We start from the raw sequence: 144,179 nt of genomic DNA, 5'->3' as shown, positions 1-144,179 counted from the left end.
GTAATGAGTGTGATGTATTAACCACCGTCTGTTAACACTACATATAAGCAAATGGATGCACATAGTATAGCAACTTGACATCAGTGAGACTAGTGTGAGTACAGAGTGCTTAGTAAGGGCCTTAATTAACAATTTTACAAAGGACAATAAGATGATAACAATTATTCACTGGAGGCAGTCTTTTTTTTCCTCCAATCCTTGGCCTTTGCATGAGCCTACATTCCAGATAAATATTTTATTCTGTACTGGCAGAAGGTTCATTATGTAAGTGACAAAAAGAAAGCATCAATTACCATCATACATGGATACTAATGTACCTGGCTAATGTAGTTATAATATGTTACTGCAAAACATCTTGTCAGCATTTTGTAATTAAAAAAGAAAAGCTATTGCAATTGTAAAGACAACGCATTTAGCAGAGACAAATCTCTGTCTGTAAGATGATTTTTCAAAGCAAGAACAGACATTCATGTAGTAAGTAAAGCCTTGATAACCTTGCTCTACGTACCTCAATAACCGTTATATATTTTCTTTGGTTCAATAAAGTACCCCCTTTTTTCTCTAAAATAGCACTATCAGACGCTTACAAATGACATTGGCCAATCTGAAGGGTTACATTTTTCAAGGGACACAAAAAAATAATCCCTCCCTTTCTGTGGGGTCAACAGGATGTTATTTATTTCCTTGAAACAAAGAGTCTTCTAAACTGCTGAGAGATTTGTCGAAACAGGATCACACACAATATATTAAACAGCCAGAATGGGAGAGTTTATTATTAGCCATTAAAACGGAAAGCTGAAAGTCTACAAATAAGAAAGGGACTGTGTACTTGACTTTGTAATTCTCGGTTAATGAGAAATCAAACATGAAAGGCAAATATTTAATCTACAGTAAATTTAGTCATTTAAATCATGACCACTCACAATGCTGCTGACTTACGCTGCATAATACACAGCAAAGGCCAACTACTGGGACATTAAATGTGCAGGCAAAATGCTCTGAAATACTTCACTGTTATTTAAACAAGAGTCATTGAAAGAACAGAAGAAACACACACAAGAAGAGGTGGTGTGGATGAGGGAATGAGATAGCATCTTGTACCCCCTGGTACAAGGTGGAGAGACAGGCCACAGGCTGACCCTTAATTAGCCCTCTCTACATCTATTTTAAGTGATAAGTCCAGATTGGTTTGCAGCATTATCTTGTATGGCATTTACTACTGCACACTGTCATGTCTAAATGAAGGTGTATCTTAATAACACATATTATCATTAATGTGGACTATCTGGAAACTAAGATCCTTTTGTCAGGACTTTTGTCTTCTTACATTTCTGGAAAACACCATGCACATATATCACTGTGGAAATAAACAACAATAATCATTTGCACCAGCAAACATTGTACACAGTTCTTTGAAAATGTGGCCCCTTAACCTAGAATGTATATAGGGGGTGGAAGCTGGGAGAATTAGGATCTGCCAAAGTTCTCGCAACATTAGGTGTGTCATGTCTAAGACAGACAGTAATGTCTGTTGGCAAATTTTCATCTACAGGGTAAGTCCATAGATAACTTCATACCAGTTATGTGCTGCTACCTATCACTATTCACCCTGACAAATTGAGCTGAAGAAGCCCAGGTACAGGATGATGGCAAAGGGGCATGTATTGCCTGGAAACAAAGCTAACAAAACTCTCTCTAGGGCTTTGTTTAAATCATAGTCAGTACTTCTATGGTGCTTGATTTTTATTTGTTCCTTTTCCCTTCAGAAGTGTCTCACCATGACACTGAAACACTCTGCACCTAGCTGGAACCATGTCCTGAATACACTTAATTCCAAAGATGAAAATCACTGGTTGCGATCCACTGGTACAACTATCCGGCATATACTCAAAAGTCAGGCTCTCTCACACACACACACACACACACGTGCACACATGGTGTTTCTGAGTTATTGGGTATCCAGCACAACCCAGTTACTGCAATCAATACTGATGCCTTCAGTGACAAATAAAGAAAGGAAAACCAGCACCAGAACTTGAGGATGTGGCTGTGAGCACACAGTAGCAATATAGCAGTATTTATTGTAATCTGCCAGTGTCTAAAACAGCTGAATAGTCCCTGGTACATGTATATTTTTAATGTTTTATGACTTTAAGAACGGGACTGAAGAGAATATACAGTGGATTCCAGAATGAGAATCCAACAAGAACTCCTCTGCCAAAGCACGGGGGATGTGGCCCCTGAAAATATTTCACTCTGTGGACCCCTAAATGCTAGATATGGCTTTAACAGTGCTTCCTGTGAGGAAACCACTTGCGTTCTTCACAGCAATTTTTCCCCCCTGTAGTCTAACATGTACGTGTCTCCATAGCAGCTGAAAGTTAATCTTTAATTGATGAATGCAAAAGCTTAGACAAACCACAAATGCACTATTCAGCATGTCGGGCTCACAAAGGAAGTTGTGGTTCTATCAGTTTTCCACACCATATACAGCTGCAACACTGGCTTATATTACTAATCACTTGCAGTATTTGTGTCTTGGGTTATAACAGATGGTGTTTGTGAGGCATGCAAAAGCCTCAGCTATCTCAACTGCTGTACCAGTTGGCTAAGGGGAAAAAAATCCTCAAAACAAAATACCCATACTTACTGTGGAGGCTGAAATGTGAACGGTGTTTCAGTGATTCTTAGGCTCTCCGCGAGCATTCGATTAACAAACTCTTAACCCTAAACCAGACTCATAGCTGATGCTTGTTACACTAATAAATCAGCCATGCTGGCTAATACTCCCAAAGTCAAATTTGTAAGATAGTAAAATAAAACAAATCACAGTTGTGAAAAGTCCGATTTTTGACACTTCAGGATGGATTCTGCTCTCAGTTACACTAGTGTAACTCCACTCAAGTCACTGTATTATCTCTGTCATTGGGGAGAGGTTGGCCCACAGGTAGCTTGAGCCCAACTACTGAGGGTCCTGAAAATCAGTACCAAGACCATTGATCTGATCTGGTCTTCAGTGGGGAAATAGCTCAGGCACCTGCATCCTGGACAAGCTGGAGATTTTTCATGCCTTGTGTTTTCATTACAATAAACAAATGCATGGAACATCATGGCCAACCTGTAGCCATCAGCGTAGGACCCAGTCTTCAACCACAGATAGAAGAAGGCATTTCTAGCAGCCGCTGTTATTTGCCTCTCTAGCATCAGTGAGGAATCTAGAAGAAGCTCAAGGCTAGGTACTATTTTGACAACTGGCTGGCAAATGTCCCCAATGGAGAATGTTGAGCAGAGGTTAAGCTAGTTCTCTGAGGCGTTTCCTCCTTGTGACCACCAGCAACTGCATCTCAATGAGAGCCAGGGCGAGTGTGTGTACACAAGCAGGGGAAACACACCCCTCGCTCATAATGGACACACAGATTTCTGGTTCTGCATCACTAAAGACCATGGGAGTTTTGCCATTGTTCTAAACAGGAGCAGGACTGGACCCACAGAGAAGGAGGCAGAAACATTGAACGTCACTGTGAAATCCTGTTTATTGCTGTAGAGGTAGACAAAGCCGAGGAGTGAATTATTACAGCATTAAAATACGACAAGGTGTGTTTTACTGGGCCATTAAAAGATGGTATTTGTGCTTTGTGAGCCACAAGACCAAAGGTAGAGTGCTTTCAGCCACCTGAGAAGTGTATTAATGTCCTAACAAGCCACGCTGCATCATGTCTCATATATATACCACTGCCACTTGTCCAGGCAATCAGGATTTTCCATCCCCCACAAAGCTCTCAAGCACTTTCATGCTATTTTGAGTGATCACAGAGGACCCTTTCCTGAAAGAGGCTGAGTGTCCCCTCCCCACTCTCTGCTCCCACTGTTTATTGCGGGAGTTAAGGTTCTCAGCCACTGAAGGTGAACCTCGGCACTGCTCAGGATCAGGCCCAGAATGCATACATAGTACAAGCAGATATTGGCTATATGTACTGATGCTGCATCACCAAAAAGAACTGGGGGGTGGGTCTGATACCGTCTTGCTGGTTGGACTGGTACTCAAGAAACCCGAATTCTTTCCATAACTCTGATCTTGCTGTGTGACCTTGGACAATTCACTTCCCCTCTCTGTTCTTCAGTTTCGCGCTCTGTACAATGAGGATACCGCTACTTACCCCCTTTGCTTCTCCAGGAACGGTGTGATCACCCTTTTAGACCATTATTATTATCAGCTCCCGGGACTTAGCTGTTCCAGCCACAATCAGCGATGCGGCCACCAGGCAAAGCAGTAATAAGCTGGGCTTTGTCAATCACACAGAGAAGCCAGCCTTGAATGCTGAGGCTCTGCTGTTTGTCTCTCAACTGCCAGCACCAGGCTTAAATCCTGACCCTCTGGTCCCTCCCCAATCTAGGTCCCTCCTGAAACCTTATCCTCTCTCTCCAGTTCCAGTCATCAGAACACATTGTTCCCATTTCACAAACACTTTAACGACAAATAATTAACTAACTTCCAATCCCACTGAGCACCGCTAAAACAGAGTAACTAGCACTTAGGCTGGCTTGAGTTGTGGCATCCACACAAGCTGTGATGTGGGCAACAGGACCTGGACCTCATTTTTTTTGCCTCTCTGCCACCTGTTTCCAAATTTGGCAACCTGTATCTTCCAATCTCCAGGGTTGGCCCTGGCTCCATTCCCCTTGTCAGAGTAGGGACATGGAGGGGAATTAATTCAGGACTGCCAACATCAAGCAATCAAAAATCATGAGTCAATCCCCCAAACCATGAGATTGGTGTTAAAATCATTAAATTAATAATGTTGGGTTCTTTTTATTTGCCTTCTGAGCCTTTAGACTGCCCTTGCTTAATATTTTTAAGCTTTTCTCTGCAACCATGAGCTCAAGAAACTTACTTTTAAAAGAAATTAAAGCTGAGATTCTCATGATTCCAGTATCTTGGGCTTTAAGAAAAATAACAAACATTGCAAGACTCGTGATAAAAATCACAAGAGTTGGTAACCTGTTAACTGCCCTGTGAATAGGGGCAAAGTAATTCACTCCTTCTCCAGAGGAAGGAGGGATTTGTGAGTCCTGGTGATGGACAAATGTACACTTTATGCAGGTCTGATAGTTTAAGTCATAGGTAACAACTTTTATCATGGATATTGGGGGAAAGCTCAAACCGTTTCCAGGGCACCATCCTTCCCATGCTGTAATGGAAATATAATATAATTCCAACTTTCACTGGGGATCTATATCCCCATGGGAAAACACCTTGTTGATATGGTGACTGGCGGATATAAGACCCCAATTACCAGAACTCACTCTTCTGCATCACCCCTGACACTATTAGCAGGAGAGCACTTCCAATTTGGCTCCTCTGGGCAAGAGGGTATATTAAAACCTTCTCTCTCTGCATGTGGAGAGGCACCTATGACAACTGTCGGTCATGGGATATGAGCAGAGAATGACCCCAGAACATCTTGCACTAAAAACAGAGATTGTACTGTTTGTGCTAAAGCAGTGGCTCTCAACCTTTCCAGGCTACTCTACCCCTTTCAGGTGTCTAATTTGTCTTGTGTACCCCAAGTTTCACCTCACTTAAAAACTACTTGCTTATAAAATCAGACATAAAAATACAGGTGTCACAGCACACTATTACTGAAAAATTGCTCACTTTCTCATTTTTACCATGTAATTATAAAAATTAATCAATTGAAATATAAATATTGTACTTACATCAGTGTATAGCATACAGAGCAGTATAAAGAAAAGGAGTACTTGTGGCACCTTAGAGACTAACAAATTTATTTGAGCATAAGCTTTCGTGAGCTACAGCTCACTTCATCGGATGCATTTGGTGGAAATGGTGGAGATTTTCTACCAAATGCATCCGATGAAGTGAGCTGTAGCTCACGAAAGCTTATGCTAAAATAAATTTGTTAGTCTCTAACGTGCCACAAGTACTCTTTTTCTTTTTGCGAATACAGACTAACACAGCTGCTACTCTGAAACAGAGCACTATAAACAAGTCATTGTCTGTATGAAATTTTAGTTTGTGCTGACTTTGCTAGTGCTTTTTATGTAGCTTGTTGTAAAACTAGGCAAATATTTACAGGAATTGATGTACCCCCTGGAAGACCTCTGTGTACCTCAGGGCTATATGTACCTCTGGTTAAGATCACTGTGCTAAAGGACTTACTCCCCTGTTGGGCCACCAGGGCAGACTAATCACCCTCTTATGTAGGCCAGCCACTGGAGGGAGACAAATACCCACATGTGGTATGTGGGCTACATACCTTTTGAATATTATTGGGCCAAATTCTGAAACACTTACTGAGTTTATATTATTATTTTTACTGAGTTCTTTTTAAGGCAAGATTCTCATTGAAGTCAATGAAAGTCCTGTCTGAGTATACACTAAGTATAAACTGAATGAGGACTTCAGAGTTAGGCTCATTATCATTTTATGTTAAAACAGAAAAACTTCATACATGTCTCAGATCCACTAAGATCTAACTAAAAGAAGGTTGAGGGGAGATATGATTGCTCTCTATAAATATATCAGAGGGATAAATACAGAAGAGGGAGAGGAATTATTTAAGCTCAGCACCAATGTGGACACAAGAACAAATGAGTATAAACTGGCCACCAGGAAGTTTAGACTTGAAATCAGACGAAGGTTTCTAACCATCAGTGGAGTGAAATTTTGGAATAGCCTTCCAAGGGAAGCAGTGGGAGCAAAAGATCTATCTGGCTTTAAGATTCTACTCGATAAGTTTATGGAGGAGATGGTATGATGGGATAATGTGATTTTGGTAATTAATTGATCTTTAAATATTCAGGGTAAATAGGCCTAATCCCCTGAGATGGGATATTAGATGGATGGGATCTGAGTTACCCAGGAAAGAATTTTCTGTAGTATCTGGCTGGTGAATCTTGCCCATATGCTCAGGGTTTAGCTGATTGCCATATTTGGGGTCAGGAAGGAATTTTCCTCCAGGGCAGATTGGAAGAGGCCCTGGAGGTTTTTTGCCTTCCTCTGTAGCATGGGCCACGAGTCACTTGAGGGAGGATTCTCTGCTCCTTGAAGTCTTTAAACCACAATTTGAGGACTTCAATAGCTCAGACATAGGTGAGGTTTTTCGTAGGAGTGGGTGGGTGAGATTCTGTGGCCTGCGCTGTGCAGGAGGTCGGACTAGATGATCAGAATGGTCCCTTCTGACCTTAGTATCTATGAATCTATGAATCTAAGATGTAGATGCATGTACATTTGGGTGTGGGTTTTCTTTCATTTCTTCCTTTCCTTTCCACCCTGATCAGTTAATATTGCTGATAGAAATAAAATATCAACCTATACTTGTACACATGCCCAAGATCTTGTAAGTCATTACAATGTGTTTTTGAGATTTGCCACTTCACTGCTCTATAAAAAGCTTCCTGGAAAAGTATTAACAGATGGCCTCTTACTCTCTGAGACTGTTAGCAGCACGCCAGATGGCAACCTGAAACAGAAAATCCAACTTACATTTTCAAAACTGAAAGAACTGTAACAATATCCTTGCAATAAATACACAGCATGAAGGTAGCAATAAATGATCCGTTTAAATAAAACTGGCTTTCTGATTTAAACAGTGAATTCAGCCTTCATTTTACAACATATTGCAGAATATTTCATATCAAGTGCTGGAAGTAATTTCTGATGCAAGCAGAATGCTTGTTTGAAATGAGTGGCAGATTTATGAGATGCAAGGCTCTTCTAAAGAGTGAAATTATGGGACAGTGGCCCAGGGGACTAATGTTTTGCACAGTGAAGCTAGATATCTGGTTTGCGTCTAAGGACTAATCAGTAGGTTGCAACATTTTGCTTTTAATGCTAGAAGGAGTACACCTCAGCTCATCTGTCAAGCTTTCGTGATGGGAAGGTAATAACTTTTCCCACTAAGATACTTTGTGATTCACCTGCCAGATAAAAGCATAGGTCATGTTTTTGCGGTATATCTCTACTAAACAAAAGTAGGGCAGTGTCTCTACATTGTGCACACGCAGAAACCTCCAGCAGAATGCAAAAAAGGCTACAGGCTCTCAGGACCCTGGACTCCAATGTGGAAGATATTCATCTTGCCTAAATAGAAGGAAAAAGGAATTCACTGATACATCATTACAACGGACTAGCGGCAAATTGTGATATTACTGCTACTGTCCGGCGACAACAATTGTACACGTCTATTCTATGCCAAAACAACAACATATTCTTGTTACCTCATTCTGTCTCTCCCATCCCCAGCTTCCATGGTTTGTCTCTTTGACTGAAAGCTTTTGGGGGCAGGGACTGCCATTTACAAAGAGCCAGATTCTGATGCCTTTCTTTACAGAGAGTAAGACTTATTCCACAAAAAGTCCCATCGCAGTAACAGGACTATTTGTGAAGTAATGGTGCCTCCTCAGTATGAGTAAAGGGATAAGAAACTGGACCTCAACATTTGTACAGTGATTATCATGTTGTGTCCTGGATCAGGTTGAGGATTCAAGGTGTTACCACGCTATAAATGATAACTATGTCCAATAAATACTATACATTTATGGTCTGGTCCTGTTCCCAATGGTACAACTCACATTGACTCCGATGGGAGCAGAATCAAGCTCAGAGGATGTGTGTGTTTTATTTGATGAAGAAAAAATAGATGTTTAAGGATGGATATTTTTCCTGGTATCCCATAATATAACCCAGCATAATTGGTCCAAGTAGGTTCATCTTTCAAGAGCAGGAGATACCTGGAAAGCTCACAAACCTCTTCATCCTAAAACCTCTCCTTATCTGTACCTAGAGTCTGGCAGTGGGTATTTAATTACCTACATGGATCTCTAGTTAAAAACACAGGCTACATTGTGCCATCAGATTTTAAGTGGAATTCCCTACTTAAGTCAATATGCCATGCAGGCAATATGGCACACGGAACAAATTATCAAATTACAAACTCTACAGCTGTCCTTTCACATGCAAAGAAAATAGCCATTTCTACAAAATGCTATTTATCATTAATGGCATCAATTATTTATAACGATACCAGACACATGAAAATTGTCACACAGAGAGTTTTCCTCTTTACCTTCTTATTGGGAGGGATGCAGATTCCGCAGGCTATAAACAATAATAAAATAACTCCAGAGAAGACACTAATGGGACTAGTGATGGGTCTCCAGCTTTCTGGGCAAGTATTCTACCATGTAGCCATTAGCCTGAGATAGACTATAGAAGTCACCTGGAAAGTTTCAGAGAAGTGTGAGTATGAACATAATCCAGCTCCCTTTAAAGTCAATGGAAAGATTCACACTGATTCCATCTGGAGTTGGAGCAAGCCACATTCGCCCTGAAATAAGTGCTATAACATTAGTACCATTCAATTTAACACCTTTTGTCCAGTCAGGCGATGGACCTGCATTATTCAAGAATGTTAAGTATTAACCATAGGAGAATATTGGAGAAAGCAATGCCATAAGAACATAAGAGCTGCAATAGTGGGTCAGACCATGGTCCATTTTGTCCAGTATCCTATCTCTGACAGAAGCCTGTAGAGCTTCAGGAGAAATGAACAGAATGTGGCATTATGGAGTGACCCACCTAACTTCTGATAGTCAGAGGTTTAGGGTCACCCCAAGCATGGGGTTGAGTCCCTGACTATCTTGAGTAACAGCCATTGATGGACCTATCCTCTATGAACTTATCCAGGTTTTTTTTAAACATGGTTATACTTTTAGCCATCACAACATCCCATGGCAAGGAATTCCACGTTAGCTTTGCATTGTGTGAAAAAGTACTTTCCCTTGTTTGTATTAAACCTGCTGTCTATTAATTTCATTGGGTAACCCCTGGGTTTTGTATTGCATGAAAGGATAAATAATACTTTCCTGTTCACTTTTCCCACAACATTCATAATTGTATAGACCTCTATCATATCCTGTCTTAGTCATCTCTTTTCTAAACTGAACAGCCCTAATCTTTTTAGTCTCTCCTTGTACGGAAGCCATTCTATACTCTTGATCATCTTTGTTGCTCTTCTCCGAACATTTTCCAGTTGCACTATATCTTTTTTGAGATGAGGCAACCAGAATTGGACATAGTATTCAAGGTGGGGCACACCATGGATTTATATAGTGGCATTATATTTTCTGTGCTATTTTATATCCCTTTCCTAATAGTTCCTAATATACTATTAGTCATTTTGACCACTGTTGTACACTGAGCAGAAGTTTTCAGAGAACTATCCATGGTGACACCAAGATGTCTTTCTTGGGTGGTAACAGCTAATTTAGAACCCCTCGTTGTATATATAAAGCTGGGATTATTTTTTCAATGTGCATTACTTTGCAATTATCAACACTGAATTTCATCTGCCATTTTGTTGCCCCATCATCCAGTATTGTGAGATTCTTCTCTAATGCCTCACAGTCTGCACTAGACTTAACTATCTTGAATAATTTTGTATAGTTAGTGCATAGTGCATTTCACTGTTCACCCCCTTTTCCAGATCATTAATTAACATGTTATACAATACAGAGCTCAGTACAGATCCTTGGGTGACCCCGTGGTTCACCTCTTTCCATTATGAAAACTATTGCTATCCTTTGTTTCCTATATTTCAACCAGTTACTGTCCCATGAGAGTCCCTTCCCTCTTATCCCATGGCTACTTAGTTTCCTTAAGAGCCTTTGGTGAGGGATCTTTCCAAAAGCCTTCTGAAAATCCAAATATATTATATAGACTGGATCATCCTTACCCACATGCTTGTTGACTCCTTCAGAGAATTCTAATAGATAGATGAGGCATGACTTCACCATACAAAAGCTGTGTTGACTCTTCCCTAACAAATTGTGTTTATCTATGTGTTAACCATTGTTAATGTACAGACTGAATATACTTTTAAGTGTGTCTAATTTGGAATGTTTAAGATGGCCTTTTGTATTTTGTAAGTAATGTGGTGTCTTAGGTACTACATTTCCTCTACTTGGATATTGAGGATTTCGTATTTGTGACACATGGCAATTTCCTGCCATATCCTGGACAAATCTTACTGAATTAAGTTAAACCTTAATTAAGTTTAAGAATTGTAGAAGTTCATTGTGTTAATAAGGCAAATGTGGGATTGTACATAATATCTCTGGGGAAAGACATGACTGATGTCAACACCGGGAAGTGTTATGAGCTTCAAAGCAGTCTTTTAAACAATGGGCCAGACAAGAAGGAACATCTGAGATAAAAAAAAGTTGAGTGGTTTTCCTAAGAAATACTTGGGAGATGGTAATGCAAATTTCCACCTCCAAACCCCATCTTTTCAAGCTATGTCCTGAGGAGAAATCCACTGTTTATGAATTACCTATTCCCAGATCAAAGACCCAGGCTAGACTCAGATTCCTAGATGTTCTTGTTCTGAGCTAACAGCTGTTATGAATTTGTGACCACAGAAAAATGCTTGTTGGGGTTTGAAGGACATTCATCTGCCAGAGCCCTCATTGTAGATGAGGTGATCTCTGGTAAGCTTATTAGTATGTGTACAGGTTATTTTTTATTTTAATAGATTTTCTCTGTAATGCTTTCACCTTAAGAATAAATGTGCTTGATTAGACCGGGCTGTGTGGTAACTTAACTATGGGGAGTTATGCTGTTTTAGCCTCTGAGAAGAAGGCAAAGCAGTCTGACTTGCTGGGGAATTCACATTGTAGGCAGGGAACAGTGCAGCCTGGAAGTACCCCAGTTAGTAGGGAGGGAGATGTGCACGCTGCCCAAGGGTGGTGATGATGGAGGAGCCAGAAGCCTAGAAGTGGGTACACCTCGTGGACATGGAGGGTGAATACAGGTACAGTTTCCCTGAATTGTGACAATGTTCATCTATTTATTACTCCTTAAGTGCCTGATCTTGACATGTGTTGGCCTCTTGCAACTCCTGGTATGTACTCAGTACCGCTAAATTACCCCGCTCTTCCTATTCAACCACATACTAAAGACAATATTTATGCTACAACCATGTCATTGTCTCCACCTATCTATTACTCTACTTGTTAAGGACCTGGGAAAGCTCAGCCACTCAGACTGTCAGAAAGGAGATTGATGTCACTGAACAGCTGATAGCCGATTCGATTCTCACTGCAGGGAAAGAGCGAGCTACAACTATTTAAAACTTCACATTTACAAAATCAAACTAGCAGTGCCAATTCAAGTGGAAAGATGATTTTATGGATAAGGCACTGGACAGGGACCCAGGAGAAGTGAATTCAATTCCATGCTCAGCCACAGATTCCTGGCGTGGCCTTGGGCAAATCACCTAATCTCATTGTACCTCATTCCCCATCTGTAAAGTGCAGATAATAATACTACCGTTGTCTGTCTTGTTTATTTAGATCCTAAGCTCTTCAGGGTAGGGGATGTCTTGTGTTATGCATTTGTACAGAGCCTAGCATGATGGGGCCCGATCTCAGCTGGGGTCTCCAGAAGCTACAGAAATGCAAATAATAAGAACAAACTAAAACAGGAATAGGTGTTTTCTAGTACAATAACGCCTGCACCGAACAACGGGTCTTAAACTAAGTTTCGCACCTTTTCAGTCTTGGTAAAACAACTTGGGCCAAATAGTTTGCTGACATAATCCTAGGGCTTCATTGTAGTTACAACAGCAGAGAATGTGACTTGTCCAAATTCACCTGCAATACTTTAATCATGAAAACGATGGCATCAGGTGTATGGCTTGTACTGTATATTATGTGACTATCTTGTGAAAGGGTCAGTAGAAAAGCTACATGTTGCATTTCCTTCAACGTACAAATGGATGAAAATCCTTTTTTATCTCATAAGAAGCTCACATTTCCCATTTTCAAAGCTGATCAGGTAACCATGGATAAAAGTAATGGCCTGTCGTCATTCTGCTCTGGAACTGGCAGCCCTGAGTTGAACATTTAACCAACAGAGATGCAAAGAAAAAGAGCTTCCAGTTCATAAAACAATATTGCATTGGGGCTGTATAGAAGCAGCTGTTCTCTTCTGCCTCAGACCAGCTACTGCCCACTACTACTATCTCCTTTTTGCTGGCAATGATTTATACGAGCCATTAGGTGTAACACATCTACAGAGTGGGGAGATGGGTATGTTGATATGCACCACATAGATCCACGGTGTAGAGTTAATTATCATCAAGGGAATGAGTTTGGGTTGGCCACAGAAGAAGAGTGTATCAGCTCCGTGGCACGCTTCACCCTTCTCTCCTGACCTCACAGAAGCCGCTATACAGATGCTCTGACAGAGGAGGTGGGCCAGGGAGCAGAATTATGGGGAAATGGCCACTTTATATGACATCATCTCTAAAGCCCGATGGCAATTCCAAGAATAAATTAAAGCTAACCTTTCCCCCTCCCCCAACTGCATAATGACAATCCTTAACCCTACCCCCATTAGCCAACTTGCATCATTTCATAGGCATCTTACTCATATTTCTACAGTCAGTCAATCTTTTAGACTGATCTATTTTTGTTACAATGACACAGATAGGGCTGTGTGAGACTGCCCTATGTAGTTCACAACGTGAGCCTTATTTCCAGTTAAAGGGGGTTTATACCTCTGAATTTTAGGTTCAAATTGCAGTGGATGTAGCTTAAAACAACCAACACTTTGTTATGCTGCACTTTTAAATGTTTAAGACCTCTTCTTCTCTGTAGACAGAGCAGCCATTTTGTCCTGAGAGAGAAAACACACACACACTTCTTTCCTGGAGACTTTACTGTATTCTTTCTTGTTGTTTTCCTTGTTTTAAAATAACGGTCATCCAGATCCAAAAGCCCAAAGTGAAGCTCAGCTGAAATCACCCTCTTCTGCTTGGTTTTGAGTCAAACTCATGTCAAACTGAGTTTCCTGTAGCTTATACCTCACACTAACCTATGCTCCATTGTAGGCCAAAAAATGTTCAGATTTCTCTCAACCCAGCCCAGGTTTGGGCATTTTAACTATAGCTGTCAGCAGGCCTGTTTATCTGGATTGATGTTTTGTTATGAAAGGTTTGCACCACTCAGGCACTACCGATGGGGCATCAATTCTTTCAGTTGTCCAAAATCCTTTAAAGTTTAGAAATAACAGCCCTGATTCCCCTCCTGTTTACAGTGGTATAAATCAGGAGAAATTCCACCAGTGTAAAACCAGTGTGAGGGGGGGAAACAGAACCAATATTTAGGACTCGCATCAGCTGAGTGTGCAGAAGTGTGTGCCTGGGTTTCTTCATGGAGCAAACATGAATTTAAATCAAGGCAAGAGGCTGCTGGGAACTCTGCGATTTCCCCTGCATAAAGAATGAGAGCACAGCTTTAAAACATTCAGCATTTAAATCAGAATCAGCATTTTAGCTGGAGACAAATGCACTAATCATGGTCACAAATGCAGCTGAACTAAGCATCTCAGCAAAACCGCACAGCAACGGCATTAGTCATGATAAAGGAAATGAGGACTATTTTGGGCTAGAACACACTGAAAAGAATATAAACAGAATCCTTTGTGCTCTGCTTCTATGGAAGAATGATTCAGAGCACAGGTCAGAACAACTTATTTCTAAAATAACAGTATGACACAAGACAGCATTTCCATGCATCTGAGAACAAAAAGAGCCCCTCTGGATTATTTCCTAATTATCAAGAAGAGCCTTTCCCCTGTCATTTAACACAGAATAATTCAGTGCACCAGAAATAAAAAAACTCTAATGTACTATTAAAGAAACAATAAGGGTTCTATTAAAAATGTTGGGGAAAACAACTCCCTTATACTCCAAAAAATTCCTAAAAGTTGGATTTTATTGGTAAACGGACCATCTATTATAGGCCCTGTGAAGCTGTAAGAACATGGGAAATACCACTCTGAGCCAATTTGTAAAATAAAGTCGTCTGTTTTTAACCACCTTTTGTTTTATACATAGATCTTTTCTTCCAAGAAGTACCTTATCTACCACCTCGTAAAGACAGAAAGTGCTCATATGACTGAAAAGAAAACATCTTAATCGATTTAGCAATAAAAAAAATGTTTAAAAATTATTTTTAAAACTAGGAATCATGGAAATGCATCGTTTTGAGTTATTTTAAAAAATGAAATTTAAAAAGTAACAATATTTTTCTTCTTCAAAATTTGCATACCATATTTTTCACTTACCACAGCCATGTAATAAAAAATAGGCAATACAAATTCTTGACTTCCCTTGGTCACATTGCAAACAACTCAGGGAGAATCCCTACTCCATAAGTTGTGTCATGTAATGATAATCAATCATATTAAAATCTTCATAACAAAAACAGAATTAAACTGTGATGCCTAATTGCAAATAGGATTCCTTAGTTTATCTTTTTTCTCTCTGAGATGTTCTTTGATGTCCTAGCGACCTCTAGTCGAGAAGCTCAGGAACTGCATGTTTTATCATTTCTACCACATATTCAAAAGGCTTTTCAAGAGCTATCACAGAAAGTTCCCTACAGAGAGGTGAAAGGCTCAGTGACTTTCATCTGCTTTCTGCTGTGGTCACAGACTAAAGCCCAAAGATGCAATTTCAAGACAGAGCTATTTAAACAAAATAAAGCATAGAGAAGATGGAAAGTATATACTAGGGGTGTGTGCAAGGCCTAGTATTGGAATTACAAGTATTTGTGTGTCCATTTGTTTGTTAGATTAATGTATGGGGGAGTCATTTATGTGGCAGAAATGAAATGAGATTTGGTGGGCTCACACTCCAGGATGAGGAAAATATTACAAGAAGACCATATCTGGCAATAGTTAAGACATGTAAATTGTTCCCAGGAAAAACAAAAACTAAGGAAACCTAGGAACATATAAATGCAAATGCAGAGACATTCAAGTGCCTTTACATTCCTGCAAAACCAAAATGCACAGAGCTAGTATTTACTATAACAACTAACATAAATAATGTCCGGTGACCCGAGTTTACATATATTTTATTGCAAACAAGTCAGTCTCTTTGAATACCTTCGTTCAAAAGTCAAGCTGTGGTCTTAGAAATATAACAAAGATTTTCAAATAACATTACAGCATATTATTCTTAGAGGTCTTTTTACTATAAACCTATCAAATATATAGAGTTGGAGACTTTCAGATTTGAATATAGGCAAAACCACCGGAGCAAAAAGAAGAAATATGTCTCCTACATGCTTTAGGCTTGGATTGTCTTTTACCCCCACTGCAAAAAACAAAAAACACCAGGAAAATGAATGGGTCTGACACCCCAACCAAATGTCTATAGATAATTTTCCCCCAAAGATGTTTATGCCCAGGGGCTGGTACTTGCCCCTGGATCCTTAATTTGATTCTAACGGCACCATAGGCACAAGTAAACCAACAAATCTGTTGCACTGCCGTAAACCATTGTCCTCATCACTGCAAATTAATCTGCACTGACTGCACCTTCATGGAACCCTATTGGCTTTACTGAAGCTCCAGACAGAGTAATCTGCAAGATTGGGGCCCTAGCTGGCCAACTGGCATTTAGCCCACTGATGACTGGATGTGTTGCTAAAAGACATACTCTAGGAATTACTCAGAGGAAGTTCTATGGCCTGTGTTATACAGGAGGTCAGACTAGATGACTACAATGGTCCCTTCTGGTCATAGAATCTATGAATCTATGAACCGAAACCAACAGGACACAGCTGAATGTTTTCATCTGGAATTTATTTCATTCTTCACATTCAGGCACAGTTCATAGTCTGTACATATGGAGACCAGTTTTCTACCAGGTGCATTTCCTGGGGCTGCACTCTGCTATATGCACACAGCCTTCTCTATCTTCTTGCCATTTAGAATTTTCATTACAGGCTCCTGGGAACACTCACTCTTGAGTTGTCAAATCCTGACCCCACCATAAGTCAATAGGAGTTTTGTCTTTGACTTCAACAGGGTCAGAATTTCACTCAGAGTTAGAAGATAGCTTCCCAGACTGGCTGGACATGCGGACATTCCAATGGCAGCTGCAGTTCAAATGATCACATCATCTAACACCTCATACAGGATGGTGCAGTTCCAATAAAGAACACTTGTGGCATACACAGCATGGTTGTGAGTTAGGTGCACTCACAACTGACCTGGTAATAACAGTAAATTAGACTCAAAATAGTCTATTCAGTCTGAGGGTCTCAGCTGCTTTTTCAGTCAAGAAAGCATTTAAGCACATGCTCAAAGTTAATCACATGCTTTCCTGAACTGGTGCCTTGATAGGTGAAATGGTACTTACTATAGCAGTTTTTCTGTTATAAAGACACTATTTTTATTTCCATTCATCCAAGTTTAAGAGGAAAACTGTTAACACAAACCAATTACAACCTGCAACATAAATCCAACCTGTCAGACTGATGGAGAGGGGGCAACACACTAATTCACTTATCTCTGGAATGAAACATGGAACAAAGACACTTATGGATATGCTGGATAACAGTAGGGTTGCCTCCTCTGGAATACAAACAAACCTGGCCAACCCCACCACAAAACTCCAGGGAGCCCCCCTACCATTCCATCCCAGGAGCCCTGTCTCCCCCACTCCCCTCCTTACCTCTCCCTGCAGGGAAAGGGGAGACAATTGTACTGAGACCCCCTAGCTCAAAAGGCCCCCAAAACATCTGTAACATCTGTGTAAATAAAGTGAAATGGGAGGTGCTGGGCCACAGAGACCATGATGTACCAGGCTCCAAATCTCTCTCCACGGGCCTGTGGGGAGGCTCTGCTGTCCCGCTACCTGGAGCTCACAAGGGAACCACTTTACAGTCGCCTCCCAGGAGCCCCTGCCTCCACCACTCTGTTCCCCACCTTACCCCTGCCGGCTGGCGAGTCTAAAGGGTCAGGTCTATCCCGCTTCCCGGTCCCAAGCACCGACAGAAGCTGACACTGCTTTGGGAGCTGTCTGGTGAGGGTCTGGAACATGGAGCGGGACCCGGGTGCAGGCTACAGCACGCTCCCACGTGTGTGGCCATTTAACATGATCACTCCACATGGAGGCAGCAGAAAAACGTTACCTGACCGGCAACCAGCCAGGCAGTAGAAAAACCAGCCAGGAGTCACCCCTAAATAACAGTGATCAACCATCTAAACGTCAGGCAGCTTACAGGCCTGTTACATCAGGATTACATGGACCTCCAGTGTCCTGCAGTCCAACCTTTGGCTGTACCTGCATGGGATTTATGGCATCCCTTGGTAGCAACCTTCTGGTCCTGATTGAGCCAACCACCCCTGTTCAGCACTTAAACACACACTGAACTTTAGGTGTGTGCTTAGGTGCTCTACTGAACAGAGATGAACTTAAGTACATGGTTAAGTGCTTTGGTGGGCCAAGGCCTAGCTTTATTAAATAAAGTTAACGCGTGCTAACAAATATACACTTTTTTCAGAGAGCGAACACCCAAAGAATCCTTATGTGAGCCATTACTTATCAACACAATGAGCTAAATTCTGCTCCCAGTTATATCAGCGTAAATCAGGAGAAATGCCATCAGTTTCACTTCAGGCACACCAAGTGAGAGCAGCATTTGAGACGACAGGCCTAATTCCTGTCTCAGTTTTCCCCAATTTTGTGGCAGTGTATCTCCATTTGACTTCAATCGACCGTCTCCTGATTTCCACCAGACTGAGATCAGAATCAAACCCAATATCACTAATGAGAACATAATAGACTCTGTTGTGCTTTTGTAGAGTAACGCTAAATGTCTTTTTTTTTAGTTAGTTTTCTTTTGTTAGTCTCTAAGGTGCCACAAGTATTCCTTTTCTTTTTTGCAAATACAGACTAACACGGCTGCTACTCTGAAACCAGCTAAATATCTTGTTAGAGAATAATTATAATAATAAATAATAATAATAATAATATAATAATAATAAAAATACCTAGCTTATACAGAGCTTTTCATTGGCTGATCTGTGGAGGAGTATAACATTTTTAGGAACAAATCATTCCTGAAACAGAAGAGGGTTAGCAAATTCTTAGAACATTTACACAAGTGGATAACAATAGCTCCCTAGTCTAAAGCTATTTATTTTGGAGATGTGGAAGTTTGATCTATGATAATCTTATTTCAGCAAAGAGAAACTAAAGCCAGTGACAAGAAAGTGATTATGCTATCCAGTTCAGTAGGCGAGTCTATTTGTTTTTAACATCCCCTGACCTTGATTTTGTTGAGTAGAACAAGGTATCTGAATCCTCCAGCTGAGCAGATAAAGGGAAAGCGTGAGTATCCCACAGCTGTGTGTGATGAGGGCTCCCTAATGGATCAATCACATCCTTCTTGCTGTAAAATTTGAGAGAGGGCTTGAGTAAATGGAATCATTTCCTTCTGCAGAAGATCAAACTAACTTTAAAAAAAGTAAATATGTGGGAAGTATGAGGATAGGATGTCGGCAGAATCACAGATAGCTATTACCCTGTTTACCTGCCAAATACTGTCTTTCAGGAGTGATATATCCTAGCTCTATTGTCAGAGAAATATTTGTGCTTTTTAAAGCAGGAGCAGCAGAAAGAGAGATCAAAACAAACTTTTTTTTAAAGGAATGTGATTAATACTCCTTTTTATCAGATAATTTGTTCGGAGAATAAGCTCTGCTCAGAATTCACTGCATCTCTCCAGGCTCTTGCAGTCAGGGAGAACATTTATTCAACTCAGCAGGCATTGCATAGCCTGCTTTTCAAGGATGAGGAAAGAAAGCATCATTAGAATAGCAGCATCAGGGGTGAGCCTCCAGGGCAGAGCAATGAAGTATGACGGGGGTGGAGAAGAAAGTTTTACTGTTCTATTTTCAGAGAAGAATCATAGTCTGCCTCTCTTTTTCAGCTGGACATTGGTTCCTTGTGGTGCTGCATCTCCTCTGCTCAGGCTGATACCTCTTCATATCTGTAGAGGACCACCTCAAAGCTTCAGCAGAGGAAAGATAGCCTTGCAGTGAAGGCGCTGTGCTGGGACTCAGAAGATTTTTTTTTTCAATTCCCAGCCCTGACACAGAATTCCAGTATGATCTTGGGCAAGACACTTAATGTCTCTAGGCCTTAGTTCCCTATCTGTAAAATGAGGATAATAATAGTCCCTGCCTCCTGCCTTTTGTCTATAAAGTCTGGTGCTCTTTGGGGTAGGGGTTGTCTTTTATTGTCTCTTCCTGTACACCTAGCACAACTGGGCCCTGAACTCAGTAAGAGCTGCTAGCCACTACTATAATCCAAATAATAATTTACAGACCTGGTCAAAACGTGGAACTTCTGTTCTGTGGGAAATTCCAACATTTCAAAATTGCCTTTCATCTCAAATTGGAATGAAAAGTTGAAATTTCCCACAAAATGAAAATTCAAAAAAATTTTGTTTAGGAAACATCAAACACCCTTCTTAAAAGTTTCATTTTGTTAAAATCAAAGCACTTCCTTCTGATAAGGTCGAAGCCCTTCATTGCGACTTTATCACTTATATATAATATAATCCAAATAAGAACAGTGAAACGAAGGGCTTTGACCTTGTCAGAATCAAGCATTTGGATAATTCCTGATCAAAAATGTCAACAGAATGGATACATTCCCAAGGAATTGTTTTGATTTTGTTTTATCAGCATTTTCCAACGGAAAACTTTTCCATCAGAAAATATCCAGAGATATATGGACAAGCCTCATTCTTTACATTTATAGCCACGTTCTGCCTACACTCACATCCCAGTGCAATCCACTAACATCAAAGATGAAGTGTGACAATTTGGGCCAAATTCTGCCTTCAGTTAAGCACCAGGCTACCCCACTGGTTTTGAGAGAGGACTCTGGACCAGAGGATTTCTGAGCTATGTATAAATTTAGGTCATGTCTGTGACCCAGGAACCCCTTGGTACCAACTGGCAGAAGGCACAGGAGGGGCATAGAGATTTACAGGGATCCCCTGGATTGGGTATCTGTGTATCAGGTCACCAAAGGGTGGCATGTGGAGTGTCTACTGAGAGCCAGCTGCCCACTGGTCGTCACACTATGTGTGAGATGTACATATGGATAATATTTTAAGGATCTATGTATCTATACTGAAAATTATGTTCTTAAGGTCTTGGAATTAAGGCAGGTTACCAGGAGGCAACATACCACTGAAATGTTCTTCTCAGGCAGGAGGTAACAGACACCTATGTCCCTGTCTGGACATCTGTGCCTCTCACTGTAGGCCCATTGGCATCTGAGCCAGTTGCAAATACGAGATTACAAAATTCTACAAAGAGAATCTACAGGAAGGAACAAACGCTGGGAGAATGTCCTGTTTATGAATAAAGATAAAGGATTGTTCTGGTATACTTGGAGTGCAAAAACACCTGGAGTCCTTCACCTGGGAGGCTAATGGACAGCATGCTTGTCTCATGAAAGGCGGTCACAGCCAACCTGGCTGTAAAGTGCTTCAAGGATTTTGGGTGAATACTCCACAAGACCTGACAGTATCTTCTTATCCTGTGTGTTGTTTGGCTTCTTCCCTCTATCCTGGAGGCTGCACTTGTCCATTGGTGCTGTACATGTGTCATTGGTAAAATGCTTGGAGGTGAAAGAAGGGCTATATAAATGTGCATTATTGTGGAGAAGGGAGAGCTCAGTGGTTTGTGCATTGGCTTACTAAACCCAGGGTTGTGAGTTCAATCCTTGAGGGGGCCATTTAGGGATCTGGGCCAAAAAAAATTGGGGATTAGTCCTGCTTTGAGCAGGGGGTTGGACTAGATGACCTCCTGGGGTCCCTTCCAACCCTGATATTCTAGTAATTAAATCTAGGCTCTAGAATGCATGTTATAATTTTGTTTTATATGTAACCGTTTCCAATACTTCTGATTGAACCTCTGTGCTTTGTTAAATAAATTTTTACTGGATTTCACTATAAATAGGGCCCTACCACATTCACGGCCACGAAAAATGTGTCACGGACCGTGAAATCTGGTCTTTTGCGTGCTTTACCCTATACTATATAGATTTCAATGGGGAGACCAGCATTTCTCAAACTGGGGGTCCTGACCCAAAAGGAAGTTGCAAAAGATTTTAAGGGGGGTTGTGGTATTGCCACCCTTACTTCTGCACTGCCTTCAGAGCTGGGTGGCCGGAGAGTGGTGGCTGTTGGCCAGGCGCCCAGCTCTGAAGGTGGCACCCCGCCAGCAGCAGCGCAGAAGGGTGGCAATATTATACCAGGCCATCCTTACTTCTGCACTGCTGCTGGCGGTGGCTCTGCCTTCAGAGTTGGGCTCCTGGCCAGCAGCCACTGCCAGCAGCAGCAACACAGAAGTAAGGGTAGCAGTATTGCAACCTGCCCCTTCAATAACCTTGTGACCCCCCACAACTCCTTTTTGGGTCCAGACCCCTACAATTACAACACCGTGAAATTTCAGGTTTAAATAGTTGAAATCATGAAATTTACACTTTTTAAAATCTTACAACCTTGAAATTGACCAAATGGACCATGAATTTGGCAGGACCCTAAGTATAAATGCATCTAAGTGCTGTGTGTTGAGCAGCAGTGATCTGAGGTGGAAATGGTAAGCTGGGGCATACTGTTCCTTTGGAAGCAGTGAATCTGTGTATATTGCAAGTGTCCAGTGGACCCAGCGAGACGGTTGGAGGCCTCAAGAGTTGGGGTGCCAATCACTAACCTGTAGAGTGATGGCACGGCCCACGAGGCCTCAAGGAGAGTGCTTGTGTTGCCCGTTGCCAATGGAGTTGGGAAGCAGACCTACGGCCAGCACAGGTGAGGTTTCCTCGTGCTAAGGGCAGATGGTAGCAAGGTGCCTCATGATCAGGGACCCCCAGGAAGTGCCACAGTGTCCAGCAGCACATTGCTGTGTAAACATACTCTTCTTCCTGTTAGATCAAGACTTGATATCTAAATTCTTTGTTCGTTGCATCTTGCTGTTCCTTTTCTCTCTGCTGCTTGGTTCTATTATCCCCTATCTGTGCACAACAGCATGTACAAAAGTATCATGAACTTTGTGATTTCTCCTTGCCTAGTCACAGCTCCATTACAGTTCATCCTTGGACCATCATAAACAGTTGGATAAAAATGCTCCTCTGCTCCTAGGCAGAACCAGGTGCTAATGATTCAGGGCAAAAGCCTTTTCTCAGCTTCTTACGGTGGATGTTAACACCAACATTCTCTCTTTTCAAACACAGAATTCCCATTGGCTTCGAAGAGCGATCTGCACATGTAGGCAGAGCAGAATGTTGGAGTAAAGATCCGCCATGCTGATCTGAGAAGAGAATTTCCATCAGCTGGGAAGTAACTCTCTCTCTCACTCTCTCTCTCTCTCACTCTCTCTCTCTCACACACTCACACACACACACACGAAAAGTTCTGAGTCTTCACTCCAGTGACATCTTGATTTGACTGTATGGTTCTGATGTAGGGAGTAAGGAGAACTATACTAACACCCTAGAAAACTCTGAGCATCAGGAAATCCAGCTAATAAGGCAATTTTATTCTTTATGTAGCTTTTCATATTGGAGAACTATAATAAATCCCCGCAAAGCACAGAATTACATAGAGGACTATTCTATGGATTTCAGTCATGCCCACAGTAAGCTAGAGAAACAAAGTTGGTGAGGAAATATCTTTGATTGGACCAACTTCAGGCCTGAGGAGAGCTCTTTGTACACTCAAAAGCTTGTCTCTGTCACCCAATAAAAGATACAACCTCACACACCTTGTCTCTCTAATATCCTGGGACCACCACGGCTACAGCAACGCTGCCTACCACAGTATGCTAGGCACGTTCCAAACATGTTAGAAGACTGCATCCCTGGCCCAAAAAGCTGGGGGCATGAACTGAACTAAGAAGCAGGATGTAGCTCCCTGTCAAAGTTTTGACCTCAGCTGGTACTTAGGGGCAGTTCTATCTATAGGACCTTGCCCTAATCAGAAAGATGAGAAATTAAAATCTGAGTAAAAGCAATCCCCATTGTGTGCACCATTGATAGTTCCACACCAAGACAGTGGCACATGCTACAACATGCCCATTCCAGGAGGGGGCTCCAAAGTCTCAGGACTTCACTGATACAAGTTCCACAGAGCACAGAGAAGCGCATTCCCACAAGGTAGCTTCTGACTGAAATTCGGGCCTGGAGCTGCTTCTGCCAGTCTAGTTCCTCAATGTCAAAAAGTCTGCAACTCCCATAAAGAAGTATTCATTCCAAATCGATCCCATTCACTTGACAACACAAGGCCAAAGGGAGGTGGGATTCTAATCTCAATGTGGCAGCAGCATTTAAACATGTTCCAAAGTGCATAGTATGTCAGAAATCAGGCCTCAGGCTTTCCCTTGTAAACTGTAAACTTCCAAGTAGTACATTTCACATACCCAAATCCACCTCCACTCCCTGGAGTCCCATAACTGCCAGTCTAGACGCTGTATTTGTTCACATTTGTTCAAACGGAGACTTTGATTTGGACATCGTATGGCACTACACCAAAAACAGCATCACGTCCCTAGCGCACATTGACTGAAGAAGTGACGCTACTCAGGGACCCAGGTCTTAATCCCATTGTCTAATCACTCCTCGACATTAGTTTATTAACGGAGGGCCAGTTATTGACTCTGCTTCGTGCCAAGTGCTTACAGCAGCTATGCTAGGGTCTCCAGTGTAGCCTTTCCATACATGTACTACAGGTAACAGTTCCTGCTGACGCAGCAGAGCGCTGTTCTTCCAGCAGTTCCGGTCCCATCATGAGAAATAGGGTCAGCACCAGTGTCTCATTTATTTTGCGATGCTTGGCTTGCATCCTCCTTCCCTCTCCAGAGATTGGAGTTGTTTGCAGAAGCACTTTGTTTGTATTGCTCTTGTTAAGCTCTTTTGTTCTTCACTGGAGGCAGGCTGACCTAACAAATCATGCAGCCCCTGCACTGGTAGGGCAGCAGTATTTCTGTCTGCTGGAGGAAACCTGCCATTCGACAGCTCTCATTTCCTCCACTGTGCTTATCCTTGTTCTCTGCACATTTCTTAACACACTGAGTTTAACAAGACCCATCTCAAGCAGCAGAGACCGGACACTAGTCATGGGGCTTGGCTACAAAGCAACAGCAAGCTTGGGTGCACTAGCCTGCAACATACCAACTGGCCAGATGGACCTGTTCTCACGCACTAAAACTTCCCCAATGCACTTTGATCTACTCCCATTTCAAAGTCGGATATATCAAAGCTCACTAGGGAACTGTTAGTACCCACAGAACACCAAGCATTACCTGTTCAGCTAGACCAGTCCCTAGCTCACTCTTTTTTAGCAATGATGTTGGAGAAATGCTGTACCACCGCTGCTATGCACAGAGAGGAAACACAGTGTTTAGATTACAGCGTGGCTCTGTAGCTTTGTGATATCTCAGTATTCAAGAACATGCTGTTGCTAACCTTGACTCAAAGACTAACAAGGGCAGCTCTGTTTTGTCTCCCCAGAAAGCATTTCTAGACATTGATGAGGCAAAGGTCAGGGTAGGAAATAGTCAATCTTTCTCTTTTTAATGCAAAGATAGGGACTTTTTAAAAGCACCCCACTGTCCATTATTACCATTGCATTTGGGCCTTCTCAACACTTGAGAAAATGAACCGCCTGAAGACCCTAGAAGGTGTGTGGATCACTTTATCTCTTCACACAAATATGACCCCAAACAGTTGACAACTGGTGTAACTACAACCCCCACTGGTCAGTGTGTATTACCAGTCTCCTGCTGTGCCCAGTCCACAGAGGATATGAGCCTGTTACAGTCCCAGCCAATGAGCCCTGGCTCTTTAGTTGTGGCAGCTCATGGGTTTAGCAGTAGAGCTCCCCAGTTCAACCTTCAGTGTATCAATCAAGATGGCAGACATAACGTTTGTTTTAGCAGCAGCGTGGTGACCAACTGAACTAGTCCAGCTACTTCACCCACTATTATTTTGCTACCTATTGCATTAGTAGCACTGCAAAATCTCCCAGAATGCACTTCTTCTGGGACACGAGGTGGGAATTGTGAGATGGGTACCTAGAAGGCATTGGGACGTTAACTCTTTAACTGCGACAAAGGGCAAAGCAAAGCAACCCAGTGTGGCTATTGCAGAGCCACAGTACGGTTTGTGTTTAAACAGATTCAGTGCAGCCAGTTCAATTACAAACCGCTCAGGTCTCTAGCCTTGGGAAGGCCCAAGTGCTGAAGCAGGCAAGGGCCGAGAGCCCTCAATCCCTATCCGCTGCTGTGGGCATCCATGGAATACAGCATCTCACAGAATTATCAGCACCTGAAAGAATCAAACCTAAACTGCCTCCTTGTATCCTGCTTGGAGGCAAATGTTTCTATCCACTGTTGAGATGGAAACACAGCACAGCCTGGGCTGCTGCTGTTGAACAAAAGGGGCCAAAGAGCAGGAAGAATCTCACTTCTCTCCATTCCTCCCAGGACCACTCCCCTCCCATTTTCAAGGTACAGGAGATCCAGGCTGGAGGGACAGCGTGCTATGCTAGGACTCGGTCTATAAACTCACATCGCTCCCTTCCTTTCGCAGCTTACACCACTGCAGATCCCTTTAGGCTGAGCAGCTGTAGAAGACAACTTGGGCCAGTAGCTTCCTTTGTGACACTCAAAGATGGAGGGAAGCAGCTGTCATCCCACAGCTCAGAGGAGTTACCCCATCTGCCAGCCACTAACCTTGCCCCGCATCAGCCTTAGGAGGGGCCAGTGTGTGACTCTTTCTCCAGAGTGGAAGCCTAGCTAAGGAACAGCTCTGCTTTCTAGGGGCAGATGGGGATTGGAAGAGTAGTTGGCAGGTATGATGGTTACCGTGGGGGATGCCAGAGCAGCTGATTTGCCCTGTTAGGCTCCAGCATAGGAGCTGCTCCTCATTTCATACCCCTCAGCAAAGTTAGCTACTTCAGACCGCAGTCTCCTCCTTGGGGAAGAAAGAGGAAGCCTGTAGGATGGAGACAATACATCAAGATGCTAGGCAGAGGGACTGCACACTTTAACAAGACGGGGAGGCAAGGGCCCAAACCACCACAGTCACACTCAGCCTAGATTTCATGGGTGGGGGTCTGGAGGAAGAGAGCTTTTGTGTGGAGAGGGAGATGTCATAAAGCCTCTTCCCGGTCAGCAGTAAAATTTGCTGAACCTGTGCAGTTACTCTTTCCACAAAGGGCTTCCTTCCCCGTAGCCAGAAGTGCTGTCTGCAGGAAAAAGGAAAAGGGGCAGTAGCTAATGGCAGATGCTACTTGGGTGGGATTTTTAAGCAGCAATGTAAATTTCTTTTAAAGTCAACCAGGATTCATCTAAGAGCCCTCTCCCAACCTTCTTCAGTAACAGAAGCTTTAGATGAACACCTCCGGCAATGCCATTCAGAGGGTAGTTTTCCCTAAACTAGGTTTCCCATCAATTACGAGATTAAGTTTGTGAAATTGATTAACAGCCACTATTGGTTTGATGCTGTGGAGGAGACATTTTAAAGAGAATTGAAAAAGTTTTGCAAGCTGGGCTGTTACGAGCAGCAGGTGAGGTCACTCGGTTAAAATACCTACACTGCATTTTCAAGGCAGAGTTGGAAACTGGCTCCTCAGTTACCTGCCTGAGCTCTCAGAGCTGACCGCCTCGCAAGCGCTCCAGGAAAATGCTTCGGTGAAGGTGGGCTAGCAGAAGAACAGAACGCACAGCTCAGGCAGACATCTCAAAGGTAGTACCATTCTGCACTAAACTGTTTCTCCTTGGAGCCCAGATCCTCAGCTAGTGGAAGCTGGCCGAGTTCTGCTGAAGTTAGTGCAGCCACCTCAGTGCACACCAGCACAGAATCTAGGCCCACATGCATACGTGAAAAGAATACATTTTTACCTCAGGAACAGGGAGACTGAAAGCTACAACAGCTATGAAGAGGCTGTGCCGAGTATGCAGCGAATGACTACTACTGATAAGTGTTTAATAAAATAACGTTACTCTTCAAATTGTGTTTTGTTGAGGCACTAAATAACGGCTGTCTTCTAGCGGAGAATCAATTCCATGGTGGTATTTCTACATAATTAGGAGGTGAGCACATTACCGAGTTTCAGTGAAATTAAGTGATAGCTGTGGATTCTCCCCCAAAATTAAATCAACTAATCTATGAGGCACACCACTTCAGCACAGCATGAGCCAGCCTTCCTTCATGTTGACTGATACTTTTCTGCCGGTAGTTATCAAACAAGATAACTCACAGAGTCAGGGGTGGTAGGATCTAACATTACATGATCCTTTGATAATGATCCTTCATTCACTAGGAAGCAGTTGAATAAAAACCAGATACCATGACATTTAAACTGGATCTTACAAATTCAGACTCTGCTTCGGAGCTGCCTGTCAGAAGTACATCATTCAAATTACTGCCATCGCATTAACAATCTGTCTGAAATGCATTGTTTGGCTGTTACAGATTTAGCCACAACTCACAGTGAAGTAGTGTCTGTCCGAGGAATAAACACACAAGTTCCCAATACCACAGACCTCATTCCATTTGCCAGTATGAGAACGTACCTATCAGTCTGACCCAGGGCAGCTGCTGCTCAAGGCCCTTTGTGTTGCTCTGCACAACACAAAAAATTCCTTTGAAGAAAGCTGCAAAGCTCAGGCCATGATTGTATCAGCCGTTGCCCATTTTAAAACCTGGGAGCAGTTCGTTTTTGAGGGGGCTGCGACAGAGATCTGGGAACTTCCTGGGAAAGTGTTGACAGCACCTTGACAACGCTGCTGCCTTAGGCAGTTTGCAGAGTGTGTGAGTGTACAGAATGGGAAGGAGACTCTGTTTAGAACAAAAATAGTTACTAAGTCATTGGGCTAATGCTTCTTGAGGCCTTCGTCGGAGGAGGATTTTGAACATGGCAGCAATGCCAGGATTTAGATTAAATCTCAGGAAAAACTCCCTCACTGCAAGACAGGACAATGGAACAGACACCTAGGGAGGGGCGCGGAAACTCCTTCAGTGGAGGTTTTCAAAAGGAGGCTGGATAGCCGTCTGTCTTGGATGGTTTAGACACAACAAATCCAGTATCCTGGTGGGGTTAGACTAGATACCCTTGCAGTCCCTTCTAACCCTGTGGCTCAATGCAATTGGAGCTCTTAAGACACCACTATTGCCTTTATCTGCCCAAGGAGCTGTTGTTGTTTGTACAGCACCAGCACAACAGGCTCCTGGTCCATGACTTGGGTTCCCAGGTGCTACCACAATACAAATAAATAAGAACAGAGAAATAAATAGATCAAGAGGAAGAGACAGTGAGGCCAGATCATAACCTCTTGAAAATCCCCTGGCGTGGGAAAACGGTGAAGTTTCTATGAAGAGGAGTGTGGTTGAGCCTAGGTGACATCATCTCCTGTCCTTCATTGTGGGCAAGCCCCTGCCTGATTTTAGGCTTTACAGATGAGGGGACATGGGAAGGCGAGCTGAGGGAAAGGGGTTGGGCCTGCGCTCTGCCCTATCCTCCTCTGTGAGGACTTCCTTGTGGGAGGTAAGAACGCAGTTAGCACATGGGTGCGTTTGTCTAATTCTACTCCCTAGGGACATTTTGGAACAGCTGCCAGAAGGGAGTACCTATGGAGATGCACTGGTACAGCGGAAGAGGGAACAGTGTAGAGATACTGAGCCTCCAAACAAATGTCCCCCACCCCTCTAGGGATGTTCTGAGATCTCACTGTTGCCCTTTGAAAGAGTATCCATCAGAGGGTCATGGCCCTCCTCCTGCCCAATGGAATGATTCTAGGGCAACATCCCTAAATCAAAGCCTCACCAGTTATGCTGGCACTGCTACAAGCTCAGGCTGCCCTAAGATGCAATTATAGAAGCGCAGTAAAGCCAGGTCAGTGCTAGGAAGCTGCAGTTGCCACAACTGACCCTTGACCAGAAGGATGAAATACAGTGTCCAAACTATGCAAGTCACGCTGAAACACTTTTACCCAGGTAAGTGCACAGAGAGTAAAATGAACTCTTCAAGGGATAACATTTTCATAAGCCCCTAAATATCTTAGGAGCCTAAGTTGAAAAGAAAGTCAATAGGATTTGGCACCTACATCACTTTTGAAAATTGGATTGGGGAGCTTTTGAAAATGTTACCCAGGAGTTACTATGGTCTTTAAAGAATTGGGGGCGGGAAGAAAGCCATTCAGCTCTTCATATAAAGCAGTGTACAAACACACTCATATTGCCAGGAAACAAATATTATAAAGATACAAAAGGAACAAGCTAGACTACATTAAAACGTCTCATGAACTTTTTTCAAAAGGAGACATTTTGAAATTCAGATAGCTAACAGAGGCAAATTGAAGAGGTTTATTTTTTAAAAAGCCTTTTTAGTTGGTGGGATCAGACCCTATAAATCCCAACTACTGCTATGTCCTTGGGTAAGCCACTTAAACCTCTGTTATGATGGTGCACACTCACCTCTCACTAGCACCTCCTGTCAGGGGTGTTGCACAAATCTGCCCTCTCGCTTTCTCTGTTCATGGTGCCCCCCATAGGCAGTTGCCCTCACCAGGGGTCTTTAGTGGCTCAGCTCTCCAGATAAGCTATGCATAGTGTAAACATATGAAGGAACCCTGCCGGGGTAACACAGTCCAACAAATGATGGTCTTCTCTGGGGTCTTCCGCCCAGTCTCTGGGCCTGTTTAAAACTCTAGCCCCTTTTCTGAGCTCCAGAACAAAACTTGTCCCCTTCTCAGGGCTTTTGGCCACTTCACAAGCGGCTGGTGGGGGAACCCGAGCCTGCCCACTACTCCGGGTCCCAACCCAGGGACCCTACAAGTAGCAGCCACCTGCTGCTTTCTTTAATAGCTGTGGCTGCTACATTCCCTGGACTGCTTCCCAGTCCATCCTCTTCACCTGTTACCTTATGGTTACAGTCAATGGGTTCCCCGTTTGCATAGGGTCTCTAACAGGCCTCCTTGCCTGGAGAATACTTCTGTCCTAGCCCTTCTAGTCCCAGTCCTGCTCAAACCCTGCAGCTCCTTTTAATTGGGCCTGCTGCACTCTGACTGGCTGCTTCACTCCACCTTCACTGTTCCTTTTCTGGGCCAGGGTGGTGGTAGGACCACAAGGACTCCAGCAGGGCGCCTCCAAAGACCTGGCACACCCCGTCACAATCTACACTTCAGTGTCCCATAAGTAAAATAGCAAGCTTACTTGCAAACCCATTTTTGACTTAGATTTTACATGATATGCTCTCTGCAGACTTGCATATACACAAGCAAGTATACACTCTGCTACCTTTCAAGCTACCCCATCTGGCAGACGGAGTACGCTTTTCCTTTTCACTGGGGAAGCTATCCAATACTGCAGCGTTAGGGACCATGTAATACCTGAGTATATACTTGTCCACCTTTGTACAGCCCTTTAAGAAGCACGCACACGGAAGCTATTTGTTGCTTCAATTCATCTAAAATCTGTCAGGTGAAAGCCCCCAGCACATTGTACAAGACGAAACCAACAGCTACTATTTTTGTATAAACAGGATTTTAATTCAGCCAGGTGCTTTGTGTACAACAAAGTTTATACAAAAGGAAAGCGTCATATTACTTCAGCAGCAAGAGTGCACGCACAGGGAGCATCCCCAGACCTAACACCTCAAGAACCTAAGAAACTTTTTGACAAGATTCCCATGCAGACTACTGTTATATATGTTATGATCCTCATTGGGATCACTTCCTACCATGTACAGCTCTCCTGCATGGACATCCTGCAAATTAGCACTAAAGTTACTGGGATTAAACCCAACCCATAAAGTATAGCGATAGTCAATGGTACGCATGGAATACCCATTATTTTTATGTCTTTCAACTCTGGTTTATCAGAGTCCCATTCAGGAATGTCTGCAGGTCGTGATACTGGCTGAAAGCTATAGCTCCTCATGGTCATCTTCAATGTCATAGTCTTTGTCATAGTCATCCTCTTCTTCAGGGGAGTTAAAATGCTGGACAATACTAGGCCCCTGGGTGCAGAGCGCAACATGAAATGAAGGCTCAGGGCACACTGGAGGACCCACAGGCCTGCAAGTTCCGCGAGCGTTGAGAAGAGAGATACAAGTTCAACCATTTTTTTGGCTTTTCCTAGAAAAAGCATCAAAATACAAGTTAGAGAATAGCATGGCTCAAGAGATACAGGCTGATCTTTTTAGACGTGTACTAGAGGAGCTCTTTATCAGTTGCACTTTGCATTTAGTTCATAGGGCAACAACCCTGGAGCTATTTAAGAAGGTGTGGCTTGTAGTTCAGAGGGTAGCTCATGAAAGCTTATGCTCTAATAAATTTGTTAGTCTCTAAGGTGCCACAAGTACTCCTTTTCTTTTTGCGAATACAGACTAACACGGCTGCTACTCTGAAACCTGTCCCTGTAGGTATTTATACCAAACTTAATACCAGCAGGAGAATACTAGTTTTTCCCTCTTCTGTTCCTCAGATGTTCTAATCAGTGCCTTGAGAAGTACTATCTGCTCCTTTGAGGAGGGGCTCTCCAAAAAAGATAAAGAAATCATCATGTTAATTGCTTAATTGTGGCAAGTTCTGCCAAAACATTGCTTTTTGGTGCCCTCACTGTGTACATCAGCATAACTGCAAGGCAAGTGTTCAACTGCTGCTGCAATGACAGTGGAAGCCACTATCAAAAGTATCCTTTAGGCTTCTAACCAACATAAAATAAAGCTTCCATTTAGTTAATGCAGCCCTGTAGCTGTTTCCACCAACAAAGATCTAACTGAAGCAAGCGCTTGTATCACAGATGATTTTAAGTCTTGCTCTGCATGAGCACCACTGCCACAACGATTGAGACTGACAGCACTAGCCAGAACCAAACACTAGATGGAAGAGATTTGTGCAAGTTTTATTTAAATCTGCCGGGCAAACACATTTTGACCAGCAACTCCCATTGCTCTCTCAGTCCTACACTCGGAAACAGAAGTACAAATTGGTTTCTGCTGCAGACATATATTGTCAATACATCCTCCTGTATGGAGGCGTCAAAGCATGGACATGCTGAACTTAGGGCACACTGAGGACAGATGATTGCACAGACTTTCCTACTCACTGAGCTGAGAGATAAAATAGACATCAACCTCTGTGTGTCCGATACCGAACAGTACTACAGCTTGGAAACCTGGGCAAACCCTTTAACCCCAGGGCACCAGCACTTAGGCTTAGCCCCCTGGTAGCAACAGGAAGCTGCTCCTAAGAAGCTTCAATTCCACTGACCTGTATGCCGATGGCAAGCATAATCGTTGGGTTAAAATATGGGATTGCAATTGCACATGCTTTTGCAATTTATGATAATGCTTATGAAAATGTACCTGCAGCTACAGAGTCCGATATATGGGTGAAGGGGTCAAGGTAGGGGAAGATTCTCTCTCCTGGACGAGCAAAGGAAGATGTCTTCCCTGGTACATAGAACATCAGTGGCACTCGGGTAGCGACATCAAAATTGCTGTATTTCGCCCATTCTCCGTGCTCACCCAGAGACCATCCTAGAGGATACAAAACATCATTTAAAGAAAATACTAGATTACTAACTTAGTGATCACTTCCATTATGAACACCCAAGTCGCCAGATTCACCTACTCCCAACAGCAGTGACCCCAGCCCTATGGTTCTTGAAGCACTATTCAGTTATTAAGTTTATTTTAGCTAGTAAATATCAATCTGTGTTTAACCGTACTGAAAGAATTCTCTAAAGTGGAAGTTGTTTAAAGAACCAACAAAATCTTGCAACATGATGCTCTTTCACCAACTAGCAGCTACTCCTTCCTTTCCTCCCTCCCGTTTCCCAATTAGAGCCAGCATTTAAGCCTTAAAAATGCAACATGAAGGAGGAATTGGGGTATGTCATTTTGCACATATGCATCTCCAGATCAGTTCCTTGAAGCATTCACATAAGATTTACATAGCTGCCAGCTCTATGTTACTTTGTCACTGAGCATCCCTTGGAGCCAGGTTGTCAAATCATCCCTAAGGAACCAACGTGAGATCAAAACTCTTTGGAATCTTGCCCAACAATGCCCCAATCCTCTAAGAGGGAGCGGATGGCTCATGTGCCACTCTTTCCTGGTGGTGGAAGGAATGGGGGGAGGGAAGCTGGCTCTAAAAAAGAACTAACATCAATGTTCAGCATTTTGAGATATACTATTTTGTGATCGCTCAGCAAACTGAGGTCCTGGAACTATAGCTCAATTTAGTGACACAGGGCAAGGGAAAAAGAAGAACTGAATCTACACAAGAATGACCCCAAGTCACATCTGCATATAAGGAAGCGTATCTAATCCAGTGATTTTAATACAAAACACTATTAATGCTTCTATTCTGTAACTCATTAACTAGTTAAGCCAGCTAAAGTATTCTCCTAAGGAAGGGCCTTAGAATAGGTCATCTTGCCTAGAGCGGTGTAGTGGCAAGTTTCGAACAAAGTTAAGTAGCTCTCAATCTCTCTAAATATTTGAGATATTCCCCGCCCCATCCTGAATTAAAATGGCATTCATAGCGCTATCCGTTAGAGAGTGCCAGATCCCTGCAACATGGATTGCAGCTGTATTCCTGAGTTGTTGCTTTAGACATTTCGCAACTGCAAGCACAGGTGAAAGAAATTGCATTAGATCAGTTAATGAGAAATTCTGCTGCCCAGTTCATCAGATGGGGCTTTTACAAATTGTGATGGGAGAGCTACTCCAGAGCAGCACTCTTCCAGCAGGAGTCACTCCCTGGGGCAGAAAGAGCTGAGAATGCTGCAAGTTCAGGCTACTGAACTGTGAAAGGGTTCACACTCAACAGCAAACCCTCCACATGATTAGGGAGAGAACTGACTGCAGGGACAAATAAGTTCTGCAACCATGGAAGCATGTGTTCGATGTATATTAACTAGAGCCAACAAGCCAGGTACATAAGGCATAACTGCACAGGGCAAGCATGAAAGGGATTTATGTGGCAGGATTAACTTACACAGTTCAGAAGAGAGTTCTTTGCATATAGCCATGGAAATATTTGAATGCTTACCATGGTCAGCAGTAAATATCACAATTGTGTTATTCGAGAGCCCACATCATCCAAGGCATTCAGTAGCAGGCCAACCTGCGTATCCAGGTAAGAAACTGCTGCAAAATAGCTCTGACGAATCTGCCGCTGCAAGTTTTTCCAAAAGGGAGAGTCACTTCAATTGTCCAGATACTTGCTAGCTCTACTCTAATAAAAGGGCTTGCAGCATTTTCACTGTAAAGCTTTGTTTTCAACCGTCTGCACATAATTCATGCCCCAAGTTAAATTTAACAGAGGGAACAACTAGGAAATTCCAAATATTTCCTACAAGTTCTTTCAAGCAAGAAGCTCTAAGCCAGTCAATGCTGTCCCTTAGGAGCCCCAGCTAGCACACTTTTGCTCCGGCAATGCCCCACGGGAGTCAGCGTCTTCCCAGAAGGAAGGCTAACCGAGGTCCTTAAAGAGGAAGGGCTAGTAAAGGCAGATGGATTGCTCTGGGATGGTGCCAACATTCTTGTTAGGGTCTGAACACACCTCCCCTGCAGCACTCACAACCCAGAAACAAGGTGGGAGCAGGAATATTACACATGGTCATGCACACTCACCCTCAGCCTACCCCCTGCTAGTCTGACCCAACTCACAACTCAGTTACAACAAAAGCTGGCCTGGTAGCTGTGAGGTAGGGCATGCGAGCTTCCCATGGTGTCAAGTGCTGGCGGCGCCTTGAAACGTTAACACAGCAGTCTTGTGCTACCTTGCACTTAACTGTGATCTAGGGAAGTCTGGTTTCAAAGCAACACTTAGGCTGCTTACCTGGAAGTCTTTTGGAATTGGTCCATAAGGGAAGCTGATGTTTAAAGCCTGGACGTCCTCCCTTTGTCGGATATCCGTCCAGGGGTTATATGCGACAGCAGGCAGTTCTTCAGGTACCCGAGGGTCTGGGGCTAGGGTGATGTTCTCCAGCGGGTACAGCTTGAGAAATTCCTTCACGATACAACACAAATACATATTAAGATTTCGGTACAGCAAGACTAAGGTTTGCAATTATAAAGTAGGATTTCTTATCCATTTTCTGTGAAAGACACCTTGAAACTTCAAACAGCAACACAGGTGTTTACGGTACAGACTGTACTGCTGTCATGTAATGTTCTCAGGATTACTGAAATGTTATATGTCAATCCTACTTTTCCTATGGTTTCCATAACCAAGCGTCCACCTTTATTTTGCCTATATGGTGTCCCAGTAACACAGCATTCATTTAGAGCACTGATAATCAACTGAAAAACAGAGCAAAGAAAAACCAAGGATTTATACCTCTTCTAGCTTCTTTAGGGTTTACTTTTAAAAGCATGAAAGGTTTATCCCTCCAAGGAGTGGCTGTTTGTTGGATTAACTTGCTTACTTTAGACATTCAGGTCTTGTCTCTCCTGCTTTTCTTGGAAGGCTACAGATGCCCATAGAATTGTTGGATCATGGCAGATTTACCATGCACATGAAACCCAATTAGTTAAAGGGGGAGGTAGTGATTTTTACTCACACTGTTTAAAACGCTGGTTTTGCTAATATTCCCTAACTCAGAATGCCTGAGAAAAAGTTAGTAAAAAGGACACCTTTGTTAAAGATTCAACCCTTTGCCTATCAATTAAGGGAGGAAGAAGCTCAGAATCCATGAGACCTCCAGCAAAACAAGATCTGATATTTCAAAGGTTTTCAAAAAAAAAAAAAAAAAAAGGAGCATGAAGTTCCCCCTTCCTCTTCAAAGCCTTCTTTACACATCATAAAGCGGCAACTACTTCCCCTTTTGTGCCCCTCCCCTCCACCACCACCACATTCAGTTCACCTTTAAGAAAATAAGAGTTTCCCAATGTAAAAGGGTACTCAGTGGTAGCTGGTTAAGGTATTTTGGCAAGTACCAACCTAATTTGTGCTTTTAGCACAGAGCATCTATTCAGGAGACTTGCAGAAGGTAACGTTGTACCAAGTTCTTGTGTATGGCACCTACATGTTCTTTGGCTCATGGCACAGACTACTATACTACTCATCTCAGATATGGTAGAGACCTACAGCATGTGTCAAAACATGAAGTCTTCTCAAAAACACAGGACCCAATCCTGCTCCCTTGGAACTCAGTGGAACTTTTGCCATTGACTAAATGGGGAGGAAGATCAGGATGCAAATCATTTAGGGCCTCATTCTGCCACCCTCAGACAGAGTATACCTCTCTGCACAAGTAGTCACAATAATGTTCAGCAGGTACTAACTCACTGAGTAAAGATGGGCTTTTAGTCCGGCACTTAATGCTCTGTGAACATACTGCTGAGATTAAAACATTTAAAAAGGATACATACTTTGACTCGGAGTTACTTTTCTGTGACAGCTGCTACGAATGTGTCTCAGCCTTTCAATGCAAGGATATTTTTCATCTTGCTTTACAGTAACAGTATAAGATACTTATGAAAGTAACTTTTAAAAGATTAATGATGATCATTGAATAACTTTGGTCGAGATTTCATTCACCATAAAACCCAGTGAGATGGTTTTACTCCAGCCTTCCTTACCTGAGGATACCTCAGGGGGATGTGTGGTTTGTGATAACCAACAGCCAGGAAGAATTTACGATTCTTTATTTTCATGATGTTCAATAAGTGTCTGGCCTCTTCAGTGCTCTGTATATCTGGCAAGGTACCCAAGGGCACTTCTGCCACATCGACTGGGCAAACCAAGTTGGCATGAAGCTCTCCATCTTTTCCTTTACAAGTCTTTGGGAAAACAAAGAAGAAATATCTACTTTAAATTTAATCAAACCAAGAACACACACATCCTATAGGCTTCAAGAGCAATTCATGTCTGACTCTACTCAGAGGGATCACTGCCCACCACACAGGATGGTGAATTAAAGTCTGATCAGGAAATTAGTGGCTAGTGTTAGTGCTAGAAAAGCTTTGCCATGTTCTAGGTAAGGTGATCAAAACCACAGAGGAAAAAACAGTTCCATTTTCCTGAGCTCAACTATACACCAAATAAACAGGCAACTTTTGTTTGCGTCCAATAAGCAGCAGAATCCTAGCTCTACTGTTGGCTTGAGGGTGTGATAGTCACATGCAGGATACCAAGCTCTAGAACCCAGGAAACCGTGGCTCATTGGTGAGTGGTTAGAAATTGGTTCCGTGATCAATCTGCCCTTTTGCTCCCTCTGACTCTGAGGACTCATGGAAAGCTATCTTAGAAACAATTATCTGACCTACTAGTTTCTGGCTATGTGCCAACCGTGGCTGATATTTAGTCACTAGAGAAACACTGACTGTTGTAAGGGATTGAGAAGAGAAGGTGGCCTCAGCAGGCCTTTGGACCGTATGTTGTACGCTGAGAGACATGAGTGGCTGATGCAAACACTAGTTGCCACGGAAGTCAGTATTTTTCAACAGTTAATCTCACAACCAAATTACACTAAGGCTGAATTTTGTCTCACCTAGGAAGTCTCTACTACTCCAGTCTATCAAATACCATGATTGCACGGTAACTGTTGACTAAGTGCTTGACTAAGATGTGATCTTAAAAATTAATTGACCTAATTAATGTAAAAAATGTTATGCCTTGAACTCCGCAGATAGCTCTATCTAACCCCCAGCGTAGACGTAGCTAGGTCGATGGAACAATTCTAGCCACCTCTCACCGAGAGGTGGATTAACTACGTCAAAGGAAGCATTGACCCAGGAAGCATCTACACTACAATGCTATAGCAGCGTAGCTAAAGCTTGTAGTGTAGATATAGCGCAGTACTTACACTGATTCCTTTGGACCACACCTGTTGGAAAGTTGAAGACAGGAAACTGTTTTTAGATGGCTTGTCAAAACATGGCTTTCTTAATCCCCTCTTTGCAGGGTCAAGTTTTGTAATTTAGCACAAATTAATTTGGGATGCGCAAAGGCCCAGGATCAAGCACAGAGGTTATCCTTACACCCTGGGCCACAGTTTATGCCGAAGTTAACAAATGCCATCTGAAACCCACTGACAGTGTAAACAGAATCCACATTGTTGTGCAACTGGTGGCTTGCTGGCTTCTTAAGCAGGTTTTAAATGGTCTCCATCTACTAAACTAAAAGATGCATTAAGCAGTTCTGTACTCAAGTGGCTTTGGGTGTCTTATTGCGTAGGGTTGGTTCAAATTCAGCCAAGCCAGCTGACAGTACTTTACCACCTAGAAAAGAGGCTGAGGTAATTTGCAAGAGATGATAGCTATAGTTTAGAGATAAAGGATTTAGTGCTCTCAATACAAATTAAGGCCCCCAGTCTCGCAAGCGTTTACACGTGTCAGTAATCCCACCAAATTCAAGGGAACTACTCACAAGCATAAGCATTTGCAGGATCGGGCTCTTAATGAGCATAACCATTCTTCAGTACAAAGTGACATGTCCTTTTGGTAGGGAGATGAAGAGAGGTGTATTTGACTAGTGATTTTCCTCCACATTTCTAACCTACTAGGTTACAGAATCATAGAAATGTATCTTCCCAATTAACACGTTTGACTCAGATTAGCAAGAGCTTGTACCTGACAGTAGTAATATATTTATATCCTGAAACACTCTCCACCCATCTTTATTTGGGTCCACCTGCAATCAAACTGCCTGCTTACCTTACTGTTTTCATATTTTTCAGCAGAGGGATGAAAAGGTGGAAGGGACCAACTATACGGATAGTCATCACTATGATTGGATGAAATCCCTGGAAAGGAGAAATAAGCAAAGCAAATATTAGAAATGGTCTTATAGCTCACTCAACTAGAAAGAGTTCAGCTACAAGTTACACATGGTTAACTTGTTTTGTTAACATAGAAACTGTTCCACTAATTTTATGAGCTAATTCAGGGGACTAAGAAAGCATTCAAGAACTAAAGGATGAAATATTTGCTCCAGCTAACAGTACCTAAAACACAGCTGGCTATGAGGAAAGGGAAACCTCAAGCATCTTGAGCAAGTTTAGCTCCGAGTACAAAATAATTAGGATTAACGCCAGTATTTGTATGTGTATATAAATTGTTAGTAAAACTAATAATCTTTAAAATTCTACACATCCAACAAACAATTTAATGGTAACAAGTTTCAACAGAGAACTATCGCAGAAAAATCCTGCTTTGCCAGAAGCTGGGAATGGGCAACAGAAATGGATCACTTGGTTACCTGTTCTGTTCATTCCCTCTGGGGCACCTGGCATTGGCCACTGTTGGAAGACAGGATACTGGGCTAGACGAACCTTTGGTCTGACCTAGTATGGCCATTCTTATTCGTAAGTGTAGTATTTTTAACTCTTTACTGTTGTTTAAATAGCAACCTCATTTTCTATGCAGCTTAACTGGGACAAAGACTGAGAGAATGACCCTGCACTATGAAAACAGCATTCTTAGTGGCAATCACTTCTGCCAGACAGGCAGGATAAATAGCAGCTCTCAGGCAGATCCACCGATTACACCCCAAATTTCTTCCAAAGGTCCATTCGTCAATCCACATCAGTGAACGGATACACCTGCCGACCTTCTTTCCTAAACCACATGAGAACTCTTGAATCCACGATGCATACCCTAGACATACGCAGGACTTTGTCCTTCTATTTGGATAGAACCAAGCCCTTTAGGAATTCTTCTAGACTCTTTGTCTCCGTCACGGAGCGATCCAGAGGGACACCTATTTCGACCCAGAGACTTGCAAAATGGATTTCTGACTGTATCCAATTCTGTTACCAGATATGGAAAGTTACGCCTCCAGCAGACATCAGAACTCACTCCACTAGATTGATGGCTACCTCCGTGGCTTTTCTACACAAAGTTCCCCTGACTGTCATCTGTAAAGCAGCCACTTGGTCTTCTGAACACAGAAGATCTAGGTACATCTTTAGCAGTGTCTAAATTCTAAATACTCGACATTAACATCCTAAGTGGTATGTGAAAATTTACAGCAGATCGATTCCCATGGTTGAATGATGCTGTGCAGTTAGTGCCCCACTTTTAAACGTAACTCTATAAAATGTAATGGTTTATACAAACACAAGGACAACCTAGAAGGACTTTATTCTACATCAGATATACGACAATATTTTAGGTCATTTAATATAAAAGAAAAAACCTGTCCCTAATTACACAATTCATTTATGGTAACATGCTAAATGAACATTCTAAGTGTTGTTACAAGCCATACCAGGGTGAAACACTTTTCCTACGGACATGGTCGTGTAGCCATTCTCCTTGAAGTACTGGGGGATTGTGGAATAGTTTCCTGCATGTACTCTCCAGTAGGAGTGGAAATCATAAAGCCGTGTGGTATCAGGCCTGCGTCCAGTTAGAAATGACACTCTGCTTGGAGCACACACAGCTTGCTAAAGCAAGAGACAGGAGAATTAATGCTTAATGGAAAGTAGAGTATATTCCGTTTGTATCTGAAGTGCAATCAAGTGATTTTGGTGTCATTAAGCAAAATGTTTAGGGGCTGATGGAATCTAGCTAACAATGTTTAACATAGCTCCCAGCAGAGATGTCTGGGATCATTACTTTGGGTATCAGTCAGACACTTCTTGCTCACCGCCCACATCACAAACTGATGTCAAGCTACACATGTATTTTCTTGCACTTGGGATCTCAATCTAACAGACTCCTGAGAAGAGCCTAGAGCTTTGATTTTTGCAGCTAATAACACAAACTGTGTGACATCAAACAAAGACCATGCTTTTTAAAACTAGTAACAGAGCTGGAATGAAAATGGTAGATGGACTGTGCTGACATTAAGTGACAAGTACAGGCGATCTGGGCAGTCTTAGCACTAATGCAAAGAACAGTCAAGTGGGAGAGCCAAGTTAGAGTCCAAAGGCCTGAATGTTCTGTTTCATATTGGCAAGAGTAACTCCACTGAGATCCCCAAACTCCCCAATCAGATTCAGGGCCCTCGTTTCTGGCTTCCTGGTGGAGGCAGGGCTGAGAATGCAGACGTGCTAGTCAGCCATCCCAGCAAAAGAAAAGTAGTAAGATTTAGAGTCCTGAGCTTAAGAATGATGATTAGAAGTTGCCCCTACAAAGAATGATCTGGACAATATGAGGGATTTGGAATAAACATATCATGCTCACAAAAGGAGGGGAGGGTAAATGTAGAATAAGCTTTTACAAGACATTTGGGGTGGAAAGCACAGAATTGGTATTGTGCAAAATGGCTTTTTTTTTAAATAGTGTTTTGTAAATAGTTTCAGAGTAGCAGCCGTGTTAGTCTGTATTCGCAAAAAGAAAAGGAGTACTTGTGGCACCTTAAAGACCAACAAATTTATATAAGCATAAGCTTTCGTGCTTATGCTCAAATAAATTTGTTAGTCTCCAAGGTGCCACAAAGTACTCCTTTTCTTTTTGTAAATAGTGAAACTCACAAGCTGATGTTACACAATAGAGTACCACACCTTACTGCTAATATCCTCATTCCAGCAAAGATAAACACACAATACGGTTTAGCCCAGTTGTCTCTTTACTACCCGAAATATTTTAAAATACAGCAACTGGCTGTTTCAATGGTCTCCCCAGCACTTTTTGTGCCCAAACCATTAAGAATTTTACAGAAATACAATTGCTATTTTTAAATTAAGTTGCGTTACTTACTTGAGCATAGGCATTCTGGAACACAACGCTTCGAGATGCAAGCTGGTCAATGTTTGGAGATTTTACAAGGCTGTCTCCATAACAGCCCAAAGCGGGACGCAGATCATCCGCTACTATGAAGAGAACATTCATGCCATCTACAAAGAGGGAGTTACACGACATTTACTTTAGCAACAATGAGTACAAGCTAATCTGAGAACTGCAAACCTATTGGAACTTCTCTATACTTCTCTAGCCCTACTAAAAACATCAAGAGGAGCCTCGGACATCCTTATAAGAAACAACATTTAAAAGGATTAACATCAAAAACTTGTTTAGGAATCCAAAAGTCCCATTCTCAACTGGCCCCCAGGAACTACCACAATAAACATAATTAATAATATTTAAGGCAACTGAGGGCACCTTTATAAAAGGCTTCTTGAAATAACCTACAAAATAAAAGGGAAAGGGTTACAATTTAAGCAAGTGCAAAGATTTTCCAGTAGACATTTTGCTTGCCTCTGGGTTTCACACCCTACAATCGCTTTTACACAAGCAAAATTAAGACGTCACCACGCTATCCAACCCTGCTCAGAGTAGTATCGCTGCTTAAAGAAAGTAGATCAGCCAATGATGACAGTGGCAAGCCTGACTGGTACATCTACACTGCAGCTGGGAGCCAGCCTCCCAGCCTGGATTTGTGCTAATGGTAGCGCTGTGGACGTGTTGGCACTGGGATAGCCCCCCGAGTTTGGACCCAGCCTACACCCAGGTCCGAGCTCAGGTGGTTAGCCTGAGTCTCCACCGGTGCTACAACATCCAGGCAGCTACTAGTAGGGAGCCCTGCCCACCCGAACTGGGAAGCTCAGCACAGACAGACCCTCTCAGGCAGGCCTCAAATAGTCACCCAGTCCAGAGGTTAGGGCACTAGCCTGGGACTCCAGACTGGGGGCTCACTGTCCAGCTCTGCCAGAAGCCCTAGGCAAGTCCCCAAGGCCGCGCCCGCCCCAGGAAGCGGGTGTATTTAACCCTGCAATTTAACGCCTGCCCCAGGTGTATTTAATGCCCGCCCCAGAAAGCAGGTGTATTTAACCCTGCGATTTAATGCCCGCCCTGGGAAGCTGGTGTATTTAACTCTGCGATTTAACGCCCGTCCCGGGAAGCGGGTGTATTTAACCCTGCGATTTAATGCCTGCCCCAGGTGTATTTAACGCCCGCCCCGGGAAGCGGGGGTATTTAACCCTGCGATTTAACGCCCGCCCCAGGTGTATTTAACGCCCGCCCCGGGAAGCGGGTGTATTTAACCCTGCGATTTAACGCCCGCCCCAGGTGTATTTAACGCCCGCCCCGGGAAGCGGGTGTATTTAACCCTGCGATTTAATGCCCGCCCCAGGTGTATTTAACGCCCGCCCCGGGAAGCGGGTGTATTTAACCCTGCGATTTAACGCCCGCCCCAGGTGTATTTAACGCCCGCCCCGGGAAGCGGGGGTATTTAACCCTGCGATTTAACGCCCGCCCCGGGTGGATTTAACGCCCGCCCCGGGAAGCGGGGGTATTTAACCCTGCGATTTAACGCCCGCCCCGGGAAGCGGGGGTATTTAACCCTGCGATTTAACGCCCGCCCCGGGAAGCGGGGGTATTTAACCCTGCCCCGGCGCAGACGAAGCGGGTCTAAGCTGCGCAGTGGGAAGACAAACCCTGCGGGGAGCCCGGAGGTTCGCTTGACCCGCCAGCGAGGGTTAACGCTGCAGCTGCCCCGTCCACACTGGGATTAACACGGGCTGTTGCAATCCCAGTTCACCCCCCCCCCGCAGCCAGGGCCAGTCCCCCCGGGCCTCAGTGTCCCACCTGCTGTGGGGCAAATAAAGACCGGGCCAGGGGCCCCGCTCGCGCCCGGGGCGTCCCCTGGGATTCCCGCAGCCCCCAGGCCGCCGCCTCCCCCGGCTCCCGGCGGCACCTGTGGGCGGAGGGACCGGCCCCTTCGGCCCGGCTCCAGCGGTCCCCGAGGCCAGCAGGATCCCGGCGCAGCAAACCCCGAGCAGCCAGGGCCAAGAGGCCGGGCCGCGGCAGGAGGGAGCCGCCCGCATTTCCCGGCCCGCCCAGCCCAGCCACGCAGCGGCGGCGGCGGCGAAAGGACGCGCTGAGCCGGGCCTCCCCTCTGCCCTTCCCCGGGGCAGGGAGAGCCGGGCGGGCGGAGAACCCGCCGGGCGTGGCCGGGCTCCGCCCTCCCGCGGGGGGGGGGGGGGCGAGTCAGGTGCAGCCCGGAGACGGCGGCCCCCCCCTCGCTGGGGACTAGCCCCCCTGGGGAGGGGCTAGATCCAGCCCCCCTCCAGCGCGGGGGAAGTTAGGGGTCCGGGCGACGCTAGTGCTCAGCACCACTGGGGCCCAAGCCCCCCCCCCCCCCCGTGAGCCTTTCTGCGGAGGACGGGGACCTTGGTTCTCCATGTGTGTAAAGGGCTCGGCCCACCCTCTGGCCAGTCTGCTACTAACCTGGATCATGGACCCTTGTCTCCAGGCTGGCCTTCCAAGCAGCTGCCAGCTGCCACTACAGGCGGTTGGCGGCCCTGGGCGAGCCTTGGCAGCGTCTTTCCCGCCCCTCTGGCAAGGGAACAGGAGAGGGAAGCGTACAAGCCCCAGGGTCGCATTTCCAATTAGGCGGAGTAGGCATGTGCCGAGGGGCGGTGGCATTCTAGGGGCACCTAAAAGTGAGTTTCAGAGTAGCTGCCGTGTTAGTCTGTATTCGCAAAAAGAAAAGGAGGACTTGCGGCACCTTAGAGACTAACACATTTCTTAGAGCATAAGCTTTCGTGAGCTACAGCTCACTTCATCGGATGTGAAAAGTTTCTTTTTTTTATGGAAAACACGAAGGTCAGCTGGGGCAGGGACCCTGAAGATGCTGTGCCTAGAATGTAAATCCGGCCCTGACAAAGCCCTATTCTCTCCCCCTCCCATGAAAGGCACTCAAGACCAAAAATTTGTTAGTCTCTAAGGTGCCACACATCCTCCTTTTCTTTTTGCGAATACAGACGAACAGGGCTGCTACTCTGAAACCACTCAAGACCATGTTTCCATATCCTCCTGCCCTGGGACCAAAGTGAGTTATTGCTTGGGCCCTGCAAGCTAAGGCTGGTCTAGTATTCTTATCTCCACTGGCCTGCTTGATAGTGTGTTCCCGTGTAAAACTGCAGCCAGGCACATACAGATACCACCGTGGTCCATCACCAGGGCCTGAAACCAAGACCTGCAGCTCCACCAGACCTTTACCCCCTGAAGTAAAAGAGCAGCAATTTGCTGTAGTCACTAACAGAGAGTCATGAGGAGAGAGATGATCACATGCACTTAGTACTTACTTTTGCTTTACAATCCTGGTTGAAATATTTTTACCGGGGAGGGTTATCTGCTTAGAATTCCAGACACAATAAAATAGTTTGAGGTACTCAGAATACAATCCACCACCAATAAATACAAATAATTTCTAGCAAATCAGCTTAAATAGAATTATGCCTTTGGTAAAGCAGCAGCAAAGCCGGGATAGCTTGGAGCTGGGTGCTAGTTTATCTTTGAGAGACTTGGATAAATAGTTCCAGTCCAGGTCTGTCTCTCTGTCTCTCAAATCGACACACCCAAGACCAGCCAGGAGATTGTTTTATTTAGCAAAACCTCCTTGCCAGTGGACCCTGGTTGTCGGGATCAAACCTGGGACCTCTGGAGCTAAATGCATGAGCATCTACTGCCTCAGCTAAAAGCCATATGCCTGTTAAGCAGACTCGTTAATCTCTCTCTAAGTGATCTTGGTGTCACTAAATGGGACAGAGCACCACATCCAGGAGGTGTGTAGGTCACATGATGTTTTACAAACCAAAGGTGGGTTTGCATCTAGGTCTCATTTTATCCGAACACTCAAAGTTTCAGTGATGTTTGAATGGGGGGTTCTGGCTTAAGCCAATCTTTTGGCAGAAAAGCAGAACGGCTTCATGTCTACCACCAGACTTCAGGCTGACAGTGGGAAGTCTGCCCAGAAGAGAGGTTGCAGTCCTGCAATCGGAGCATCACTCCCCCTGGAGAAGGAGGAGGACAGTGGTGGTGCACCACTACCTTCAGCTCCCTTAGGGATGGTTTTCTCCTCAGCCCCAAGAGTAACTCGGGTCTACAATGTGTTCCCATTACACATGTCTTTGGAGGGGGCTTCTTATGCTAGGAACATAATCCTATTAATGGCAAGGATGCTTTGCGTTCTCTTTCCTGGACCTATCACAAGAAGGGCTCCACTCAATATATTAATGTATGACTTGCTGCTTGCAGGTGTGCATAGTGGGCTTCCAAAAACGTAAGGAGCCCAAAGGGAGACCTCATTTTACCTCCTGGTCATCATCTCTTGCTTTCTGGGTTGTAGAAGCTGGAGATGTAGCATATGCGCCTCAACAGTTATTCCTCCAGCCACCCAAGGAACAGCATTAACTGCCTCAAAGGGGGCTCTGTTCAATGTTCTTTGGTTGGAAGGATAACGGGCTGAAATCCTGGGATTCAAGGATAGGATGTGTAAAGCAGGAGACAAAAACAGGGGATCTTCAGGCCTCTAACAGAAAGCTAATAAGATTCAGGAAGCAAGAGACTCTGTCCTGGGGAAGCAGGGTCAATGGAGGGAGGCATCTGTGTAGAAATATGGGGCTAAGTCAAGTACTGGGGAAGAAGAGTCCGGGAGGATTAAAGATTTGTCTAGGTAGCATCACTGAGGAGGCAGCAGTGGGTGACCGGGAAAGTGGGGAGTATATTAGTAGATCTGGACCCCATTTATCCTTAATCCCCTCATGATTCTCAGGGCACTTATAGCAACACTTCTCTGGGAGAGGGAATATTTAATGTTATTATGACAATTATTTCCTCCTCGTGCAAATGACAACCTTGGGGAAGGAAGAAATCAAGTGCATTAGAATTAATATTTAGAGAAGCTGCCTTGGAGGCATATTTCATTTTAATCCTACTTTTAGAAAAAGAGATCACGGTGCTACAGCCAGTTAACATTTACATTATATATTTTAAATAGAAATTCACATTTCTGGGTCATTTTGAGATATATCAATCTGACACTTGCTGGAAGTTATTGGCTGGGATTCATGTTTATATGTAGCAGGCAATATGTAAGTTTCTATCATCAGTAATCTCTCTTAAATGCATAATTGCCATCTGTGACTGCTCTGAGAGGCAGGGACTAATCCATGTTTGGGTTAGCTCAACCATTTAACCATACCTACACGTTTTTTCCCAATATGAGTTTTCTTTGTCTTGTTTTTAGGCAGCTGACTTCATTTTATAAACAGCCAAGCTATAAAATTTGTCATTTTGATCAGAGAATTTAGACCCTACATTTAAAACATTGATAGAGATGAAATGATTATTTAACTAATAGGGTTATATTTGCTCTAGCAAAGCCACCACACAAACATGCTGAAATCTAGAAGACTGCTGCAAATGGCCAGCAAAGGTCATGGGAATTCTGATCAGTTTCTAAGAATGTCTCAGAAAGTTTGTACAAATTTTTGTTAGAACAATAAAACTGCATGTTGTCACCACATGAGATTTTAGAGATTATAGGAGGAAGTAGCCCAATAAGAGACTCTGAAATATGGCATGATGCCTACTTTGAATTGTGCAGGGGATATATATATAGGTATATGTGTTCTTGTACAACATATAAGAGCATGTTATTTATTATTCATATCACTAACCTTGATTCTCGTTACAACTAGACTGTACAAATGTAAACTACTGAACAATCCTGCTTTTGCAGAAGGATGGATGGGATAATCTAACAAGTGAAAAATCTCCAGCTTCTATGGTTTTATTGTGGCAGCATTAAAATATCATCTTAATTTTATGATACACAAATACAAAAGTGTTAACATTGTGATTTTGAATTCAGCCTCCAATCCAAGACACAAAAGTCCTGCATTTATCATAGGATTTTTGTATTAAGGACATGTGGCATTTGGATAGCAAAATCAATAGCTTGCTGTGAAAAACTCAGTGATTTCAGCTATAAACTGATAAGAGGCAGGCACATCATCCCAGCTCTGCCTCTTGTGGAATTGTGTGATATGAAATATTTCCTTTACTTAACGGAAACATAGATTTGTATGTGGAATAATAGCCTTCAAAGCCACTCAGGGATCAATAACAACATTCCTTGTGGGGGTTTGTTTCTTTCATAAAGTGCATGCCTATCTATGCTCAAAGTAAGACAACTTCAGAGCCAGCATAAGGACACTGTTTCACGATTCTTGAACCATAACTGGTTCCTTAAGAAGTTGCTAGAACTGTCAAAAGTTTTCTATCTAGAAGTTTTAGGATGGAAAAATGGCAATTTTATTTAAATGAAAATTTCTATGGGAAATATCTGTTTTCAACAATCTGGGGGCTTTTTAAAAAAAGACAAACACAAAACCAAGTTCCAGAAACTGAAACATTCAGTTAAGAAGAAAAACAATTCACTTGACTGAAATATTTCATTTTTTGACTGCAGACAATTAAAAAAAGTCAGAAAAATTGTGATGAAAACTAATTTTTTTGCCAAGATGGGAAGCCATTTCTTAACCAGCTCTACTAGCTGCCCTGTGTAGCAGCAAAATACATCAATAAAGTTGGAAACCACCCCATGACAGTGAATAACATGAACACACAGATTTTCAAACAAGCCTTCCCAGTTACTAGAAACCCTTGCTAACAGAATTCACTGTTATTCTGTCCTTCACTGGGATGTGTGATTTAAAAAAATATCCAACATCTGTACCAATGTATATATTTTTTTTCTTTTGAGTGGACTAAATATGGCTAAATTTGGCATTTATAGTATCTTACTCTTCCTTTTTTGTGTGTTTCGGTGTGGGTGGGGGAGATTACCTTGGAATTGGCTGAATCAAAAATCAAGTGTTCTGGGGAAACTGTTTTAAACAGTGTACCCCAAATACTACTAGTTTGTGAACATAATTTGATGCATTTGATGAGTTCCAATATATTTTACACAAGTGCAGCCTATAGTTGGTAATAACAGAGCTAGTTTAGATCACTTTCTAGCATTTTAGAAATATGGAAAATGTGCGTGAACAGTACATTCTTAGATGACATTTCTCTCATTTTCATCTAGAGAGTTCTGATGGAAAAAAGAATAATTCTGCTATTCCACATGTTTAATTACAATAAAGCTTGACTCTTACAAATGCAAATGTGTTAAGTGGTACTTGATACAAATTTTTCAGTTTTCCTAATATGATTATATCAAAAATATTTAGCTAATCAACTGCAGCTAAATCCACTAAAGAAACAAGTTATATGGATATTGAATCATTTTCTCAACAGCAACAGCATGCAAAAGTTCTGATACTAGAATAAAATTGGGATGATGGTGCCCTATTGATTGCAGACACTGAAATCAGCCATTAGAGAGGTACCCACAGATCATTCCATTCCTTGATAGTAAATGTGGACAACAAAACATGAGAGAATGCCATCCATAATTGCTCTTTCATTTCATTCTATGTATAAATCTGTTCAGAGCTCTGTAAAAAAAAAAAAAGCCCTGTGAAATGCATTTTAATTGAATTATATGCATCTAAGACACTTGAGAAGGATTGTTGGGTTCACATCACTGGAATCTGAAGTTTCCACTATCTAATAACTAGGTGCCACATGGGTAACAATAGCACAAGCTTCCCCACAATGCTTTGCCAACATGCCTCAATCTTGCCCTGGAATGAAGATTTGGCTCTGTCTGCACATATTCTGTCCTTGAATGTGGCCTCCATTGACTTCAATAGAAGTTATGTTTGGCTGGAAGCAATCATTCCACACACTACATTAGATTCATTAGCAAGTCTAAAGAATTTGCTTTTGCAGCAGACACAAGAGGGCATGTTTGCACAAGCAATTGGCTGGCACTATGCATCAGTTCATTTAGTAGCTCTCAAAGAAGCATGTTGTATCAATCCCCTGGGAACATCTATCATATCTGAGGGTATTGATCATCACAAATTTCCTACCAAATGAAGAATCAAAACAAGAAAACTTGTCTAAACCCCTACTGCCAGAAGGTGCTGGCAGATGATTAGCAGAAATCATTTATCCCTAAGCTGATTAAATGAAGAGCAGCATGACCTGGCTTTTCCCCTTTGATTTCTGTACAGAAAATTTACACACCATGGAAGCAAGCTTGTTGCAGTGTGATAAATGGGTGAGACGTCCTCACAAGTCGCCTCTGCATTTACAATTATGCATCCTTCTCTGCAAGTTTGAGGTCAAGTTCAAATACTTATTAAGGATTCAAGCAGCTCCTGTGTATTGAAGACATTGACATTGTTTCTCTATTTCAAAAAGAATACCACCCACATTTACATGGGTGGCACCTAACGCAGCACCCCCCACCCCCCAAAAAAGCTCTGTTCAAACAGAAAGGACAGTAAATGTGGAGCCAACAAAAGCAGAGATTTCCTTGTGCAGCAGATTGTCAACCTGTGGAATTCACTGCTGAGCCACTGCTGTGACTAGATTTCCAGTAGCACTAGATCATTTTATGACCATTAACAACATTGTTGCGGGGGGGGGGGGGGGAAAGACAAGTCAGGAAAATGATATGAGAAATCCAACTTCATGCTTCAGGTCATAAACCAATCACCTGCTGGTGTCAAGGGGAATTCCTGTCTTACAACATTATATAATTAGCCCAGAGCCCTGTACATTAGGGGCCTGATCCTATAGCATCAAGGTCAATAGGAGCTTTCCCAACAACTTCAATAGTTGCAGGGTGAGGCCCTCTGAGCATGTGGAGTGTGGGGCTGGAGTCACCTTATTCTAATACAGATATTGACCAATGCCAGAGGCCAGATGCCAGACTTGACAGGTAGATGGTGTGATCTGTTCTAATATATTTTACATTAGGTATGAGGAGTGTGATCCACCATAGATATAGCAGTTTTGGGGATGGGTTAAAATAAATTTTCAGTCAAAACTAAGTGACACAGAACTCAGAATTATTATAAGTGTATCTTAAAAAATAACTGTAAAAAAGGTGTTACTGTCCAATCCCCACCTTTATTTCAAAGCCTGCATCCATACTAGAAGGGTCTTCCATCTGTAATATTGTATAAACATCTACATCAGATTTTTATTTTTAAAAGATTCACGAGCTGTGCTTTTGGAACTGTATAACAAGAAGGCAAAGACTTTTCTAAACCTTCTGACTCTGGATCATCCAAAGGCACTGCATCAGATAGATCTGCATAGATTGACGTTTTTATAATTAAATGATAAACTTCTACGATTGCTCTTCCATAAGACAAAAATTCCCTGGGAAGCGCTAGAAAATAAATGTAGGCACTAGATAATATAGTCCTAATTCAAAGACACGTATAAGGCTTCATCTTGTGTATAGTCCCTACTCCATGGCTAAAATGAATTTTATATGGGTTCTTCATTTATAAACCTCCTCAGATTGTTCTAGGTTCCCACAAATTACCTTGTGGAATGATCTTTTCCAACCACGTTTATTACCTGGTTTGTTTCTAAAGTATTATTAAGAGCTAGATTGTGACTTCAAGCAGACCTTGAACAAGGGCGGTGTAGGAATGTAAGGGCACCACCACAGAAACCTTTATGACTCAGAGCCACACCCCAGTCACAACTGCCTGCTTCCTCCTTGCCTGCACCAGTGGCAAATTAGATACTTCCCACAGCAGCTTAGTTGTGCTCAGGTGAGGGAGCTAAGGTTGCTCCTATTCCTGTCCTTCCATTTCATGCACCAGTTCAGTGGAGGGAGTAAGCCTGTGCTCAGTCTGTGGAGTCCACACACAAGTCTCACTTCTCATTCCCTCCCGGGGGGGGTGTAAGCCACAGTACACTCTAGCCCTTAGGAAACAGTTTTACAGAATTATGAACCAAAGCCCCGAGACTGTCAATTTAATGTAAACCTTAAGGTACATTAAACAGACCCCTTCCGAGCATAGACAACACTGTGTAAACAAGATGTCTCATGGTTCTACTGATCCCTTTAACCCAGATCTCTAAAATGGGCTGCTTTAATAGCCACTCATTCATTAACTCCCACTGCCACTTCAGCGGGTGTTTTGGACAGGATGCTCAGAGTACTATCACTGCAAAAACCTGACCTCCATTTCTTGGTAGTAGTGAAATCCACCCGGCCGCTCTTTCATTTTCATTAAAACTACCTCAGAGGAACAGTAAATAAGCTCATTAGCATTCAAGAACTGCTAACAGAGAGGTCACCTTCTTCTCTGCCGAACAAGTCTCCATTTCAAACATTAAAACCTCTCAGTTAGCAATTTATGACAAGGGCACTGAAATACACAAGACTCATTTTTTCCAGGTTAAGGTGCTGTTTTGTTCGGTGGAAGCACTAGAAGACCATCCTTCGGGAAAAATCCAGTTGTCCCTCCCATGGGTATGTAAAGTGTGAAATGCAAAATAATTGCTACTGGGGGCAGGCTTAGGAAAGGATAGGAAGGTGCAAGTTTTAACTGAGTGGTATAGAATGAGAAATGCGCAAGGACATCAGGGTTTGGCCTAGTGCATATTAGTATGGTTCTGCTATGCTTTTACTTACTGAAACTTCTAATCATGTCCGAAAAGAGGAAGCAGCAATAAGCCTAATGAAGCTGTTGTAACAGGAATGAAAATGGTGAACTGTCTTTTTATCCCATCAGGTAAAACCCTTGTGGTTTTTTGAATTTACGCTGCCTCCTTCTGTTCACAGTACATCGTAGGGAAGGGGCCTCTTAAGTGGAAGATCTGTGAACAGATGAACAAAGCCCTAGCTGGGATGATTTAACTGGGACTTGGTCCTGCTTTGAGCAGGGGGTTGGACTAGATGACCTTCTGGGGTCCCTTCCAACCCTGATATTCTATGATTCTATGATTCTATGAGAAATTCTCTAAGTGTCTGACATTTCCTTACACAGCTGTCGCAGTTTGGAGTATTAATTGTGAAATCAGCTATTGGTTACACACCAATAATATTTTAACCAAAAATCACTTACTGAATTAAATATGTAAGTGGCCTAAGTGCTATAGCCAATACAATCCAGGACACATTCAGATACGGTCACCATCTCACGAGTATGACTTTAAGATACAGAGAACATACTTCTAGCTTTTTACTATAAATGGAGATAAAACTCAGCAAAGGAATTCTTTGCTGGCTAATCTTCATTCTCTGTCTCTTACTGTAATAACTATCAGCCCCATTAAAAAATGCCCAGTGCCTTGAGCAGAGCTCATGCAACTCCCATAGAGTTGATCCTGTGAGGTACCAAGCTCTTTCTGAAAGACCTTGAGCCCATCAATCACCACTCAAGTCAACAGGAGAGTTTCTGCTCAGCATTTCAGAAGAAGCTAGGCAGCACCTTACAGTTTTGGATTGGGTGAGAAGATCAAAGCAACATGTTTCCCTGCAGCCATCCTCCTTCCAGGATTTGGGACTAGGGTTTTATGATCCAATAGATTTGTGAAAAAATAACTGCACGTTGACGAATTTATTCTATTGCTCAGTTTATTCATCATTTGGAACTTTTGACCAAATCTAAAAATGCTCAGAGGGAAATGAGGAGATTCTTAAATCATATAATAAATATAGCATAAATATTCTGGCAATGTTTTATGTATTTATTTTTAAAAGCCTTAACAACCCCATGCTTTGGAGCAGAGACTAGAAATTCAGCAGCAGGGTGGCTTTGTGTCAAGAATGTGCCTTTAGCCATCACTGAGGAAAAAATCACCCAAATTAGGCCAAATTTTAAACCTTTGAAAAGTCATAGTTCGCACATGCTCAGTAGAGACTTGCTAGAGCTCAATTCCCCAAAGATTCTATGGACATGCTCCAGTCCAGAGCTGAATAAGCAGGACTTTCCTGCAATTCCAGCTCTGGGCTGGTTCGAGTCCTGCCAGTTCCAGATCCAGGCACTAGAACTGAAAGCAGGGAGCCTGTCTCTCCTGTGTTCTCAATGACCCCCCCTCCCCACTAGGCCCATGGAGTTGGAGGAGAAAAGCTGCCTGAATTGAATGCAGAGCCAGATCTAGGTGATGGGGAGGAGAGTAGATTGGAACAAGGAAACTGGGGTAGGGGGAGAAGGAGTCAGTGTGAGCCGGGGGTGACTGAAGAGCAGTGAAGGGACAGGACAGAAAGAGAGACAGATCAGACAAGAGAGTCACAAAGAAGATTGGGGACAAGCAGCTGGAAGGGAGTGAGATGAGGTTTACAGACTCCACACAAAGGCTAAGGAAGTGATGGAGCAGTTCTGGGGCAAGAGGGCTCTGCCCCCGAGCAGTTGCAGAGTATGCGCCAAATGGAGGAACTGCTTAAAAAGGGACTGACCGTCAAGCAGGGGGGAAATGCTCTTCACAAAAAAGAAGACTGGAAAAAAAGAATGGAACTGGTCTCTCTATACGGAAAAATACAGCTAGTCCAAAATTGTACATGCTTAGGAGTTATGTTCAACAACAAACGAACTTGAAAGGGTCATATAGATAATATCAAGACTAAATGTAAAGAAAGGATGAATCTGTTTAAAAGCATTGTTGGGAACAATTGGGATGCAGGTAAGAACAAGTTCCTGATGCTCTATAAAGCACTAATAAGACCAGTAATATATTATGGAAAACAAGCGCTCAATTCAGCTTCTAAACCATCGCTTAAAAAATTAGAACCAGTCCAAGCCCAAGTTCTGTGAATCGCACATGGTGCGAGTGGTACAACTCTGTTGTGTGTGCTGCAGGTAGCAACTGGAGAAATGCCTATGAATTTAAGGGTGAAATTATTAGCTTTAACCTTTTCAGCTAAGTTTAATGAAAATAGTGAAGATAGGAGTGCAAAACAAATATACAAGGACTGTTGGGAATTAAGTAGTCAAGAATTAACTGGACGCCACAGACTCCCACAAGATAACAGGGTCAAAAGGTGGGTAAAAGACTTGGGTGAAAAGGAAGGACTGGAAGAAATTAAAAACTTTAGTAATGGGAAATCAAACTATAGCTGTATGGTTGTCTCTCCAGTAGTGGATTTGGAGTTGTATGATAAAATAAAGGCAAGAGCAGGACCATCAAATATGACGACTAAAATGTATGAGTTTATACATCACAAATGAGGCCAACATTGCCAAATCTATATTGATAGCTCTAGAGATGACAACACAAGTAGACTCAGAATGGCCTTTTGTATCCCTGAATTTGGAATTAAGAGATCTATGAAACTGTCCAATTTTGTGGCCATTACGAGCGTGGAGTTGGTGGGCATATTGTTGGCACTGATTTGGATAAAGGATGTACGTCCAGCTTTGACTGCTATCCTATCTGACTCTTCATCACGCATAATAGTGATTTGAAAGAGAGAGCCTCAGAAAGCAGGAATGACTTAATCAATGGAATATTGTTCTTAACTCTGAAAATAGTACAATTAGGTATACCTGTAGTAATGTGGATCCCAGCACATGTCAAGATACTGGGCAATGAAATGGCAGATAAAGTAGTGAAAAATGCCTTAAAAAATGAGGAGGTTGATATAAAGAACGCTCTGAGTAAACAGGACTTCAAAAGTTTGGTTAAGAGAGAATTTAAGAAGGAATGGCAAGAACCATGGACCAAAGAGGAAAAAAAGGCAAAGATTCCATGAAATCTATCCAAAACGTGAGGTTAATGGTACACTTAATAACTATGATAGAAGAAGAGAAAAAAGAAAAGGAGTACTTGTGGTACCTTAGAGACTAACAAATTTATTTGAGCATAAGCTTTCGTGAGCTACAGCTCACTTCATCAGATGCATCGGATGCTGTAGCTCACAAAAGCTTATGCTCAAATAAATTTGTTAGTCTCTACGGTGCCACAAGTACTCCTTTTCTTTTTGTGAATACAGACTAACACGGCAGATACTCTGAAACCTGTCATTATAGAAGAAGAGAAGTAACTATATTTAGAGTACTAACAGGTCACTCTGATCTGAATGGTAATTAATATTTACTAAACAACAGTGCCACCCAGAGGATTCAGGGGGTCTGGGGCAAAGCAATTTCGGAGGCCCCTTCCATAAAAAAAGTTAGTTTTGCCGCCCCAAGTGGCGAAGAAAAAAAAAAACCCAAGTCGTGCCGCAGAAGAAAGAGGAGGACAGGAGGACTCGCCGCCGAACTGCCACAGAAGACTGAAGCGGAGTGACTGAGCTGCTGCCGAAGTCCTGCCGAAATTGCCCCTGCCCTGTCTGCCCCACTGGGCAGCCCTGCTAAACAAGCACAAAGCCGGGTTGTGCAACACATTCAAAGTCCAAGAAACAGCTAAGCATTTGCTGTGGCAATGAAGGGAGAATTACACAGATAGATTCTTTATGAAGAACTGAGATGCCTCAGGGTGAAAGCATGTAGTCTGAAAGGATTGGTGAGAGCACCAGGAAAGCAGGATAGCATTAAAAAAGGCATTACTTTGCTCTTTTAAGGATACCGAGCTGGGTGAGAGGATATAGATTTTTGCTTATGCAAAAACTGCGGTAGGTGGCAGTCACAGCCTCACATGCTGAGGCTGCTGCACCATAAAACAACAAGAAAAGAAAGAAAGAGGCAGGGGGAGGGTGAAGAAGCAGCTTTGTAGAGAGAAAGCCAGTTTACAGCTTCTGAGACAGAGAGAGCCACAGGAGAAGGGTCTGGACAGTGGGTAAGACCTGACCAGGAGCCTGACCCTTTTCTTTCCTCTGCTCTCTGACAAGGGAGAATAACTGGATGCTGAGAAGTGAACTGGGAAGTACCATTTGACTATCCGACCTGTTGGGCCTGATTGGGAACTCTCTGCTGGCTTTGGGGAGAGAGAGTGGGGTGGTAGAAAGTGGCCCAGGACAGGCTGGTCTGGTGTGTCAACAAAAGAGGATTGAGACACTCCTCCCTCGCCCTTCCCCCCCAGGTTGGGACCTGTGGAATGGGAGGACCGTCCCACTACCTTTTTCTCCCCCCACCTTTGGCTGAGAGAACGTGGGGGGCACCTAACTTGGCCTCTAGTAAGGCCATCTCAGGACTCTGGGAGACTGTTGAGCCTTGGCCTGCCCATCAGGTCTGCTGGCCCCCAAGTGAAGCCTGCTACAGGGAGGAAATGGCTGGGCAAGGAGACTGGGATGAGAAACCTGAAAAAGGAGGAGCTGAGGGGAAAAGAGACAGGAATTCACTTTGCTCCAGAGTCTGGAATTAAACCCAAGATTCCTGAGACTCACCATTCCTCTGCTGTCAGCAAATGTCTGTGAACCCCATTAACAAAGTATCTTATCCCCCACTAGTGCTGGTCCACATACAGATGACAACCTACTACTGCTTTAAGTTAATTCATTAGCTCTGTCTGATGACTATAAATGTTCCAATCCTGCTGGGATATTCAAGGGAGATAGGGACTCATCTCTCACTGAAAGTCAATGGGACTTAGCCATATACAGTACTTCCCATAGATTTCTTTGAGAACTCCAACCGGTAGTACTAGTAAAATACGTACAGTCATAGAAATACCTAGTATATAATTAGTAAGTGCTTTTTATCAAGGAAGTGTGCATATAATATGCAGACTGATTTTACAAGTCCCTCACATGCAAAACTTACATTGAAATCAATCTGCATTCCACATTCAAATGGTCTGCAGGATCAGCCCCTACTTTTAGAGGCTATCTCACGTCTGTTTAAATTAAAGCAAGCCACTTGACATCCAGGGCTGCCCATACTTTCCCCCCATAGTTCAAGCACAGGTCAGGCCTTGTCCTCGCTTGATGGATTATGGGCGAGAGTGCGGAAGGTGTCTTAAGTCAAGTCAGCTAGTATGAGATAAAATCCTAGTAAGAACAAGGCTGTTGGTAGTTTTCACAAAAGTTAGCAGGTCAATCTTTAATTTGTCCTGCCAATTACAGACTGCCTTGTCTTCATTAAGATTTTATCTCCTGGTAGCTAACTCAAGTTAAGAACACAACTTTCCGCCCCCCTCTCTACTCCCCCGAGACAACACATCAGTGTTGTTTCAAGGAATAGGTTGTTAATTAGGCACTGGTAAGTAACTTATTTTAAAAACTCACGGTTATATTTCGAAAGCTCCATTGGGAAAAAAAGTTGTTGATCTAAAGAATGTAAAGGTTTGAAATACTTACTGCCACCTTAGTGATGTTCAAATATTTCTGATGCATTATTTAAACTTAGCCAGCAACGACGGTGCCATTTAAATGTCAGTTGAAATTTACAACAGTCATATCAAAGTCTGAACTGAAATACAAGCATAACAGGTCATGTAATTGAACTGGGTGGTAAACTGACAAGACAGACCTCCTGTTAAAGATCCCTACATATCAGTTAGTGAGGCCAGCACAAAAAGAGTCATACAAATAATGTTGTTTGCAGTGTTGTTGTATCCATGTTGGTCCCAAGGTATGAAACAAGGTGGGTGAAGTAATATCTTTTATTGGATCAGCCTCTGGTGGTGAAAGATAAAAGCTTTCAAGCTTACACAGAGCTCTTCTTGAGGACCTGAAGGTGGTCACCTACCTTCTCTCTAGTATAAATCACTTTGCAGTTGAGTTGAAATGCTGTGGAGCATTAATAGACCACATTGTGAATTTTACAAGGAAAACATTTTAATATTCTACCTGGACAGTCAGTCTAAAGTGTGATGTATCAACATGCAGCAATAAAACAAGGATAATTACATAGATAACATTCAATGTTATTTGTTCTGCTTATATTGTGTTGCCACTAGCAAACTTTACATGGCTTAACATTAGAACAGGCTACAATTAAGAGTTTTTTTCATATTTAGAAATATGCCTCTTTTGTTGCACATTAATGACTCCTAAAGAGAAAAATCAATAATTTCATAAAACACCAAATAGCTTGTGGTGTTTTGCCATTTTAAAAGCCACTTGGTTAACTCTATTTATTCAATAAACTAGAATGAAAATTCTGCCCTTTAGCTAGTTTGTGTTTAGAATTTAGATGACTATTACTTTGGACAATTAAACAAATAAGCACAAAGTGTAAACTGAAAGAAAAATATGAAAATCAGCCCTGCGATATCTCTAGCAGTCAAAGTTCAATGGTGATTAAAAACAAAACTCTTCAAGAGAGCCCATGGGAATATATCAATGAACAAATTACATAATGACAGCATCAAAAGGTGCCATTAAGGGAGTTGGGTCAAATCTCATGTTAGTTTCAGAATTTTTTAATGCTTATTTTAAAAAAAAAATAAGCTAGAACCATGCCACAGAAAATGTTCATCTTTAGGTTTTGACACAAACTGACTAAGTAATGAAATCTATAGTTAAGTAAGGCTAACGTCTGACAAGCACAGCATGGACCCAGCCATGCTCCCATTAAGATCAATGAAGATATTGACACTGACTTTGGACCAGCAGCAATGGTCCTCCTGCTTCCAAATGAAAAATCCCAGCTCAGCCCAATAAAGCAATGGCCCAATAAAGCAGCCTTAAAGTTAGCTGGATTGATCAGCTGAGGATTCCTGCAGCATAGTGGAATCCCCAGTCTGTACAGAACTGATGTAGTCTCCAATACAGGGGATGTGCTAAAGTCATGCCAAAGAAGGAGGCATGTCTAGAGTGTGCTACACTCCACAAATTCCCCAAATGTTTCAACAATAGCTCAAAGGCCATTGAGGCATCCAGCATTTAGAGCACCCATGAAGCTGCTCTAACTTATGCCAGAGACCTAACTAACACCTATCATTCAGCCACCTTTGCCCCCCACCTTCAGTCCTGCACCAGAGTATCGCTGGTCGTCATGAGGAACAGGGGCCTGGAAGATTTGCTAATGGCTTCAAAGGAGCAGGCACAGGCTATTTATCTATGTATTCTATCAATATCAGGTCCCTACATGATATCAAGTATCAGTCAGGGGAGGGCAAACTACTGCCTGCGGGCTGGATCTGGCCCATCAGGGCTTTGGATCTGACCCATGGGATTGCCACCCCCATGGCGCTGTGGGCCCTGTGCCGCTCCAGGAAGCAGCCTGGGGAGGGCTGAGGGCTCTGTGCGCTGCCCTCGCCTGCAAGCATCGCCAACCCTCTGCAGCTCCCATTGGCCAGGAACAGGATACCGCTGCCAACGGGAGCTTCAGGGGAGGTACCCACAGGTGAGGGCAACAAGTGGAGCTCTCTTCCCTCTCCCCCTTCTCCCCCGAGGCCGCAGGGATGTGGTGCCAGCCGCTTCCCAGAGTGGCGCGGGGCCAAGGCAGGCAGGCAGGCATGACAGGCATGACTATTATTCTATGGCTGCATATGAGATAAAGAAGAGGTTCTTTGCCTCCACTATATCATCTGCAAAGTCTTCATTAGCAGATTTTTTTTTTTTAACTTTTTTGGTGTTTTAGGTTAGTGAACAGATTGCTTAAGCAGAGCTACCTTCAGTCAAGTCCCTCCTGTAGTGAGCAATTTCCTGATGTGCAATGAGGGATGCAATTCAAGTGGTGGCACATCACTAATCAACTAGATGCATCTTTTCTAAATAATGTTGAGACACCTTGTCAGATCTTTTGTCTGGCCACTGTGACAAGTATAAGTCATACACATCCTTTGCATTTTCCGGGAAGAACAGTCTGAGATTTATGGTACTTTCTTTTCACTGCATAATTTGATTCATATCACAAATTGTGAAGATTGCATCCCAATTTTGTTCATGAACATATATCGAGTGCAGTAAGATTTAAATCTTGCATCACTTGGGATTCATATAAACGAGAATTTGCAAGATTGCAACATCTGTGCAAACGGGTGCCATTTTTGCAGCTGCACAGCTTTCAGTAGCACAAATGCAAATTGTGGGATTTAAACCCTGTGCACCCAACACCACAAAAATCAATTACCTTCTGACAAAGGACACTGAAATCTTCACTGAAACCAAGGGCCAGATTTCAAAACTGGCCACCAAAACTGCTCCTGCAAATGCCACCTGTAGATGTGCATCTAACTCGGAAATTAGATTCCCAAATACCTCATTTAGATGTGCAAAATTACAGTTCAGGAATGAAAATTTAGCAGGAGATCTGTTGAATAATGCAAGTTCTCTCCCATATTGGCCAGTCTCTTCAACAATTATTCATCTATGTCTAAAAAACAACATTAAGTCTTACCTCCATATTGTTTATCAATAGAAATTCAGCATGGAAATTTCAAACCATGAAACGACAAGAAAAGCTTGACTTCTTTTTATGGTTTAGTGTTTCTCCTTTTGTCTTGTCATAGACCGGGAATGATGTTCCTGGAAATGGAGGCTTCATTTCTACATTTAATCATCCATAGAAGCCAATTATTGTGTATAAACCCATATCATTATCATCATCTCTTAAATATATAGTATTTCAATCATTTTACAGTGACATACCTCTGACCAAGTCATTAAAACAAACAGGGCCAATGGAGGTTTAGGGTGTGATAGGAATGTATTAAAGCAGCTTGTGTCCCAGGAAAAAGCAACTTTGACAAGCCAGGCTCAACTTATCCTGTTTGTACTTTCAGTTTTTGCCTTCACTTATTTTGCTCAATTAAGGATTAGGCTCATCTTCTGAATTTAAAGCTGAGGAAAGCAAAGGCCAGATGGCCTATGGAACTTATAATGAAGCACTGATCATACCAAGTCTAGATGCACCTGCTCAAATTTAGCTCACACTTGGAGTCACTGAAAGTTGCTATATGATGACTGATGTCTTCGTGGTGTCAAGTTGCAGTGGGGGAGGTTTAGGTTGGATATTAGGAAAAACTTCTTTACTGAAGCACTGGAATGAGTTACATAGGGAGGTGGTGGAATCTCCTTCCTTAGAGGTTTTTAAGGTCAGGCTTGACAAAGCCCTAACTGGGATGATTTAGTTGGGGATTGGTCCTGCTTTGAGCAGGGAGTTGCACTTGATGACCTCCTGAGGTCCCTTCCAACCCTGATATTCTATGATAAGTCTGGGGCTTTCCAAACCTTGAATTGTTTTGCAACATATCTGAGGAGGAAAAACAAACTTCTTCCACACCGTATGAGTTGCAGGGGTTTCACATTTAACTTCATGGCACTGGACCCTTATTATTTTTTTTATCCTTCACCAACTGGTGTCATCTGACTTATCACCACTGAAAAGTTAAAAATTTGGTACAAAAGAGGGCAGTTGTCTGTGCTCCATATCACTTAAGGCCGTTTTTACTTTGTATATCATGTATCAGTTTGTCTACTCCCTTACAGAGGGTCACCAGTCTTCTCTACATGGACTAGACCAGAAACATACAGGTAAGTTCTGTGATCCTAGAACAGGACTTTTAAAGGTGAACTGCAAAGTAAGAACAAAATTAAGTTGGTTTTGCCTTTTCTGCCTTCTAAAAAATATTTGAAATATCCGGAGCTTGCTTCCTTTCCTTTGATGGAGAAACTTACCATGATCTTTAAAAGACCTGAATAGTGATGTTCACATGGCTTCCTTTAGTTGTCTCCAGACTAACACGGCTGCTACTCTGAAACCTGTATGTACAATGTGGTCCATGTATGATTACACCTTCAGATCATCCAGAAACTACAGTTATAGCAGAACAGAGCTGCTTAACAGCACATTCTCATGAGACAAAGTGACATCTATGCCCCATGTTTTGCACATCTTTCTGAACCATTTACAGGTAAATTTAAGGAGTTGTTTTTAACTTATAAAGCTCTAAATGAATTAAGTCTGAGTTCCTCAGAAACTTTCTTCATCTGTTATACCTCAGCATATGAGATCAATTAGAGGTGCTCAAGCTACAATCCCTCTGGATTGGGACCAGAAAGTGTTCAGCCCCCTACAAGTTGCTGAACATGTTGGCCTCAATCCAGCAGAGCACATAAGCATAGAGTTAACAGAAAGCACACATATAGTCCAACTGATACTTACTTGGTTAGCAATACAGGGATAATAGGTTTTAAAGGTTGCATGGGGGGTATTTTAATATTCTTATTCTGGTATAAGCGCTAAAAGTATTAATAAGGAAAATAATTTAAGGAACTATATATCAAGATTTCCTCGGGAAAATCCAGAAAATGAAAACAACATCGTGTTAATTAAAACCTATGCCTTCTATATGTAAGTCATGACAGGCGTATGGACCATAGCATTTCAGGTGTGACAATATCAGCCACCTGAGTTTAGCAGACTATCACTAACACTGGGCATTGCTATACAGAAAGCTTTTTAGACTATTAATAAAATTGCAGCTTCAAAATACATTTTAGCAAAAGAAAATTCATCAGGCTATAGCAATTAATTATCCCCGAAAGTGGCCACTTGTTCCCACTATCACTCAGATTGAGACAGGATAATCAGATCATTAGGAAACTCCAAAAGGAATCCGGATGGAATAAAACAAGAGACTACCTGTTTTTGCCTTAACAACAGAAACTACTATTTTATATTTAAATTTTTCTTTTCTGTGAAGTTCGTTGAGCAACAAAATAACTCTTCAATCTGTGATCACTTCTGTATTTAAAATATTAATTATTATTATGATGATGTTTACACAGCATTAGTACCCCTGGGAAGGGGTGGGGAAAGACTAAATATATTAGTGATAAGGTATAAATCAGCCAAATTTTGAGGTAACTAAACTAACCTGCAAATTAACTGTATGGATCAAGACTATGCTAGAATCAGCCCCTTCCTCCATAAACGACTTGAGATCTGCATGGGATTTTTCTGTTTTTACAAAATCAAATCAGACAAAAGGAAATTAACACACACATCCTGTGTCTATCACACCCCAAAGCAGCTCTGGTTAATGCCCCTTAAGTCTGAAATCCCTGAATTGTGAATAGAAGTTACTGCACACTTTACAAAAACTTGTATTAAATAAGTTATGCCTTTTTGTGTTAAATCAATATCAAAGCAGGTAAAGGCATTTCATAGTTCAAAGGGGGAAAAGAAGAAGGGGAAAAATACCATTAGCCAGGAAGAAGCAAACCAAGGTTGTCATTTCCCTGTAACATCTCAGGGGTATTGTTTACCCATAGGTTTCAGAGTAGCAGCCGTGTTAGTCTGTATTCGCAAAAAGAAAAGGAGTACTTGTGGCACCTTAGAGACTAACAAATTTATTAGAGCATAAGCTTTCGTGAGCTACTAACAAATTTATTAGAGCATAAGCTTTCGTGAGCTACAGCTCACGAAAGCTTATGCTCTAATAAATTTGTTAGTCTCTAAGGTGCCACAAGTACTCCTTTTCTGTTTACCCATAGCTTGTCAATGACAATACGTTTGTTTGGGGTGAGGTTTTTAGCTAGCGATACGTTTGTTTGGGGTGAGGTTTTTAGCTAGCTCCCAAATTACAAACGCTGCAATTTCCTATTTGCAGATAACCCCTCTTTTCCACAACCCCGAGCGAAAGCAAGAGGCTGTCTGCGCCTCTTGGCATGCGTTACCTTGCCAGGCTCGGGTCCCAGCGCTCATCCCACTGGACTCTGCATTCAGATGTAGTCGTTGTCGACGTCCCTGCAAATGTACCAGAGAATCACAGAGAGAATTAACACAAGGACAAAGAGCAAGAGAGCCACACAGACGGCCTCGGCCGCGGGGGACACCCCAGCGACTGCATCTCCCCAGGCGGGGAAGAAGAGCGGCAGCGTGGTGGAGCCGATGAAGCGATGTGCCCAGAACATCACCGCTGGGAAGGAAGGGACCTGAGTCCTGGGAGGAAACTTTGCATGGACCCCGGGAGAGCGCTGGGCTTCCACCGGCGCATGCGCGACGCCCACCCTCCTCCTTGGAGTGACTGTGCCCGCCTGCAGTCCAACACTGGGGTGGGTTGCAGGGACCTGCTAGCACTGGGAACCCCCAGCTACATGTGCCACTAGACCTAGACGTCCCCATAGTCTGGTGGTTTCTCCCCATTGGTCACACTCAATGGTCTGGGTTCAGATAGGGCACCTCAGACCCTTGGGGTCTGCAAAACAACGTATCTGTACTTGCTGCCTGCTGCTGTGGGGTTTCTATCCTCACCTGAATGCAGCAGCACAAGACAAACGAGACACACACCTACCCCTTCAGAAAGCCTGTTGCGTTTGTCTGGATGCCCTCCGTAGGTCCTGCTGCTTTCCTGACAGGGGCCGCATGCTTGATCCTGTTCTCAGCTCAGGCTGCAGTTTCCCTGCTGCAGAGTCTGACTTTGTTGGTGCTGACCGAGACACCAGTGGCATTTTACAAGTGGGGGAATGTCAGCAAACATGTTTGTCAACTATGAAAGCAGCTGCTGACTCCAAAAACTGGAAAGTGGGGAGGAGGGGAGAAAGCGGCTGATCTATCAACGGCATCTAATTTGTGGTATGTTTGTTTTGGGAACGTTCAGCTAGGGGGGGTTGGGGTTTTTTTAGGTCCTGTTTAGAATAATTCTGTGACCAGCTTCATTGCTCTAAACGTGAAGATCTTTAGGAACATGCAGGTTGGGCTAGACAGGATAAGATCTATGTGCTTCAGAGCTGGCTCCTTTCTAGCATATTTTTCTGCATCTTGTGATTTCTTTTCTAGCTCTGTCCCTTGGGGAAACTATTTCACCTCATGGGCAGTCAGCCAAACATCCTGACTGTTAAAGAAGTATCTCCTTGATTTACTCTGTCAGCCTTTCATGAATATTCTTAGGTTCAGAGCGCTGTTTTACTGGACTTTTAAATTATGAACGATTCTCGAGTTAAGATCATTTCTTGTTAATTTTATTTTGGCTTTGTTTTATGGTAGTATCTGTGGGCATTATCTTCAACCAGCCTCTGCTGCTTGTCTGGTTGCTTTATGTCTTGCAATAGCTCTTTTCCTGTCACTTAGTTTTGCCCAATTACATTGTGCAGGATTGTTCTCTTTTCTAAACAAGTTACACACAGCCTTTGGGAAACCACCATGCAAATCAAGACTGTAACATTTCAAGTGACATTTTGAGACCTTTCTTTTCAGATAAAAAAATGGATGGAACACTTCTGGCAATTCTTTGGGTGCCTTAGGAAAGGAGTGGGCTGTTCTATCCAAAGATGCTGTCTGTCCTGTTAATAATCTACGGCCTGCCCCTTTCCCAGCCATGTGAGTGCTAAGATTCTCTTTCTGTTGTTGCTATTTGTCTTCCAATTTCCTTTCCTATTTATTTTTCTCATATTATGGTAAATTTTTTCACTCTCTTTTTCCTCACTCTTCTTCTTCCTTGTGTGGTTGCCAATGCTTTCTGACACCCACTTCAACTATTCCCTGTCTCTTGTCTTCCATCACTGCTGTTTGCAATTTCTCCACCCTTGCGTTGTACCTGCTTTTTTCTCTCTAGTTCCCCACCCTTGCATTCTTTTCCCCTTCCATATCCACCCACCTCATCAGAGCTGAATGTGTACCGCAGAAAGCCGGGCTTCCTGATGTGTGGTTGGACATCTTGGCAGCTGCACAAATGCATGTCAACAATAGAGACAAAGAAACATGAATAGCTCCTGCAATTTTCCAGCACTTCTGCAGATGGTATGACATCTTTCAGGAAATCCACAGGAGTGGATGAATGATTTCAACTGCTACACACTCCTGTAGCACTCAGTAAAAACAACATAAATCATAATAATGCATATTGTCAGATATAAATATGGGTCTAGATCAGTGGTTCTCAACCTATTTACCATGGTGGGTCACATATACAGCTCTCTCTGTGTTATGTGGGCCATATCCAAACAATATATATACTACCTGTGATTTCCTCAGGGCCATACATGGAACGCAGCTGTGTGCTGATTGTGTCACAAGTGGCCCATGGGTGGGGGGTTGAGAATCACTGGTCTAGATCCTTAGTTGCTGTTAATTGGCCTAGTCCCATTTATTTAAATTGCCTTAGCTCCATTAACAGCACCTGATGAACTTGCGCATGTACTTTATCTCCCATCCTTTTAAAGAAACTACAATCTAAAATTGGTGTTTTTTTTCTTACTAGCATCCACTTGTGGTGTAATATTGGTTAGCTAAAAGCTACAGGCAGCACTCATACATGGGCAGCTGGTGACCTGGCCGTTGGGAGAGGGTAGCCCCTGACCCCCTTACACCTGAGGCTCCGCCCCTCCCTATCCCCCAAAGGAGCCCAGAGCACCCCCACCATGCCCCCCCCGCGCCGGATGGCACAACCACAGCACCCCCAGCCCTGGTATATCAGATAGCCAGGCAGAACAGACATAGCACCCGCGTCCTGGTGCATCAGGCAGCACGGCTGCAGCACCTCTAGTCCCAGAGCACCTGGCGGCTGGGCAGTGCGGCCTGCCAGGCAGGCAGTGTGGCCCCAGTGCCAGCAGCCCCGAGTCCCTGTGGCAGACTAGTCAGGCCCAGCCAGCCTGGGCCAGGGCAGAGTGCCGGGAACTGCAGAAGGGTGCCTAGGGGCAGAGCGTGCACAGGGTCACACCAGGCTGTTTGGGAAGGAACAGCCTCCCCAGCCTACGATACCCACCACTGCCCATATGCTCATAAATTTTTAACGCTAAAATGGAACATTAGATCATCAGTTACTCCTGTATTGACCCAATAACTTGTCTGACTAAGAGCATGTTTTCCAGAAAGGCATCCAGTCTTGATTTGAAGATGGAGAATCCACAACATCCCAAGATAGTTTGTTCCAGTGGTTAATCATCTTCACTGTTAAAATGTTGTGCCTTATTTCTAATTTGAGTTTGTCTGGTTTTAACTTCTAGCCATTGATTCGTTATGCCTTTCTCCATTAGGTTAAAACACCCTTTAGTACCTCATATTTTCTGCTCATGAAGGTACTTATACATCTTCTTTGTAATATGCTAGACAGATTAAACTCTTTCAGTCTCCCACTGTCAGGCATTTTTTCCAGCTCTTGGATCATCTTTTGCACTCTTCACTGTCCTCGTTCCAATTTTTCAACATTCTTTTAAAATGTAAACACCAGAACTGGACAAGATATTCCAGTATTGGTCAGACCAATATCATATACAGAGGAATAAATCACTATCCTACTCACTGCTCCCATGTTTATAATACATCCAAGAATCACATTAGCCCGTTTTGCCACAGCATTGCACTGCATGTTCATGTTCAGTTGTTGACCCCTGGATCCTTTTCAGAATCGTGGCTTTCTAGAACATGGTCCCCACAAGCAGCCATACATTCTTCGGTCCTAGAGGTATATAACCTTGCATTTGGCTCCATTAAAATGTGTTTTGTTTTAATTGGCCCAGCTTAGCAGGAAAACCAAGTCACTCTCTCTGAGTGTTCTATCCTCAGTATTATTTAATGTGGATGAAGGAAGTGTATGAAATAAATTCCTTTACATCAAATAAGCAAAAATAAAACAAATAATAAATAGGAACATCAAAATATTAAAAATTGAACTTAAACACAAAAGGTGACATTAACCTTAGTTTTCATTTTAAATACTCCAGTATGAGGAAACGTCAAAGTTATAGTTTTCATAGTGATCTTACCTGCATTTCACTTACACATTCAAGCTACCTCTCCTTGAAGTTATTTGTGAATATCTCAGAGAATTTGAACCATTGTACATCAAGGGATACACTGAATCCAAAATAGTCTATGGGTTTGATAATGCATTTCTTAGGCAAGTGTGAATCCCATTGTCTCGATGAAATGAAGAGAGGCTAGCCAACATGGCAAGTTAAGGCTACTATGAGAACTTGGGGTGAAATCCTGTCCTCACTGTAGTCAGTGGGAGTTTTATCAGCGGAGCCACAATTCATTTTTGTATTTCCTGACTTTTGAATTATTTAAATTACAACATCAATGTTACATTGATATAAATTTTTGGATTTAATTGTCTTGGACTGACTTCAGTAGGACCTGCTAGGAGCTTAGTGCTTTTGAAATTCAGGCCACTTATTTAGTGTCCAAATACAGATATAGGAGATGCTTTAGGCATCCAGGTTTGAAGATATTGGTCAGACTCTTGACTTATTTCATTGTGTATTTCCATTGTTTCTTAGTTGAAAAAATCTGCAATTTTGGGACTGCACAGTGAAAGAGCAATGTAAAACCACACCCATGTAACGAGGTAGCATCAATACTGTGTATTTACATTAGATCATTGTTCCATAAATAACATGCAGATCTGGACTCAGTAGACATTTCATATTGTATATATGCAAAAACTGATTCCAAGAATAAGAACGGTCAATACTGAGTCATGGTCCATCTAGCCTAGTATCCTGTCTACCGACAAAAAGAAAAGGAGTACTTGTGGCACCTTAGAGACTAACAAATTTATTAGAGCATAAGCTTTCGTGAGCTACAGCTCACTTCATCGAAAGCTTATGCTCTAATAAATTTGTTAGTCTCTAAGGTGCCACAAGTACTCCTTTTCTTTTTGCGAATACAGACTAACACGGCTGCTACTCTGAAACCTGTCTACCGACAGTGGCCAATACCAGGTGCTCCAGAGGGAATGAACAGAACAGGTAATCATCAAGTAATCTATCCGCTGCTGCTCATTCCCAGCTTCTGACAACATAACTGATCAATAAACAATTGATTTTTTCCCCAAACTGGGCTGGCAATAACTTCTAAGGACTAATCACCTGGAAAGCTTCTACTTTTTAAAGTTTAGTCATGGCCCCCTCCCCCAAAACAGCTTAATCTTTTTTACAGCAGAAAACTTAAATGAATACATAATAGCTACTCTAATTATTCTACATCTTGGTTACTTTTCTTTTACATTCATTACTACTCTTTAAAAAAAACCACCATTATAATGACATTTCCCCCCCCCCTCACCCAAACACCCATTTTTAAAAGTAATGTCAAAATTAATTTGGATTATGTTACTTATACTTAAACTGCTTTTTTGCTTTGGAAAAGTGAGTTATTTCTAATAAGGAAACATTGGCCTGTACTGACCTGTTGCCTGATTCAATGCCACCATCATTTTTCACTCACCTCTCGGGGGATATCATTCTCTAAACATCAGACTAGCATGTGTGGCAGAAAATCAGAATGCTACTGCAATCTCCCTTGTAAATCCTCTACAATTCCTCTTTTGGAACAACAGGAAACAACCTGTCTTTCCTAAATGGATTAGTCGCTTGTATTTACCATCCAGTTTCAGCTGTAACAACAGATCACACTTCCATAATTATTTAATAGATGGTTGGATCTAAATTTTATCTGGTAAGAAACATCAATCATATGAAGAAGTGGCACTCAGCCAACTGAGCAAAATAAAGAGAGAAATGTCTAACAACTGGCTGTGTGTGTCTGTGTGCGTCTGTGTGTGGCGTATGCGCTTGTGCACCCAGGAGTTTTTGTAACTGTTTTTTAAGTTGTTTCAGGCATGGCCAATTTTTCCACACAGCATCATATTAATTGTTTCACAATTGCAAAGTTCTTTAGCAGAAAGTAACATAAGAATTAGAACAGAATTAATGCATTTATAAATTGTTGAAGCAGGTTGTTTCCTAGAAATGCAAGGATGTGTTTGCTAGTTTGCTACTATTATTTAATTGTAGCTTTTAAAATAATATTGTCCACAGACTGCTCATTATGAAAACATGGCTACAACTTGAGAAAAACATAATAATGTAAAATCCTTCATAAATAAAAATTATTTTGAGCCTCTGAAGATACCCTGAATTTTTGTCTCACACATACAGTGCTTTTGTTATCAGTAATCTATTCATGGCCCAGGCAAAACAAACAAACAATTGGTTTATGGAAGTGGAAAACCAAGTCACATTTGTGAAGGGTGCAGAGTCTAGACAAGATTCCCAATGATACTATATTTATCTGTTTTGTCCTTTTCCTTGTAGGCCATATAAAAGGATAATGCTAGCTCAAGATTTTGTCATTTCACTCCACATAGTGTAGACCCTTCTGATACTATACATGATACAGTGTGACAACCAAAACACAGGGCTGAACACCTTTTTAAGAATCCTGGATAATGAAGAAATTTTATAAATTGGGGGGGGAGTGGGAGGAAGGGGGATAGTAGCAATGCAGGACTTTGATCTACAAAGTTTTGGCTATCCTCAGCAAGCCCTAAGGATGGTATAAAATCCCTTCATGCTGATTCAACAGTGAAAAGGTCATTAGCAGGTACGGATGATCTCACCCACCACGCACTAAGATTCAGCCATGTTACATTTCTCTCGAGTATGAGTCTTTGTCCTTTCATGTATAATAAAACTAAAATAGGTAACACATTTATTTCTCCAAGAGCAAAAAACACTGAAGGTAAATTACAGTAGCAGAACCTTTTGTTTGGAAAAGGATCCTAACCTCCCATTGAAAGTCTCTTTTACAGGAAAGAATTACTGTGAACAATCTTTTAAATCTTCTCAGCTTTCACAATTAAAATGTTCTTCATTATCTGAAAAAACACAATTATAAGCATAAATTCGCACAAGAAAATAGGGGCTATGTTATATTCTGATTAGAAAGATAAATCATTACTTTTTCAAAGAGGAACTATTTAGAGAAACATGAGGGCCCAGTAAAGCCATTCAGCATTCAGGCAATACATATAATACAATACATAATACAAAATACATAGGAAAGTTCAGGAGTTAATTTTAGAGGGACAATGTCAACTTAAAAATCACATGCCAGATTCTCATTTGGCATCAATCAGTGTAGCTCCATTGAAGTCCATAGAACTGCAGTGGTATACATCAACTGAGCATCTGGCCCCACATTTATTTCTGGCAACTTTTAACCTACTATTGTTACAAGTAACACCTAGATCGTGGTTCTGCAAAGACATATGCATAACTTTCAACATATGCTGTCATAAACATACAGCTAAGGGTAACATAAAATCCCTCCTTTACCTGTAAGGAGTTAAGAAGCTCAAATAACCTCGTTGGCACCTGACCAAAAGGACCAATAAGGGAAGAAGATCCTTTCAAATCGGGGGGGAGGGAGATTGTTTCTGTTTTCTTTGTTCTTCTCTCCAGGACAGAGAGAGACCAGGGCAGAAAAAAAACCCTCTCCTAAAACCCTACCTGAAATAAGCATCTAGATTACAAAAATTGTAAGTAAATGCATTAGATTATCTTTTTATTGTGAATTTTCCCTATGCTAAGAGGGAGGTTTATTCCTGTTTTTTGTAACTTTAAAGTTTTGCCTAGAGGGGAATCCTCTGTGTTTTAAATCTTATTACCCTGTAAAATTATCTTCCATCCTTCTTTTACTTTTTCTTTATAATAAAGTTCTGTTTTTAAAAACCTGATTGGTTTTTAGTGTCCTAAAGAACATACGAACGGCTATACTGGGTCAGACCAAAGGTCCATCCAGCCCAGTATCCTGTCTACCAACAGTGGCCAATGATAGGTGCCCCAAAGGGACTGAACTTAACAGGTAATGATCTAGTGATCTAGTGATCCTGCCATCCATCTCCACCCTCTGACAAACAGAGGCTAGGGACACCATTCTTTACCCATCCTGGCTAATAGCCATTAATGGACTTAACCTCCATGAATTTATCCAGTTCTCTTTTAAACCCTATTATAGTCCTAGCCTTCACAACTTCCTCAGGCAAGGAGTTCCACAAGTTGACTGTGTGCTGAATGAAGAACTTCTGTTTATTTGTTTTAAACCTGCTACCCATTAATTTAATTTGGTAGCCCCTATTTCTTATATTATGGGAACAAGTAAATAACTTTTCCTTATTCACTTTCTCCACACCACTCATGATTTTATATACCTCTATCATATCCCCCCTTAGTCTCCCAAGGGTCTGGTCTGTGCTCACCTAGTCTACCTATTTGGTTGGTATATTATTCTCAAGCCTCCCCAGGAAAGGGGGTAAAGGGTCTTGGGGGGATATTTTGAGGAAACAGGAACTCCAAGTGGTCCTTTTCCTGAATCTTTGTCTAACTCACTAGTGGACCTTTTCCTGAATCTTTGTCTAACTCACTTGGTGGTGGTAGCAATCCCGTCCAAGGACAACGAAGACTTTGTACCTTGGGAAAGTTTTTAACCTAAGCTGGTAGAAATAAGCTTAGGGGGTCTTTCATGCGGGTCCCCACATCTGTACCCTAGAGTTCAGAGTGGGGAGGGAACTCTGACATATGCATAGTCTTATTGCCTCTAATGAGTTAACGTGAGTACATGCTGTGTTTCTAGGCCTGGGGAGGTCAGACTAGATCATGATGGTCCCTTCTGGCCTTAAAGTCTATGAGTGAACCTCCATCCTATTCCTATTCCACTTGTGTGGGTCTTTGCCCTGGAACTGAGACACAGTAAATATGGAACCCCATGATGCCATTTTTACAGGACTCTTTTTCAGAGTAGAGTCATGTTATAAATTCAGCTGCAGGAAGTTTAACATTGGCTTTGTAGTCTTCCATCATCCTCTCTTGACCAAGTTTACTAAAAATTAAACTTTTGACTACATGGAAAAAGGCTGTGTGGTTAAACACTGGCCCTGCCCCATAAATCCCTAAAAGATAATACAATGTAACTGCATGTTTGTTTGATTTTTTAAGATTGTGCAGCAATTCCTCACCTACCATAAGTTGCCTTCCTGCTTCAACAGGGGTCCCCACTTGTGAATCACCTTGTAGGGTTGGGACTTTAGGGGTCTAGTTATGCCTTAGTTCGAAGTTTTTAGTAATTCAGTGTTGTCTTACCTCATGAAGCTATACATTCCTCCATTAGCAACAAAGTAGTTTCAATTGCATATTTCATTTATAGTAAGAGTCTAAACTTTTCCTACAAAATATGGTCTCAGTCCACAAACAGCTCACTGCAGGATTGGGGTTTATGACACTTTTGTCCTTACAACTGTGGGATTTAATGGGGTTTGGATTCCAGAAAGAATGAGTGATCAAATGTACTAAAAAGCCACAATTACTGTCTTGTAACAAGCTGCTTATTACCTTCAAATTGTCCCAAGAGCACTAGGTAATGGTATAAAAATTAATTTTACCTGATAGCTCACATTCAATTTGAAGAAACTTCATATAACTACTTTCAATGCTGCATTATAGCCCACAGGGACTGAAAACAACATGAGGAGACTGGAAAGACTTATTATGAGGGAGGAAAATAAGGTAAATTGAAGGGCCATGTGGGATTTAGGATTACAGTACAGGTGGGAAAGTAAAATGTAATTCTCGTAGAATCAGTACAATGTGCAAGATGATCTGGGGGTTGGTACTAAAGGCTCTTCAAATTAAATTATAAAATCTTATCAATTACCTAAGTCTTACCTATTAAAATGACCTCTGGTCTTTTTGCCATGTCTGATAAAAAGCATTATTCTACAACATTGTCTCCTCCTTCCATTAGTCTATAATTTTGTCTCCACTGCATTTTACACAGCATTCCACAATCTATCAATGGGGCAAAGACCCTTAATTTTTAAGTAATATAACCAAATTATGGAATTTTTAAAATTTATGTTTTTGTTTTTAATACAAGTCATTTCTAAAGATCAAAGCTGATTATACATCCCTTTTAAAAGCTGAAGGCCCCCAATGCAATATTTTTACAATGACCTTAAGGTTCTTCATAACTGGAAAGCCAACAATATTTTTTAATATGAACCCCATATTCCCTTCAGATATTAAAGGGAGGGGGAAGATGACACTACAAAAATCATATGGTATTTCTAGACATGCAGGTTAGCTACATTGACAGGGGTTGATCTGATGGCACTGGTGCAAGGGAATACAGTCTTCAAACCTCCCATAGATCTGAGATCAGAAAGGAAAAAAATATATGGTGAAAAATTCCTTTTACATCCATGCTCCCCAGGCCTGGCATCAGAGCTGTCTCAGTTGCTGTGCTGCCATGGTGTTCCCATCTGCCACCAGCTCCCTGAACACTAGTTGGGAGGAAGGTCGTGCATAGGGAGCAGCATTAACTTCCAAAGGATATTCCAGCTCAGATTATGTCATTCTAAGAGGAAAACATGTTTTATGGAGCAGCCATTCCCTTATTCCACTCCACACCCAACCCCCTATCTCAGCTCAGTTAGTCAGCAGGAGAAGGGCTACTGATGACGGTGTAGTCTGGGGCAGGATGCTGGTATTTCACAGCCTTCTCTTCTCCACACTGCCCCTCCTCTCCATTGCGAGGCAGCATAGTCCAGTGAAAAGAGCACCAGACTGAGACTATAGAGTTCTGTTTTTCCTCTGCTGGTGACTTGCTGTGTGACATTAAGAGCTAGTCTATGCTAGAATCACTACAGCAGTGCAGCTGCGCCAATGCAGCTGTGCTGCCGTAGGGCTGCTACTGCAGACGCTCTCTGCCGATGGGAGAGAGCTTTCCAGTCGGCATAATAAATCCGCCTCTGTGAGATGCGGTTGTGACATTCTGTATCTTGGGAGAGCACCCAGTAACCCCTCATATTCCTCATCTGTATATAATGTGTATATAATTCCTCATGTGTATATAATTGTGACATTACATATAAAGCATGCCTTGTAAGGTATCAGGGGAAATGATCTGCTGAAAGTCATTTCTCTATCCATATATGTATATCACTAATGCATATCCAGTTAGGAGAATTGTGTTGAACAGTTGACACTAAAATATGCTGTAAATTGGGGAATCAGCCAGATATTAGCTCCCCAGAGGCAACAGCAAGGAAAGTAACCAACACCTCGGTGGGGTGTTAAACAACCCATCAACAACCATTGTCCAGCAAGGGAGCTATAATTCATTGATTCACCTGCATGAGGCCACATCAGGGGAATTGCTCAGCATTGCCTGGAGACTCAGCAATGCCCCCAGACATGCTCGGACTTGTGCTCCCCAAGCACGTGGGACTGAGGTTATAAAACAGAAACAGTGGCCACATCCTGGGCCTTTCCTCCTGCCCCATCTATGCTGCAAGCAACAAAGACACTGAGAAGACCGACAGAGGAGACTGGCCCAAATTTAATGGACAAATCTGTATATTAAGGACTGCAATATCCAGTGGGGTGAAAAAAACTGCTTAGTCTAGTTGTTGCCCAATCTAATAGGGTTGAGAGTTTAGACTGAGTGCTTATATTTTATTTCTTTTGGTAACTAACTGACATTTTGCCTATCACTTATTATCTATGTTTTGTAGTCAATACATTTGTTTTACTGTTTATCTTTACCAGTGAGTTTGTATGAAGTGTTTGGCAAATCTGCTCAGGTTTTGCAAAGGCTGGTGTATAGCCACTTTCCACTGATGAAGTACTGATCCAATTAATAAATCTACACTGCCCATCTTGAGCAGTGCAAGATGGGATATTCCTGAGATACACTGCTGGGAGCTGGGCGGGAGTTGGCTCTGGTGCCTTTCTCTGTGTAATTCATGAGTGGCTCTGGAAGCACTCATGCAATCTAGCTCCACATGCGATTGTGCTGAGTGATCACACGGGTTTGCTGCTGGTCACCAGCAAGAGGTTGTGAGAGACAGCCCAGGCTGGAGAGAGTTTAGGGGGCACAGTGGTACCACAGTCCCAGACTGCGCCCCAGGGATCCTGTCACAGCGGTAGTTACGTTGGCGGGAGAAGGTCTGGTTACCACACTGGTAATTAAGTCGGTGTAACTTACGTCCAACAGGAGGATGGCTTTTTCATACCCCTGAGCAACATAAGTTATACCAACATAAAGGCTAGTGAGTACAAACCCTAAGTAAGCCACTTCTCTGTTCCTCAGTTTCTCCATCTGTAAAAAATCAAGATAATATTTACCCACCTTTGTTAAATACTTTGCGATCTATGGGGGAAAAGTGCTATATATATGCCAAGAATGATTATTACCATAATGCTGCTTCCCTCTGCACTTTACAGCAGTGATTTCAATCTGGGGTCTGCAGACTATATCTAAGAATTCCGCAAAAGGTTGTTGCTACCATAGAACAGTAGCTTTCAACCTCAGGCCCACAGACTATGTCTAAGATTTCCAAAAGGGTCAACATCTCCATTTGAAACTTTTTAGGGGTCCGCAAATGAAACAAGATTGAAAACCACTGCTTTAGAACAAGGAGATCCACAAAGTTCACAGCAGCAGGCTCCCTATTTTGATGAAACTAAAAACAGAAAGAAAAATGTCAGCTTTCATTTATTAAGTATAAACACATTTCTAATAGGCTTTTCCCTTGGGCACAGCCCTGACAACATAAAATAGATGTAAACCAATCACTAGGTTTGAAAGGAACAAGCCACTGAGCCTCAGATCTGCATCTGGAGGCTTGGGGAATTAAAATATTTTACAAACACAAACTTCTTTTGTAAAATTATTCAGTTATAACTGCAGAGTATCCAAAGAATTAACCTTGCTGGCAGTCCCCAAAATCCTTAGGCCAGACCTGTGCATAGGGATGTAAGAGTGGACAGAAAACTGTTACATTGTGTCAATGGGGCAAGCAAAGTATTGTTTTGCAGGCTGCCTTAACATGCTAAAGCTAAAGCTCTGTGTGGATTGGAATATGGTCCACGAAAGCTAGCATATTTCATATAAAGCTGAGAGTGGTAAAGAGTTTACATTTTTTAGTGTTTTACTTTAATGTAAGTTTAGGCAGTTCAATGAACAAAGGTCAATATCACCATCTGTCAAAGTAAAAGCATACTGAAGTCGCAGCTGGTGTGCTCTTTCTGAAAAGTGAAAGGCCTAGAAGTAGACCCAAGTTATCATCTACAGATCATCAGTATTCAGGAACAATGATTAGTTAGAATGTTAGGTTATATTAAGTCAAATAAGAACAAGGGAAAGACAGGAGTAGAAGGGCATAAAAGAGATTCTGTTCAGAATATTTTGGTTTTAAAGTTAAACTAACCCGACTCACGAAGTGCCTTTCATATGCCAGATGTACTTTCCAAAGTATCCTGAATGTCCACAAATCTGGGCTCTTCTGAACAAATCAGCAAAGTGAATTCCAAAGCTATGGTCTATTTACACCAGGAATGCTCAGTTTCCTGTCCCTAATTGTTTAAATCTGGAGACTATTAGCAAAAGCATCCCAACTCCTTCAAATGAGGGATAGCGCAACTGTCTTCCAAGTCCTCCAATGAAATGCAAGCAGAAAAATCCCAAGAGCCTGCTCAGAGTCCCTTCCCCCCCCCCCGATGAAGCTCTGTACAATACTGGAGCAGAGATCTGCCAGCATGCATCCTATTGAAGGACTGGGGCCTAAGACAGCAGAAGCTAATCCACGTTGAGATTTAGAGCTCAACAAAGAGAACAGTCACCTTCTGACTTAGCTTAAGTTTCTGAGCACTCATGGAGCTCGGCTTTTCTCAGTGGTGGCAGATGACAGAACGAGAAGTAATGGTCTCAAATTGCGTGGGTGAGGTTTAGGTTGGATATTCAGGAAAAACTTTTTCTCTAGGAGGGTGGTAAAGCACTGGAATGCGTTACCTAGGGAGGTGGTGGAATCTCCTTCCTTAGAGGTTTTTAAGGTCGGCTTGACAAAAGCCCTGGCTGGGATGATTTAGTTGGGGATTGGTCCTGCTTTGAGCAGGGGGTTGGACTAGTTGACCTCCTGATGTCCTTCCAACCCTGGTATTCTAGGATTCTATGAAACTTAACCCTAGAGCACTGCTGTAGCCTCCTCCAGTATTTTTCTTAGTCCCGCCAGCATCTCCTCCATCAGCCCTTCCCCTCATCCAGCGCCTGTTGTTCTCCAACAAGAAGAACTAGGAATGCAGAGGGATGACATCTGGGTTGGCCCCTCGGCATCTCATTACTACAAAGCCACACATTCAAGCGTCACCATCTTGTCACCACCGCGCCCTCTCCTCAGGGCGCTGGCTCAGCCATGGTGGGGCGAGAGCAGCTGGCCAGGCCAAAGGGCGCCCGAATGCATCCGATGAAGCGAGCTGTAGCTCACGAAAGCTCATGCTCTAATAAATTTGTTAGTCTCTAAGGTGCCACCGGTACTCCTTTTCTTTTCGCCTCTCCTGTGTCGTCCCAAGCCAGGCCCTGGAGCCTGGGAGCAACCGCCAGGGCTCAGCCACCACTGGAGCCTTCCTGGGGTAATGCCAGGGCCAGGGCTAAGCTAAAGGCTGCAGCATCCCCCATAGCGCGGGGCGGGGCGAGGCTCGAGCCAAAGACATGGCGGGAAGTCGAGCTTATTGGAAAGCCTAGGAGGTGGGCGGGGCATAGCAGCGCCGCTCAGCTACGGGGGGGCGGGGCAAGCAGAAAGTATCAAAGTCTCAACCACTTCCACCACGGCAAGTTCCTTTCCCTCAAAGCGCATGCGCCCACCTCTTGAGCATGCGCGCTACGCCGTGGTCCTCAGGTGAGGCGGGGAGGGCCCGTCCTCCTTTCGTCAGGGAAGATAGGCGAAATGGTACAGCGGCTTCTCGGCCGTGCTGCGCATGCGCCGAAGAAATGCGCATGCGCGCTGCGCGTAGCGCTCCGGCCCGGAGGAGGGCTGTGTGGGGAGGGAGAGGTCGGTGAACGGGCTCTTGCGGCGGCGGCGGGCGGCGGCGGCAGCAGCAGCGCCGGGGCCGGGGCCGGGCACCGCGGCGCTTGCGCCATGCGTCCCGTGTAGCGAGAGGCGGAAGGTCGGGGCGCCATGAACCTGCGCGGGTTATTCCAGGATTTCAATCCGAGGTGAGTCCGGGCCCTGCGCCGCCGCCGCCGGCCTAGCGGGACCGGGCCGGGGGCTTCCTTTTGGAGTCTGTTGGAAGGGCCACCGGCAAGGCCCGGCCAGGGCTCAGGGGGCCTGCTCAAATCCGGGCTCTCCCCTCTCTGTTTATCCCCCCACCCCCACCCTCCCGTACTCCTGGCCAGGGAGCTGCTCCCATCTCGTCTGAGCTTTCCCTTCACGCCTGGTGCCCGGCCACGGAGGGTGGCAACACAACACCTGCGACCCTACACACGCCTAGGACCTTTCCCAGACCCGACCAAGCGCTCTGTGTGGCTCCAAAGCTTTGTCTCATCGACAGAAGTTGGTCCAAGGAAAACAGGACCTCACCCACCTTGTCTCTCTAATATCCTGGGACCCAGACGGCTACCACAACAGGGCACATAACATAGCTCAGTCTGTTACGGGCAGAGCCGTGTGCGGTTGCCGGCGCTGCCGGGGCCAGCGTTGGTGAGCGTGGCCACGGCTGGCACGGTTTCGTGGTGTAGCGTGGCTGAGGATGCAGGGGATCGCTCTGACAGCTTGAAGGCATGTCAGTGGGAGGGCAGGGTGTGCCCGAGAAAACGCAGCCCCTGCCCCAGTTATTCAACACCTGGATGAGTGCCGTACAAATCTAGTGAGTTGTGTTCATTGGAGATACTACTGCCCAGAACGCTTGAAGGAAGAAATAGAGGGTGCTTGATGTGTTCTAGTTAGCAAGGCTATACCAAGGGGCAGCATGGAACAAATACAGTCAGGAGTGTGCAAAGAGGAAGACCTGGTGGAAAAGAGGGCTTGTGTAAGGGCCCAGTTCTAACCTTCTTCCCACCCGTTGTTTCATTTAGGTACAATATTTTTCACTTTGTGTGTGCTAATCTGTTGTGTAGTGTTGCTGTTCTCCATTAAAAAGCTTCCTGTAAGCTCTCTAGGATAGAGATGCGTAGTGTACAGCATCTTGCATTAATGGGACATTGATTGCTTTAAAAATAACTCACTGATTTCAGGGGTGAATGAAGTGGTTCTTTGGTATAAACTTGTAAAGTACTATCCCCTTTTGGAAAGAAAAGTGTTGTATGAAAACAAGTTATTTATTGTTAATTCAAAACCATGCTTGAGACCTGCCCTAGAATTCTGGCATAGTTTTGTAGCATAGGTCCGTGTGGATACAAATTTATGTAAAAAAACACATTTTGCAGAACTGAGTTCTGCTGCTGGCATAAATTTTTTTATGAGCACTGTTTTCTAGCATTTTCAAGATTCAAACCAGTCCTACTCAGTTTACTTTTTTATGCATAATGTCACTCTCTGAAATAATTTTGCTTATTTTCCAGTTACAATCCTAGTATCTTAATAATCAAAGTTAAAGATACCTAAAATTCTGTCTGAATTCTGCTTTGTTTCAGTTTAGCCTTTGTATACAAAATATTGTCAAAAGATGTGCTTAATTAAGTTCATTACTCTGCTAGACATTAAAAATCATGGACTGAACAGGGATTCTGGATGTATGGCTTATTACAACAATCTGTAACTCCTTTAGTTTTACAGGGAGGCTATGACTGCAGAAGTGTTAACGGGCCACTGAACCTGTTGATAATAGCCCACTTTAATTGATTTGTCTGGTCAGAGTTGGTAAGGCAACCCCCATCTTTTCATGTTCTCTGTGTGTGTATGTATAATCTTCCTACTGTATTTTATACTCCATCCATCTGATGAAGTGGGCTTTAGCCCATAAAAGTTTATGCCCAAATACATTTGTTAGTCTCTACGGTGCCACAAGTACTCCTCATTCTTTTTGCTGATAAAGACTAACCGGCCTACCACTCTGAAACTTGTACCTTGAATGGTTTCTTACAATATGTGCTAACTACTTACGCTAAATAATCTGTTCCACCTTGCATTTTGCTGTGATGCTGCAAGTTCCTTTCCCAGACCTGAAGAACAGCTCTGACCAGACAAATCAATTAAAGTGGGCTATTATCAAGAGGTTCAGTGGCCCGTTAACACCTCTGCAGTCATAGCCTGCCTGTAAAACTAAAGGAGTTACAGATTGTGTGGCTCACCATCAAGTTGGTCCAATAAAATATATTACTTTACTCACCTTGTCTGTCAATGCACAGGCAGTTTCACTGTTTTTTCCCCTCTTGTATAGGTCAGTCATTTCCTCCTTTTGTTTCTGAGTGTCTTTCTCACAGCAATAGGGGATTTAAATTGTAAGGACAGAAGAAGAGATCAGTAAATCATCTGGTCTGTCTTCTATATACAATGGCCATAGAATTTAACTCAGTTATCCCTGTGTTGAGCCCAATAATTTGTGTGTGACTAAAGCATGTCTTCCATTAAAACATCCAGTCCCGATTTGAAGGAAGAGTAACACTTTAAAAATAGGAATATGTATTTGTAAAACCACAATCTTGTAGACATAGTACCTGAAACTGCTTTAAAACTCAGTCTTAAAAAAATTGTGACTAAATTTCAAATTTAGTGTTCTTTTAAATTACAGTCTGTCTGATGTGATGCTTTAAGATAGAAAATGAATGTAGTGCCCCCCCCATCTTTAACATTTTATCACATTTTAAGGGTAATGTGCCTTGTGTATGCTAGATTGAAAATGTGTTGGCATTACACCTTTAAATCCTAATCTAGATGAGGCCAAAATGGGAGTCTATTGGAAGAAAAGGCTGTAGTTGCTGTATTCCTGACTCTGCACCTCTGGCTCTGTAGAGTGTGGCAAGGCTGTAGTAGGGAAATCTGTGCAGCTCCATTCATTGCTCTCTGAGGCCAAGAGAATACAAACACGTGTAATCTTTAAAGGAATTGGGAGAGTGAGTAGAATATTTCACATCTGATCTGTGTGTCATAATTAACCATTATAAGATGTCTTAAGAAAATGTAGAAAGTTCACAAACAGTTGTAATGTGTGGGGGACGGTCAGGGGGATGAAAGAATCCCAGAGCACAGAGTTCATGAAGCATTTCCACTAATGGGCCTTAACTAATCTCCATAATAATTGTAACTAACTGCATTTCCTTGTACAAACTGTACAGAATAATGAGTGTTTCAGGAAATGTATTGGTGCAGGGATGCTAAAAGCTGAATCATGTCTGCCATTTCTAAAAGAATGAAGAGAAGAAGAGAAATGTTATTAACTTTCAGAACTGAGACATTTGTGCTGAATAGAGGCTTGTATTTAAACTGGAGATGCTGATCTTGTGAATGTTAGGATTTTATGGAATAAAGGAGAGTGCTTACTGCTTATATTATGGGACTAGGGATTGTATTCTTGATTCAGATGCTGATTTACCCGGTGGCCTTGGGCAAATCACTTAATCTCTCTGTTTCTCACTTTACCAATCTATAAACTGTGTATAATTAACTCGCACAGAGAGGTGGTATTTGAAGTTTAATTACACGTATGTAGAGCACTCTGAGATCCTCAGATGAAGGTGCTTATAAGTGCAAATTATTTTTGTCCTGTAGTAGCAAATTTTTGCATATGTAATTTTATCTGGTATGGTCCTATTGGAATCCAGGAAGTGGGTGGGCAGAAGCCCACCCACTGCTAATGGGTCCTCCCCTCAGCCTAAGGGGGGGATCCACAGGACCTGGAAGCAAAGTGATTTCAGGGGACAACTAATAAAATAACAGGAACAGGAATGCGGACAAAGAGAATCTGACGGGGACACCAAGCAGAGAACTTTGGACAGAGCCCACTGCTCCTTGAAGGCGTCAAGGGAGTCAGTGGATGCTGCTCAGAGGAACTCTGCCCGGATATGTGAACGGACGGGGGATCGGAAATAGGCCCCACAGTCACAGGAGTCTCTATTGGCCAACCTCCTCTCCCTGGTTTTACAGATGGTCATTTTAGCCAGGGCCAGGAGGAGGTTGACCAGGAGGTCCTGTGGCTTTGTGGGGCCACGGATAGGGAGTGCATAGATAAGGAGGTGAGGGGAGAAGTGTAACCAGAAGCGTAACAAAATATTTGTGGGGAGCCTGAATAGGGGCTGCAACCAATCCAAGTAAACGTGTGCCAGGGTCTCCCTCATGCCACAGAAGGGGCAGATGTCCGGGACAGGGGTAAACCACGCCAAATACACCCCCGTACTCATGGCCCTGTGAAGGAGCCACCAACTGATATCCCCGGCGGGCCTCGGGACTAAGGTGGAATATAGGCTGGCCCACTGGGGTTCCTCACCCTCTAAAGATGGCAGGAGGTCCCGTCACTTTGTGTCGGGGCGGGACGCGAGGGTGAGGAAGTGAAGGGTGTGGAGCACTAGTGTGTATAGATGTTTCCTTGGCGCGGTCTGGAAACGAACCAGCTGCACGTTGTGCAGCTGGCTCACAGTGAAGGGGCAGGGGCGGTTGGGCCCACAGGACAGGGGCCCTACGAAAAGGTCCAGAGGGCCTGGGGTGGAGGGTGGGCGGGGATGCCCTCTCACAGGACCCGGTCGAGATATGCCCGAGCAGCGGATGGTAAAGCGGCCCTCACCTCCTGAAGTACGCGCCGGGGAGTACGAGGTCTGGAGAGCCCCATGCGCCGAGCAAGCGTCAGGGGATCCAGCCAGTCTCCCTGGTCGTAGTCCAGGAGGTCTCCGACTCTGGTGACTTCTTCCAGGACCAACCTCTGGCGCACCGAGTGGGACTCCGCCACCTGTACACGGAGCTGGGGGTTGTGTAGCAGGGCTCCTCAAGGAGATCTGCCCCCTCGGTGGCCACCACGGACCTGGTCGCCGAGAACAGTTTCCAGGTCTGGAGGAGGTCCTGGTAAAAGACCGGCAGCCCAGAGCGGTCTCGCGGAAGACCTCTCGGATGGAGATAAAGGAGCTGCCGGTCATATCGGAATCCTTGGAAGCGGCACAGGAAGGCGTGCACCAGCAGTCTTCATGCCGGACTATCTGTGCCATAAAGGAGCCTCTGCAGGGCTTGGAGGTGGAAGACATGGACCTGAGTGCATAGGCACTTCAGGCCCTGGCCTCCCTCCTCCAGGGGCAGATGGAGGACCCTTGCAGAGACCCAGTGCACTCTTGGCCAAAAGAACTCCAGAATCACCGTCCAGAGGTTGGCCGGGACCAGGAGGTTGAGCCGGTACCAGACCATGGACCGGCTTTGGTGGTATGGTGACAGGTCACTGTATTTATTGTTGATTGGGTGCATTGTGAGTGGATGAGAACAGTTTTAGATTATTAACTAGTTTATAAAATGTAGTAGTTTAAGTTATTAAAAAATAATTTTTAGGTGAAATTTCCTTTATTATACATCCTTTTTAATCTTTAAAACCATTGAGACAGTAACTTTTGCATATCAAATTATCTTCTAGAAAAAGCAAAGTTTAAATTTTCAATAATAAATTTGATAAATGTTACAAAACCAAGTCTAAAAATCCCTTGTCTTTTGTAAAATAAGGCATACCCAATTAGGAAACTAAACTCATTTTTATTGTAGTTAGTTTTTGACACTCTAGATGATGATTTATTAAAATTAAAAATAACCATAATGAATATATGGATTACAATTATTACTTGATTTGTATTGCAAAATGTTCTTACCGGGAACATACTGCTTGTGTAATTTAACCAAGTTGCGTACTTAATGAGACTAATCAGGAGCAATATTGTGGGAGGGGAAGTATTTTAAAAAGTCCATTCATATCCTGTACGCCTGTCTTGTAAGAATGCTTTTGATGTGTTCACTTGAAGTAATTATTTTATAGATGAGAGGTGTATATAAGAATGTTTCATCATAAATATAATACTTAAAGCACCTCTTCAGAATTAATTAAATCTGCCCAAAGAAATTCAACAGCCATACATTTTCTGTTGTATTAAGTAATGGCCTGATTCAAAATTTGTGTGTACAGTGCAGACAGACAAGGCACTGACTGAACTGAGTTTCCTTTGTTTTCTGAAAGTATGTAAAACAATTTGCTGAACTTCTAAGTTGTATTTTTCTTTTTTAATAGCAAATTTCTTATCTATGCATGTCTGCTGCTGTTCTCTGTTCTGCTCTCTCTCCGTCTGGATGACAAAATTCAGTGGAGTTATTGGGCTGTCTTTGCTCCAATATGGCTATGGAAGCTAATGGTCATTGTTGGTGCCTCAGTGGGAACAGGAGTATGGGCACGAAACCCACAATATCGGTAAGATTAGGACACTTGTTTTCAATGAAGGAAGAAATGTTTAACTTTTTCATAGTGAATCAAAATCTGTAAGTATGCTTTTGATAATTATGTAAGAAGTTGTATGGAAATCAATAAAACCTGCTTGATGCTGTTTAAAATTAGTCACTATAACACGTACATGGAAACATAGCTTTATGTATGTATGGACTCTTTATCCTTATACTGTACTGACAGTTCATTTAGGAGACCTGAGTTGAAACTTCACAGGCTTGTCTGCACAGTTTTTGTACCAATTTTGATATATTAGTTTTGAAACTGATGTAATGTGGACAGTGTCATGCAGGTATAAAGGTGCTTATATTGGTATAGTTTGTTTTTTGTAAAAAGAAAAGGAGTACTTGTGGCACCTTAGAGACTAACAAATTTATTAGAGCATAAGCTTTCGTGAGCTACAGCTCACTTCATCGGATGCATCCGATGAAGTGAGCTGTAGCTCACGAAAGCTTATGCTCTAATAAATTTGTTAGTCTCTAAGGTGCCACAAGTACTCCTTTTCTTTTTGCGAATACAGACTAACACGGCTGCTACTCTGAAACCTTTGTTTTTTGTATCAGCTATATTGATGTAAGCATCGTTATACTTGTATAATTACATCCACACTTAGGAGGGGCAGGTTGCACCACACTAAGCATGCTGGTTTATAAAATGATCTAGTTAAATTGTTATAACAACTGTTTAGATCAGCCCTAAATGTGTTTGACCTCCTTGTGTTTAATCTCCTTGGTGTTACATGTGTGAAGAGAATAGATTGCTCAATGTTTTTTCAAACCTCAACTGTCAGAGTAAAATTATCCAGATTTACTATTTATTAAAAGAAAAATTGGTAGAAACTCAAATATATACAGAGTGGTCCTGATCTTACCAGTGGATATGCTGGAGCCCATTGGCTTTAGTGTGACTCTGTGCAGATCCTGCTCATCCACAAACTCAGTTTCAGGATTGAGATGTAAGGCATGACATAAGATTCCTAGGATAATTCAGCCAATATGCAAATGAAAAAAAATCATAGCTTTAATAAAATCCTCTCCCTGTTACTGATGATACTTTCGATTTTTAAAACATTGAATTGTAAAGGGGATGCTTATTTTTTCAAAACAGATGTTTGCACTTCACTTGTGTTGGACAATAAAGATAAACTAGTCAGTTTTACCTTCTGGTTCCCCTGAACTATTAGGGTAATGTAAATAATTAATAATACTTACAAAGGCCTTGAAAGACTGTAGAAGAGTATCTAAGTATAAGCAAAGTTATTTTCATTAGGAATGTTAAACAAATTCTAATGCTATAAAAAGCAGCATTTTAAATTGTGGCCCAGGTGATACTTGCAAACCATTTTAGTTGTTTCTCATGAAGACAAACACTCAACAAATAGTTTAATGTCATATATGTATGTGTATAATATAATCATGTTCCCAGTAACAGAACCAAATTTACAAGAAGAAACCTCCGTTTCATTACCTTGAGGCCAGAGTTGCAGCTAGCTTTCCGCTTGTCTCGTGTTTTCCAAATTGATTATCAAGATACAATTAAGAATGAGTTCATATAAGAGTCCATATTTATGCATTTGATATGTTTGTTTGAATATACTATAGAGAAAAATAAAACTAAGAACTTTTAAGGTAGTATAGTAGTAACTTGTAGATGTCACTTTCCATAAAAATGTGTATAATAAATAAAAAGTGATTCTCTCATGTAACTATGCACACAAAATCCACATTCTTATAGATTATACTATTCAATTTATATCTGCATGTCTGCTTCAAGAAAAATTTGTTTTGACATATAATTTAATATTTTGTTTTCATGGTGGAAATGTGTTAACTTAAGTAAGTTCAGGAGTTCATAGGATCCCCTCTCCTCATTGCGACCAAAAATATATGCTATTGGTGTATTACAGTAGAACCTCAGAGTTACGAACTCCTCGGGAATGGAGGTTGTTCGTAACTCTGTAATATTCATAACTCTGAGCAAAACATTATGGTTCTTTCAAAAGTTTATAACTGAACATTGATTTAATACAGCTTTGAAATTTTATCATGCAGAAGAAAAATGCTGCTTTTAATTTAATTTGAAACAAGCACAGAAACAGTTTCCTCACGTGTCAAATCTTTTTTTTTAAACTTTCCCTTTATTTTTTTTAGTAGTTTAGGTTTAACACAGTACTGTACTGTATTTGCTTTTTTTGTTTTTTGTTTCTGTTTCTGCCTAATTGCGTACTATGGTTCCAAATAAGGTGTGGGCTTGACCAGTGAGTTTGTAACTCTGGTGTTCGTAATTCTGAGGTTCTCATAATTAGAATTCACTCTGTCCAGCAGCAGGTGCCTGAGAAGTAGGAAATGTTCTTAGTTAAAAAATATAAAAGGCCTCTTTCTTTCTCTCCCTGCAAACAGAAGGATAGAGCTAGTCAAAAATTTTCAGATGGAATAATTTTCCATTGGAAAATGCTGATTTCACAGAATCTGAACATTATCTGGGAATGTGTCTAATCCATCAATAGTTTCAACAGAAACCAGATAGCAGGTTGGCCTGCTGCTCTCCTGCCAATCTGTCCTGCTCCTGTGCTATCCAGGGAGCAAGCTGAAAAATTCCATTTTGGTTTTCTTAAAATTTATATATATATTGAAAATTTTCCTCTCGTGAAAAGTGTGTTTTCTTTTTTAATTTTAACTTTTCACCCCAATTCTGTAAATTTGCTTTCTCAAATAGTGCCTGTTGTTTATGTAATACCAAATGTGTACATGGCACTTAAGAGATAGTGATTATTACAAGGAACTTAGAACTGTTATATTCAAAATGTCTTGGGATATTTTCATGATAGGATGCTTCATAATTGATATTGTTTTTTGAATTAAGGCCAATGGATTTTGATTCTTTCTTTACCCCTCTTTAGAGCAGAAGGAGAAACCTGTGTGGAGTTCAAAGCTATGTTAATTGCAGTAGGCATTCATCTGCTACTGCTGATGTTCGAAGTTCTGGTATGTGACAGGATCGAAAGAGGAACCCATTTCTGGCTTCTGGTCTTCATGCCATTGTTCTTTGTATCTCCAGTGTCAGTTGCAGCTTGTGTGTGGGGCTTCCGACATGACAGATCTCTGGAGGTGAGACTTTGTTTTTGTAGAACTAAGAACTAGGATTATTGAATCTGAACAGCAGAATTTATTTCATATTGATTGTTCATGTGTTACCAAGAAGTGTATCAGTGTGTCATAGTCTGTAGCTTACCAAAACTGAGAGACCAAAAAATGAAAAATTATCCTCACTTCACTTTTTCTACTTAAATTGACCTTTACTAAGAACATATTAAATTACAACATCCATGTTCTAAACTTGTCATTATTATTGAATCTGTTTTAACAATGAACTACAAAAGTGTTTCTGTAGTATGGATTAACTTTTGTACATCTCAGAAGTGAATTTAGTGCTGGTATAAAGTGCTCCTAGACAGTATTGTCTGCTGAAATCACTTATTAATTCATAGGACCTTAGAAAGTGAAGGCTGAAGAGTCTTTTGCTTGACTGGTGCTGTCTGTAGGAGCAAGAGATTAGCTTGTTCACACTCTGCACATAACAAGCTCTTTAGCAATATGAGAGCACAATTCTTAAATTTACTAAGTTTATGGAGAACATTGAGATGTGGCATGCATGCTAGCGTGTCCGCAACAAACTCAGCTTTTTAGTTCAGTAGAAAAAGAAAGGGAGTACTTGGGGCACCTTGGAGATTAATAAATTTATCTGAGCATAAGCTTTCGTGAGCTACAGCTCAATTCATCGGATGCATGCAGTGGAAAATACAGTTGGGAGATTTTATATACACAGAGAACATGAAACAATGGGTGTTACCATACACACTGTAATGAGAGTGATCAGGTAAGGTGAGGTATTACCAGCGGGGTGGGAGAACCTTTTGTACAATGAATTGCCTGTTTGAGGAAATTATTGCAGCACTGTTTTCAGAAGGCGATAACTATTTTTTAATACCATAGGGACTGTGCAAAAAGCCCCTTATCTTTTTAGATGACTTGACTACTTATCTCAACAGAGCATTTTTTAATGTTAAGATATACTGGATTTACCATTTTCTGGAAAAATAGAGAAAGGAAAGTGACTTTCTAGGTAACTGGTGGACTAATTTTTAGATCCCTTGAAAACTGCAAATTTAAAAATATTTTCAAATAGAACTTCATTCTGTAGAATTCTGTTTTTAGTGTACCTTAACATAAAATTTTACATAAAAGTAGTTATCTTCCGTTGGATGCTTGATTACCACTTGACTGGTAGGATGGATGCACAGCTGATAAATATTGGTGGAGAAAAATTGGAATCCACTCACCCCTAAAAGGTCACAGCTATCTCCCAAATAGAATAAGTTACAAAACTCCACTGCCCAATTTACTTTTTCACTACTTTTATCTCCTTTAGTCTCACGCTGTCTTGGTTTGTCTTTCATTGTCCCTCTCGAGGGTTTTACTATTTGTGTTCCCCAGTCCAGGCTTTTCGTGTACTGTTAACATCCAGCATGTCCTAGTGCACAAATATGTACTATGCTGGTTGACATAATGTAACTGAGGCAGTTGTTCAGCTGTCATTTAGTTTAATAGCTGCTTCATTTTGAAGTATTTTCAGTCTGCTTGATCCCACTATGAAACTGATTATGCCTTGACACAGGTGGCCACTACTCGATAAGCCCTTGTATATGCATGGTGGGCTGGGGAAGTTTTCTGCTATATGTTGTGCTTCAGTGATTTTTAAAATACTGTTTATCTAAGGCACATAGGAATGCTTTAAATTTAACTCTGGCATCTCCAAACATTCAGCTGAATTTGGCAAGTGGTGCATATTAACCTAATTATAACCTAGACCTACAATTCAAAGTGCTAGCAGCAAAATGATCCAATATATTTGATCAACGAACCAAGCTACCCCAGGGATAACAGCACAATCCCATCCTAGAGTCCTTATCAAAGATGGGGTTTACGACCTTCGATGTTGGATCAGGACATCCTGATAGTGCAGCTGCTATCAAGCGTGCGTTTGTTCAACAATTAACAGTCCTACGTGATCTGAGTTCAGACTGGAGTAATCCAGTTCGGTTACTATCTATAGAATGAGCCTTTTCTAGTACGAAAGGACCGAAAATACAAGGCCTATACCATAAAACAAGTCTTCCCTTATACTAATATATACTGTAACTTTTCTTCTTGCCCTGTGTCCACTTATTTTTCTACTCAGTTGTGGTGTTCCAGTACATAGTTACTTGAAATCCAGTCTGAAAAATTTTATTAAAATGTTACCTTTGCGTGGCTAGTGGAGACTTGGTTCTTTGCTTAAAGATACAGAATGTCACACTTATGTCTTAGAGATCATAGATTATGCAGAATGCCCACTAAGATAACTGAGCCAGTATGAAGTAGCACATACTGTCTGACCTCTGGAAAATATTTATATCTCAAAATCCCCTTAGATATTTGCATTTAAAATAGAAAATGTATTTAAAATCACTGGCTTCAGTTAGCCATTTTCAAAGAGTAAATTTCTCTCTGATCCCTTAATAAACTCTTATCTATTTGGGGTTGGCCCAGGAACTTTGGGAAATGGAATTCTGCCAAGTCAGATGGTATTTCATTATTTGGTCCTTTTTGAGCTAATCAGAAAGGTGTCACATTTTCAATATAATTTAGGGTTAGTTTTAAAGTACAACTTTTACTTTTTTGCTGGGAACACAAAGTAGAGGTTAATGGGACACTTGAAAAGCGTAGTGGCTTTCACTCTTTTCATTTAAAAAAAACAAACAAAAAAACTAGTACTTAACCTATATTGCTACATAAAGGAAATGTGTCCTTAGTGGAACTAATACATCTTACAATAAACCGATTTTAACTTCTAAAAATGTAATCTACTTTTTACTATTCATACTGTCTTTTTGCATTTCATGCAGGAGCGTGAAACTAGACTCGTCTCCTAGTTAGATTCACACAAAGGATGCCTTGCACTAGCTAAATGCTGCAGTGCAGCTACTAAAGGAAATGTTAGTTTAAAAACAGTAACTTATCATTGAAATAAGGAATGGATTGGGTGGATGAAGGAACTCATGACTAATCATTCATAACATCTAGTGTAGATATAAGTGGTGTTCGTTGTTAAAGAACTGTATCATGAGTCATAAAGTTGTTCTTTCAAACTTTTTGGGTGTCTTGTGTATACTTTATAGTTCTATGAAGTGGTTCTAATGTATTTTTGTTTTTTATTTGTAGTTGGAAATTTTGTGTTCTGTCAATATTCTCCAGTTCATATTTATTGCACTCAGACTAGACGAGATCATCAGATGGCCATGGCTCGTACGTAAATTCCATTTACTCCATTTTAAGGTTGTTTCTAAATGTTGAAGTCTTCATGCAAACATTAAATATGATGGCCTGCTAACGAAAATGCTTTTAAGTGAAGTAAGTTATTTGCTACCAAATTGCACAATAAAGTGAAGCACGTAGTTATAATGTATAATTAGAAGTAACAAATTGTAGCTATTCATTAACCCCATTGACACTTTTAATTAAAAAATGATCAGCGTAAGTGCAGTGTGGGTTTTTAACAAGTAATAATGTCAATATGTCCAAAGTAAAAAAATGAGAATTATATTTTTGGTATGCAGTGCCGAAAGGCATCAGAGCACCATATTAATCAAGTGTCTTAAACATTTATTGAGCCCCTCAAGGTAAGTGTTTACCTATATTTTTTTCAGAAGGATAAACTAAGATACTGTGAAGGTAAGTAGTTTACCACTTATAAAGTGTGCATGAATAGGGTATGGAATAGAATTCATGATCTGGGACTTCCTTTCCCTTGCTACTCAGATAAATTGCCTCACTAAACTACAAAAAAGTAGAAATTAAAACTTCTTGGGAAGCATTAACTTATTATAGGCAGCACTAAAGTTTTGCTGTTGAAGTATGTTAGTAGATATAGTTTTAGTGCCAAACTTTCAATGGCTAGAGGTGCTGCTTCATGCACAACTCATGCTATTCCATAGATGTTTCTGTACACATTGTGGGGGGGAGGGAGAACAACCCTGAGAAATGGCTTACACGAATGGGTATCTAATTGCCTGAAATTCATGTTCATCTTGTGTGCATATTTACACAGAGACCTAGGTCTCTATCCACTGAAAACCTGGCTACTATAGTCTGATGTTTCATTTTTATTCTTTTAGGTAGAAAACCTGTCTAAAATGTTATTGTCATGGCATTAACAAGACCATGATCTCATTTCTATTGATTTGCCTATCCAGCAATCGTTCACTGAATGGCTGTTTTCACTATGGAAACCTGTAGAGACAGAGACTGCTTGTGTCAATCTCAAGGGGGGAGTGAGACAGTGTACCACAAACTCCAGTTAATCTCTGATCAGTTGTTGAGGAAATTGGATAGGAAAGGAAAACTGCCACGGAGAACACAAGACAAAGCAGGGAGTTAATGGGTGATGAGACAGGGGAATGCTTTTGTATGTAAACAATATTGCCTGGTAAATAATTGGTTGGTTTAGCCAGTATTCCTACAAACTATTTCAAATCCAGTTAACAAGGAAGAGTTAATGTAAAAATATATTGAGATTTAAAATTCCAAAAAGTGGCTTTCAGAGACCAACTCTATTTTTATATGAGTTTTTTATGAGTAGGTGTAAAAAAATAAAATTGCAAGGAATGTAAGATATTACCTCATCCACTGTGTGTCTCTCATATCCTGGGACTGACATGGCTATAACTACATTGCATACAAAAAAGAAAGTTAACAGCCAGGTAGTATGGTAGTTGGTCTACTCCTCTTGCTTTAGATTCAAGAGTGAATTCAAAAGGAGAAAGGAATCCTGTTTAGACATTTTTCAGCTAAAGGGACCTACTGTACACCTATTCAAAACTCTGTTTAAGCACTCTGACCACATTTATAATGTCTATCTACATTTTACTGAAATTGAATTCATTTGAAGTGGTTTTAAATTGCGTCAGCTACTTGTGTTAAAGGTCCAGTCTAGACAAAGGTTTAAGAAGCTTATCTAGTAACCCAACAAAGTTGATATGGTACTTAGCATTGGTCATGGTTCATGAAGCTTTCTTGTTGTAGAGATAATCTTAATTACAAAGCATTATAGATTTACAACAAACTACTTTCAGCTATTTAAATTTAATATGTTTACTTTTTTATTTTCTGAAAAACAAAAACTGATACAGAATAACTCATCATTGGGAGGAAAAATAGTCAACTATCTTTCTTTTTCAGGTTGTTTGCGTTCCTCTGTGGATCTTGATGTCCTTTCTGTGTCTGGTAGTACTCTATTACATTGTTTGGTCTGTCCTGTTCTTGCGTTCAATGGACGTTATTGCTGAGCAGAGGAGAACACACATAACAATGGCTATCAGTTGGATGACAATCGTTGTTCCATTACTCACATTTGAAGTAAGCAAAAAATGTGATCTTTTGTGTGTGTGATTCTCAATTAAGTTGGATGGTCCATTATTTTATTATCAAATCTGTTTCCTACAGCTGCTTCTTTTGGGGCTTCTTAAAGTATAGATACTAGTCCTTATTTAGAATAAAATCTTAACTCTTAACATGGATTGGGCGGGGGTTCAGGGGGAGAAATTTAAAAATAAAATATAGGAATTTTTGCTACTTCAGTAAAAAGATCATTCACACAAGCATTGGAAACTTGTTAAAGTTGAGATCAATGGACTTTGCATAGTGGAGGGATATTCTTGTACGGAGTAAATTGCAGGATTAGGGTCCTGCATATAAATGTGTTAAGATCAGGGATGTGTATTATAATCAAACTGACATTTGCTTAACTTTTTTCATTAGATTCTACTAGTGCACAGACTGGATGGACATAATGCATTCTCATATATACCCATTTTTGTCCCTCTTTGGCTTTCTTTGATAACTTTAATGGCAACAACGTTTGGACAGAAAGGAGGAAATCATTGTAAGTATCTAGAAATATGCAGTATTAGATGGAAAAAGCTCATGCTGAATTCAAATATTTAATCCAGGCTTTAGCCTATTTATCAATCCTTTTCAGAAATAACACTTACATCCTATATGTATATTCCCCTCAACTCCCCCCTCCCCCCAAAAGAGGGAGAGATTGGGCAAAAGGGTAGGAACGAGAAGTATTTGAGACAATTTCAATGCAAAATTTTCAATTTTGGTTACTGAGGAATGTTGGGGGGGTCTCTTTCAGTAGAGTAGAAAGTATAGCTTACGTTTACATCAAAGCAGTCTGTTTTGTTTGGTTTTTTTAGTGGACACCGATCAAACTAAACAGGGATGAACACAGTGTGCTTAGTCAGGAGGAGCTTTGCAGCTTAAAACAGTTTTCCCTTGTGAGTCACAAGTTGTGTATGTACCTCTTGTTTTGAATATCTTCTGTTATTGTTAATCATCTAAGAGAATCATAGAATATCAGGGTTGGAAGGGACCCCAGAAGGTCATCTAGTCCAACCCCCTGCTCAAAGCAGGACCAAGTCCCAGTTAAATCATCCTAGCCAGGGCTTTGTCAAGCCTGACCTTAAAAACCTCTAAGGAAGGAGATTCTACCACCTCCCTAGGTAACGCATTCCAGTGTTTCACCACCCTCTTAGTGAAAAAGTTTTTCCTAATATCCAATCTAAACCTCCCCCATTGCAACTTGAGACCATTACTCCTCGTTCTGTCATCTTCTACCATTGAGAACAGTCTAGAGCCATCCTCTTTGAAACCCCCTTTCAGGTAGTTGAAAGCAGCTATCAAATCCCCCCTCATTCTTCTCTTCTGCAGACTAAACAATCCCAGCTCCCTCAGCCTCTCCTCATAAGTCATGTGCTCTAGACCCCTAATCATTTTTGTTGCCCTTCGCTGTACTCTTTCCAATTTATCCACATCCTTCTTGTAGTGTGGGGCCCAAAACTGGACACAGTACTCCAGATGAGGCCTCACCAGTGTCGAATAGAGGGGAACGATCACGTCCCTCGATCTGCTCGCTATGCCCCTACTTATACATCCCAAAATGCCATTGGCCTTCTTGGCAACAAGGGCACACTGCTGACTCATATCCAGCTTCTCATCCACTGTCACCCCTAGGTCCTTTTCCGCAGAACTGCTGCCGAGCCATTCGGTCCCTAGTCTGTAGCGGTGCATTGGATTCTTCCATCCTAAGTGCAGGACCCTGCACTTATCCTTATTGAACCTCATTAGATTTCTTTTGGCCCAATCTTCCAATTTGTCTAGGTCCTTCTGTATCCTATCCCTCCCCTCCAGCGTATCTACCACTCCTCCCAGTTTAGTATCATCCGCAAATTTGCTGAGAGTGCAATCCACACCATCCTCCAGATCATTTATGAAGATATTGAACAAAACGGGCCCCAGGACCGACCCCTGGGGCACTCCACTTGACACCGGCTGCCATCTAGACATGGAGCCATTGATCACTACCCGTTGAGCCCGACAATCTAGCCAGCTTTCTACCCACCTTATAGTGCATTCATCCAGCCCATACTTCCTTAACTTGCTGACAAGAATGCTGTGGGAGACCGTGTCAAAAGCTTTGCTAAAGTCAAGAAACAATACATCCACTGCTTTCCCTTCATCCACAGAACCAGTAATCTCATCATAAAAGGCGATTAAATTAGTCAGGCATGACCTTCCCTTGGTGAATCCATGCTGACTGTTCCTGATCACTTTCCTCTCCTCTAAGTGCTTCAGGATTGATTCTTTGAGGACCTGCTCCATGATTTTTCCAGGGACTGAGGTGAGGCTGACCGGCCTGTAGTTCCCAGGATCCTCCTTCTTCCCTTTTTTAAAGATGGGCACTACATTAGCCTTTTTCCAGTCATCCGGGACTTCCCCCGTTCGCCACGAGTTTTCAAAGATAATGGCCAAGGGCTCTGCAATCACAGCCGCCAATTCCCTCAGCACTCTCGGATGCAATTCGTCCGGCCCCATGGACTTGTGCACGTCCAGCTTTTCTAAATAGTCCCTAACCACCTCTATCTCTACAGAGGGCTGGCCATCTCTTCCCCATTTTGTGATGCCCAGCACAGCAGTCTGGGAGCTGACCTTGTTAGTGAAAACAGAGGCAAAAAAAGCATTGAGTACATTAGCTTTTTCCACATCCTCTGTCACTAGCTTGCCTCCCTCATTCAGTAAGGGGCCCACACTTTCCTTGGCTTTCTTCTTGTTGCCAACATACCTGAAGAAACCCTTCTTGTTACTCTTGACATCTCTTGCTAGCTGCAGCTCCAGGTGCGATTTGGCCCTCCTGATATCTTTCCTACATGCCCGAGCAATATTTTTATACTCTTCCCTGGTCATGTCTCCAACTTTCCACTTCTTGTAAGCTTCTTTTTTATGTTTGAGATCCGCTAGGATTTCACCATTAAGCCAAGCTGGTCGCCTGCCACAAAGATGTGGCTTTAGCGGGCACAGTACCCTTGTACACCATGCTGTGGTATTAATTAATGGAAGAGCTTGATTTTGACCCCTTGGAACCACAACTTCAAATCCCAACAGGGTCAACTCCGCCCTTAATCCTTCCACAGTAAATTGAGTTCCATGCTTTTTAGGGTGTAGAGTGTGGTGGTGGGTTTTTTTTGATACGACATTGAAGATCCCATAGCATTTATTGTAAGAGAATGGGCTTGTCTTGGTGTCCTTAGCCAATGTTTTGTTTCTCCGTTAACCATACACTGCTATGCTATGTACCAGTTGGTTGTGACTTCTACTACAAGGATACATTTACTTAATGATACAGTGAATGTATAGGCTATAAAAACCCTTTGGGATCTTTTCAGTTGAAAGAGTTAGTATTAATATTTATTATTGTAAACTGGCTTCTCTTGTTTTTGGTGTCTTTAACGCAATGTACACTAAGGTTTTGGGGTTTTTTTTAAACCTATTCTTAGATCATAGGTAGTTTTTTCATATTCAGCTGCTGTTTGAGAAATTCTAGTATTGATTCTGAGAAACTGTCAGTGCTTAAATAATAATTTTGCATCACCAGTAATAATTAAACCCATTTAGCTCTATAATAAGGAATATCTTAGCTTTATATTCTCTACTAATATGCATTAAGAGGACCTTGTGAGGACTTGATCATGAAAATATTGACTAATTTCTTTTCAGCTAGTAGATTCTCAATGTCTATAGCTGCTTGTTTTATCCAAGCATCTCCAGCATAGGTTGCTCTCCCAGACTTAGTTAATGTAATTAGACTTCTGTCTGCGGTATGATTACTTTGAATAGTATCAGACTTCTAACTCTCTGTATTTCTGCTAGCTATATAACTTTTAACCAATCTCATTTCATTCCTTTTTTGAGCCTTAATCCTAAATTTGCCATCCCAAACTTGAGAGGGAGAGTGTGGAGCACTGAAGGGTCCAAGTCAGTCTTCACTTGTAGCTGTGACCACAGTGCAGGTTTTAGTGTAGCTGAGGACAGAATTGGCTCAGTCTACGAGAAGGCTATATGCTGTAGATCTAGCATTGGGTTGTATATCTTATTTTATGATTATGAGTTAGGAGATATAACCCCATTCATCCCAAATGGACCCCAAAGTGCTTAACAAACAAATGTACTTAATTCCACAACTGAAATGCAGTTACCGAGGTGAAATATGGCAACTGGTCACCAAGCTTAACATCTCTTGAGAAGATCATCATGGGCTCTTTAATGGCAAGTTGTCAGGATGTTGGCTTTGTTTCATGTGAAAGATGTGGCTTTAGCGGGCACAGTACCCTTGTACACCATGCTGTGGTATTAATTAATGGAAGAGTACCGTTTACTGAGTCACCAGCACTATTTGTTAGTGTCTTGGTGCTCCAGTTATGTTCTTCCCATCCACATGCTGATCTGATGCTGCTTAGCTTGCGAATCTGATGGCATCTCGGTATATGCTGGCATAGCTGCAAGCTAACACAACCTGATTTTGTATTGCTATTAGAGTATACTATGTATATTACACATTGTAAGTAACTTTCTATAAACATAACTTAACTCATCTTAACTTAACTTATCTATTTATATAAAAGATTGTGGTCTGAATAATTAAATCAAATGAAATGAGAGTACTTAATTGTGAAGTTCAATTTTCTTCTGGAGTAAAACTGAAACTATTATTAATAAATATTTTATTTTTTCCAGGGTGGTTTGGAATTCGCAAAGACTTCTGTCAATTCCTACTTGAACTTTTCCCATTCTTGAGAGAATATGGAAATATTTCCTATGATCTCCATCATGAAGATAATGAAGAACTGGAAGAAACACCTGTTCCAGAACCTCCAAAAATTGCACCAATGTTCCGAAAAAAGACTGGAGTGGTCATTACACAGAGCCCTGGAAAGTATGTTATTCCACCTCCCAAGTTAAGCATTGACATGCCAGATTAAGATGAATTTACATGGTGGACAACTGACAACAAAACTGGAACTTGGAATCCACAGCCAAATGTATTTCATCTCATGCCTTGTTCTAATTTCTTTAAGGATAGCTATTTGTCAATTAGTGGCTTGTAATATAGATGTTGGAGATTTTAAAATATGATTTCCTTCAGAGCTTTCCATATTTATTTAAAATCTCATGGTAACAAATCAAAGTGGGAACATTAGTTATAGTAAGGTTCACAAGTGGAAACAATCTTTTAAAAAATGTACCTATAAAGTCATTACCAGAGAAATTACTCCAATACACAGATGGGGACATCAATTATAGTGAACTGGGCATTGAAAAAACTTCTAATATTCTGTAACATGACTTCCAGTAACTGAAATTCATATTTTCCTACACCTCATGTAAGCATTCTAAGTATTGAGTTCCTAGTGTTATGATGTTCTTTTGTCCATGGAGGTAGGTGGTTGTCTGATATGTGAATCTTCCTAGTGGACTGGTTTATGTGCCTGGCTGTATAGTATTTATACAAACATTTTAGCAATGTAATATATTCTGTTCAAATTCTAGTTCTGTACAGTATAAATATTATGTAAAGGTATTTTTTTTAAAAAGCCTGTATGAAATGCATAGACTATTACAGAGGATGTCTTTCATGTCTTAACTTGGCCCCTCTTGCTGTATGTATTTTGGGCATATAGTAGTATGTATTGGCACGTCTTTACCTGTCAGTGTTCATGTCTGAAGAGGAAATATCTGTTAAAACAGAGGCACAGGAGCATTGCACTCCTCAGGCAAGACTTGAAGGCTTTTGTTTTATATAGAATGTATAACAGCTTACATGATTTGACTTAATGTAAATTATTGTGTAAATAATCACAACCTTTGCACTGACTTGGGGGTAAATGTTAACTTTTTGTGTTTCTTTTTCCAGTTTTATAGTCAAATTTTACTGTTAAGCAACACACTTATTCATCATTCGCCCCTTACTTCAGCTGTTCAATAAACTATTTTCTCCTACATTATGTGCAAAATCTGTACCTTGTTTTCAGTGCTCAGAGACTTTGTGGATTATCAATTTTGCAGCTATTGGTTAGCTGTCATAAATATCAAGATTGTACTGTTGCATAAATTACCCAATTTCATGTGTAAAATGCCCATCAGTCTAAATTATTAAACCCTTCAAAATGAGTTGAAATGCCATTTTAAAATAGTAAATTCTCTATAAAGGCTTCTGTTTGTTTTGACATTGTCATGAGTTTTTTGGATGATGGGCTTTTTTTAACCTTTACTGAGGATACTTGTGGGACAGTGAGATTAATCTGAAATTCATGTTACTGTAGCTTGTTCTCCTTGGCCAGGAGATGCCTCTGTTTGCTCTTACAGCTCAGTGGTAAGTATACACTCAGATATCCATCAGTATTGTATTTCTGAAAAAAATTACTGGTGCAGGAATTATAGGAATGTGGAAATTCCATCTCTCCACCATAGCCACGATTGTGCCAGAAGTAGGAAATATGCATGTTCTGTTGACTAATGCTAGTGAGGCAGATGCTCCCACCGCTTCTCCATGGGATGTAGAGTGGCCTGTTCTTTTATTCTTCCCATTTATTTATTTTCTGTAAGGGGCATTTAATGGTGGAATATAATTCTTCTATTGCAGCAGAAATGGGGTTTAGAGGCAGCCTTCTAACCCATGAATACCCCACCATCATTGTCCTCTAGACTTAAGAGACAATGCTCTGCTCTCACACTTCCTACTTGACTCAGCGAGGAAAGGGCCTTCCATTTGTCCAGTGCGTTACCCTGCTGGAACAGAGCAGCAGTGAAGAGGCATACGTTGAATTCCCACACTGGAACCAGTGGGAAGTCGGCATCTAGCAGACAACCTCCATTCTTCCCTTTTTTCTCTCCTGCTATCCCTGTGACAAGTGCTTGCAGGATTATTCTTTTGATATACAATTATCATCACTTGAAAAGTGGGCAATGATGACCAACCTCTGCCAATTTCAGATTCTGTCCCCCTCCCTTTTATCCATACCTCCTTCCAGAGTCTTTGGAGCAGAAAAAGCTTCTGCCAGAGACCACTGGAGTTAGTCTCCTTTGCTGCAGCTAAATGCAATTGTAAATCCTCATTTTGAAATTTTTATATACAATTTATGTAATTTAAATACTTGTATTCATGTTTGGTTTTTCTTGCAGGCAGGGTCTGACATCAAGAACACACACACTGTGGCAATTCTTGCACTAGTGAAAGAAGCCCAATGGAAAGACTCGTCAAACAAATTTTCTCCCTTTATTCTCAACCATAGCAACAGTACAAACTTCCCTCATCCCTGTAGTGGAAATGACTGCCTCTGGGGGGGATGGGACAGTGGCTCTGTCCAGTCAGGACACGCTTTATTTACATAGAGACCTTTTATAGATTAGATCTAATCTCTTGTAAATGAAATATAAATGCTATAACTTGTCTGGCCATTACTACCTCAGTTTGCTAGGAAACCAATTGTTTTATGTCACAGCCACACACTACAGGTATCATTATGATGTTCTAGAACTCTTTATTGAAGTTCACTGTAAGCTAGCATCATTTTAATATACCTATGTCTAGGAGCATGAAGCTCAACTAATAGCATAAATGACTACAGCTGAAATAGGTCAAAGTGAGAAAGGAGGATTGGAGATGGACCTTTCTATAGCAGAAACTCCACATGTTTCAGCTCAGATTGATTCTGCTATCTCAATTTCTTCTGCTATTCCACTGTGTGATAAAACAGCAACTGGTGACTCTGCCTTGAGATCTATAATAGAAGAAAATGCTTTTCAAGCTTTGAGTGATGGACCCTGGGTAAAAAGACCACGTCTTCTCTGTGATGATAGTTCCACTGAAGACAATGATTTTTTATCCCTCACCTTTCCAAAGAAACTATGGAAAATTGTTGAAAGTGATCAATTTAAGTCACTTTGGTGGGATGATGATGGAAATTGTGTAGTGATTGATGAAGAGCTCTTTAAAAAGGAAGTACTGGAAAGGAGAGGACCTCTCCGAATTTTTGAAACTGATTGCATGAAAAGTTTCATTCGTCAGCTTAATCTCTATGGCTTTAGCAAAATACGACAAGATTTTCAAAGGTCTGCCTCGCTAGCTGAATTTCTAGCAGAAGAAAAAGTGGCATCTGCCTTTAGCAAGGTAAAATATTTCTCAAAGCTAAAGATGCTATTACTTTTAAAATGTTAAATTAGTTTTTTGCATGTGCAAATAAAAGTTTTGTTACGCTTATGAAGAGAATCTATGAATGAGGGTTGTAAAGGATATTCTGACAGCCATAATTTCTCAAGGTATTCCCATGAACAGTAAGAGTTTAAAAAAAGATTGATTACTCATTTTTGCCCTGAAGTGACCATTTCAGTGTGGCTTTTTCCTACTCTCCTGAGCCAGTGACAGAGAAAGAGAGATCCTTCTTCCCCTCCCCCTCCCCCCCCGGGGTTACTGGCTTCCTCCTGATGCTAGATCTGAACTGATTTCTTTCCCTCCTGACAGTTGCTGAATGCTAAAAAGGTGGATATGGCCCAGGTGCTACTGACTGAACCTTTATGGCCTTCATTTAAATTACTAAAAGTCAATGGGACTTGTACTCCTAAATCACTTCAGTGCTTTTGAAAACCTCCTAAGATTAGGTAATAGCCATCCTTATTGTTTAAACTCTGTTTTGATACTAGACCCGTTAAAGGGACATAATCTATTAAAAATAGTACTTAAAAATGTCCTTGCCTGTATTCTGAATAATACCTTTAAATGTCAAATTTACATTTCACCATTCCTGTCATGTTTGCTTTTTGCCCTTTATTTGGCTTCTACAATGAAGCTAAGCTATTCATATCCATTTCCTGGCTTAAGGGCTAAAAACAATGCTGCAGGAGAATGTTTAAATTCAAGGATAGATCACTGATTTTAAATGTTATGAGAATGTTTGTTTGTTTCATCAAATCATCTTCATAGACTAAAATTGGGACCTAAAGCGTCTGGCAGTGTCCCTTCAATGTTAATGTTTGACTTTTTTATGTAGGCAAAATCTTAGCTAGAATGTGCACTTGACTCTTGCTTTTTTTATCCTCACAGAAGTGATTAAATCTTTTCACTTGCTTTATTTAGTTACAGTTCTACCATAACCCAAATTTTAAAAGAGGCTCTCCACACCTCCTTGTAAGGTGTAAGAGAAGAGTTGGCATCAAAAATACACCACCAGTTGCTTTCTCGTTAGATGAGGAATTTAGTGAAAACTGCCTAAAGAGTGAGGGAAGAAGCTCAGATGTTCAGTCTGCCTTCAGAACTGCTTCCATGGAGGAAAATGACCTTGTTGCAACTGCTCCAAAGGAAAACATGCAAACATGTGCACTAAGAAAACCTACAGTAAATAAGGGACTTGCCAGAGCAACTGCCCGAATCAGAAGTGGATACGCTTCTTCACCTGCAGCTTCACTGAAGCCATTGGAACATGCAACAGCAGAAGACAGTGAGAAGCTGAATCAGCTGGCTCCATTTCATTTACCCCATAACAACAGCCATACTCGAGTCAGCACCCATGATATAGATTCCACTACAACTACATCCGCGACTTCTTTGTATCACGTCATACCTCCTGTATCAAATAGTCCTTTTGGACCTGTGATGGGGCTTCCTACCTTCCCAACCATGTATCCAGACTTATCAGTTATGCAGGCTCATTGGGCTAGTTTGCTGCCATTTTGTAACCCGTGGTTTTCAATGCCTATGATTGCAGCAGCCTCTGCCATTTCAATGTCAAGATCATCTCATCACCGAACTCCATCATACCATCACTGCCCTAATTGCAACTGCACTTCAAACAATGCACCTGCTGCCAAAGGCATTGGACCAAAGCCTTCTGAATATTCAGGATACCATTGATAAAGCAAAGGACTTTAACATTTCATATTCCAAGGGGAAAGTCACTGACAAATCTGCAATGAAACTGTCTGAAGAATAAATGTCTTTTTCCAGTTTTCCTGTCCTATTTATATAAAATAAACCCAGACTTTATTTTAAGCAGGGAAGAATTAGTTCAGTAGAAGTAATTGGTCAGCTTTAATGATTTGTAGTAGTTAACAAATTTAGGGATCGAGAATAAGAGCAGTGTAATGTTTGAATTACATATGCGCTGGTCAAGTTCCTTCCAAAGATAACTTCTGTTCTTTCCCCCCCATCACCACTTCTTTGGCTCTGCAGACTGAAGGGCTGTGGTGGAGCCAAGCTAGGGCAGGTAATGCAGGAGGTCTGAGCCTCTTTTTTTTTTTTGTTCTAGAGGGATATGTGCAGCATGCAGCTCTGTGCCTGAGGAATATACTTCTGCCAGGCCATTTACTAAGGCTTGGTTTGCAGAGCAGGGTTTGACCTAAGTGTTTAAACAAAATATCTATCTCGTGATACCCTTCCTACTCAGACGGTACAGTGATTTTCACCTTTTGGGATAGCAGGTTTGTATCACATGCTGAGGTGGATGACCCACCGTGATTCATGTTAGCTGTCATAAGAAATAAGAGTACAAATTAATGGTAAGCACATATTACTACAGTGAAAGATCTTCTAAGTCAGGTCTAGGATAAGAGATCTATAAAATCAACAGACCAAAATGAAAAGAGATTGGTTTCATTTTCAGCAAGATGCAGGTTAGGGTTTATTAAAAAGGAGAAAGAAATGGAGGAGAGGGCAAGATTTAGGAATTAGTTTCCCATCTTGGATCCCTTTCACTTGAAAGGATGCTGCAATCCAGGGTTACTTTGATGATAAACTTTGAAGTTAAATATTTCAAGTTCCAAAAAATGTGAATTTCTTTGTTCTTGATGTGGCTATGAGCTACCAGATGGTAATTACTAGGGTCCTGCATACATTGTGACCAAGGGGTAGATCCTGTGCCCAGTGAAGTCAGCAGTAAAGTTTTCATTTAATTCAGTGGTGGTGGATTGCGCAACAACTGATGTGAGAGAGGAAACAAAATACAGGATAGTTAAAATATTTAAGGAATATTTATTAAATGATATATTTTAAAAAGTAGAGTGGAATGATTATTTCAGCTTAGGGTTAGTAGTTCTCTTCACTACCATGTAGAAAGTACAGTTTAGGTTGGCTGTGCATTGAATTGCTTAATAATCCTTCTGCATAGTTAATATGATGCACTGAATTAAAATGATTCTTTTCATAGATTTACTTGAGGGTTTTCTACAGCACCCATCCACCTGGTGTTAAAGCATGTCTCAAACATTTATTAAAACTTATATCAACTCCAATTCAGCTGGAGCTAAAGTATGAAGTCCTTTCTGAGACAAAAATGTACTGGTTTCTGAAGGAGCACTGCCTACAGTAGATGTGCAGGATTGCGTCCCTGGATGTGCAATAAAGAGCAATGCCTACTAGTTGTAAAATTTCATAAATATTCTGTGACTGAAGTCTTCAGTGTTTTGAAGAGCAGATACAAGCTGGATAAAATGTGCCATTAATAGTGTATCAGTACCCCACTGTGTACCGTTCTGCATGTTTAGCTTCATGGAAGTCTGCTGTAGTCAGCTCCCAATATTTACATCTTATATTCAATAAAATGACAAACTACCCTGAAATTCAGAAGTGTGAAATGTATTGAAATTTTATAGAGAACTGAAAAATCAAAGAATAAATGGAGTGGTTCATTCAATCTTAAATCAAGCAGCTTCCAGTCACAGACCGGTGCCTCTGGAATTACTACTGTAAGACTTCTCTTCAGGAGGCGCTGTAAGCATTGCACATATGCAATCCACAGAGTCTTTAAAAGAATGTAGTCATTGGCTGGGACTTTTCTACAGCACTTAGCTAAGTAAACCTTTTTCAAAGCCTCTCTCTTCCTGTTTTTTTTCCCCCAAAACAAACTCTGTTCTCAAGTATGATGAGGTTCATCCTAAAAAGTTCTACTGCCCTGTGGACTAGACCTCGGAAGGTGCAGCTGAATTGGTGCTTTTACTAGCTGGATAAGGCTAGATAATAAGGCAGTAAAAATGTCTATGCCTAGTCTACTGTGTTGGTAGCCTTGGTGCAGGTGCACCTTTGCTGAAAAAACAGATGTATAGTGTGCTAGTGTAGATGCACCTGCTACACCTTCAAAGAGCACAATCAAGAGATCTTTGATTGTCTTTGTATAAGAAGGTTTAGGTGGTTTTCCCTTTCCACTGGGGGGAATTTCTAGTATAATTAGGATGGCTGGGAATGTAGGCATCAATTGATTCTATAACGGTCAATAGTATCAAGATGTGGTACCTTCCAATGAAGTACTATATGTGAGCACAATTTGACATTGTTTACCCTCAAGAACATCTCCTTTAAGAACCATCACTTTCTGCAGGCTAGCATACTCATTTTATTGTCTTTGTATCTACGCCCTTTGTGCGGACACAGTGCCACCTGACCGTATCTCAGATCTGAAGGTTAAAATGGGCTTTGACACTTCTAAAAATGTGTCAGCCCTGCTCTATCTGTCAGCTGGATCCTCTTTGATATCCATTTGTATGCTTAGTCCCACCTGAGATTAGTTTTTTCCTCTGGCACACCTGCTTCAGTGTTGTGCATGGAAAGCAGACAACTATTAAAAGGTTTCCAATATTAAACAGGTAGTATTTAGGTAAAAATGGTTCATGGACCCTCTTGTTGCTAGTTAAACAGTATTTCTACTGGGAAATTATTTTTAAAAAAATGCTTTTCAAACAGTTTTCTTGAGGTCTTACTGAAGGAAGTCTTAGAAACTGTCCTCTTTAGACACACAACAGTATAGTCCAAGCAGAAGCAGTACAAGCCTTCCCACACTGCCCTATCAATGTACTGCACCCTTCGGCTGTGCCGATTGTGTCTATGAAAGAGAGCAGTTCAGACTTCATACTTGAGCCATGACTTCGATAAAACAGCCAATAAGAGTGCTGGTTTTTGTGATGTGGTAACCTGACAGCTGGACTACAACAGCCAAACCTCACTGAATGGCTATTAAAAGGAAAACATTTTGAGTCACTATCAGCTAGCTAGGGATTTGAGCCAGCTACATGGAGAGGAAGTCTTCACTAACCCATTACTAATCTCAGCCATTTAGCATAATATGAAATAAATTAATATATATTAAAATAGATGTTATGTTTATCCTTGATATCAGCAATTGTGTTCATTTTCTCATTATGATGCTATATTTTCTGAAAGGGATCCTATGATGATGTAATGCCAATGTTACACATTCACTATTGTGATGTTCATGAATACTTATACAAATTGTTGCATACTGTCATAGGCGTTTAACTTTCTGAAATGATCTATGAAAGACCAATATATAGTCTGATATTACTCAAAAGCAGGCGAGAAAATTTCTACTAAGAAAAATATTTGAACAATTTAAATTAAAATTATCATCAGTGTCTACTAGTGTAAGTCCTTAGTATTTGGAGTTTGGATTGTAAATTCAATGTAAAATAGTTGTTAAAGTAACCTTATTTTCTCTCACTTCATTTTTTAAAAGTCTTTGGAAAACTAAAAATAAGTGATAGCTTGATGGATTGGTGCTAGAATAAATGTTGGTCCTGCTGAGTATTTTTGTTTTAGTGAGTCAGAAAATTCTCTCTGAAATACTTTTATGTACAAAGGTTTACTAACCAACTGAACTGAATCTGAATTACTTGTAAGGACCAAAGTGTGCGGAATTTGGCTAAATTTCTGGAAGGTAAAGAGGATAGCTCTGCATTATATGATGTTTTTGATCTGATTTCCGAGTAGGTAAAAAAAAAAATCATAGGTTTTTTTGTGTGTGTCTTATTTCTGAGCCTAAGCCTGGGAGGTCCTCAGTGCTACACATCTCCCATGGATTTAAATGGGTGTTGACAGCATTCAGCACTTTACAATCTTTTATATCACCCTCTGGCTAGCTGCTGTCTGATAAACTTCAAAATCCAGTCCCGACAAACTGCTGGAAGGGAGAAGGAGCTTTCTGTTTCTTCTCCTGTATTGGTGCCTGACTGCTGCAAAGGAGAGGTAGGTTTCAGAGTAGCAGCCGTGTTAGTCTGTATTCGCAAAAAGAAAAGGAGTACCCGTGGCACCTTAGAGACTAACAAATTTATTGGAGCATAAGCTTTCGTGAGCTACAGCTCACTTCGATGAAGTGAGCTGTAGCTCACGAAAGCTTATGCTCTAATAAATTTGTTAGTCTCTAAGGTGCCACGGGTACTCTTTTTTTTTTTTAAAGGAGAGGTAGGATCTCCTACTTAGTTCCACCTCCCAAAATTCTTGGCTACTGTAATAGGGAAGATCTATTCTATTCTACACCCTTCCCCATAAGAATGGCCCTATGGGGACAGATCAAGGGTCCATCTAGCCCAGTATCCGGTCTTCTGACAGTGGTCAGTGCCAGGTGCCCCAGAGGGAATGAACAGAACAGGTAATCATCAAGTGATCCATCCCCTGTCACTCATTCCAGCTTCTGGCAAACAGAGGCTAGGGACACCATTCTTGCCCATCTGGCTAATAGCCATTGATGGACCTATCCTCCATGAATTTATCTAGTTCTTTTTTGAACCCTGTTATGGTCTTGGCCTTCTCAACATCCTCTGGCAAGGAGTTCCACAGGTGGACTGTGCGTTGTGTGAAGAAATACTTCCTTTTATTTATTTTAAACCTGCTGCCTATTAATTTCATTTGGTGACCCCTACTTCTTGTGTTATGAGAAGCAGTAAAGAATTCTCCCTTTCTACAAGATTTCTGCAAAAGGGGAGGGTGTTTTCAAATCATCTCCTTCCTCCAAAGCTTCTAGTAGGGTCAGAGAAGGGGAATGTCTGTGCCTCTAACTCATGCACACAGTCCATCCTGGCTCCTGCTACGGTCTCTCCTACTCTACTCTATCCCCAGTCTACCTCCTAACTACTAGGAGGGCGCATGAAAGCAAGAGGTGGTCTCTGCTACTCCCCTCTTCCCCAGGTTCCATTGTGGGGGTCCTCTTCCTCCTTGAATAACTTCAGTACCAGCCTCTGCTGCTACTCAGAGCTTTCTGAAGCTGCAGCAAGAAACTGACACAAGTCTTCACAGTTCTACTGTGGGAACAGCAATAGTGAAACTAATCAGACATGTTAATTTTTCTCTTCTGCTTGACAAAGCTAGAGGTAGCAGTAAAAGCAATCAAGATGTCTGGCAGCAGATTTAGGAAGATAACACTGCATCAGTTCACACTGTGTTGACCACTGAAAGACTATTCTTGCAACAGTAAGGGTAGATACTTAAGATACAAATTAGAAAGCTAAAAATGCATACATTGATAATGCAAGTCTCTCATTTGCCAGGACAAGCTTCCCCGAGACTGGGGTGAGAATGGATTTTTCAAGTTCTTTTTTAGGACAATGGGAGAAATAATTCAGATTGAAGATAAGCAGCAGAGGCTAATTTGCGTGTCTCATTTACATAAATGAAAACCGAAACCCAAGGTGCACAGGGTAGATTTTATGACAGATTTTGTCCTATAAAAGTAATGCTGAGAATGCAACTTGAAAAGGGAGAGGACTTTCCAAAAGCAATGCTGCACATGCATACACAGCTTTTTTGGAATTGATATACTTTAAAATAATCTGTTTCTTTTGTTACAGTTGTATTATCAAGCATCAAGAGTCTTTATTCAGTTGTTAATAATAATGAAAAGAAACGCTAAAACTAGTCGTTTTACCCTGGAGCAAGAGGGTAACAGCACTGACATAAAAGCTATGGGTATGCCAAATGCTCAGGAATGTGCCTCAGCATGCTTCGGTGGTGGCCAGCAAACTGATTTGCCATCCCATTCTCTACAAAACTGCACAAAAGCTTTTGCCTCCTCAAGAACTGAGAGCAAGCATCAGCGAATTAAAAACTCAGCCATCTTGACAAGAAAAAGTTCACAAGAACAGAAAATAACAAATTTTGAAGCCACAAAGAACAAATATTGTGACCATTCAAACAAACATTCCAACATCTTAACTGGACTTTCTCAGATAAGGGAGTCTAACAGCCGTGAATTAAAATATCACCCAATGACCTTGACAGGACAAAGTTCAAAAGAACAAAATACAGTTGACTGTGAAATCAAGAAGAACAAGATGTATCATTTTCATCCATACAAACATACCAGTTTTACTACAGATATCAGCTATGGTATAAAGAAAAGGAGTACTTGTGGCACCTTAAAGACTAACAAATTTATTAGAGCATAAGCTTTCGTGAGCTTATGATGCATCCGATGAAGTGAGCTGTAGCTCACGAAAGCTTATGCTCTAATAAATTTGTTAGTCTCTAAGGTGCCACAAGTACTCCTTTTCTTTTTGCGAATACAGACTAACACGGCTGCTACTCTGAAACCTGTCAGCTATGGTATGGATTCAAGAATTGCTACATTAAGTTATCACCACCCCAAATCCCATGCCAAGATTAGATCCCATAACCAGGCTTCCTATTTGTCAATGTGTTCACCTAGATTTAGCAGCTATGAATGCCTACCAAATTGCCAGATTGGCGTTCTCTCATCCATGGTTTTCCATGCCTATGATGCCATCTCTTTCTGCCATATCTATGCCTGGGGATGCCTCTCATCAACATAGGGCATCCCCACATTATGTTTACTGCCAATGCTTTTGCTGCCTTGGAAGCTGGAGAGCCTCAAAACCAAATTTGCAGTAAAAACTTTGGCTGCAAAGGAAAAACAAATGTTAGTGACATATGCACTAAATAATTTTAACATAAATTTCTATTTTATTAAAATTAAATGTCCAGAAAGTTAATTTTCTGCAGTTTCTTCTTATTCTTTGCTTTTTTTTTGGTCCCTATTGTTCTATGATATACTTTTTAAACACAATATTCTGAAGGTGGGCCTATTACTATTTCAGAGCAGTCAAAGAAAAACAACAGCTAAGAAGAGGAGCCTCAGCCACCTTTCATTGAAATTTACTGGGGCAATGAGTTACCTTCTAATGATGTCAAAGCATCAAAGTCCCCTTTAAATCCTTTTAATTGTAAGGTTTTCATACAATCAGCAACATATTTTGCTTTTTTGTGGTTCAATAGTAATGTCAGAGTTTCTTCAGCCATGCATTTCATCATCATTTCCAACAAACCTACATGATAGGTATTTCTGACCCTAAGTAGAGAAGAAAGCTTTGGAACCTTCTATAAGCATGTGTGGTTACTGCTGACGAGTAGTGACTTTTTAATGGTGACCAGTCTATTGTCTTGAGTGTCTAATTAGCCTGGATAACATTTCCCCAAACCTGGCTCACATGTAGATCAGTTTATGATTCGTTACATACAGAGATGATTAAAGGCTGTGTGGTCTATTGTTTAAAGTAAAACACTGAGATTGAGAATCACAATTCCTGGTTTCTATTTCTAACTCTGCCACTGGCTTACTATGTAACCTTGAAAGGTCACTAAGCCTTGCTCTACCTTAATTTTCACATTAGTAAAATGGGAATAATAATGTCTAACTCACAGTGGTGGTGGGAAACTTAGTTAATAATGTTTGTAAAAAACTGAACTCCTTTGAGAAACAATACACAATAAAACCAATGGATTATGGCTTGGTACTATTCAAAAGCTGCAATAAACAGATAATTAAATATACTGTGCAGCTCTTTTAATGAAAGATTTTGTAAGTCCTATAGGAAGAAAAACAATATATGCACTGAATAACAAAGGATAGAATCATAGAATATCAGGGTTGGAAGGGATCTCAGGAGATCATCTAGTCCAACCCCCTGCTCAAAGCAGGACCAATCCCCAACTAAATCATCCCAGCCAGCGCTTTGCTTTGTCAAGCCTGACCTTAAAAACTTCTAAGGAAGGAGATTCCACCACCTCCCTAGGTTATGCATTTCAGTGTTTCACCACCCTCCTAGAGAAAAAGTTTTTCCTAATATCCAACCTAAACCTCCCCCACTGCAACTTGAGACCATTACTCCTTGTTCTGTCATCTGCTACCACTGAGAACAGTCTAGAACCATCCTCTTTGGAACCCCCTTTCAGGTAGTTGAAAGCAGCTATCAAATCCCCCCTCATTCTTCTCTTCGCTGAGCAAACAATCCCAGTTCCCTCAGCCTCTCCTCATAAGTCATGTGTTCCAGTCCCCTAATCATTTTTGTTGCCCTCCGCTGGACGTTTTCCAATTTTTCCACATCCTTCTTGTAGTGTAGGGCCCAAAACTGGACACAGTACTCCAGATGAGGCCTCACCAATGTCGAATAGTGGGGAACGATCACATCCCTCAATCTGCTGGCAATGCCCCTACTTATACATCCCAAAATGCCATTGGCCTTCTTGGCAACAATAGCACACTGTTGACTCACATCCAGCTTCTTGTCCACTGTAACCCCTATGTCCTTCTCTGCAGAATTGCTGCCTAGCCATTCGGTCCCTAGTCTGTAGCAGTGCATGAGATTCTTCCGTCCTAAGTGAAGGACTTTGCACTTGTCCTTGTTCAACCACATCAGATTTCTTTTGGTCCAATCCTCTAATTTGTCTAGGTCCCTCTGTATCCAATCCCTACCCTCCAGTGTATCTACCTCTCCTCCCAGTTTAGTGTCATCTGCAAACTTGCTGAGGGTGCAATCCACACCATCCTCCAGGTCATTAATGAAGATATTGAACAAAACCGGCCCGAGGACCGACCCTTGGGGTACTCCACTTGATTCCGGCTACCAACTAGACATGGAGCCATCGATCACTACTCGTTGAGCCTGACAATCTAGCCAGCTTTCTATCCACCTTATCGTCCATTCATCCAGCCCATACTACTTTAACTTACTGGCAAGAATACTGAGGGAGACGGTGTCAAAAGCTTTGCTAAAGTCAAGGAACAACACGTCCACCGCTTTCCCGTCACCCACAGAGCCAGTTATTTCGTCATAGAAGTCAGGCATGACTTGCCCTTGGTGAATCCATGCTGACTGTTCCTGATCACTCTCCTCACCTCGAAGTGCTTCAGAATTGATTCCTTGAGGACCTGCTCCATAATTTTTCCAGGGACTGAGGTGATGCTGACTGGCCTGTAGTTCCCAGGATCCTCCTCCTTCCCTTTTTTAAAGATGGGCACTACGTTAGCCTTTTTCCAGTCACCGGGACCTCCCCTGATCGCCATGAGTTTTCAAAGATAATGGCCAATGGCTCTGCAATCACATCCGCCAACTGCTTTAGCACTTTCGGCCCCATGGACTTGTGCTCGTCCAGCTTTTCTAAATAGTCCCGAACCACTTCTTTCTTCACAGAGGGCTGGTCACCTCCTCCCCATGCTGTGCTGCCCAGTGCAGCAGTCTGGGAGCTGACCTTGTTTGTGCAGACAGAGGCAAAAAAAGCATTGAGTACATCAGCTTTTCCCACATTCTCTGGCACTAGGTTGCCTCCCTCATTCAGTAAGGGGCCTACACTTTCCTTGACTTTCTTCTTGTTGCTAACATACCACAGTAGTGCTAATATAATGCTACTGTTAACCTATTTAATTCTTGGGCTGATTGTATTAGCATGCTTAATTCATTGCTGCATTTTATAACGTAACTGTGGTTAGGGCACAGGAGAAGAGAGGTATCTCTTTCCCCCCACGATTATTAATACAAGCCACTTCTATTATTTGGCAAATAAATTTGAAGCAGCACCATTTTTATAACCGTCACACACTCGCAGTCACCCTTAACCTGTGCTCAAATAAGAAATTGACTAGAAATTGTGCAAAACTGACTCCATAGGAACCAGAATTGATATGAAAACTGTTTGGATTTTTTGGCATAAACTAATAATTACCAGTAGATTTAATTTTTACTGTTACCAGTGAATACCATTTTAAACCTAGAAAATTTGAGCCAAAATAAACTCAATTTAAGTAATTCTCAATATTATTTCAAACAGACCTGCCAATCTATATGACAGATAACTGAAAATCGGAGACAGCAATAGTTTATCTTTTAGAAAAATTCCTGTGTACGCTCAGAATGAATATTATCTAATCTGTTTGGAGAATACATCTTATGTGAACAAGAACATAGCTAAAAGAAAATGAGCAACTTGTGGCACCTTAGAGACTAACAAATTTATTAGAGCATAAGCTTTCGTGAGCTGCAGCTCACTTCATCGGATGCATTTGGTGGAAAAAACAGAGAATCTCCCCTCTGTTTTTTCCACCAAATGCATCCGATGAAGTGAGCTGTAGCTCACGAAAGCTTATGCTCCAATAAATTTGTTAGTCTCTAAGGTACCACAAGTACTCCTTTTCTTTTTGCGAATACAGACTAACACGGCTGCTACTCTGAAAAAAGAACATAGTTGTTAGTGATTGTCCCAAGCTGACAAGTTTGGATCCAAACTTTTCAATGTTCAGGGGTGTATTTATTGAAGATTTTTGCTAGGCCAGTTGCAGAGATAAGGCAAGTTGCAAATTTCAGACCCAGATCTGAATCTCACTACAATTCAGGTATGTTTGTAACTGGAGGTTTTGGTTCATCCCCATATATATTGTAGTGCTATATATTTTGTGCACAGTAGAAACACACACAAGTAGACAAGGTCAGTGTCCCAAGGTTCTTACAATCTAACAGCTGGGTCCTTTTCTCATTAAAGTCGGTAAGTTTTAACACTGATGTCAATGGGACTGGATTGGGTCCTAAAAGAGACAGGTGGAGTATGAACAATGGTGGGAACAGATCATTTGGGAAAGGAAACCAGTGATAGGCTAAAAATGTAAGAAGAGATTTGAAGAACAAGATGGAGATCACTTAGCACATGAGAAAGGAGAGGCTGTTCCTAGCACTGGGGGCAGTGTGAAACAGGCACAAGATCATAGGGAGAAGCAATCAAACAGAGAACTAAGAAAACTGTATAATGTACCATTTGAGCTTGTAAATTCAATGAGTTCACTGGTTTAATGGGTCTCTACTGTATCATGTTTACTTTAAAATAGCTTAATGTCCCTAGTCTTCACCAAATTAAAAAAAAAATGAAATTAAATGAAACAACTCTAGCTGAAGCCATTGTCTTCCAGCTAGGAAGGTTACTCTTCAAACCACAAAAAGTGGCCCAAATATACAGGTGAACCTGAGAGTCTAAATCTAACCCAAAGTATGCATTACCCCCAACTGAAACCCACTCAAGACCCCTTTAGAATTACACCTACTTAATATGTAACTTAAAGGTTGCACATTACCTCTGAATTTGGCCGGCTGAGTCTAACTGAGAATCAGGAAGTTTAAGCTGATGTAACTCACATACCAAGGGCCAGAAGAAAGAATTGCAGAAAGGAAGGGTTTAAGTAGGCCATTTCTCCATTGATCTTCTTCCAGCTCCTCAGCCATTTAAATTACTCCAATTTAGACTCCAATGTGCATTCGTTTATATCAGTAAGAGGATGTGATTCTGTCTAAGTCTAATTTATAGTAACTTACAACACTTCTAAAGAAGGCCAATGGCATTTTGGGATGTGTAAGTAGGGGCACTCCCAGCAGATCAAGGGATGTGATCGTTCCCCTCTATTTGACATTGGTGAGGCCTCATCTGGAGTACTGGTGTCCAGTTTTGGGCCTCACACTACAAGAAGGATGTGGAAAAATTGGAAAACGTCCAGCGGAGGGCAACAAAAATGATTAGGGGACTGGAACACATGACTTATGAGGAGAGGCTGAGGGAACTGGGATTGTTTACTCAGCGAAGAGAAGAATGAGGGGGGATTTGATAGCTGCTTTCAACTACCTGAAAGGGGGTTCCAAAGAGGATGGATCTAGACTGTTCTCAGTGGTAGCAGATGACAGAACAAGGAGTAATGGTCTCAAGTTGCAGAGGGGGAGGTTTAGGTTAGATATTAGGAAAAACTTTTTCTCTAGGAGGGTGGTGAAACACTGGAATGCGTTACCTAGGGAGGTGGTGGAATCTCCTTCCTTAGTAGTTTTTAAGGTCAGGCTTGACAAAGACCTGGCTGGTATGATTTAGTTGGGGATGGTCCTGCTTTTAGCAGAGGGTTGGACTAGATGACCTCCTGAGGTCCCTTCCAACCCTGATATTCTATGATTCTATGTGGTCAAGCTGCCAGAGATTGGAGTTGAGGAGACATCCAAGCAGGATCTTACCCAGTTTAAACAGACTGGCGGTAAGGTGTTCTCCAGAGATGCTTTCAGTTCTAGAAGTAGCTCCCCCTCAGATTCAAAATTGGCCTTCGTTTATGTGCCTTCAGGGAACATTACAAGGCGATCTTTCAGACTGCTGCAACAGACAGCGGAGCTGTGATGGAGTTTGGATCTGTGGGGGAAGTGGGGATTGGCAGGCTGTTTAATTTTATTTTTTTTTGTAATTTATGGCACGATTTCCTAGAGCCCTGGATAGGTGCCCTCTTAATTTTTGTACAATACTAAAGAAACAACAAACAATCAGCTGGGCCCTGTATATTTTATACATGCATAGATAATTTATCCTGCCACCATACCTAGAATTTATGACATCACTAGAGTAACAAAAACCATGTATGTCACAGCCATGGTGTCGCTTCACTATTGCAACATTCTAGAACTTCACCCTACACTGTAACCAAGTATTTTTCATGTCTTTAGAACTATCCTGGACTGAGTATAACATTACATTTCCAGGTTTAACTTACTCCATCTAGATTCATGGCTACAAACACTTCAGAAAAAGAAGTGAAATTTAAAAAGTTATGTTTGATATGGCAGTCGCGCTAATATCCACTGACAAAAAAACCTTCAGTCCTAAAAAAAAAAAAAATCAAATAAAAAGTTTTCATCTGTTTCTTTAATGCTGGACAAGAATATACCAGGAGATTTACCTATAAAGGACATTTTGGAAGAACATGCTTATGAAGCGCAAGAAGATGCCAGCTTCTCCAAAAAACTGCTTTGCTGTACCTGTAACCAACATAAAGTAGAAACAGGTGAGATAAATGTACTTCTTTCTCTCTCCTTTCCCAAAAAACTGTGGAAGATGATAGAAAATGATGAGTTCAGGTCTATTAGTTGGAATGATCGTGGAGAGTGTGTCATTATAGATGAAATCTGCTTTCAGAGAGAAATCTTAGTCCGAAGAGGCATCTTAAGGATTTTTGATACTGATAGCATGAAAAGCTTCATTCGACAACTCAACCTCTATGGATTCAGTAAAACATGTAAAAATATCACTTTGCCTCATTTTCAAGCAGAGAAAAACAGAACCAGAGCAAGAATACTGGTAAAGTAGTAGAAATCTATGTTTTAAATAATTTCTTTGCTTCACATAAAGGGACACATCCTTGGCCTCAGCCTTTGTGCCCTTGACATAGCTCAGGAGAAGATGGGGTACAAACATGTCTTTAAGTTATCTTTGTTCTGCCACAATTCTTGAGCAGGCAGATACCAGGTGAGTCACATGACACAACATAACGCAGCATGAAGGATGCTGTATATTACACCAATTGCCCATAACTGCAAAGAGCTGTTCCAAAAACCTGGGATGACTGGGGCACAGGGACACCTGGGCTGTGATGAGTTGGGTGTTCTGTCTGTACCCCTTATAAATTTTGGATGATTTTATTAAAAACTGTAACATGAAATTACTGTGTCATAGAAAGCCTCTATGGATGTGGATCCCCCGGGGTGAACAAGGTTGTGTCATGTCTCAGCCAGGCCAGAGCCAATGGTGAAAGATCAGCACTCAATGATTGTCTATTGGGACAATAGGTTTGCTCTTCCTAGAAGACGACACTTCCTCCTCTTGTCTGAAGGGAAGGGGTTTAGAAAGGCAGAACAAAAGTAGCAGGTGATCCAAGCAGAAGTCTATAAAGGGATTCATGGCAGTAGCTGGGGGAAGAGAGCCATTTTCCACCAGATTAAGATGAGGGAGATTGACCTTTCCCCAAGACCCTTTCCCCAAGCTATACCCCTTGTGACTCTGGAGGAAAAGGAGTTGTACATAGTGTGGCATTGGAGCCACTTCAGCAGCTCCACGTAGGGCTTTTGTACACTTAAACTGCTACGGTGGCACAGCTGCACTGCTGTAGTGCTTCAGTGTACGTATTGTTAATGCCAATGGGAGGGGTTCCCGTCAGCGTAAGTAATTCCCCTCCCTGAGAAGTGGTAGCTAGGTCTGTCAACCTAGCACTGTCTACACCGGGGGTTTGGTGGCTATAGCTACATCTCTCAGAGGGTGTGGATTTTTTAAACCCGAGAGGTATAGCTATACCAATGTAAAAGTCCTAGTGTAGACTAGGCCTTAGTCAGGGGACTCCTCAGGTCCCTTTAAGTAGAATTTATAGCTGCTTTGTGCTGCTGGAGTAGTATTGAGGATCTGGCCCCAAATGTCTTCTGATTACACTGCTAAATACGTAGCGATTCAAAAAAGTCTTCAAAGTAGTATCTATCAGAGGGTTCTAGCTACATTAATTGTATACAGCAAAATCAAAAGATAGTGTTTAAATAATTTATCATATATGAACATATCCATGTACTATAAAAGGCTGATGTGGCTGGCATGTAAGGGAACCTTAAAGTCATAAACAATATAGTTTTTGAAATGAGTGTGTGTAGCATAGGGAAAAGATAACTGTTAACAAGAAATATAAATGTACAAATACCAAACTGTCAATAAATTACTTATGGTGTATAATAAGGAGTAATGGGATTAATAGTCTGAGTATCAGGAAGAACTTCCTGATAGGGAGCCCTGTTAAGAGTATGGAGAAGTGGTGAAACCCTACAGCTTGGGACATTTACAACGAGATTAGGCAAAGCTCTAGAAAAAGTATTGTAAAGAATAACACACCATTGCCTCAGATGGATGGAAAAGACCTAAAATGCATCTAGTCTTTCTCCAGTTACTATGATTTCACTTAAATTAAAAAAATTAAAAAAGTCATTCAGCTATGAAATTTGGAAAAATCTTTCGTGTCTTACAAGGTGGTAACACCATACCTAGATCCTATGTTTTATACTTGCAAGTTTTATCGGACTAAGGGACACAGAACTAGATAGCTTTTTATTACTAGAGAGAATCTGAGGTTTAGTATGACAGTTCACAGCATGTAGACAATAGGCACCAACATTATTTATGGCAAGGTATCTTATGTTTGTTTCACAAGTTAAAACATTCTGAACCTTATTGTTATATGTTAAATTTAAAAAATGTTTGGGATTTTGTTCCAGCTGTACCACAATCCATATTTTAGAAGAGGGTGCCCCTTTCTCATTCAGAGAATGAAGAGAAGAGTTGGCATCAAAAGTAATGAACAAATCCAATCAGTCCTAACTTGAAGAGGAGAAAGCCAGCCGCGCCAAAGAAATATATTTCCTTTCAAGACTCAATTCAGCCAAATGATTTGCAAATACCTTGTCTAAAAGAAACAATGCATAACAATCTACAAAAGAATTCAATAAATGCAGGGAATGGCAAAATGAACCATTCCTACCCAGTCTCTACACCATGGCCTTTGGAAACTGAAACTGAACACACTATTCAAAATGGTATTTATAACCAGCAAAGAAATCCATGTATGGATACTAATGCCACCAACTCAATTTGTCCATATTTTCCTCTGACTTCAGAAACAGGGCTTGAACCCTCAGTGGGACTCCATCGTTTACCTTCAACTTACTAGGACTGTGTGTTCATGAATGCTCAGTTTACTACTTTAATGTCCTTTTGGAACCCCTGGTTTTCAATGTTGATGGCAGCAATTTCATCTATTCCTTTGACAGAAACTCTCAACCAACAATTTACTTCTCCAGGTCAGCCATGTTTTTTATGCAACTGCTATGGTAAGACTGAGCCTTCTGCCAGCTGTGATTCTGCAAACTCAAGTTCTGCAGAACTCTTGTGACTGACAAATTACAGTTTATAATGATCTGGTTCAGCCATGTCTTTTTAAAATAATATACAATTAAACTGGTTAAAAAGTCTAAGTAATGGGAGTATTTATTTCTTCTCTACACTTACGTTTCCCAGGTAGTCAGCATAAACAAGGCTGAGCTAGAGATTCTTAAAAATGCGCGCTTCCACCCACCAGATGTAAAACAAGTCAAGCAGTAGTATGCTAACAGATCTTTTAGACATAGACATTAGTCATATACCCCAATCCTGGCACTCAGAACTCCACAGGACTGGGTCCCGTCTGTAGAAATCCATTTCTTTGGCATGATTCCCAGTGAAGGTTTAAGGGGAAAAGATCTAATTATCTGTAAACTTCTTGTATTTGTACTAGTACTTTACAACTCTTATTAAAAAAAAATATAGAATCTCAAAAAGTAAGTTTCCATTTTGTAGCCACAACATTAATTCCCTGAAGCATTACATTCAGTTCACTTCAGTGCCAGAAAAGATACTGACAAATTGGCGAGAGTTCAGAGAACTATAATAATTGTAGGGACTGGCTTATCAGGAACAATTATAAAAGTCCTGTATAAAAAAAAAAAAAAAAAGAAGTGGAGGAGGAAAGCATATTTGAAATGTGTAAGCACCTCAGATGAAGAATTATTTAGGGAAATTCCAAGAGGGAAAGTAGAATTAACAGGATGAAGTTAAAAAAGGGGAAAATGTACACTAACTATCAAAAAAATATTCCTGGCAGTGAGATCTCTCTCACTGTATAATAGTTTTCAGTTGAGCTGGTGGAAGCCACCTGGGAACATATAAATCTGTGTAGATAAACCATTAGCAAATGTACTCCAGGGAAGAATTCTGTTCTGGCCATCGGGGGATAGACTAGATTTCTGAATAGGTCTCTTTTATTTTTAATTTCAAGCAGTCCAGAATTCTGTGACAATTTAGAAACCTACAATCCTCATATTTAAAACTCATGGGGGTAGTAACAATTACATTTAACCTGTATTTGTACTGAAACATCTAAATTTGTATTAACAGTTACATTTCCTCCCCTGAATAGGAGGGGACAGGGAATTAACAATACAATAAAAATCTATCTTAAGTGATCAGAGGAGAGGCTGAAAAATATACTAAATTTAAAGTTCAGAATTAGAAAACAGTATATAGCTACTGATGAATTTCTTTGAAAGTGGCAATTGGAAAACTAAAAGAGGTTGAAACATGTTCAATGATCTCAATCAGAAATCCAAAGCAGCATGGCAATCTTTATTTTAGAGCACATCCTCACCCCTGCTAAATTCAGATAGCTGGACTGTATGCAAGAAGAGAACCACAGAGATACCCAAAATTTCAAAAGTGGTAACACAGGCATTTTACCAGTGCTGCAATAGCATCTTAAATACATGTTCCCTGTCAAGCAAAGGAGACTTATTAATGGATTCACATAATTGCAAATCCATCAACTACGGTTCCTCCCCAGCCCAGCCTGCCTCCTCTAGCTGCATGTCAGGTCACAGAGGGTTCTATGAAGCAGAGTGCTATGGTGGGCACAGACAGCGGTGGCTCTATGTATGGGGCCACAATTCAATGTGACTGCTCTGGCTGGGGCCTGCCCCAGGCAAAGAGGACAGGCCAGAATTTGCCCCGTCAATTAATTTGTAATCTTTGAGCAGAATAGTGATCTTTTTGTGCTTAATTTTAATTCAGTATTTTAAAAATAATTCCCCACCATTTACCAATGTTTTCCATCTTAAATGAGTATACCTAAAACTATTGCATTTGTTCAGTTACACTTTTTACAAATGCATTTATAACACCGAACATATTCTTGTCCTCCCAAGTACTAGTCATGCTACAGAGTCTATAAAGGGGAACCAAAAACCCTATCATTAATGCAAAGGAGTGCCTGAATACTATTAGATATAACTTCTATTTATATACCACTTTTGATGCCAAAGGATAAAAGGCACTTTATAAACTTAAAAACTGTTATAAAGAAATTGCATCATCCCACTAATGATATGTAACCACTGCTGGAAAGCACAGCAGCACATAGCAACACCACCTATCCTCTTAGAGTAGGAGATGAAGGAGAATACTGTACAAAAAATTGTAGCGAGAATTTGAATAGGCAGACTGAATTCATAATTTGAACTAGATTAAAGGGAAAGCTAGATATTATGCTGCACGTTTGCCTTTTGTTAATACCTACATATGTAGGGAAAAATGAAATGCCTACAAACATCTGAGCAGAAATTCATATTTTATTTCAAAATAAGGTCTATGTCCTAGAATAAGAGTTGTATCCTACTCTGAAACACTGATGATGAATTTTAAATTAGTCCTCATTTAGTCCTAAATCTTATACACATGCTTAACTTTACTAAAATTTTAAAAAAATGGTAGGAGTCAATGGGACTATTCACATGCATAAATCCTTCTAGGACCACGGCCTGAGTTTTTATTTACAACAAATATAACCAAACACTTTTTCATTCCATTATCATCCCACAGCCTGATGCAGCCACACCTCCTTTTAGGTTTCAGCATTTAAAATAGGTACATCAATATCTCAATATATTAAAAACATTAAAAAAAACCCCATTTATTTACAATTGTCCACATGTACACATACAAGACTCTTATAAAATAATATAGACATCAATAATGGTCACTGACACAATGACATCTCTTCACTAGTTGGTAAAAAAATAATTCCAGACATTTTTCTCATTATTTCAACTTCTTATTCTGGGGTCACAAAAAACAAAGAAAAAACTCAAATCAGTTTTTGCTTCATATCTATTTCTATAAAAAAACATTCACCATGAATACATTTCAGATGAAAGCTTGGAAAAAGAATAAAAATCACCTACATATATGAAACTAAACTAATGACATCTGATACGACAGCGTTGCATTCAGGCAGACACAAATATACCTTAATGTTCCAAAGGGATCAGTTCCTTTGGGATATCCACTTGCCATACATCTTTGCCCCCTTTAGCAGGAATCGGTTCCAGTAGCCATCTTGGATTTGAAACAACAGTCAAGTATTTCTGCTCCAGGCTAGTGAATACAGCTTGATTTTCCAGCTCCAAAATCTTTTCAGGAGATAAATTTTCTGGACATTGTGAGGTCTCTCCAATGTCAACAAGCCCTGTATTATAAATGCAAAAAAGTTACTTGGCAGGTTAATTCCCCTCCACAACAGAAGTTTTTCAAAATAAATTCTCAACAACTTCCCAGTCCACATATAAAACAACTAATTTATATATAGGAAGGTCTCTACACCCAATGTACACACCTTAAACAACAAGCGTCAATCTCTGCAAAAGGCAGCCTATGTGACTCAAGATGAAAAGGAAGATGAGCTGAAGCATGCAGCTATAAGATTATTAACTCAGTGTGATGTAATTCTGTTAAAAATAAGTTCTGCAACTACTGAGGTATTATTGAAAACTTGGGAGCCAAATTCAGCCCAGGAACAGCTCATCTTAAAAAACAGAACTGTGCCCACTTATAATGGATAAATTTGCCCCTATTTTATTAAAATATCAACAAAAGGAAGCAAAAGGAGTACTAGACAGCAGGCATTTTCATATCTTTCTGTGATTCAAAATCTTTATGAAATAAAGGCCAAACAAATCTTCATTCCTTTTCATAGTTTAGCATGTGATTTATGCAGAAATTACAAATTTACATACTACCTAGACATACTACCTAACAATTCTCTGTATTATACCAAAATATTGTTCCAGCTGTACATGTGATAAACTGTTCTTAAGGAAATAAAAATATTAAAATGAAAACGTGAGAGTTGATCTGACAAAAGAATTGATATAGATGAGAGTAAAAACAAAAAATGGATACAAACTTCATAACTAGACATACAGTACATCTATTTTAACAATTTTAAAGCAAAGAAACAACACTTCTATCCTAATTTTGTACCACAGTAATAAACTTCCCCATTGCCCAAACGATACAAAAGAATATTTGGAGTATTCAACCACTTGCACAATTGAAAGAGGCAGCCATCAAAGTAATGTACTAACATGACATGAAAAGCATGCCATGACTTCATTTAACTATAGGAGCACTGTAAAATCATATCAGCAAGAGGAATCAGAAGCTCAACATGCAAGAAAATACATGTAGAATTAGCATTCTGGGTGCAGCTAGTTGGGGGTCAGTGGCATGGGGATCTGGATGTGGGGGCTCAGGGTGGTGCAGGAGATGGGGCTTGTCAGAGTGGGGGTTTGAGTGCAGGGAGATCTGTGCAGATGCAGGCATTGAGATTCAGTGGGGTGGGGTTCGATTATGGAGGGCTGGGATGGTTCTGGGTGTACGGGGTGAGGCTTGGCAGGGGTGTCTGGTATGGGAGGTCCAGATGCATGGGGATTGGGCAGATGGGGGGAGCAGTTCCTCATACAGTGACCCCTCCCCCCACAGCAAAAGAGCAATGGGGGCAGGAAGCAGGGGAGGATGGTGAACTTCCTGCAGCTGGGGGAGATTTCTGGGTGTAGGTCTGACACAGCCCCAGACACCCCTTGCAGGTGAAGAGGGCTCTCCTGCCTCCAGCCCAGCCAGGTCTAGCAGCTGATCCCAGCTCAGGGTAGGAACCACTGGTTGGGGTGTCTCCAGCCCTGTGGTGATTTACCTCTCTGCTGACTGCTTCGGGTGCCTGAAGTGATGTACCTGCACTGCTATGGAGTGGTGCATGATTGCTCTTGCAGCTTCCCTATCAGAAAGTCATTTTTCTGTGGGGAAACAAAGATATCTGGGGGGGGGGTGGGGACATGAATTCTGTGCACACGCAGTGGTGCAGAATTCCCCCAGAAGTAACAATGTGCAACACATTACAGAATTGAAACCTAAGGCCCCAATCCCGCAAACTTTTAAGCATGTAAATAACCTCACTTACACATGTAGACCTATTGAAGTAAATGGACTATTCAAGTGAATAAGTAAAGTTTTCGCAGGCCCTGGATCAAAATGTTTACTTCTGTTAGCAGTTGAAGTCAATACCGGTATGAAAGAATAAGCTGAACTCCATTCTGTTTCTGGCATTGGGAGACTTGTCAGATAACTCTTAGTTCCAAAATTATTATTACTGGTGATAATGAAGAAAGCAGAATAACTTAACTGGATATTTATAATATTAGGAGTTTGCACAGCTAGCAGTTTGAAGAATTATGTTTTTACTTGTATATGACACAAATTGGATCCGTAAATTTTTCACTTGTCAACATTAAAAACACATACACACAATGTGGGTGCAAACAACTGCCATCTGCTTTAATTATTCCAAAACCTTAGTGCACACACAAGCTTGCATCCAAAAAATTCACTGGCCCCAATGGTATTTGTAGGTTTAAATTCTAATATTTGCATGTATATTAGGCTACTGAACATGCTCACACAAAAATTACAATGTTTAGGGAGTGTGAATTAGCATAAACATACCCCTAACAACAAGCATGTATGCGCGCAATTTTGTGTGCTCACGAGAAAGATGGGAGAGGGTGCTGGCATTTGAAAATTTAAGCCCCAATCTTGCAGAGACCTATGCATGAGCTTAACTTTACATACAACAAGTAGACTCATTGATTTCAGTGCCACTACTCAGAGCTGAAGTTAAACTTGTACGTAAGTCTTGGCAGGATTGGCACCTTACAGTCACTTTTCTAAGTTCAGCTACACTTTAAGATTCCATATACTGCTTTACAACTTTCAGCCCAAATATAATCACATTTTCACCTACTCAATCTCACTGATATCAATGAGGTTACACAAGTGGAAAGGACAGCAAAAATCTAGCCTTTTGTATTTATTTAGTATTTTATTTTTAATGTTTTTGTAAACTTCACAGTACCTCACAAAAAATTACAAAGTTATAAAAAAGTTGTCTAGAGACCGGTTACAAAATTTGTGCTTAAGAAACTGTGTTTAGATATTTAAAACATGCTTAGGACTGCTTGCAATAAAAAAGATCAACATTGCTTACCAGCAATAACTCCTCTGCCAAATTTTTCCCCTTTATCTAATAACTCCTGAACTTGCGTAGGTGTCATGCCAAGTCTATTCAGAAGGATCTCTTTCCATGTTTCATCTTCCCAGTCCTTAAAAGCTATGTGAATAGCAATAGTGCAGTTCTTGTAGTCTACCAGCAAAGGACGCCAACGAGTCTCTATTGTTTTGACTTTGTTCAAAACCAATCCACCATAGGGTTGCCGGAAGGAAAGACAGCCAAATCTCATCATTCTTCAGCGTCACTCTTTACCTTATACTTCTCTCATATCCTGTTTAGTTTATGAAGGGAAAAAAATAATTAGCTTAGCACAACATCTTGATGTCCAGGACTTGAAAATCCATCCAGCAGTGGCCACAGAAAACTAATGCATCTGCCTGCACAACAGTCTTGAGAAGTTTTGCAAAATAGTCTGATTATTCAAGTCACTGTACCTTCAGAATGCCTTAGGATTTCTAGAAAGCAATAGTGAGTTTTCAAACATTTAATCGGTCTTGAAACTCCAAAAATTAGATTACAATCTGTTACATTGGTGTCTACTATTATTTGTACGGTAGTGCCTAGAAGCCGCAACCAAGATCAGGGTGCCGTTGTAACAGGGCACTGAACAAACACAGAGTGAGAGATTGTCCAGCAGGGACAATCTTATAATTTAAATAGACAAGTCAAACAGACGGTGGGAGATAGGAAATATCTGCATTTTACAGGAGAAAAAAAGCCTTTGATAGAGCCAAGAACTGAACTTAGAACTCCTAAATCCTAGTCTAGTGCTTTACCCACAAGACCCTTACTAAATCAGATGTTACTCTGTCCCCATAACCGAGATCAGAAACTCACTACAAGTATTTACAAATAGAAATTAAACTTTTCACATTAGTTTTCAGCCCGTATCATGGAGAGCGCTTCAGAAGAAAGAAGCAAAATGACATGGGGACAAGAGTGGGAGCAGGATACAAAACGAATCATTGGTCTTGCAGGTTTGGAAGCGTGAGGGAGGAGTTGGAAGACAGGAGAGCTGAGAGGGAGGAGCTAAACTGTCCTGTGCGTCACAGGCCAGGGCAAGAAGCTAAACATCAAATGAGGTGGGCCTGCGAAAGCCAACAAAGATACTTGAAGAGGGTTTGACCTGGCCAGAGTGGCAGGCAAGATGGAAATATGCTAAAGCTAACTATGTTTGTTTTTTCAAACACAGTGAGAACAGTATATTGTTGGGATTTACCCTTGTTTGTTTACAAATCAACTGCTGAGGCACTGTGCTACAGAGCTGGAAGGCCAACACGTTCCTAGTTTGGGAGGAATTAGATGTTTAACAATATCGTACACTCAACAGTATGAGGTGTTATCGCTAGCGCAGCAAATTCATTTTATACATGGCTTTTACCCTGACAGTGCCCAGTAAAATTGTTGCTTACAATAATAATAAAATCCTTCATTCAAGCTGTCTCACACAGGAGAGCCACTTACACCATTCATATGGAGGCTGTACTACACCCAGCCAAGTGCTGACTCAGGGCCCCTCTCACTCTTCACATCGGGGCTACCCCCACCCTCTGCTACCATCAAAACTCAGGCCCCCTCACCCGTCTAGGTCCCCCCACCATCAACTCAGGACCTAGAGGACCTCACCTCACCCGCAACTCCCACCATGAACTCAGGGCCCCTTGAGCCCTAGGATTCCTCCCACCCACCATCAACTCGGGCCCCCCTCACCCTTGGGCTCCCCCTCACCATCAACTCGGGCCCCCCTCACCCTTGGGCTCCCCCTCACCATCAACTCAGGGCCCCCCTCGCCCTTGGGCTCCCCCTCACCATCAACTCAGGGCCCCCCTCGCCCTTGGGCTCCCCCCTCACCATCAACTCAGGGCCCCCCTCGCCCTTGGGCTCCCCCCTCACCATCAACTCGGGGCCCCTTGCGCCCTAGGATTCCCCCCACCCACCATCAACTCAGCCCCCCCCTTGGGCTCCCCCCTCACCATCAACTTGGGCCCCCCTCACCCTTGGGCTCCCCCCTCACCATCAACTTGGGCCCCCCTCACCCTTGGGCTCCTCCCTCACCATCAACTTGGGCCCCCCTCACCCTTGGGCTCCTCCCTCACCATCAACTTGGGCCCCCCCTCACCCTTGGGCTCCTCCCTCACCATCAACTTGGGCCCCCCCTCACCCTTGGGCTCCTCCCTCACCATCAACTTGGGCCCCCCCTCACCATCAACTTGGGCCCCCCCTCACCCTTGGGCTCCTCCCTCACCATCAACTTGGGCCCCCCTCACCCTTGGGCTCCCCCCTCACCATCAACTTGGGCCCCCCTCACCCTTGGGCTCCCCCCTCACCATCAACTTGGGCCCCCCCTCACCCTTGGGCTCCCCCCTCACCCTTGGGCTCCCCCCTCACCATCAACTTGGGCCCCCCCTCACCCTTGGGCTCCCCCCTCACCATCAACTTGGGCCCTCCCCTCACCATCAACTCGGGGCCCCTTGCGCCTTAGGATTCCCCCCACCCACCATCAACTCAGCCCCCCCCCTTGGGCTCCCCCCAACTCAGGGCCCCTCGCCACCCTCACCCTGGGGCTAACACCCGCCCAACGCGCTCCCGGGGCCCTCACCAATCGGCTCGTCGCTTCTTCCTCCTCCGCCGCCGCTCGCCACCAGGCCTCGCCCCTCCCGCCGGCCCGCCCACAGCCGCAGCGGCCGGCCAGAGAGCGCGCAGCTCGGCGGGGCGGGGCCGGTGCGCCGCTTGGCCCTGCCCTGAGGGGAAGGGGGGGCCTACGCCCCTCAGCCCAGGCCGCTGCCCGCGGGGGAGGGGGGGTTGGGTTAGTGACAGCGGGAAGAGAAGCCGGGGGGGGGGAGGTGCTGGGGGTTGCCGAGTCCAGGGCCCCGCTTTGCTGCCGTAACACCCGCTCGTCTCCATCGCTCTTGCCGGGGGCGGTGACCTGACCTGAGCTGAGCGGGGCCCCCGGGTGCCTCGCCTTCCCCTGACCCCAGCTTGCTAGCCGGCTGGCTTCCTTGGGTCCCCCCGCCGGCTCTGGGCCCCGGCTGCTTCCTGGGGGGCAGGGAGGATGAAGGCAGCAAGCCGGGGGTCGTTGCCTTGCAGGGCACTAGCTGGCATAGGGTGGTCTTGGGTAATAGCAGGGAGCCCCTCTGGGTGCTTGGGCGTGTTTGTGCCTCCAGATACTGTGGGGTTTAGCCTTAGATCAAAATAAACAGACGAGTATTGATCCTTACTATCAAATATTTCACCCCGAATCACTCCTGCTCGGTAAAATCTGAACAGCGGAGGTTGACGTTTATTCAGCACTAGACTGGGTTGATATGTACACAGCTCCTTGTTACTGTTCTGTGTTAATGGTTGCTGGCCAGTTCCCTGGTCAATCAGCGGGGTTTTGCCTCTCTTCTGCCTGCCTGCTCTGCAGGCTGCAGCCGCTTTGGGCCCCTGAGGCCTTCTCTACACTAAATTTTGTCCCTTAAAATGCCCCACTATTGCTACCAGCGGTGGAGCTCCACAGATGCTATTAACAGTGGGCTCATTGCTGTAAATTGTCTTCTGGTAGTTTCTGGTGCTTTAACCATTTCCTGCTCTGGTTAAAATGCTGGTCTATGCTAGCTCCTCCACTGTTGCAGAACTGCACTGCTGTTTGCAACCATAGGCAATTTTAAGGGGGAAAAAAAGTGTAGAGTCCATCTTACAAGTTGAAAAGTTCAGTAAGTAGAGCAGGATGAGAGTGAGTCAGACTGTTGCCAGCCAAGCGGCATCTTCCCCATCCTTCCCTGCTAATGGTCCACTGATTTTTGGGAGAGAGAGAGAGAGGTCTGTAGGGAGCAGCAGCTCAAAGTAGACAGAAAGTAAAATATGCTTTCAGGAGAGTCAAAGAGATCTAGCAGAAGGTGCAAAGGTAGAAGAGTGAGATCAAGGAGGATGAAAAATGATAGAGGAAGCCTGAGGAGGAGGAAAAGAGAGAGGACCACCTAAGGGCAGACCTCGAAACAGACAGGGGAAGAAATAGTAAGAAAATAAGAGCTTTTTGGTTCAGTGAATTTTATCTTATTTGTTCTTCCATTTCATTGTATTTGTCCAGCATGTGCCCACAGCCACATTGAAGGGATAGTGTTGCACTGGGGATTTGAAGGTGAACTGATAATTAACAAATAATTGTTAGTAAGTGGCATAGGATAACTCAGCACAGTTGCAATTAGAAAAGTACAGTGTTTATGTTTCCCTCTGTGGCCAACAGCTCCTTTTCTAAAGCATAACCCCAGCACATACTGGGCTCCACGCCATAGGAGTCTGCAAGGGGGATCCTGATGTATAATATTGCCTGTTTTTGTAATTTTTAAAGTGAATTTTTACTTTATACCCTCTTGCATTTCCAGTGATAATAAAAAATTTGGAAATCAGTATGGAGAGATTTCTTTTATCCCTGTAAGCTCCATTCTGGTCCAGTTATGACTTTGAGGTCTCTTTGGGATGTCACATAGAATGGAAGGCAGTGATCCAAAGCGGGGCAGGGGAGAGGACAGCTTTAAATAACAAATATATGGCATGCCATTTTTGTTCTGTTTAACTGGGGTATTCAGCACATATTTTACTATTATAGTTGACCATATGTATTATTTTAAGTTACATGCCTTAGACATGTATCACAGTGGTTGCCCTGCTGCTCATTTTCATAGGGGAACTGAACAGCAAAAATAAAATTAACAAGATCTTCTTGAGCTAGTACATGGTGCTGAAAGTGGGGAGAGAGTGAAAATGATCTCCCTATATAAAGAGTTTAGAATTAGTCCAGTTCCTCCCTGCTTCATATAAAAAGGGAAATTAATAAAGAGGTAGTCAGTTTCCCTGTGCAGCTAGATCTAGGGTTAGAAGGATAGGTGCAGATGGAAACTAAATAATCCTAGTCAGTTTCCCTATGCAAGCTCTTTACACATGGAGCTTGGACAAAGGAAGAGGAAAGGGATGAGGAAAAAGTGGCAAGTAGGGAAAAATTAATGACTGCAAGCAGAATTAGAAGAGGAAAAAAGCATAAAAGAAATCAGACACAAAGATAGGCTTCAGAGTAGCAGCCGTGTTAGTCTGTATTCGCAAAAAGAAAAGGAGTACTTGTGGCACCTTAGAGACTAACAAATTTATTAGAGCATAAGCTTTCGTGAGCTACAGTCTCTAAGGTGCCACAAGTACTCCTTTTCTTTTTTTTTAAAGAAAAGATAGAAAGGTGAGTTAAGGAGAAAGACCTGCTGCTCCAGTGATGATGATGTGTCAGTATCGCCTTCTCTCCACACTTGCAACTCCTTACTACAGTAGTGAAGGTATTTCCCCATGCTCCCAAATTTCAAGATCTAATTTGGGACACATGAAGTTTCAAAGTAACTTTTCAAATTATGGGGACTCAAAGATGGAGAAGGAAAGCTGATTTTCTAGAAGTCAGAAGAAAAATGGGCTACTCCTTCAATTATCAGAAGAAACTGTCATCCAGAAAGTCATTGAGGTTCCAGACAGCAAAAGGTAAGACCAAAGAGACGTTTTCCTGTGGACATTTGTGTTTGTGGATGAAGGCTTCTTAAATTAAATTAGTGTTGTGGGCTGTAAACAGTGATCTGGCAGGAATACATTGTTCCCTCTTGGTTTTTGGATGTAAGTAGTTCAAGTAGTTTTGTGGCAGCTGCCTTCACTATAGACCTCCACTGAATAGCTAATGTTCTAATGAAAATAACCCTAGTCTTAACCTCTCCAAACAATTTTAGCTGCTGAGGCTATTTATTATCCTTGCTACCATTTTCTGGGTTTCTTACTGTTTTTCAGTATCTCTACTACTGCAGTATTTCTAATGTTCTCCACAGTATTCCATATAGGGTGTCTTTTTACAATGCTATAATGACAAGAGAAAATAAGTGACAAATTTAATGAAATTGTGATTATTTAGGTTTTTTTTATTTTAAATGTTCTTTCATTTTAGGTTATTTCAGTCTTATTAGATCTGTGTGATTAGTACAAAGACCTGTTGAATCTGTATACAGTTGCAAGGTCTCCCATGTTTAATGAATTCAAACTGGAACAGAGAAGGGCTACTAGGATAATGAGAGGAATGGAAAACCTGTCTTATGAAGGAGACTCAAGGAGCTTGGCTTGTTTAGCCTAACCAAAAGAAAGTTGAGGGGAGATATGATTGCTCTCTATAAATATATCAGAGGGATAAATACCAGAGAGGGAGAGGAATTATTTAAGCTCAGTACCAATGGGGACACGAGAACAAATGGATATAAACTGGCCATCGGGAAGTTTAGACTTGAAATTAGACAAAGGTTTCTAACCATCAGAGGAGTGAAGTTCTGGAATAGCAGTGGGGGCAAAAGACCTATCTGGCTTCAAGATTAAACTCGATAAGTTTATGGAGGAGATGGTATGATAGGATAACATGATTTTGGCAATTAATTGATCTTTAACTATTCATGGTAAATAGGCCCAATAGGTGGGATCTGAGTTACTATAGAGAATTCTTTCCTGGGTATCTGGCTGGTGAATCTTGCTCACATGCTCAGGATTCAGCTGATGGCCATATTTGGGGTCGGAAGAAATTTTCCTCCAGGGCAGATTGGAAGAGGCCCTGGGGGATTTTCACCTTCCTCTGTAGCATGGGACACGGGTCATTTGCTGGAGGATTCTCTGTACCTTGAAGTCTTTAAACCATGAATTGAGGACTTCAATAGCTCAGACATAGGTGAGAGGTTTATCGCAGGAGTGGGTGGGTGAGATTCTGTGGACTGCATTGTGCAGGAGGTCAGACTAGATGATCGTAATGGTCCTTTCTGAATCTATGAATCTATTGCTTAGTGCTTTTGCTGTTGTTATTTCTGCTATTTTTCCACTGCAGTAACTGCTACATACGTGAGGCCAAATTCCTCTCTCTGTTACATGAAAGAATGTTTGGATTTACATGCATGTAACCTATTGCAGGATTTGGTCCAATATCATTTGTGTTTGATTGTATAAATATAATGCCTTGTTTCATGATCTAGGGGGAGATTTTAAAGACACCACAGGGAATTAGTCGTCAAACTTTCATTGAAAGTAAAAAAAAAAAAAAATGCATTTTAAATACAGATGTGGTTATTGCCATATAAGGTGAATAAACATTATGTAGAATGGTCATATCAGATATATCATATTAGCTAATCTAGTCCAGAAACCTCTTTTCTAAGGGTCAATACTGGATGATTCATTGGAAGGAAAACAAACAAACAAACACCCATCACCTACCTAATACCCTGAGCCTGCAAAAATTTATGTTACTTATTAGGCTTTACTTTTATGCACTGAGAGTAGTCACATTGGCTTCAATATGACTATTCAGTGTTTAAATATAAGCAAATGCATAAATCTTCTTAGGGCTTAATTGTACAATGCTGTATACAAGTGAGGAAATTCTTCCTGATGCTGACAGATGATCAGATTATATCCAGAAGTTTGAGGTCTGAGAATCTGTATCATTATTTTGGCCAGCATGGCTACTAGTGTTGGTAAAGATCATTATATTAGCTAATCCTATGTAAATCATGGTACGGTATTTGTCTTGATGATCTATTGCAACAGTGAATTCCACAAGTTGACCTATACACTGTGTAATTAGGTATATTTAATTTTATTGGCTCTAAATGTATTTCCGTTTAATTTCAAGTGTCTCTTTATTCTAATGTTATGGGAGAAGATAAAAATAATCATATAGTCCCCATTATAGAATGTTTTACTGCTTTGTGTGGAGCTAAAACTATGCCTGATGTATGATTTATTCGGACTCAATTCTGATCTCAGCTAGATAGGCAAGTATTGTTGTGTTTCTTGTCAGACCTGCTCAGTCACTGATTTTACATTATTCAGTACATAACAATATATGCTAGGATAGCTGAGGTCAAAATCAGGTCAAGCCACTCAACACTATGTTACAGTATACATCTGATTTCAGAAGTGGGTCAAGATACACAGCAATATGTGCCCATGTATCTGAGGTCAAAATTGGATTTTCACTTGTTAATAAATCAAAGATTTTTTTTAAAAAACCCTACAAAAAAGCATTTTACACAGTGATAACCATTAAATATTTAGTATACACGAGCAGTTTCATCATATTGGTATCTGAGAGACCATAGTTATTTTCCTGTGTTTAGAACAGGAGGTAATTGTGACATCTGAAAAACTGATGGTATTAGTTAATATTCACATTTCCAAAGCTGCAATCAAGCATTATCTGGGAGCTCAACTGAGGTAACAGTAAAAAGTCAAATTCTGTTCTATAAAGGTTTATTTACCATGCAGTGCTCATCACTGGAGTATGTGAGCACTTTCCAGTAGTGCATTAAGCAATATGACTAACATCTTGTCATGTGTTCTGTTCCCTTATCCTTTCCTGAGAGGAAGGTGAATGTACAGTGGCGTGTTTTCTTTTTGTAGGGTGGGGTTTTTTAATGTAAATATACCTGTTGCTATCTATATAATAAGATTCCAGGATTGTCACTGTCATTTTGAAGCTATAGTGTCTGTTGAGTCTGTGTGAAGCGATGGAAGCAGCTACGATGGTTGAGAGTTCTCTTTGTGTAGAATATCACCAGTTTCAGGATTCACTATCTGTTACCATCCTTTTTTAAGTTCTCAGCCATTTTCAGCTCTTTTTATATACAAGACTTTATGAATTACACCTGTGCGAAAGCATGGGCTTTTAGCTATTAGTGTGTTTTATATTAGAGAAGGCAGGTCACAGAAATGCGTTTTCAACTTGGAGTGGTAAGTGGTAAGGTTTGTGATGGTCCTTAGTTCCTGGGGGAGTACATTCCACGGTCTCGGATCATCTTTGGAGAAAGTTGTCTCCTGAACACTCAAGCTTTATACTTATTGTTGAAAGTTAATTTGTACCAGAGGAGCATAGTTGACTTATTAATAGCATGTGTGACATTTTTAATGATACTGGGTAAAATTTTCAACAGTCCCAGTTTCAAAATTTTACCTCCGGCTTTGGACCACAGTTCAGGAAAGCATTTAAGCATATGCTTAAAGTTCATTGACTTCAAATGCTTCAAGTTGAAGTGCTTGTCCGGAATAGTGATGTTTTCCTGAATTGGAGCATTGGAGAGGTGGGGAATCCTTCAGGGTTTGTGGTATGCCTGCCTTTATTGTATGCTTCTAGTTCTTTTGTTACTTCTCTGCCAGGCCTTTCTCCATGTCTATGCTCCATTTCACATTAGCTACAGTAAAGGCGGAATTTCCAGAATTGAGGAAGGTGTCATCTGATATACTCAGCTTGCCAGTAACTCTGATTTCATCAATAAGAGATGTCTTGTACTTGCTTCAAAGGAGTTTAGGCTAATCAGATAAATAGCATCAATTAAAAAAATCCAGAACTTTTTGTACAATGAAACCTGTCTTAAGTACCTGTTCTGGGGACTAATAAAAACAATCAGTTGCTTAAAGGAGTTGATGTGTGCCATATAGGATTCTAGATAGTAAATGGTCTGCTAGAAAAGGTGGAATGAAATTGAATTTAAAAAAGCCAAATCTATTAAGTAATAATATGTTATATACAAAACCTCAGTTCAAACTGTTTATACAGTTTCACATGGTTTTTATATACAGATAAAGGAAAATTACAGTAGTAAAAAGTGCTTTAATTAAAAACTAAACTTGGTCACACAGAACGATATTTCTTTAAATCACATATTTCATGAGAAACTAAGGACTGTTCTATAAGCATTTTAGTCAATGTGTCTTTCATTTCTGTGAATGATCCTAACATTTCCACATTTAGTTGCTGCAGAGCAAACATTATCAGAATGTTTAAGTGTTCAGAAAATCACTGACATTATTATCCTGATCAAAGGTTTTAGTGTTACAAGTAGTCAGTATCACCCTGAGCTGCCAGGCTGCTTACAGTAAATCTCTATTACATTGGAAGACTCCTTTTCTGCAATCTATTATTAGAGAAGTTGTTTCTGCGTTTGGGTAAATTCCTATTGAAAATATGTTGAGTGCGCTTCAGGGAGGTCTCCTAGTATAAGTTGATTATCTAATAAATGATCTCTAATACAGGTTTCAATGTATTTGCACAATAGCTAATGACTAGCATATATGTCAACGTGCATATTAATATGATGAGTGGGAGGAGTTGTGCTGTGCATTTTTTTCAAAAAAGTAATATTTGAATTAAGGCATAGTGGAAGCCTTAGCATTTTTGCTTTCCATTTAACTGAGAATATACTTCCTTTTGCAGCCTTAAGATAGTTAATATTAATTTATTAGTATTTCTTTCTAATTTAATTAATAGAATTAACACATTCTCTATATTATAATTTCCCTATATTCTGTCCAGATGAATTACCATTAGCAAGCTCCACAGTCTGTCCCTCAGTATTAATGTGGGTTATGTCATTTGAACGCCAACATTCTGTCAGTATGTAATATATTCTTATGTTTGTGATTCAGAATTAGCTTAATAATTCAAGACAAGATACACTATCCATCAGTGATGTTCCATCCTGAACAAGGGCAAATAGATATTAGATTGGGGTGAATTCTTCAAAAAAAAAATCTGGAATATTTGCCCCAGTTTAAAAATAAATTTAATTTGCTTTGTTTGGACTTGGGCCCCTGTTGGGTCAGTTTTCTTCTGATATTCAAGAAGTTGAGTCTTACTTGTATGAATGTCTGCTGAAAGTGAATTTTAAGTTCATGTACTTGAGCACAAATACATAACAAATATTAAATTTTGTTCTGGAAGTACTTTCACACACACCTTTTAAAAACTTGCTTTGCAGATGTGGGCAGGTTTAGGGAAGAGGCAGGCAAGTAGGGAGAGAAAAAAGATTGGTTAAAGAAAAGATCAGCATTTAGGAGGCCAGCTGAGTTTGGACCTACTCTTGTAGTAGCAATCTCGGTGTCCCCTTTCTGACACTATTTCCAGCTTGTAGGATGGCCTTGGAAGCCAATCATTTTCCAGAAGTGTGTGCACATCTCATAAGACAATGGAACATATGTCTAGACACATGCAGTCTTTGGTCTGTCTTCTGTGGGTGGCGTAAACTGTTTATCCAGCCATGATGGCACATGCAGTGTGCCAGGGGAGGAGGTTCAGCATTGGTGATGATGGTATCACCAGGTAAGGAGAGGGTCCAGCTATGACAAAGAAAGCAACATCAGAAAGGTCTTTAGAGCCGAGTGTACCAAGGTAATGAACGTCTACTTCAGTTGTGTATTCTTTCCTGCACATGTTTACAAATAATGGACTCCATGGCAGCATCCTCATTTATCTTAGAATAATCTGGATGTGTGTCCTCCTCAGGAGATGCCTTCTTTCCTTGTAACATTACTGTAATATCATTGATACCCATGTGCCCGTTTCTGGACAACCTGCACTATATCCTCTGGATTCAAAAAGTTCCTTCAAGTTCCTGGTTGCCTGCTTCTGTCATGTGGGAAAACAGACTAATATTGGTCTGTGACTAGCAGTAATGCCAGGTTCTGATGACAAAGCTGTGCTAGTGCTGATGTTATGATTGACTCCGTGCATCTGTCTTGGTCTAAGCATATCTGACAGGCAAATTTTTCTACCTTCTGTAGCTATGACTATCTTTATGTGTGGATGAGCATTAAAGTCAGTTAATATATTTGTAGAATTCAATGTTTTAAAAATAATTTGAACAGATATCAATTTCACAGCTGTGGAAAATTATGGAGGGGTCAGACAAATGGTGGGCAGACAATTATTTAATAACAGCAGAGTAGACTTTAAAATTCAAAAAGTTAAATTATCAAAATATATAAAATAAATATCATTAAATCAAACTCTAATAAGTTTTCAAGCAGCATTTTTCTTACTTTGCCTATCTGTAAATTTTGATTATTGATAGAAATATTTTTTCATTGGTTTGTGTGGGTAAGGTGAAATTGATGTTTACTGACACTTACCAATAAAAATCAAGTCCTTCCAAACCTATGTATTTTATGAGGCACCGCTTAACACAGCAGAGTTCAGTGTTCTCCGTAGACCTGCGAAAATAACTGATTGTTCAGTTAACTTACAATTCCAAAAAATTGAAACAAAATAGTTTTTGGGTCAAGCCGAAACTGAAATTTCTCAGCAAACCAAAAAGCTGGAAAAAATTTTGTTTTCTCAAACAAAATGTTTAGTTCAACATGAAACTTTTTTTTATTTCAACTGTGTTTTTAAGGGTTTTTTTATTTGTTATAAATAAACTTGAAGAAAATTTTGAAATTTTTTAAATCAAAAAATCAAAATGTTTCATTTAGAAAACATCAAAACAAATGTTTGAACTTTCAGATTTCTCTTTTACACAAATAATTTGGCAAAACTGACATGAATTAACCGAGTGTCACTGAATCTGCATTTTTTGTTGATAAAGAGTTTTGGATGAAAAATTTTGACAAGCTCTAGTTCTCAGAGTCTTGGTAGAAAGGCAACTAACGCCAGGTAAGGATCTGACTGCACCCTTTACATCAATGACTATACCTGCACTCATATATATTTTTGTGAATGTAACGAAAGAAAATTAAAAATAGACTCTGTGCCCAGTCAGTAAATCTTTCAGTATTTCTAGGAATGATGCCCTCAGGCAAGGCCTGTGTAGCCCAGAAAGGGAAAGGTTTTAACCTTTCCTGAAATTCCCTCCTGTTGTTTTATTAGCTACCTAAACTGCTACTCCCCATGAGAAGGTAACATCCCAAGGGGTTCTTTAGTCCTTTCCCCGATTATAAGACAATTCCAAAAACTAAAACTAACAAAAACAGTTAATATTCATAATAGAAAAATTAGGACTTAGCAGGATGGATGACTCTCAGTGGGCCAACTATTTTTAGATTTGAGAATCTAAATGGCAGCTCATCTACAATATTCCTAGTTTTAGAAAGACCAGTGAAAGCCATGAAGTGAGAAAATGTATCAATATAAACAAGGAAATATCTGAGAGTGTAACTTTATTGATCAGTAAAGTCTGATTGTTTTTCAGACCTCGTATGTTTCACTAACACAGAAGTAAAAATGGTACAGCTAGTGAGTTATGTTATCTGCTCAGAGGTTAATTCCTGTACTTTAAGGGTGCGATTACACTGAGATAATTCTTGTTCGCTGCATTTTGAAAAGTCATAGGAAGGTCATAGATACAGGCTGCAAACCTAGCAAGTTTATTTAGAAACAACTTGTGTAGCTCTTAGTAGCAATCTTTTTTGGTTGAGATAGGTGGCTTCATGCTGAGGTAATCTGCAGAGGAAGGAGAGCTCATGGTAATGAGCTCTTCTTCCCCTGCTGATTATTAGATCCTATTCCACAGGCAACTCTCAATGCAGTCTGCAGCTGCATAAAATATTTTTAAAGATAAGGCTGGATTAACTCCCCTGCCTGGCCATGGATCCACAGCCAGAGTTGGTGACCTCTAAAATATTGAAAACTTGTTTTTTGAATTTATCTGGACTCCTGCCATGAAGGGACTATTCTTACCCCATCTGATTGATGCCCTCCATCCCGATTCTTAATTATTTTACCCTTCTTCAGCTGTCTTGCACTGCAAGGTGTGACAAGGAGTATTAAGACTTCAGGTAGAGCCATTTCTAATTACTGTAAATCTTCTAATAACTTCTGTATATAGCTGTAAAATGAATGACCAAGTGTATTTTCTTAATAACGTTTACTCCATATGAAACTCTCTATCATATTGGGGTTCCCCACTGACTTCTACTAGAATTGCATCAGCACCTTTTGGTCCAGTCCCAACAGAAGACATCTAATGAACTAAAATGTTTTTGAATTGCCTTAGCACATTTGAACTAATTGTGAAAAGAGATACCTGACAAGGATTACAGGGGAAAAAAGGGCACTAGGCTCAGGTGACTTGGATTCATATATTTTCAAACTGGCCCTACATGTTCTTGCATAACCCAAGTGTTACTTTTAATCCTTCACAACAAGTACAACTTTTCAACAAAGTGGAAGTACAGATGTTACCTCTACTGAATTCAATGGGAAACTCGCAAGCTTTCACTCTTTCCTGAAAGGAACATGCCACTTTTCTGTGGTCAGTCCTGTACTAGCTGGTTCCTTCTCTAGAATGTTGGGAGGTTCAGCATGTTCTCTGTTGTTAAAGCGCTAAGATAGGGTATAGAGAAGGACATTGTTAAACAGCTCAGGAAAAGCTACCTTTCAGATGATATGGCTTGTAACGGATAAGGGCTGCTTATTTTACTCTTCAGCATCTAAAATGCTTTGAAATAAAATAGGACTTTATAAAAGAGATTTGCCCATATTTTATTAATAGTTTGAGTTGCATTTTTACTGATAATCTGACACATTTATAAACGTTAAGCTTATTCCTGCTGGATTGTTTAATTCTGGTGGCTTGAGTGGATTGCTGCTGCTACTCTGAAATATACCATGGTTAAGTCTCTCTTGACACTCTGTGGTAGATTTAAGTGAATCTCTCATTTCTTTCTGTTTTGCTTCTTTTGGCAATCATATATATATATATAGAGAGAGAGAGAGAGAGAGCGTGCTTCTGTTTAATTTAGTGGTTTACATTCCTGAGTGTTTATACTTCTTTTAATTTTGCTGAACATATGATTTTTTCTTATATAATTATATTAAAACTTCACAATGTATTTAAAGTGCATCATCTCATATCTTACCTTTATTCCCTTTCATCCTCAGAGATGCATCAAGTACATGGGTGCATAGTACTCTGCACTTTCTCAGAGGTGATAGTTCCTCCTTAGCAAATGCACTATGATTTTCTTCACCAACTATATGTGTGCACACATTGAAAGATAACCAGGTAGGTAATACCAAGTGTTTACATAGCTTTGGTTTAAACTTTTATTGTAATATCTTGTATTTTAATAGGCATTCCTTGTGCAAAGTGTTCACTATGATAGAAATGTTTCATTTTAGTACCATCAACAAACAGAAATGAAAACCAAAAAAACCTTAGTTTTACCCAGGAACTTAACATTATTTTAACTATCAAAGAAAGAACATTTTGTGTTGAGGACTTGCATCCCCGACATTGGGTTTATCACATAAAAGACCCCCTATATCACAGTGCCAAAGCACAGAGGTGTAGGGCTGAGATCTTAGCTCAGAGTTTCCTTCCTTTTGTGTTTTTGTTTTCCTCCAAATCTTCTTATTTATTAAGCATTTTTGATATTTATACAAACCAGTGCCAAATTCTTTTCCACCCCACTGACTTTTCCTTTTCTGTCTTTTCTTAGTTCTCTTCAGCATTCCCCTAGGTGGCACCATGACCCACAGAACAAGAACTGTATGCTTTTCGATCAAGTCACAACTAGCTAGTGGCAGCTGTGCTGAGTAATGCAAACATATTCTCAATCACTTCCCACCCTCTGCATTCTTTCTCTTAATCACCAAGAGGCCACTTCTCAAATTTCTCAAACAAGCAACTTTTTTAGTTGTGAAATCAGACCTAGAGCTGATGATGGGCAACTAGGTTAGAATTGCTGGTCATCGGAACATGGTCTTTGTACAATAAGTTACATAGCTTCATTAGAATTAAGAATCAGTTAACTCAGTTTAAAAGAAAGCAATTAGGTCTCTTATGTAAAACCACAATTTAGCCAATGTAATATTCTTACATTACCATGGGCACACGGGAAGGAGTTCACTGACTCCATATTAGAGTCTGGCAAATAACAGGCCATAGATTTATCAAACCGAATCAACAAAGCATAAATGCCGACAATCCTGGAAAATTTACAGCCTACTTCAGGTCCTGCTGTACTAGCAAGAAACATCAGTTCCTCACTCCCAGGTCCCCTCTCCAAGTCCTGTATCACAACCAATCTGACCGTGCTTTCAGTACTTACCAGCGTTGCTACTGCTCCTGAATCTCTCATTGAGCTGTTGATTTTCCCCAAGCCCCTGTGTACAAATCCCCATCAGTGCCCCACTCGTGAGCTTGTTTCCAATTCCAGGAGTGTGTGATACTCCTCCCTCCTAGACCCACCAAGAGTGGGAGTCAGCAAGCCCTTCACATCTCCTTAAACATGCCAGGTTAACGTTGCCTGAGCTGTGCAGCAGTGCCAAAGCTTGTTTGCAACCATCACTGTAGACTGAAGTAGAAAATGGCTGCTCCACCAAAGTCCATTTGCCATGACTGGCTAGCAGGCCAGATAGCCCCCATTTGGATACCGAGTATGCTTTCTCCTAGAATAGCTGCCTGCCAGGATTAATGCCAGGATTCTGATCTTCCCCAACAATGGACTGCTTTTTGTCTTGTCCCTACCTTTGACCTGTCCAGCTAGGGTAGCCTTACCAGAAGTTAAACTCCTGCTGGCATAGCAGGGTCACTGTAACTCAGAAGCCTTCCCATCATTTCAAGGTGCAGCCCTGGCAAGGGATATTCTTTGTAGTCCCTATAATAGAAAACTGTTAGATAATTTGGTTCTGTGAACATTACTGAACTACTCAAAAGTGGATCTTACGTGACACCTAAAGATTGCAAACGCATTAGGGGCCTGATTGTGATCTCAGATACACTTACACGGTAAATAAGGAGTAACTCCACACAGTTAACCAGAACAAGAGATCAGAAATGGGTCCTAGAGCTATCTACTGTAAAATGCCCCACTGGAGTGGTATCAGTGCTCAAAAACATAACCTGAATGCAACAGAAAAGTTTCCCATGAAAGGTTGTCTGTTTTTGCCATGTAAAAATATTATTCCAAAATGGAAGCAAGGAACCAGTAATGATAATGATTTTAGGCTCCAGTCCTAAAATTGATAGTGTGTGGATTATCATTGATTTTACCACATAGGTACAGTTTTCTTCCTGTTGCAACATCAATTGCAGAATCAGCATGATGAAAACTCTAAATGATAAGAACATAAGAATGGCCGCACTGGGTTAGACCAACAGTCTCTCTAGCCCAATATGCTGTGTTCTACCAGTGGGCGATGCCAGTTGCTTCAGATGGAATGAATAGATCAGGCAATCACTGAATGATCCATCCCCTGTCGACCATTCCCAGCTTCTGGCAAATAGAGACTAGGGGCACTCTGAGCATTGTGTTGCATCGTTGCCTATCCTGGCTAATAGCCATTGATAGGTCTATCGTCTATGAACTTACCTAGTTCTTTTCTGAACCCTGTTATAGTTTTGGCCTTCAGAAAAGGTTGATGATAGATGACATTTCCAAAGCCTCAAAAGAATACTAAAGAGTCACCAACTGAAAGGCCCAGTGAAAGAGAGAGAATAATCAGGTTTTACTTTTTAAAAAAAGGACATTTCAGTAATGGTTTCCTAAAGTCAATGCGAGTTTCCCATTAACTCAGCAAAATGGTGGTGGCTTCTTTTTGCTTCTTTTCCTCATTCTGTAGTCTGTTTCTTTGTACCTAGTGTTTCTGAGAGGACCAGATCAATGATGTGTAATAAGAAGTGATATTTATGTCAGTTCAGATGTATAGAGTAAATAAGGAGTAACTCCATTGAAATCAACATAGTTAAACAGAACAAGAGAAGAGAAGTGGGTCCTAAAGAGAATACTATGAAGGGCATCAGTGGAGTGATATCAGTGCTCAAGAACTTGGTTTCACTTTTGGAAAAATGACAACCCAGACTCACCGTA

The 144,179-nt window shown here is 41.5% G+C and overlaps 4 protein-coding genes, 1 long non-coding RNA gene and 1 pseudogene across 9 annotated transcripts; 3 read left to right on the top strand and 3 right to left on the bottom strand.

The window, feature by feature from the left end:
- Positions 1-31,431: 31,431 nt before the first annotated feature.
- IDS (iduronate 2-sulfatase) lies at positions 31,432-44,723 on the bottom strand. Its single transcript, XM_038416344.2, is given in 13 exon segments — positions 31,432-31,754; positions 31,757-31,833; positions 31,835-31,973; positions 31,976-32,041; positions 33,274-33,447; positions 34,967-35,008; positions 35,011-35,092; positions 35,759-35,929; positions 37,504-37,704; positions 39,580-39,668; positions 41,135-41,312; positions 42,571-42,707; positions 44,507-44,723. Coding segments are annotated over 13 exon segments (1,689 nt in total). The 5' UTR covers positions 44,637-44,723; the 3' UTR covers positions 31,432-31,551.
- A 24,855-nt stretch (positions 44,724-69,578) lies between these two features.
- On the bottom strand, positions 69,579-75,905 carry LOC122455839. Its single transcript, XR_006274333.1, has 3 exons — positions 75,166-75,905; positions 69,935-71,898; positions 69,579-69,739 (listed from the first exon to the last, which is right to left on the bottom strand). It is a non-coding gene; the product is annotated as an uncharacterized LOC122455839 (long non-coding RNA).
- Positions 75,906-79,718: 3,813 nt separating this feature from the next.
- Positions 79,719-100,688, top strand: TMEM185A (transmembrane protein 185A). Its single transcript, XM_038416612.2, has 7 exons — positions 79,719-80,072; positions 86,042-86,218; positions 89,151-89,358; positions 92,512-92,595; positions 94,528-94,704; positions 95,107-95,230; positions 99,424-100,688. The coding sequence occupies exons 1-7, from the start codon at positions 80,035-80,037 to the stop codon at positions 99,666-99,668; spliced, it is 1,053 nt and encodes a 350-aa protein (XP_038272540.1). The 5' UTR covers positions 79,719-80,034; the 3' UTR covers positions 99,669-100,688.
- Positions 100,689-102,207: 1,519 nt separating this feature from the next.
- Positions 102,208-129,268, bottom strand: LOC119861928 (protein EOLA1-like). 5 transcript variants are annotated; one of them, XR_006274332.1, is made up of 5 exons: positions 129,157-129,268; positions 126,534-126,828; positions 123,465-123,683; positions 111,164-111,379; positions 102,208-102,467 (listed from the first exon to the last, which is right to left on the bottom strand). XR_006274332.1 is itself a non-coding variant. In XM_043492568.1 (4 exons), the coding sequence occupies exons 2-3, from the start codon at positions 126,787-126,789 to the stop codon at positions 123,466-123,468; spliced, it is 474 nt and encodes a 157-aa protein (XP_043348503.1). In that variant the 5' UTR covers positions 126,790-126,828; positions 129,157-129,268; the 3' UTR covers positions 102,208-102,467; position 123,465. The 5 variants fall into 5 exon arrangements, 3 of the variants coding, with proteins under 3 accessions (XP_043348503.1, XP_043348506.1, XP_043348504.1); XR_006274331.1 differs by having other exon boundaries at positions 111,191-111,379; XM_043492568.1 differs by lacking the exon at positions 111,164-111,379.
- Positions 102,305-104,685, top strand: LOC119861927 (heat shock transcription factor, Y-linked-like). Its single transcript, XM_038417717.2, has 2 exons — positions 102,305-102,856; positions 103,820-104,685. The coding sequence occupies exons 1-2, from the start codon at positions 102,305-102,307 to the stop codon at positions 104,591-104,593; spliced, it is 1,326 nt and encodes a 441-aa protein (XP_038273645.1). The 3' UTR covers positions 104,594-104,685.
- On the top strand, positions 116,932-121,466 carry LOC122455838 (annotated as a pseudogene).
- Positions 129,269-144,179: the final 14,911 nt, after the last annotated feature.

This window comes from Dermochelys coriacea, chromosome 9, assembly GCF_009764565.3.
Source record: "Dermochelys coriacea isolate rDerCor1 chromosome 9, rDerCor1.pri.v4, whole genome shotgun sequence".
NCBI classification, from domain to species: Eukaryota; Metazoa; Chordata; order Testudines; family Dermochelyidae; genus Dermochelys; species Dermochelys coriacea.
Note: the sequence above shows the minus strand (reverse complement) of the source record. Positions and strands in the feature narration are given on the sequence as shown.

What these genes read in the sequence shown, in the direction of transcription:
- TMEM185A (XM_038416612.2), top strand. Translation starts at nt 80,035, where the DNA reads ATGAACCTGCGCGGGTTATTCCAGGATTTCAATCCGAG. An exon ending in TTCCAGGATTTCAATCCGAG is followed by an intron (nt 80,073 to 86,041) that starts GTGAGTCCGGGC and finishes CTTTTTTAATAG; the next exon opens with CAAATTTCTTATCTATGCAT. An exon ending in ACAGAAAGGAGGAAATCATT is followed by an intron (nt 95,231 to 99,423) that starts GTAAGTATCTAG and finishes TATTTTTTCCAG; the next exon opens with GGTGGTTTGGAATTCGCAAA.
- LOC119861927 (XM_038417717.2), top strand. Translation starts at nt 102,305, where the DNA reads ATGACTACAGCTGAAATAGGTCAAAGTGAGAAAGGAGGATTGGAGATG. An exon ending in TGGCATCTGCCTTTAGCAAG is followed by an intron (nt 102,857 to 103,819) that starts GTAAAATATTTC and finishes TGCTTTATTTAG; the next exon opens with TTACAGTTCTACCATAACCC.
- LOC119861928 (XM_043492568.1), bottom strand. Translation starts at nt 126,789, where the DNA reads ATGATGAGATTTGGCTGTCTTTCCTTCCGGCAACCCTATGGTGGATTG. An exon ending in TGGCAGAGGAGTTATTGCTG is followed by an intron (nt 123,684 to 126,533) that starts GTAAGCAATGTT and finishes TTTATAATACAG; the next exon opens with GGCTTGTTGACATTGGAGAG.